Source organism: Embiotoca jacksoni, unplaced genomic scaffold, assembly GCF_022577435.1.
Source record: "Embiotoca jacksoni isolate LCO1_2020_lvr unplaced genomic scaffold, fEmbJac1.0.p SCAF_21, whole genome shotgun sequence".
Taxonomy (NCBI): domain Eukaryota; kingdom Metazoa; phylum Chordata; class Actinopteri; family Embiotocidae; genus Embiotoca; species Embiotoca jacksoni.
Window position 1 is genome coordinate 3,783,191 of NW_027185352.1, and position 133,013 is coordinate 3,916,203.

At 40.6% G+C, this 133,013-nt stretch overlaps 2 protein-coding genes across 9 annotated transcripts; both read right to left on the reverse strand.

Moving 5' to 3' along the window:
* Window positions 1–6,182: 6,182 nt before the first annotated feature.
* On the reverse strand, window positions 6,183–96,499 carry kcnc2 (potassium voltage-gated channel, Shaw-related subfamily, member 2). Of its 7 annotated transcripts, none has more exons than XM_069156464.1 (5): window positions 95,585–96,499; window positions 21,912–22,845; window positions 18,648–18,818; window positions 10,184–10,275; window positions 6,183–9,098 (listed from the first exon to the last, which is right to left on the reverse strand). In XM_069156464.1, the coding sequence occupies exons 1-5, from the start codon at window positions 96,137–96,139 to the stop codon at window positions 9,036–9,038; spliced, it is 1,815 nt and encodes a 604-aa protein (XP_069012565.1). In that variant the 5' UTR covers window positions 96,140–96,499; the 3' UTR covers window positions 6,183–9,035. The 7 variants fall into 7 exon arrangements, with proteins under 7 accessions (XP_069012565.1, XP_069012560.1, XP_069012564.1 ...); XM_069156459.1 differs by lacking the exon at window positions 10,184–10,275 and having other exon boundaries at window positions 6,183–7,966; window positions 9,003–9,097; window positions 95,585–96,497; XM_069156461.1 differs by lacking the exon at window positions 10,184–10,275 and adding an exon at window positions 17,949–18,006 and having other exon boundaries at window positions 7,937–7,966; window positions 95,585–96,498.
* Window positions 96,500–111,769: 15,270 nt separating this feature from the next.
* LOC138202466 (protein RIC-3) lies at window positions 111,770–120,123 on the reverse strand. Of its 2 annotated transcripts, XM_069156465.1 has the most exons (7): window positions 120,068–120,123; window positions 119,762–119,974; window positions 116,133–116,350; window positions 115,953–116,022; window positions 115,750–115,840; window positions 114,868–114,977; window positions 111,770–113,870 (listed from the first exon to the last, which is right to left on the reverse strand). In XM_069156465.1, the coding sequence occupies exons 2-7, from the start codon at window positions 119,901–119,903 to the stop codon at window positions 113,497–113,499; spliced, it is 1,005 nt and encodes a 334-aa protein (XP_069012566.1). In that variant the 5' UTR covers window positions 119,904–119,974; window positions 120,068–120,123; the 3' UTR covers window positions 111,770–113,496. The 2 variants fall into 2 exon arrangements, with proteins under 2 accessions (XP_069012566.1, XP_069012567.1); XM_069156466.1 differs by lacking the exon at window positions 115,750–115,840 and having other exon boundaries at window positions 115,901–116,022.
* Between the last annotated feature and the right edge of the window lie 12,890 nt (window positions 120,124–133,013).

Sequence of the window (133,013 nt, forward strand, 5' to 3'; positions counted from 1 at the left end):
AAACATGTACGGTTAGTGATACCTGCAGAAGAGAACGAGGAGAACTGCAAAGAGAGGCAATAAACAATAAAACAAAATGGTGGGAGAGAGAATATATAAATATTATGAGATGAAAAGTTGGCATATACATAGATTTAGAAAGGGGAGGAGCTAAGTAAATCCATATCTACTTTGTAGCTCCTCATCACATGTTGCTTTTATCATTGAATTCCACCAGAGTGATTTTCCACATTTATAAGTTCAAACATGCCATCAGAATATTAAGCATGCCTTTTTGGCACATATTTCCACAAACATAATTAAGACCATTGAGCCTTTCTGATCATTATTAAAATGTCAGACACTAAAAAGCCTCAGAGTGTACTAAGGTATGCCGGCTGCTACGCGGGAGCTTAACTGCAACGTTGGGGTAAAAGCTCGTCAACCTCTGCAAGATCTCAAATCCGCCGTGTTAAATTTAACTTGCTGATACGAGTTCCGCTCCCAATGCCTGATGCAACGGTGTGCGCAGGCTTACCTTAGCTCGGCTGGCTCATTAACACGCTGCCGGGTGCACGCTCCCTATGATCTCTCTCTGTGTAATGACAAGGAGGCAGCTGAGCTGGATAAAGAGGCTTTGGCTGATCAATGGCAACGCCTGACGTAAAATATTTAAACACTCCACCCCCCACCCTCACGCTTACAATCAGGACTTTGCATGCAAGGTGTTTCACTTCCTGAGTGCGTCGCATAATTTTGGGTACATGAAGGTGTTGGAAATTGTCCTTCTACTCCATATGTTGTCAATCTTCACCATTTGGTCAGTCAGTGTACTTGTTGTACAGTATGTAAATACACTGAAAGTAAGAGGAGCTCAAGTTTACGTTTGCATGAAGTAATCATTTGACAGGCGACACACCCATCTTCATTAAAAATACATTTCCCTGATCTTAATGGTCTCATTCTGTCTCTATATATTATTGCTCATCTGTGGTTATAGTCACGATACAAGCAGCCCTCGGCAGGCTCTGCTGCCAGCATTAAATAAATGTTTTTATAGTGAGAGCTGAATGCTGTCCCCAAATAAATGCACACAGCAATGGCACTATAAAAAAAACAACAACACACATTCTGAAAAATGTCCTTCTGCGTGGGGACCATTGAAAAAGTCCCACCTCCTCTTTTAAACACAAAGGCATTGTTTTCCCCTATCAAACAATATATTCCGCTCCGGTCCATTTAAACCTCTCAGGCAACACTAGGGCCAGCTGTTACGTTAGAGGAGACGGTTAAATTGACCCTGAAACTAAGCGGTCATTTTAGCAGTGCCGTGATGCAGGAAAAAACACTGTGAGGAAGAAAAGTCAAATAGGTAATTTTAAAGCACAGCAAAGTTGATCAAATCTGGGTTGTAGTTGTGTTACATTGTGTTTAAATGCTATGAATCTCACAGAAATGTGTGCAAAAATATTTAGACAGCTGTCATATCAAAGTCCTTTCTCACACTTAGTTAACAAATACAAACACATCACAACTACGAACCTTTTATTCAGATACAAATCAGAACTAGTTAAGTACTAAAAAAACAAACAGATCTTTTATGGTTTTGTTGTTGTATTCATGATATTTTACAAACATCTACCAGGCTGGCAAACAAGCAATTTTATATTCACAAAACACACAGTGATTTATTGACAGATAACAATACAATTTTGGGAAAACTACAATTCAAAGAGGAGGAGTGTATTTTCCGTTGTTACAGAAATAAATAACTTGAATGTCCAAAAGAACAGTAAAACCTCTGAAATAGCAACAAGTTACAGCCTATAGGAGGTAAAAAAAAAATTAAAATGCAAGCTTATACTTTTACAGAGAATGTATTTAACTCACCTTATATGATGCCAAAGCCTCTTCTTTTCGTCACGAAGGTGAAGAGAAGCCACCAACATCCAATAGCCCAGCAGCTATCATTAACAACCAAAGACCGAGTTACCCCGTACAGGTGGTACTGGACCAGCTCTCCGGATAAAGGGTGACCTCTGACCCCTCTGATAAAAAGAAACTGTTTGCTTTAAGAGATCAACACTGTAAATATTTAGATAAAATAATAATTAAAAATAATATATAGTTTTATTGCACAGCACTAATGTTTCCAAGTCACTATACGAATGCTTCTGCGTCCAAAATACAGTTGATTTTTTATATCGAGAGCATCGCTTTGGCCTTTTTGCCACAACTTGTCAGAGATCATTAAAAACCCGCCAACCATCAGAAACCATTATATAAATAAATAGCTTGAAACAGAATTAATGTAGCTGAGGAGAACAGTTGCATGGCCGTGCCCATGTCTCCATCCATCTCTCTTCCTGCAGCTAAATAAAGGAAACTCGAAACTATGGAGGAGTACACATCAGTATCCCACATACTTAGTGTAGTGAAGTGCTGGACGGGATCGCTGAAGGACCCGTTTCCTGTGCAGCTGATGTGTGGACTCACTTCTTGTTGCAGTTGAACTGTCTTTACTGTACGATCCTTGAGTCATTTGTGATGTTTATTATTACTATTCTCTTTCTTAATCATTATTTTTCTGTTGTCTCCCAGAGCTGATGCTGGTATTTACAAGCCCCATGTGTCCCGGCACTTAGCGCAAGCCACTACACGCTGCCCTTGTGGTTGTTAATAAGGGGCTCCATGTCAGCGTGTGAGTAATTTAGAGCGTTCCCGTGGCTTTTTGAGTGGGCACCTGGAAAAAAGCCTGTAAACGGAGCCCCCACTCTACCGCCTGACTCAGTCTGCCCTCGTCAACTATGCCAGTCTCATTACATGGCACTTATCAGGATTTAAATGCCACACCGCAGTACGGCAGCTTCAGGGCCCATTTGTACAGTGCGGTGTGTATAAATATACAAAGACTGCTCATCACCGGTGTCATGCCAGGTGTGCTTTTATCAAAACATCTTACTGGGGCAACACTGCATTAGTGTCTCTGCTCAGAAACTCACCTTTAATCCTTTCAGTTTCATTTTAAGTCCCGTATTTTCACTGTATTGTCGTTTTTGGAAACTGAACTGTCAGGTCAATTTTTATATACTATTTGTGTCTTAATCAGCGTTTGTTTGTTATAGTAGTTTTAGCATTTTTGATAGCACTGTCATTTTTGTCATTCGCTGCTGCAGGTATTCATAAATTGCAATAACGTTCCTTAAAAAAATACTTATTTGTTTTTTTTATTTTTAAAATGTTGTACTTATCTACATGAACTGCTGACTGCTGGCAGCTAAGAACAGTGGAATAGGTTAGTCACTTGTAATTTTTTCATCAAATATAAACCGAAAGTAAGATATCCTAAAACTAAAAAACAGGTCAAGGTGATATTTTCTGTAGATATTCATGACCCCGAGTGGAGGGCTCTTAAACTACGATCGAGTTTCACCCTACACAATATTTATATACTTACAGGGCTGGGTATCGTTCAAAAAGGTTCAAAATTAGTACCGGCACTAATACCTTGTCTTCAATATTAATTCCTGAATAAGGACTGAATAAACTTGCCACAAATTACGATAAAAATCTTGAGTTTTCATGCATTCTAGAAGGGTAGATTATAAAAATATCATAGACTAGCTGGCTGTGCACAAAAAAAAAGCCTCCAGCACACACAACTCAGACAGATATGTGGCCAAAAATGAGTTTGAAAAGAGTAAAATAAGGCATTCTGATGTAAGATTTACCTAACTTGAAACTGATTTTATCCACCTGGTGGGGCCACTCAAGTAAGGCCTATATATGAAAATCACTGACGCAGATGAGATTTATCTCTGCATTAACATAGCAAAAGTGTTTCAAAAGTTAATGCGTTTCAAAACAAAAATGTGGTGGGTGACAGAATATACTTCATGTCTTGCAGCTTGTTCTACGTGGGATGTAGTAAAGGACTATATCGCAAAGATGGTGGCTTGTTGTTTGTTTCAGGTCCTCCTGTTGTCCTCAGGCTGGGGACTAGAATGAACAGTGATAAAATGAAACTGACAACATGTTCTGTGTAGCACATACAGTTCTTATTTAACTTTCACACTTACAGTGCACAGTCCTGTGAAGCCCTGTCAGACACCTGTCACCTGCAGTACTGACTAATACACTAAGTAATACACAACTGTAATGGCAATTTTTGCAACTGTGCAATTTTTTGGCAGAAATTCAAATAGTACAGTTTGAAGTTAATAAGAAATCTGGCTTACGCTTGTATGAAGACAGGGAATTTTACAAATCGAATGGTTTTAGTGCTAAAGGACACTGCATTTTCAGCTGTACAAATTTAGACTCACCAGTATGTTCCTCATTCCAGTTGTGAATCTACAGGAGTTGAGTGAAAGCGTTCTCTTAAAAATGATGTTGAAATGAAAGTCTTGTCTCACTTTAAAACTAACACAGATATTGAATTAAATGAAAATAAAGTGTGCAAAATATGACTTTACAAAATGTTAAAAGATCCCAGCTTAATATATTTACAACAGATAAGTGCTTTGCTGTCTCGCGGTGAATCTTTAAGGCTGGTCTGAGTGAAGTGTGTGTTTCTTTGTGTTTCACCAAGCGACAACCAAGAAGTTTAAAACAACATCTGATGCAACATTCATGTCACGAATTTCGTATTTAGGATTTTCAGCAGCTGGCAACCCCCCCCCCCCCCCCCTCCCCCAAGCAGTGAGGTGGAGGTTGGGTGAAGGAGGGGGGTCCTGGCCTGAAAAACACACTCACAGCTCTGGCTGTTTACGTTGCTTTGGCACGTCTGTGGCTGTTTCCATGGCGACGGGAGTAAAGATAGTAAGGTTGTCTCAGAGATACAGTGCGCCAAGTGGTGCTGATTGCTGGACGTGAGTTGAAGAATGAACAGGGAACACAGGAAGTGGGAGAGGAAGGCGCCAGCTCACCATTATCTACGCCTGGACCTGTGGAGAAATCCACGTTGGCCGTGACTACTGTTTTTAGGAACCACCACCTTTGTTTGCTTCTTACTTTCACTGGGAAATGACATTTACAGCAGCACCAGGCTTGATGTGGGGTTGAACACACATGAGAGTAAATGCTACAGTACTGCTACAACAACCAGCTCCACACTAACTGGGCTGATGCACATTTTAGAGGCTCATAGGCAAATCCCACATTTTTCACTTGCACCATCACTGGTCAATATTATTGTGTTTAGTTATATACTGAAATCCATAATTCTTATTTAAATATCACTTATGTTTTCATCTCTTATCCTGCTCTGAAGCCTCATGTTCCAGCATCTGGTTTGCAACAGTTGCAATGGCCACGCGAGCTGTGTGACAGATCCAGTACTTGAATTTGCACTTATTTTACAGAATTAAAAATTCTGAAACTTCTCCATGTGTCTTGTTTTTCCCACTCCGCCTGCAGGAAAAACAAGATTTCCAAAAGAACACAGACTGATCAGTATCGTGGCAGCAGCAGCCCGGTGAGGGTCAGAAACCCTGCAGGAAGGTGGTGGGGAGGTGCAGGATTGAACAAAGAGCCCCCCCACAGAGCTTTAGTTTGTTTTTCACAGCCTTTCCGTCACACAGGTTTGATTTTGAGCAACATCATTCTGCTGGACATCATTATGTCCTTTTTTTTGTCTTTCAAACCTCTGCATTCCTATAATTTTCTTGACCACATGACGTAGCAGGTATAAGGGAAATAAAGACAATGTTTAACTGGAGATGACTGATGAACACACATTTTTATCAGATGCTCGCGTAACCTTTTTTTTGTTTTAGTAATGCAGGCCATATGTACATACAAAGCACGCATGCTTACAATTCAACATATGAAATGAATTCAAGCTACAACAATAAATGTATTATAAGCTGCACCTGCAGGTAGGTGCAAAGGGAACCAGCCATTAGCAGGTGGTTTCATTCGCTGGTATGCTTGGAATATTTATTGATTTGAAATGGAACAGTTTCTTATAAAAATAATCAGCAAAAACTAATCTCAAACGTTTCTCTTTTTGTTTTCCCTAAAATTAAAAACGGTAAATGTTGCATCAAGATATATTTTTGGTTGATGCGATAGAACAGACAGATGTATTTAAATGATGACATCTTACTTTGAAGATGAACCCATATTAGTGTGTTGTAGTTGTATGTTTCAGTAAACACAAACTCACTGGGAGAAAGAAAATGAAGCAAAGAAGAAGACCATTAGTTAAAAGATAAATAGTTTATGTGAATCTCTCACATATCATTTACCTTTACTCTATACACATTGTTTGAACGTGGTATACAGTATGCCATCTCTTTTTTTCTTTTTTACAATTTGACATAATGTTGTTTTTTTTCAGCATGCACTTTAGAATGCCAACAAAAGGCTCCACAAATACAGACTTCAAACTAGAATTTTCCTCACAGTAAAACTTACAAAACATGAACTCGGATCAAAAGCCTGACAGTTTGAGGACATGATGGAGAAGCACAGCATCAGACTACCATGACTTTTACAGGTAAGAGCAATGTACTCAACAGTAAGACACAAAAATACATGTTCTGGATTCCAAAAAATAAACACCTTTTTTTTTTCAAGTCACAACGTCATCCTAGAAATACACAAAGAACGGTAGCCCTTTGACAATTCAAAGGGTAAAGCAGCATGTGTACTACATGAGGAGGATTGTGGGTACAGGGTGACACTTGAACAGCTAGCCTACAACCATGCAGGTCACAACCAACGTGACAGTCCTACCTATCAGCTTTTACAGCTGCGTTTTCTCTCAACTTTCCTTCTGCCTTCTTGATTTGACGGGCTGCTGAAATCACAGTGTGGATCGGCGCTTTTTGTTTTCGGGTGCTTATTGCAAATCCGATCTGATTGTTTGGATACATGGGATTGCTACTGTGCAGTTGTAGCCATTCTCGAAGTCCCACTTTGTAACTTGGTAAATTTCTGCTACACTTTTGCTCCACCCCTCCACAAGGGAAAGGTTTGGAAGAATCAAGTTATGCAGTTTCTTTTTTTTTTTTTTAGCCACCAGAAGTTATGAGGAATAGTGTGGTAAGAAGAATTTGGTTTGTGAGGAGACAGACATCTGCAGCACTAACATGGGGTAGTAGCATGTTGAATGCCTGGCGGGGAGGACGGTGGAGGAGGGGGGGACTTCAACAACGGCAGCTGCATCACAGGGGAACTCTGTCTCATTCATTTTTGTGCTAAAACTAACTGGAAGAGTGACAGCATCAAGTCCACTCACTGGTCTTCGCTGACCTGGCCTTTCAAACTGCACATCTTACCCTGGAGTTTTAGGATACGCACACACACATTTACACAGCAGAGCAATTAACCTACTGAAATTACCAAGGGAAACGAAAGCAGAGATGACCATAATGTCACATTTATTCAACTTAGCACATTTGTCTCTCTATACTGTATATACTTTATGTAGAAGTTCATATATGAATACACTCCATTTTTAGAACACAAAGTGCCTTAACTGATACATTTTAATACACTTATTGCGAGGAGGGTTACCACAGCAAGAAAAGTGATTGACGTTGAGTGTCACAGCGCAACTTAACAACCAACCACCTTGTTACCTGACTCGCTATCAAAAGACAGATGTGTGGACGGAGCCACGTGGCCCAGATGTGCTGTGTTGTCATTGTATTTACAGGAGCAATATCTATACAGCAGATAGTCTCTTCGAAGGACATGTTCCGTTTGCTTTGCTCTCTTTTATTTTCCTCCAGAGTTCAGAAACAGGAAAACAAGAAGAGAAATCAGGAAAACGAGTTCCACTGTGATCCTTCAGTTCCCGTCCTGCTCACTCAGCCATGAGCTGGGTGGCTGTCAGTCAGTGGCTTTTGCGTGCGTCCTCGTCCATATTGTCCCGTAGGAGTGGCCCTGTGGCTCCAAATGGGGTCATCCCACTGCAATAGGCCCTCATACTGATGACAGTCGTATCCCACCGTCATTCAAATAGGAAATGAATTATCTAAATAAAATACAAAAACATCTCTAAGTAACAGAAATGTATCATCTGTCTGCATCATTTCAGAAGAGCTGGCCATGAACACACTTCCTGTTTTAAATGCACAGAAATGAAAACAGTACAAATCTATGGTGATCTATAAGCACAGGTTCAGAATCATAAAATCTCTGTTGTGTGTTTAAGTGGGGGGTGATTCAATAATTTGGTGTACAGACAAAGACAATTTTTTGCGAGAGCTCCTCTTTTTAATTGTTTGACTTTTTGCCGAGCTATGTGTAAGATGCATCGAGCTGCAAGCCAGTTGCTAAGCAACCTTCTGCTGTATACTGGACATAATGTAGGGATGGGCGAGGCACAGTGCTGCATGGTTAGGTTACGTCTGCTGTCTCACACCTGTTGGTGTGCTGAGGCAATTTATGCCTGTTGTGGTAAAAAAAAAGAAAAAAAAAAGTCTCGTCGATAATAAAAGATGCAGCCCTGCAGCCAAAAAATAAAAAGGCTCCTTGAGTTTAACATAAGATTTGATATGAGAAATTCTGAACTGCTTTGAGGGGATTCAGGTCTGGTCTGTTTGGTTTGGTGATGTGAGAGCAGTTGATAGCCCTTGGTGATGGCTGATATGAAGTGTGTTTGTTTAAAAGAGCAGAAGCTGAAAAAAGTTAGCAATAAAGAAATACATTTTTGGTGTGTAAATAATGTACATTTTCAACCAAACCTGGTGGCACATGATGCAAATTGCATATTATCTCCTTAATTTGTTTTATCTTCGTTGTTCACAATAATTCTATTTATTTGTTTGTATTAATGTGGCAATAATCCACTGAATAAAATGCTACAAGCAGCACCTTTATTGGTGCCTTCAAGAACATACAGCTCTTTTGTTCTACAATAAAATACAGGCATCTCTTGTTAATGATTATTGAATAACCCCTGTTTTTGTGCACACATAAAAAAACAACAACACAAATCATAATTCATGAGCAAGAAGGTGAGAGGGTTCGCACTGCCACCTGCCACCTCAAACCCCAGCAGACGTTACCTTTCCACCATGGCGGTGCCTTCCCTCAAGCCATTAAGATAGAACGCTGCTCTCTGCTTGTGTGAAACCAGTAAAGACAACCTCTTTGCAGTTATCTGTGAGTAAACAACCAGAAACACAACAGCTTTGGTGGCACTCCATCAAAGAAAAATACTCAACATAAAGGAGGGGTGGAAAAAAAGGTATAATCGGAAAGAGCAGCTGATGAGCGAAACACACATGCAGAGAGAAACGAGCACCCAGCTGGCAATCTAGGATTTTAGTCTCCTTGGTGGATTGTTGAAGAAGCCAATGGCAAAATGAGACACGATAGAAGTCGAATGTACACCCCCCACAAAAACACACAACTTAACTAATAATAACATTAAATTAAATAGATAGATAGACAGACGGGCAGATAGATAGATCGAAAAAAAAAATCCTCTTGCTCTCTTCACTGTCTTCCTCGTCCCTCTTCCCCTCACAACGCTGTCTGCAGACGATGGTTACAGGATGATCCATGCAAAAACATGAGCAGGCCTAGCAGCGGCTGAAGAGTGACAGACTGCATGTGTGCTTGTGTGAGTCGAAACCAAAATCCTGAAAGACTAATCCTCCGTCCCCGTCCCCGCACCCGCCCTGCCATCTCCAACCCAAAAATAACGTAGCAAACCAAAGACAAAGTCACAGTTGTATGAGGTTCAAATGAAGAGACATCTCTCTTTCTTTTTTTTGGAAGCACATCTTTTTTCAAAGTATCTAAATATAGCAACATCTAATATCCCTGATTATTAATATGTCCTTTATTAAATGTTATGGCTGCTACGTCTGAAGCCACCAGTCAGAGTTCTTTTATTGCAAGTCTCAAAGTACAACAATATGGAACTAGAGGGAATTCCAAGTGACACAGGAGAACTGACTACTTACTTAAGGACGTCAGCTACGTACAAGTACCTTCAAGGAAAAAGGGGGAAATGAGAACTTGCTCAGGTGGCACTAACATTAGTCTTAGCTACAATGTTAAGTACTTATTCACCAGTCACAATATCTAGAACAGAGTTCAGATATGATTCCAAAGGGAGGTGGGTTTTTAGAGGGTCAAATGTGGGGGTGTTTTTTTGGGCCAACGTTGCCCAGGGCTGGACGTCTCACAGGATGGAGGGGATGGGGGAGCGAGAGCGCCGCAGCGGGCAGGGCGATCCGTAGGGCGAGGTCACGGGAGACAACCTCAGGGAGTTACCAGCCATGCCAGTCATGCCCGCTATGTTGTTTAAGCTCCGGGATTTCTCATAGCCTTCAGATGAGGGGGCGACAAAAGGTGGTTGTGGTGGTGGTGGAGGTGGTGGTTGTGCAGGAACAGGACATGAACACACACAGGCAGGCAGGCAGGCAGGCAGGCAGGCAACGATCCGAGTCCGAGCCAGCCGAGTGAACCGAGTCAAGACAGGAGACAGGAGTGAGACAGAGCAACAGTAACATACTGTATGGTGAGTACATGCACAGCACATTTCCTGACAGTGGCAGTAAGGCAGACTGAATCCAGGCACATGTTTAGAAATGGAGCTGCTTTGGAGGGAAAAATTAGCTGAGTGGGTCGAACTAAAGAACTGCAGTTATTCTGCTTTAATATCCGTTGCACCTACACTGGAAACTAGAACTCGGACGCAAGCCCATCCCATTCACAATTAGGAGTCTCGGACACAGCTGCCAATTTGGAAGAAAATGGCATTCAAAATAGCAGATTTGTCAGATACACAAAAACCAGTTATTTGCACCTCGATGTCAACGTAGGCTGCTTAATTTGAAAACAATTTTGAGCTGCTAAGAGGGAAAAATTGTCCGTATCAACCGCCTAGTTTTACATATGAGTCAAGCTGTATTTCTGACTTGGCAATAAAAACTGCAAAAATGTCAACAAATCGGCAAAAGGGCTTTTAAACAACCACAGTGGCAGTTACATTTAAATATAATATGCCCCCCTACATCACCTGAAGAAATATTTGGTGATTTTAATACACAAATGAGGCCTTTTAAAGTGTTGTGAGATTGGAATACAACATGTGAACAACATCCTGTTTTGGTGAATTTTGATTTAAATGTATAAACATCTACTTAAAAAAAAAATAATTTGAACTTCAGTTGAATCCCCTTTACAAATTTGACCCATCATTAAATTTTGAAAAACCACCGCAACAAAATAGACTTACAAAGCATGTATGTGATTAGTTAATCACATTTAAAGGACATTTATTAACAAATTCATTGTGTTGGTTCTCCTGAAGACTCAGTTTTTTCATCAAATTAATGAATGAATTGCTGTCTTAAAATGGATGCTTTTTGAAGACATTCATCTGAAATGTTTTCACTTCACAGGCATTGGATAAATGAGACAGATATTGTAATAAAGGAAAACTCATTTTAAAATTCCTGATTCTCTTCTTTCAAAATACTTGTGACATCCCGTTGTCAGGGTTGATATAAATAGGTTTGGGGAGTGTGTGATATATGTGATAAAAAAAAAATTCCAACTCTGGACAGCTATCAGAGCCTGTTAGCCTGTGATTGTGTCTGTTGACGGAGCACAAAAACAACGCACATTAACGTTCACTTGAAAAATAAAAACGTACCTCAGCTTAAGGTAACATTAGACTTCACTGATTTGAGAACTCTCTGGGTTCACACAACTCTGGTGAATGATGTGGTTGACACCAAAAAGGGATCTCAGTTTGCAGGTATGTAGTATCATGTGATTCCTTTGGAGTGCAAATTGAAGTATCTGTCTCTGTTTTTGATATCTAGGACGGTATAAAAATAAATACACCACAGTTATGTCGCCTGAAATCTTCACATCTGCCATGCATATTCATTTTATTTAAAGTACTGCTCAGACAGGTGTGACCGAGCCTCATTCTTGATATGATGTCCTCCTACTTTCTAGTTTCATCATTTTCTTTCATTTCTCCTAACTTTCTTTGAATACTAGTGAAATTTCTCCAAACTATGAGCAATACAGTAATATGAGCAGAACAAGAGTTGACCAGTGAGAGCATTAATGCCCTGCAGAACGGTGGCTGTTTTCTGCACTTGCTGCTCAGTTCTACACAACCAAGTGCAGATGTTTATTTTCTCGCTCAAAGTTTCCTGTACAACTCTCGGTTGGTGAAATTTTGCGCAAGGACTCGTGCCAGTGGCAATTCAACTGCGCATGTGAAATTTATGTCCGTGAGCATGTTTTATCGCACTCACCACATTTGACATGTATCTCACGATAAACAGCTCCTATTCATTTGGAGGAAACTGAAGAAGCCATTTTGCCTCTTATTTGTTGACACTTCTGTATTTCTTTTATCCAAGTGGGAGTCAGAAATCCCCATTATTACACCATGGGGGCTGACATTTTTCCATTCTTTACAGCTTGCAATTACAAGTTGATGTGATCTGACATTAGCTGCACTATAATATCTGTTTGCCTGGACTTTAAAATAGTCATGGTAGCATACAGGTAGTTAGGTAAGCCAGTTAGCTAATGTGGCGATGAATGTCATGGTTGTGAATGAATTAATATGAAATGACTTCCATTTCTGTTTTCACAATTTCCTATGTTACCAGTTGTAATTTGAAATGCCACTGAGCTAAATATTGTCCTTTGGCTCCATAGACCAGATCGGCCTCGCGTCATTTAGAGCAGGCTCTGATTACTACGTCCCTTTCTGAGGGAAAACTAACAGGTTTAAATAATAACTCTTCCCTTATGCCAAATATTTGCTGTGTAGTTAGTTGCACCAAAAATATTGTGAACAATGCATATCTATGATTTTTTTCATCTATTTTAAAAATAATCCTGATAGAAGGACTTTATAGCACCAAGCCAAAAGAAGGGAAGTCAACGGGACACCGTTGGTTATAATGTCTTTGGTCAGTTGTCAGAGCACAGTGCTATTTTAAGCTAGAATATTGTTTGTAGGGCAGGACTGAAAAGTAACATATTTTGCTGATGATTTTTTTTCGCCTGGAGACCCAGTAAGGTAGTTGGCTACTAAATTTGATTATTGCACTAATATGTTCTATGGCAGGCATCGTGGACATATACTTATGTAACATGGCATATTTAAGTCATTTTTAAAGTAATTTAACTTTGGTAATTTTCTAATAGTTTGGTTTTGAACTGCTATTTTACATTAAAGTCTATGGCGAGTGTCGCTTGTTGTCCTCCAAAAGTGGGCGGGTCGAGTTGCAAGCCAAAGTTCCCAGATGTGCCGGTCTGCTCTACCCACTCAGTCAAACTATCAAATTGCGGTACCCTCCACAGGAGCTCCGCCTCCACAGCAGCTCCCCCTCTGTGAAATGCCTGTGATTAAAACTCCAGTCTGCCAAAGTAAATTTGAGAACCAAACAATTAAATAAGAGATATACTGTTATGAAATAGAGTAATACATTAGCAGTCATTCATCTCATTGGATCATCATGAGTATTTTTTCTCACAAGAAATTGTTTAACGACTATGTTTCTTACTAATGTCTAACAAATGGTAAAACATTTAAGACTGCTTTAATTAACTGTTCATTCATGTGGAGACACAGTTCAAATATGAACATGCAAATGATGTATCAAATATTACCAACTATCTATGTGTGTTTAAATCCAGCTTGCACACTGATGATGATGAGGATGAATACAAATATCTTAAAGGTCCCATATTGTAGTTTCCATTTCTATTATGATTATGGAGCGCGTGTAGGTGCTACATAAAGTGAAGTGTCAAATATCTCGCACACAGCCCATATTCAACTGTGCCGTTTCAACTTCCGTAACTTTGTGATGTCACAAACTCTTGTCATATATCTGCCCTCGGCGATTTTATCGTTGAGCTATCAAGCTAAAAGATTGAAGAAAACCTGTGGTTGGCCTGGGTGTACATCACTCAGAAAAGAGTCAATGAATCATCACTGATATCAGTGAGCTTTCTTGGTAAAGCTTAAGAAAGGAGACACAAAACTATACTGAAATGTTTCGTTTTTTTTGTTCTTAAAAGTACAACAATATATTCTTATAGATAACGAGAAGGCAAATAAGTCACTGAAAGTGTCAAATATGGGACCTTTAATTCAATTATTTATTATATTCACACTTTACAATCAACTCAAACTTCTAAAATCTCTGCATGTGATGCAGGGTGGTCAATTTGCATTCGGTGGAAAAGTTAACAAGCAAGCCAAAGCATCTAGACCATAAATGGAGCATGCCAATCCGCTGGCCTAAACACTGATGAGAAGCAGCTAATGGAAATGTTGCCTCATTACCATGCTGCATATGCCACCATTTGTTTCACAGAGAGGAAGGGTGTAAATTAAACTGAGGCTGTTTCAGAACCAGCCAAGCAGGCAGAACAAAGGGAAGTCTGGATCTGTGCCATCAGTTAGTAGCGGCTCGAAAGGATCTGTTGTTTTATGCATTAGCGTCAGTGTGGCAGCGACTGCCATGACAACCATGACAACCATCGGCTGAAATAACAGAGATGAAGGGACAAAGGTAAACTTCGCTGCCTACACTGAAAAAGCAATATGGGTGAGGGGCCTGGCTGAGAGACTGCTCCATGATGGGCCACTGTAGAGAATATGGACCACATGTAGTTTCACCCGCTAAACCATCTCAATACCCACCTTCAAAATCCATCAACAGGTTCTTAAAATTTTGTCCTCAGTATGTCAGAATAAGGCTTCACCAGTAAAACTAAAGAAAACATTGTATTCATTAGAATTTGTGTGAAATGGCAGCTAAAATTCTATTTAATAAAATCATCATTTTCCAATGTAATTGTATGATAGCACTGATTTGTCTGCTCTAGAGTGCAGTGGCACTAGGAGGCTGTAGAGCAATAACATTGCGAGCAGATAGCCTCCTGAAGCGGCAGTAAGCCTCTGATAGCAAGCAATTAGTTGAGGCTTAACGCTTCCACTTTACAGTAGATTAGCACAATATTAATGCCTCAAGATGCTACAGATAAAAGGGAGGAATTAATCTAACAAACATGCTATAGGCTTACATGGCATCCAAATATTAGTTTAGTGTGGCCTGAAAGAGACTGTTAATGAAAGTATGTGTTTGCACTTATCAAATGAGATGCAGTATAACCTCATTTTAACTGTGTGAGCTGCTCCGTTTATACATTATAGTCCATGACCTTTTCTGCCTTTGAAATCACATGGAACAGCAAGGCTTTCTGGTAATTCAGCAGGTGTGAACTTCACAATGACCTTTAGCTTGGGTGAAAATGTTTGGAAGCCCTTTTTGACTCTGACCTTTCTACTGAGGTGCCTCAGCACAAGGCTGAAGGCGATGACTGACAGTGATATCAAGTGGACAAATCTGTCAGCAAAATAGACTAATTTTGTCAATGATATTTCTCAATAGAAACAATGTATGCTGATTCAATTCCTACAGTAGTCAAGCTGTATGGTCAGCAAACGTTTCCAGCAAAATTTCAAGGTTGTCCAATCAGAATCAAGAATCTGCTCATCGCAATAGTGCAACGAGACCCATAGTCCATTCATAGTGATTGGCAGATTGATTTCTTCATTATTATAAAAATAACATTTTACATTAACAACACTATATGAAATTGCCCATTTGTTGAACACTTTCATGCAACAATTTTTTTGTCATAGCTTATCAAATACTGTAGGCCTGACAGGCTAGTAGAGCTTTGGACAACTCTGCATGGTGGGCACGGATCCAAGATCATGCTGCCTTTGCAAACCAAAGAACAAGAGCAAAAGTGTAAGGAATTGATCAAATTGAGTGTTTATCTGTTTTATACAGTAGAAGCCCTCTAGAATCGCCAGCTGGTCCGTGACCGATACGTGGCCGATCCCTGCTGGGTCCTTGGCTATAATGAAATCCCCCCGCGATGACGGAGTGAACCTCGTCCCGACTGCCCCTACGAACCCTGTGTTGCAATGCTTTTTCTATCCATGAGGAGGATATGCTTAAAACGTTTGATCTCAATTAGTTTCATCAGAGACTGACGAGGCTACCATACAATGTAACCATTCACACACAGCGCAGGACAATAAGAGGGTTATTGGGCATTTGAATGGGCCAGCAATTCACTTGAAGGAAGGAGCTTCCTCCTGGACTGGAAACGGGCTGGAAGTTGGAAGGCGGCCGGCTGGTGGCCGGCTGGAGGCGGCAATTCTAAGTGGCTTCCACTGTAAGATGCTAATGTTAGCACACCTATTTTGCTAGCCTTGTATGTAACCGAGCTCAGCTTAACTTCCAGAGCCAAGAGTTGGCATATATTAGCTAACAACATTTATGCTGGGTTATGAATAACATTATGTTGCATTCAGCTCATATTGAAGTTAGTCTAGTTTGTCATTTTTAAATAGCGTAATTATGTCTAATGTTACTAAAGGTTCCAATATATTTGACTTGGTACTATGTAGTGGCATAAGCAAGCGAACAAGGATGTCTCATATCAACCAAAGTCCCTTTGTTAAAGCTAATTAAAGCCGAAAATGAATTGACATGAGCATAGCGCTATGTTTAATGAGCATCGTATTTAACTGTCACCTGCCCAAAACTGCAGCTAATAAACTGTTCAAATTAAACGACTATATATGTAATGTAGCTAACGTTAAAGCATAGCATTGTGTTTTTCTGTTTTGTTGTTCACGTTTATTGAGGAAGACAACGGAAATCTCTTGTAATCTGTGAGAAGCAGCGTCTCAGAAAGGCTTGGAGCTGCCCTAATGACTTTCTTGATGACGAGAAGTCATAAAATACGAATCTTTCCTCCCCCACCACATGAATGTGGCAGGACTGACACTGGTCCCAGATGCTACAAAGTCTGTGTTTAGCGAGATATTAGAGGCTTTCAAATTTTTTATTAGATTTGGGAAAGGTCCCCTGAAATAAATCTGCCAAAGTTGGGACGCTGTGTAAAATGTAAATAAAAACAGAACCCATATTTCATTGAAAATAAACCAAAAACTACAATGTTGAAACTGAGAAATGTTATTATTTTATGAAAAAATAGATGCTTATTTTGAATTTGATGCCAGCAACATGTTTTAAAAAAAGTTGGGTCAACTAAAGACTGTAAAAGTTGTGCAATGCTAAAAGAAACACCTGGTTGAAAATCTCACAACTAATTATGTTAAGTGTTAACAGGTCAGAAACATGACTAAGAGCATCTCAGAGAGGCAGAGTCTCTAAGCAGTGAAAATAGGGAGGGGTTCACCACTGTAAAAGACTGGGTGGGCAAATAGAGCAACAATTTAGAAATACTGTTCTTCAACTTAAATTTGCAAACAATTTGAGGATTTCCTCATCTTAAAATCATTAAAAGATTCAGAGAATCCAGACAAATCTCTATATAGGCAAGGGACAAGGCCAAAAAACAATATTGGATGGTTGTGATCTTCGGGCCCTCAGGTTGCACCGCATTAAAATAGACACAATTCTGGAGTGGAAATCACTGCATGGGCTCAGAAACCCTTCAGAAAACCAATGTCTGTAAACACAGTTCGTCGCTGCATCCAGGTTTTGCAGCCAGAGGTGATGCAACATGCCCCTGTCGCAACTTTTTTGAAATGTGTTGCTGCAATCAAATTCAAGATGAGCATATCTTTTTCAGAAACCCAAATTTCTGTTTCAAGATTTGATATGCTGTCTTTGTTCTTTTTTCAATTAAGTATGGGTTTACATGATTTTCAAATCATCACATTATGTTTTTGTTTACATTTTATATAGCGTCACAACTTTTTAGGAGACTTGTTTTTGGTTGATCTGAATATGAATTGATCCATTTGATGGCCGTTAGATGTGAGTTTTTATTCATGTCGCAGCACTTGTTACAATGTTACAAATGAAGAAGCCAAAATATTTATGAATTGACATGATTCAAATCTGTTAGTTTAACCTCTGATAGTGAAATATTGGAAATATTTGCTGGTGTATCATCACCTTAGAGGCAGATGATACACTGCGCATTTAGTCTGGGGCTTGTAGATGGGCAATGAACCTGGGAAAAGCCAAAAAAGTGAGACACTGGGTCAGAAATTTATTCAAGTGTTTCCAGGCAACAAGAAAACATGAATAAATTGTGGAGAAATCAACAGTTCTGAGTTAGCTGCATGGACACGTTTGCACCTCAGAATTGCCAAAAAATGGTGCTGTGTCACTGCCAAGAGCTGCAACAGCAGACCCACAGGTTGCGTTACCTGAGGTTGACTATGGCTGAGCAAACAGTCTTCCCCCCTCCAGGGATGTTGGTGTCCCAGTCACTAAGGACACGGATCGGCTGATAAGGATTTCGACTGATGTCTGTGTTTTTTAAGGTCTTTTCAGTCTTACAAAATATTAACTGCTCTGACCGTTTTTGTTTTTTAAAATTTTTTTTTTTATAGTTTTCACACTGAAAAAAACCCAAGTGGTCACACAAAAAAGGAGAAGAAACTAAAACCAGACCTATAAGTGATGCCTCATGAATCAAACATCAATCTGTATTAATGCACAAGAGCGCGCAACAAAAGCATTGCATCCATTTTAAATCACTCTTCTTTTCTAATGAGTGTCTAATCATTTTTTATTCTACATTCAAATATTTATTCTTGGTTCAACTAAGTCATACAGAAAAACAGTTGAATTTCCTCATGCAGTTACCTGTTTTCCTTAGTCCTCCATCTGCAGGGCAGGTGTAGTCACTAGCAGCGAGCAGGAAACACGTCCCCGTACTCCGGCGGTCCTGTTCCCGGGTGCTGGACCTTCGCATGGGGACCCTCTCCTCTGGAGACATGGTGAGGTCACTGCCCCCGCTGCAGTCTGCTGACAAAACTGTGAGGAAGGAAACAGAAATGTTACATGTTCTTACTAGCCTTTTCTCTCCATAATACATTTGAAATTCAATTTCAGTTTTTAATAATTTCCCTTTTTCACAGATAATAATTAGATAATATGAGAGTTATAAACTGTTTTAATCATATCCTTTCCATCATAGGTACAAGTTGCCAGGCAACTGAAACTACTCTCCTCCAATATGGCTTTTAACCCTGTGCAACTTTAAAGTTAGTAATATTTCTCTGTTTATACGATATTTTTCTTTGGTGGGAGTTTGCTTAATCTCTTCTACAGTGTAAATAGCGGTAACAAGAGAATAACATAAAAATGACAATAAGTTATGATTGCAGGTTTGGACTCCATGCAAAAAAATCCTGTGCTGTTTTGTTGTTGCAATGTTTCTGTAAAACAACAACAACAAAAACGTACTCATAAATGTTGCTTTCAAATTTGATTGCTTTTATTGTGAAGAACCACTATCAAGTGTAAAATAAAATAAAAACAATAAAATCTCGATGAATCCATGTCCACCTGTCACGAGACCATCTGCCAGTAAAATGTTATAGTTAGTAATGATATTTTCTCTTGGGAACAATAAAGGGAAATGCAAGTCCAAGTGTTATGTTTGTGTCTGTACATAAGCTGAGAAAGAGGGTTTATGGGTAAGGGAATGGGAGAGCCTGGGGGAATAGCTGTCACGGCAACCATCAAACAGACTCCAACATAAAAAGGCTGCACCAAAGGACACGAAGCACCATGCAGCACAGCAGAGGTCAAAGGTCAGATGGCGTGTAGTGCTCCAGTGGATGACAATGATTCATTGTTTCCTTATTAGCCACATAATACAAAATAACTCTGTCTTTTCTTGTGGACACTTGCATATAACCCACTTCACAATATTTAAAATATTACATACAAAGGATTAGATTGTTGTCCCCATAATTCTGAAAGGTGACGATGATTTATCACCTACGAAGCCACGCCCGGTTGCCTCTGTCCAATAACTGTTCAACCACATTAAAGAGGCATAAATGTTGCATTTGGATGACATGTTTCATCAATTACAATAAAGGAGGCCAGAGTAACACATTCCTCTTGTGGAGCTGTGTCACCCAGGATGCTCGATCCCATCTGGTGAACATGGAGCTCCTCTCCATCGACTAAAAATGAGGTGGCAGTTTCACAGATGGCCATTAAATTAAATTAAACCAGTGTTGCTCTTTTATGTGTTCTTAATAGTTTCTGGATGACAGTCCATAACAGGCTATATAGCTATATAACAGGTCTATAGCACATGTTATGCCAAGCTTTCACTACACAGCTAATCTAAGGAAGATGACAATGTGCTAAAAAGTTAAATGATGACCCATGTAGAAAATTAAACTAACTTGGATGCAAAATATAGAAACACCATTGTTTTTATATTGTAATGTCCTGTAGTTCTCATATTGTAAGCATGAAAAGGAAAATGTAAGCTCAGACTTTAAAGTAGGAGAGTAAAACAAATAATAAGCTTGACAGGCCTGCAGTGATGAACTATGGTTGCTAAACTACAGTACAACTGGACACCTGCTGCTGGCAGAGGGGATTAGGGAAGGGTCAACAACACGTAAGGGCCAGTTCAGACCAAACAAATGTCTTCAAGATAAGTTGAAACTTGCAGTTACTTGCAGTTTGCCAGTGTCCAACTCTTACTTGCAGCATTGCAGCATTTGCTGACATGAAATGTCGAAAACATAGATTTAAAGAAAATGAAAATGAGTGGGTAGAAAATTTGGAGTTGCCCTTTAACAGATTACACAGAGAGCTTCAGCAAATTAATGTCGTGAATTTGAGACAGGAGATCTCGTCTGTTTTGTCAATTTCTCCCGTCTTTTTCTTTGCAGTTCTAACGTTTAGAGGAGTTGGGGTCTCGTCTAATGAGTAGAAAAAACACGTAACTATCGTGACCTCTACTCTAAAACTGCCCACTTGAGAATTGTCAAGCTGAGTTGCAGGCGACACGGTCAGACAAAGTCGAGCTGAAACAGGCAAGTTAACACTGCAGCGTTCTCAAACAGCTTTGTGTCATCGTGAACCTTTGGTTTGACCTGGGTTCATGAGATAGGAGAGATAATACTGCTGATAAAAATGATCAACATAATGCAGATATCATGATATAGTAATCTCAACACCACAATGAATTAAATATTCTGAATAGTCAAAAAGGGTATTTCTTGTGATTTTAAGGGCCTCACATTAGTCTTAGTGAAACCATATATTAGAAATCAGAACCCTCCTTCACATGTGACCAAAATGTATATGTACTGTATGTTGAATAAAACCTTTCACGCTAAAACATAAAGCATGCAGCAATCCAAAGGACACTGAAAAGGAAAGCAACTCTGCAGACTGTATTCTAAACAACCTGGAATAAAAACAAAAAGGTGACTAAACCTGACTGATTCTGTTTGTGCATTCAGTAAAGACATTAATTATTCTCTACTTATTTACTCAATTCAAGGTACTGAGACTTAATAATCAAAAAGACTGGAAGAAGCCCAATGTGTGCATGTACCCTCAGGAATTTTAGCACTAGAATTCAAAGACAGTCGGTACACTGAGGTCAACACTAATTTCCATCAATGTTAAATGTGTCAGAGTAAAACACTGACAGAGGCCCAGAGGAAAAATCAACCACATACAATCGGAATAACAAATTAACAATCCCTACTGGAAGAACGACTTAGACACAACGAGGACTCTGATATCTTATCAGCCTGAGCTCTTTCACACGTCCATGTCGTACTCTCAGTACCTTTTGCGTTTGCCTCCCTTATCCCTGTGGCAACCGCAGATGAAGACTGCAAGGCAAAAAAAACTTAGTCTTCTGTGAAGGAGCTGCTGTGGTGCTTGTGGATCACAAGGGGAAACCATTTCTAGTCTCAGGGGGAATCTGTCAAATGGCCACTGCTTTCTGCCTGAGATGAGGTCCCTGGTGAATTGTGTTTACTGTCACTACATAACTAATACTCTTCAGTGTAATCTGAATTTAACTGCTGAGCTGAAGTTGCTCATAATATTCTCTTCCATATGGCCATATGGTCTTACCTGAACGGTTGCGTTCTAGTACCCTGCTCCCTTTGACGTGGCACAGGTCACCTTGGGTGCTGTTGCAGGTGGTGTTGAGATCAGCTTTGCAGTAGGTGGGGGACCCCCCCTGCACCACCTGGGGGATGTGTTTCTTCCTCTTCTTGGGCAGCTTCTGCTTGGCCATGGCCAAGGAATAGTACATCCCAAAGTTATTGACAATAACGGGCACAGGCATGGCTATCGTCAGTACACCAGCTAAAGCGCACAATGCGCCAACTACCATGCCTGACCAGGTCTCTGGATACATGTCACCATAGCCCAATGTCGTCATGGTTACCACGGCCCACCAGAAGCCAATGGGGATGTTCTTGAACTTGGTGTGGAGGCTAGCAGTGGGGTCGTTGGGCCTTGCGCCGATTCGTTCGGCATAGTATATCATGGTGGCAAAAATTAACACTCCCAACGCCAGGAAGATGATGAGCAGCAGGAATTCATTGGTGCTGGCCCGTAACGTGTGGCCAAGCACCCTAAGCCCCACAAAATGACGTGTCAGCTTGAAGATACGCAGAATACGAACAAAACGCACCACCCTGAGGAAACCCAACACATCCTTGGCAGCCTTTGAAGAAAGACCACTCAGCCCTACTTCCAAATAGAAAGGCAGAATAGCCACAAAGTCGATGATGTTGAGAAGACTCTTAATAAACTCCAACTTGACTGGGCAGAAGGTCACACGCACCAGGAACTCAATGGTGAACCAGAAGACACAAACGCCCTCCACATATGTGAGCGCTGGGTCAGTTTCAATCTCATACTGAGGACCCGAGTCAGGCACGCTGCTGTTTCTCATCAACTCTGTCTTGTTGATAATTTTGTTGAAAGCCTCATGAGTCTCCAAGCAGAAGGTGGTAATTGAGACCAGGATGAAGAACAAAGATGCAAAGGCAATAAACTGCAGGAGAGGAAAAGAAAGAAGAGAAAAACACGTTATTTTCAGTCCATCTCTTACATTTTACTTGACATTCAATTCACTGGGTCAGGTTTCAACATAACACCAAGATCAATCAATTAATTTGCTCTTGAAAAAGAGATTGAACTCAGACGTGTTTAATTAACTTAAATCAATTTGAAAGGACTCCAGAGAGAGGAACAGTCTATTAGCAAGAGCAACAAATAAACACACACTTCTCTGTGCTCCTGGTGGAAAGATAACATGGGAACGCAGAGGCAGTAAAAATACATTTTCTGCTACTGCTAATTTTGAGCAGTTGGTAGTAAAATAAGTAGGTGAGTAGATTAGCAAAAACAAGACCTCAAAATCTTTGAGAAAAAAAAACAACCTCTTCTGTATTCCATATGTATTTTCCATGTTTGCCTTTTGGACATTTGTGTAAATCTCTTATTGTGTTGCTAAGTTATACCACAGTTCCGTGTCATTGCTTTCTATGTAGTGTCAGGTACGACAGAATTTACCTGTTGCCTTGAAGTATCAGAAATACACAAAGATGAAGCACTGCACCGATGTGGATCAGTGGTTCCAAACCTTGGTACTTCTTATCACAGGTTGTATGCATTCATCAAAAACAATTCAACCAATAATAATTTAATAAATAAGTCTTTTTTTCCATTCAGAGACTTGAAGAGGTCAGGAAATGTAAGTCAAAGTAGAAGCAAAAGTATTTATCTTGTGACCCATTGTAGTGGTTCCGATCCCCGGACCTATTTGATTTGAGTCAATAAGACCAGTCGACTTGTTTTTGGGGATAGTGGTAAGTGCATTTATGCCTACTAGACTTATTACGGTACACAAACTTCATGGTTTGAATGTCCCTTGGTCTGGTGGTTTTGGTTTTGGTACAGCAGCAAAAACAAAGGACATGCATCAAACTGCAAATGCAAGTTTAATAAACTGAACTTCACTTACAAAATGGTTGGGCATTAATGTGTGCACCTTTATAACCCAAATATCTACCAGTACTGTGTATAACCTGTGCTGTCAGTAATTGTGACTACAGATATTAAGGTTAATAGACGTTTGCGAATTTCAGTTTAGATTCTTTGCGGCTCATTTCCAAAAGCAAGGCATTCAAGTTTTCCTAATGAACAAAAAAAAAGACAAATCTCCTTTCGGTAAAGGAGGATGAACATTTGTACTGTTACTTATTGCTTAAACTCCCTATAAAGGACACAGAGTTAGAAAGGCTTGGCAAAATGTTCTTGAATCAAGATTCACTGTACAATTTAGTCAAGAGCATTAAATTCCATCAAATACCCCTTGATTCTTCTCAAGAATGGTCTTTGGAGTTGGATGTGAATGTCAACTGGGAAAACTCCATTCACGGTTTCTAGTGAGTTAAGATTGTTTTTTCAGACTAAAATATAATATTAACTGTTGCACCTTAATTTTAAGTATCAAATAGGACTTATTTCTTACTCATTCACTGGTAACATATTTGACTGCAATCACAATTTTTTTGGCTGGCATACCCTTACCTTTAAGCTGGACATTTGTGATGCAATTGTGAAGAAAAAAAAACTTGTTATTATCTCATAAACATTATCTCTGTCATTACTGATATTTAAAAAAAAAATGTTTTGGCATCTCCAACACTGCCTGTGATCACTTATTTTGGGTCGCACTGTAAGACATAAAACAAGTTTTACGGTCTTAAATTGGCGACAGATAAAAGTAATCTCTTCTCATTCGCCCCCCCGTGTGTGCCTGGGCAGCAGTGTCCAAAGGCAAAGTCAAGCAGAGACAAGGATCCTCTTGGGTGCTGTTTGGCAACACCCACATTCATATTCATATTTACTGCCAAAATGAAAAAAAAAAAGAAAAAAAGCTGAAATAAAGAGGTTTCATTGAGATGTTATACAGTCACCTGCTTTAGACGAGGTAACAGGGACAGACAATATTCAATTCATTAAAATGTTATTGTCGAGAAGGGAAAACAACAGACATGAGTAGCAGTGAGCTTCGGAGCAGTCACCAACAACCGTCACTCATTCAGAGCAATAACAGTAACACTGACAATGGAGTGCTATATGCAAAATGCATTTGTTCTATTTAAAAAAAAAACAACTTGATTATTCTTATTTGTTGAAATAAAATGTATTGATTATACTTGACATGTCGACAGTAAAATGATAACATGTTGATAGACTGTAGCTCATTCGGTTCTGTTAACGGTATTACATGGTGGCCCAATTCCAATCCGGTCCCTACACCCTATATATAACCGTATGGAACTAACATTTGTACATGTGTGGCGTGTCACTCCGGTCTCTACAGCAGTCCGACACCTCTCAGGGAGCGAGGTTTGTTAGCTTGCATCGATACCAACTTGGAGGGCTGAATCACCCACTACCACTTCAGGGCAGTTGGTTGGGAACGACACTTAATGCGGCTGAACGGAGTGAGACTGTGTACACCCTCGTGGGGGCCGGTTTGGAATTTGCCCATTGAGTGTCATTTAGAATATATTTTTTTCTTTTGCTCAACACATCTTGTATTTTGGTCTTCTTTGGCAAAGCATTCATCAAACCACCTGTCCAACGCACAGCTCACATCCAGATACTCCTCTGCCCCGGATGAAGCTCGGCCTCAAATTGTTAACATCCACCACTTTCTTCGGGAGCTAGACGGAGCAGATTTCCACACACGCAGCCTACTATGCTCCTTCTCCACCTTCCTCCCACAATCCGTCCACTGGTGCGCTCTGCCTACTGAGCTCTAAAGAAGTTGTTTCACACTTGTTTTTGGATTGCGTGACTCACACACTATCGAAATATCATTGCCACTATTTGGGTCACCCTTATCCTGAACTGTGTGCGTGCGTTCATGTTACTGCTTCTCTGTATATATTATACATGTGGCTTTATTGACTTACGAGTGTGCGTGTTCATCATCTTCCACTGAGACTGTTTAAAATCCACAGCACGATGCAATTAACACCTTTAGTTAGTGGACTTTATTCAGCATCTCTCAACACCATCTAACTGCTACATCCTAGAATCAGTCCAGGATCTCACTTTTATATTTATTAAAATTGTGTGTATATATATATATCCCATGGTAGGGAACATACAGTAGTAGTTGTAGTAGTAGTAGAAAGTTGGTTACTGCAAGGATTATATAGAAATTGGTCTATTTGCCCTTCGACTACAGACTGATCCAGGTTGTAAGCTAGGCCGTAGTAATCGAGACACTATTCCTGTAATTACTTATGAACCTACACAGGAACAGTGCACAGTACAGTGGACTGTATGTGAAAGATTTCACTTTTTACTTTGGATTTGCTTAAAAATATTACCATGAACTGTTAAGTGTTGAAATAAATCTAGTTAATAATATTCATAGTTTCATAGCTAAACATCTTTTCACCTGCAAATCACAGAAACTCCACTGACTCTTGCTATCAGCTGCGCCATGGAATTATTTTCACATTTATTTCTATTACATGCTGATATCCTGTAAAAAAAACCAAAAAAAACAGACAGTGTAAAGTTTCTTCAATGCAATTCTACTTCAATAGTTTCACATGTTTTAGAAGAACTGCGCTTCATTCACGTTTGGGGTCAAAAGTGTCCAAGTTGAGCATACTGAATTCCAAACTCAAAGATTTCCATAATGTCAGATGTAAACAACTTAAGTTTCATATGGCAGACAGCATATAATGTCATATTAATAGTTCTGAAATCAAGAAATCGCTATTTCATTTTTTTCAAGGTGAGGCATTTTCCATTTGGTTGGAAAGCAGCGTACGACTGTAGTTTTTTAGGGCTTAATACCTACAAATAACTCATAAATTTGTGTTTTGAGGTTGAGTAGTTGATACACTGCGTACCTTCAGACAAGATGACGCTGACCAGGCCAAACATCTCTGTTTGTGAGTGAATATGTCATTTCTAAAGAACAAACCAATTCTCATCCCAGGACATGAAATGGTGCCGTTCTATTCAAGCCTGCTGGCGTCTCAAACATACACACAAGGGGCTTTAGGTTGTTGGCACCAAAACCATTTGTTAAGGTTTAAGAAAATACATTGGTTTGGATTGAGATCATTTACATATGTTATAAGTTAAAATACCATTTGTAAGTTCACTTACTTACATTATCTAAAATAAATCCACATTAACTTTGCTTGCTCATGCAACCAGCACCTCTCATGTGGCCTCGTGGTCACTCTTTATCCTCCATCACATGACTTCCTTCCTCCAGTCAGGGCACAGGCACAAAAATTGTGATTTTCTCTGTGAAGCCAGAAGATTTAACAAAACTGCAGTATTCGAGGCCCTGGGAGTGACAAGAGGTTAAAAAAAACAACCACAAAACCTAAGTGCATACTTAAGGTGGGACTACATTAAAAGTCAAACAAATATTGTTGCCTCAAAGCCAAAGTCTGTCATTAATTAGAAAAAAACAGAGGGCTATATTGTAAACAGACATGACCAACTTTACAGTCATATGTCTCGCTTTGTCTTTGAATACATGCAAGTTGTACAGTGAACACAGGAATCTCTACCAACCATCCTGAATGACACATGACGCAAATGGCCAAAACTGATCATTTGTCCTGTTATTGAATTGAAAATGAAAAATGAAATGCTAAATGTCCCGCACTTACAGCATGTCACGCTTTTTTACCTCAGCAGTCTACAAAAATGCTTTTCAATGTTTTTTTGAGCCACCATTTGACCATTTGAGCCATAGTGGCTCCAAAATCACAGGTGACAGACTTTCTTTTTTTCTTTTCTTTTTTTTTTTTGTATTAGATGATTTTTTTCCTTTCAACATGCAAACTCCTGAGGCAACAATCCTCCACCTGCTGCTCTCTCTATCTCACCACGCCCCTCTCCCTGTGTCTTTATCTCCATCTTCCTCTTATCATGACATTGGCTGGAAACGAACAGCAGGACTGCCCGAGCTGTTTCCTTCGGCTGCTCGAATGCTGCGCCAACTAATAACAACTGTTGTCTCGTGCTGGGCGGTAATTTTGTTCCGTTCGTGTCTGCTGAGTGAGGATGTATCACCTCCCCAGCACACGCCATCCTGTAACATCTGAATCATGTCACATTACACCGGCCAGACACAAAATGCACATGCATAACGTCTTAACTAACATGCCGGTTCACACACTGATGCCCCTGTTTATACACACACAGACACACACACACACACACACACACACACACACACACACACTTAGTCTCACAAGGTTATTTATCATAGACATTAAAAATGCAAAGGGGCTAACCCACCATGTGATTGCAAAAAGCACATGCTTCTCAACATCCTGATTTCCAGCAGACACACTCTGCATGCTAAATAAGTCCTGTACTTCTGTAATGCTCTTTGAAGGCAGCGCAGGGCAGATGTAGCGCAGACGGTTCATCTCTGAACAATGCAGATCTAATTTAGCTCGAGGACCAGCCCCACTTTTCAGACCTTTTTTCATTACACTTAAGGCTTTTAGCCGAGGAGTTTCTCAGTCTGCTGATAATGTGCCGAGGTGGCTGCTGCAGAGGTCACACCTGTGACCTTCATGCATGTAGGTTCTCATTAAAAGTAATAACTGTAGAGGCTGATTTCACTGATTAGCATAGGCTGATGCTCGCCTGCAAGAGGAGTCTTTTGTTCACCCATGCGGATGGGTGAGATCGTCAGCAGATTGTGGGCATGGAGGAGCAGGGATGTAGACTGATGGTTGTCATGTCGATCAATGCAATATGTCAATTCAATGATCAATTGAAATGTTTAGGTTGGCAACCCAGTTATTTAAAAGAAGAATAGAGAAGAATACTTTACGGACTTAGTATTGCACTCCTAGACATTGTTAAACAAGAAGGATAAACATCAGTGCAGCAAACAACAGTGACATCACCCATTGGTGTGTGAACAGCCGTTATGACGCCTTGAGTTCGGATTTTCGCTGGCGCTATCTTGCTATTTTGAGCAGTTTGGAGCTGATGGTGACCATATTTGGACTGGGAGGAGCTAGGGGGAGAAGCAAGCACTGTTTTAACTTGATCTCATTGGACAACTGGTGATACTACGTCCCGCCGATAACTGTGACCTGACTGCAGCACCGAACAGATGTCGTGTCTGCACGTCTTTTTGCAACTTATTTTTTAGTTAATGACGGGAATTTTTTCAGATGGACGGCCAGAAAACACTCAGTGGTCTTGCAGCTTTCGGCACTTCCGCATCAGCCTCCTTTTTCAGACTGGAAAGTTGTGTCCACTTTTATATAAAGTCTATGAGCGGAAGTAGAGTTATCTTCTTTAATTTCATGCATTCTTCTTGGTTGTCCAAACGTTCTGCCTACATTATCCACAGTACAACTTCACTGCCAACAATTCATATTAGAGGCTCGAGTTTGTTCTTAGAGGCCTTCAGCTGAGACCAAGAGTTGGCTCCAGAAGTTTTTCTTTTTCAAACTGGTAATCTTTAACCTGAGTCAAGTGACGTAACTTGGTATAATTTTTTTGAACACAATGCTCTATTACACTTTGTAGTATTAATTCCAGAGACTTATGAACAGCCTCTGATATGTAACACTGTACAGTTCCCCTTTGACGTATTAGAAAATTATGTCAGAAATTGATTTTCAAAATAAAATCCCATACATGTGTACAGTGTATATCACATGTATTCTACAGAGGCATCTGGACTCATTTTTGTCTGACAGTTTTCAAAACAGGAAACTGGACACGTCACCTAAGGGAGAGTTTAAAAGTAATTTATGAAGATTTTAATGACACAGATAAGATTAAATGAATATATTCATACACATTCGCTTTTGTCCATTCTTATTCACTATAAACAACTGGCTAGATGATCGCAGTAAATGCAGGAAAGATAAGCCCTTCATTTTGTTTAGCCACTTTCAGTTTTAGCATTTATTCATTGTGCCTGTGTTGAATCATATCAGTGAGTCAATCACTCAACACCCACAGGAAGAACTGGAAGTCTCCTCCAGGAAAGAATCCATCATTAACATGTTTCCTTACACGCGTTGCGATCACATCCGCCCTGTCTTAATTCGTGTAAAGAACTATAGGCAGAACAACTGCATATGGGATACATTTCAAAATAAAATTAATTGTAAAGCAAAGCTCAAGTTAACTCAATGTTCTTTAAGTGCCTCATCCAGAAGCTCTATGTGTCTTTTTTTTTGATGTACTGTACAGAGTGCTTTATTGGGACCTAACTGATTCTGTCAACAGCCCCGTCACCGCCACATTGATGGGATGGGATTGCTGTCACAGTCCTGAAGCAGGGAGTCCTTCCTCATAATCACATCAGTTTGAACAAGACCTCTCTGCCACTCCTTGAAACTCTGCCTGTCCACGACCAGGTGAAGAGTCACGAGTAAAATGTCAGATCAAACCGCTTGGATCACACGATCCCCCGGCGGATTATATCTGCCCGGAGTCGGTCGGTCAGGGCGCTGACACTGCAGCTAAGCAACTTCAGGCTGTAAACAGTAAGTGATACACCAGGATGGACGTCACATGGAAACACTAATGAAAAGGAAAAGGCTGTGTTTTGAAGGTTACAGGTTTACCAACGATAAGTGATCAATTAAATGTAATCACATACACATACAATGCAAAATCCATCACACAACAATAACACTGTTGTCTGTGTTTCTTGGTTGTTTGTTGTTTGTATATAATATATATATATATATATATATATATATATTTATATATATACTGTATATACTGTGCATTTTATATTTTATATGTTTTACTGCTATTTTACTGCTATTTTATTGCTTTCTATTATTCTATTATTATCTTATTGCTTCCTGTATGCTGCTGTAGCGAAAAAAAATTCCCCTCGGGGATTAATAAAATAACTACCTAACCTAACCTAACCTAACCTAACATACAGATAAAATGTCTTCCATTATTCTCTACTTTCTTTCGTATCGGCGATGATCGTTTTTCATGAATGAGGGGGGAATAAAAAACTGTTTTTAATCAATTGAGGCAACAAAAAAATCTGTAGGCCCTCATATTTAGCATTTATAAGCAGTACACAAACCTTTGTGTTCCTTTATTTGCATATTAACATTGTAGGCTACAAAGTAGGAAATAACAATTAACACGAAATGAACAACACAATAAACTATTTAACAACGTTTACCCAAACTTGAAGGAGAAAAATCAAGGAAAAATGACCAGATCAGGAGGTCAGAAAAAAATGGTAGACAAAACACTTTTCCTCTCAAATACGTCTGAAGGCGTGCAATGTAACAGACCTGAGCCCCGCTGACTCCACCGGAAGATGAACTGCAGAAAGCACCAACTATACAGAAAGCATTCTCATTTCAGGAAATTAAATTACATTTCAACTAAGTGCTTTACAATTGACCTGGAACCCCAGAGGCCAATAACTGCCAATTGTTTTGCATTTTAATAATGTATAGGGCTGTGAGCGTTAAAATTTAAATTTGAATCACCCCCATTGTATTTGGGTTGTAGCATGTATGTCAGAGACAAAAACTTGACAAATAAAACCTAAATTACCAATATGGCAAGAGATGAATGGATTTCTGTAATTTGGTTGATCCACCCCCTCAAAATCTAATAATACAGTTGTAGGATTTTTGAACTGTCAAGGAGAGATAAATTATTTTAAAATTTTCTGCTAAGTTGGAAAGTGATTTGCCATTTTATTGTGAGTAAGACCTGCATGAATTAATCTCTAAACTTAACCCAAGTTATATTTGAAATATTTTATGGTAGATCCTGGGAGCTCCAGCACTCAGTCAGGAAGCTAAAAACAGAATGACCCCATGGATCACACATTTTTCCGTATATCGTTCACAAACCTTGGCATCCTCCCACTGATAAATCCCCCCCACCACACTCACAGCCCATCACTCCACTCAGGCTCTGTTTCAGAAACAACCCTGCTGGCTCAGCCAATCAGAGTGCAAGCTGCCCTCACCTCCTTGGGACTGCCACCATCTGTTTGACACTGAGTGGAAGCTGTGCGCTCCGATCCTGGCCCGAGACCATCGTCCACTGTCGAGTTGGTTCGGTCCTCAGTAAAGCTGCTGTGACATCATCAGGCTGAGGGGACCCCAGAGGTGCTAACACAGTCTAAGAGGATCTCAGACACACACTCGCACACACACACACACGTCTACACACTGACATAATTAAACCTGTGGGGTTTGGGGGTTTGTGGTTTCCCTTCTGTTTCTGCTCGGATGCCCGGTTATAATTTCAATTTGGATTTAGGGCTTTATCATTGTGTACACATGAAGTCTGCAGACTTGTTAAACTGCACGTCCACATGGATTCACCCATCACTGTTCAGTATGCAACGACAGCACACATGTATTGCTGTCTATTGGAGGGTAGATCCAGCTTGAGCCAGTTTACCCACATTTTCTTCACCCTCTGCAGAATCTCTTTTGAGTTTGGTTTGTTGGGCTTCATCTGGTTTCTGTCCTGTATCAGTGTGTCTGGTGTTTTATCTTTCATATTCACTTTCAATTCACTGTCCAAAGGGAGGCTGATCATTGATGATGGTATGCAGGTGAAAAATCTTATATATATATATATATATATATATATATATATATATATATATATATATAATATAAATAATTATTATATCATTATAAATAATGTATAACCTTGGCAGACTGACTGCATTTGTTTATGAATTATTAAGCTTTTTAATTGCAGACATGTATTACTATTCATTTATTGAAGTCCCTCCCTAAACATTGATTAAATCTGTGAAAACCATCCTTCTTCATCAAAAATATATATTTAGATGATTTTCAAGAATAAAAAACCGTAAAGTAGCTTAGATGTAACTGCCTTCTCTCAGTACTATGAATTTGCTAACAGTATCTGCCTCTCTCGCTGCCCCAAAACAGATGCAGTTACAAAAAATACTCAGCCTTGGCATTGTCTCCATGTTTCACTCATGATATGTTGTATAGCATAGCAAAAAACAAACACCACATGGGCATGTTAAATTGGTAAAACTATTATTTTCAGTGGAAAAGTTCTTTAAAAAGTAATATCCAGTGACCCTTTATGAGTGACCAATTAACATTTGTAACTGTGAACATTGTTAAGATTTACCAACATCTGTCACTTTTAACATTTATACCTACAAAACATTAGTAAATGATTTACTGATTAAAGCTGCATTAATCAATGTTTTTATATTAACAAGGAATTTCCTCGTCTTGTGTAATGTCAAAGGTAATGCTTATTGTGAACCGACACCAAGAATTATCGGCCAGCTCTGCTTTTCCCCAAAGTTATGAAAAAAAACATTCTGGGATCATCTAGTTCATTGCTTTGGTTTTAGGCCTCATAGCTTAACTGCTCTGGTTCATTGTTTGACTCATGCTCATGGAAGTTCTTTCCAGGAGCAGCAGCAGGAAGCTTTTTTCAGGGAAAAAGCTCTGACAAAGCCACAGTACACAACCTGTCTGCTGGCTGTCAACAGCAGACAGACAAAGTTAGCAACTGGTGGCAGTGTTGGGAGAGTAACTTCTTCAAATGTAATAGTTTACAGTATAAAAATGTAATAAGTAATTTACTCCAAGTAATGGAATTGAGTAGATTTTGTTTTGGTGATCAACTGTTTTATTTTTCTGTAGGTTCAGATATAACACACACAGACAAAAAAAAAAAGACTTATCAAGAAACGAAGTAAAACGGAAAAACCCATTGGTGCCCCCAGCCCACCCTCACTGATCTCCTTAAAGTAGATTTGAATACTTTTATAACACGTTTTAAACTGGGCAATAAAGCTGAACAGTCCTACGATATAAATGTAAACGAGGCCCTATGTAAACCTCACAACAGAACTCAACACTGATTTCTGTCAAACCTTTATTAAAAGTTCTTCAAATATAACTTGAATTTAGATTAAAAGGTTTTGATCTCAGCACAACCACCAAAACAAATCACAAGTATGTTGATCACAACTGACAGCAGTAACAAAAATGTTCCCATAACCTCAAACCAAATCTACATCCAGGTCGACTCCTGGCTGAGTGATGACAGAACTCTCAACAGGGCAAAGAACTGTTCCCAATTTTTTGACAAATTTGAGTGCAAACTTGCTAATGAATGGAGCCTGATAGATGTAGACAGGAGACGTTCCTATGAAGTCAAGATGCAAAGCAGAAGATCAGGAAGTTATGTGTTGTATAGAGTGTTATAGTCTACATATAAGCTTTTTCCAAAAAGATTATATTCGGATGTACCCCCTTTGTAATCATCAACATTTTGAATGGAACCTGTATTTAATTGTATATTTGGTTTCTCAGTGAACAATTACAATTGCATTTATTTTGTAATTTAATCCCGTGACTTCATTACAAGTTACTCCCCAACACTAGCTGGTGAGCTCAGGATTGAAAGTCAACCATAAGAGCCAGAATTCTTTATAAAATGGTCAAAACAGCTAAAATGAGAGTGAATATTGGAATTACATGTATTGAATCACTAAAAACATGACTCAAAATGAACGTTTCTGTGTGTATTCTGGATGTGCAAATCATTGTTTGCTAGCATATTGACCAGAACAGCTTTAAGAGTCAATTATTTGTCAATATTATGGGATTGTTGTGCTGCCTCCAAGTGGCCAAAGACAAGACCAAGACTGATCTTGATGGCACAAAATCAAATGTATGTAAATTACTGCATAGCAGGGTCTGTTAAGTGGAATAAAATAATAACAAATTACAAAAATAAATAAATATATTTTGCTAGAGGTCCACAACCTAACTAGATATGCAGAGGTGCACGCATCCAAAGCTGTCCTCTCTCTGTGTCTGTCTGTCTCCCATAGACAGCGAGCCCAGCTCCAGCTGGAAGAGGAGACCCCTGGGGAGAGATAGCCCTCCATGTGTTGCTCGTGTCTGTCACTCAGTCATCTTGTGTCTCTTCAAAGCGACCCCCCCCCCCCCCCCCCATTACTACAACCCACGGTACCGACAACACACCAGGGAGCAACATCGACCACCGACAGGAGAGCATCTCTCTATGCATATATCCCTCTCACCGCCCCTCCCTCTCTTCACGCAGCCTAGCAACCAACGAACCAGGGCTTGTAAACAAAAGTCAAATAGATTACACTACTGGTTGTTTATGAGTTTTGGCAACCTGTGATCCCACCAGGTTGGAGGTTTAGGCAGCTGGATGGAGACGGAACAAAACTGATTCCAATCACTATGTTAACTTTAGCTAAGCATTGTCACCACGACTTAATGCTGTTATGCTCTGCTTCCTGAGCTTGAATCGGCACCCTTATTCATATCAGTAAAAGTTATACATAGCTATGTCATCCATCATCTTACAGTGTCACACATGTATATACAAAGTGTTATAATGAGGTGTTGTTAACACTGGCCACATCTGCAACGCATGCTTTACGGGGCAATGTTCAGCGCCAATGCAGATGTGTGTCCTGTGTGACATGTGGTAATTTCAACTTTCATGAAGGAGCCCAGAGTTCATGTCTCTCACACTCAATGTTGGCATTTGTTTCTTAAACCGTAACCATAAAGTGCCTTCGATGACTAACATTGAAAATACTGTGGTTGCCATCTTTCAAGTATTATCTAAATATAAAGTGCTGCAAAAAAGTACAATATTTGATCCCTCCATACATATTTATACTGAAGCAAAAAGCTCATCCATAACGTAAACCACCAATATGAAAAGTTATCACCTCCATGAACTTAATAGCTCGTTGTCTTTCCTTTACCTTTATCCGACAAACTGTTGCTTCTGAACAAACAGAAACTGTAAAGTGGCAGATTAAACTGAATTCTTAAGCACAGGGTTGAGTTTTAGTGAACTGCTTCAACACACTTAGGTTTAAATGCACCCTCCTCCTCCTCATAAACACACCGATGATGTAAAATTGATGGTGACAAGCACATCCACTCACACACAGTTTATGAATAGGTTTTAATCCCCCAGGTAACTACTCCATAAAGTGTCTGAGCATGCCGGTATAAATGTCAGATTTTGACGTCAGACGCTGCAATCCTACGAGACAATACCAATTTATCCCCCAACAGTGGCATCAAAATATGAGACATGTTGGGTTATAAAATCACAAGTTGACTGTGACTCTTTAGATCCATTTGTGCTATTTCACTAACTCAACTGAGTCACATGCAGACATAAACAAGAGCTGGCACACTTTTTTCAATGTGAACTACAGATTATTCACTTGTTTGACCTTTTAAGTGTGAATGGAGGGGGAAGCGGCTGACAAGTCCTTGTGTTTATTTATGCTGTTTTAGACTGCTGCACTTACTGCAAGTCACCCAGGACAGGTCAGTCTGCTAAATACATACAATGCAAACATTGCAGAGTGGGTATAAAGCTCAGAATGTCTTCTGCATCAGATAACAAAGTCTGATATAAAGTACAATTTAGAGAAACCTTTTAAAGTTCTGTACAACTGAAGCTCGTCTGCAGAGTGCATTTAATGTGAAGGACCTCCTAACAAGCCCTGTGAGGTTTGAAAACCTTTTGATGACTGTCTTTTTAAGTGTACAGGCCATCAGCTACACGTACAGTACAGTCAGTATATCTGCCGACATGCTGCGTGATAACTGAGCCAGCCCGTAGGAGGAGACCAGTGCATGCTTGGAAATAGACATGATGTCTGTATTTGCAAGTTCGGTCACATCGAGTTCCCCAATCTAAAATTAAACAGTGGTTAAATCAACATTATGCAGTGTAGTTAGCCGAATGGCTCATTTAAAGACCATTGTAGTGCATACTTAATTAAACTGCCAAGTAATTGATTTCCTTCGCAGCCTTATTCTATAGAGACAAGGCTGGATGGTATTTCTTTTATTAAATAAAACTGGATAAAAATAAAGCGGGTGCCTGAGAGGACAGTGATGAGTCCCAGGGAATATCAGAGACAGCGAAGAAAAGGAGGCTACTAATGAATTGTCCTACATTACAATAAAGTCCCCAAACAAAAGCATGTTTTTTTTTTCTACACAGGGCCGCACTTTTTTTTCCCTTCATCAGCCGCCGCCATGGTAACAGCACTTTTTCCTTTTTTTTTGACAGCTCAAGATGGTGAATCGCAAGTATGAAGAGACGGAGGGAAGAAAAATAGGAGGCGGACGAGGCAGCGGAGGGGAAAATTAACGATTGTGCTCTTTGGGAGGGAAAAGGGTTTCCCCTCACTCTCACACTCCACGTCTCCCTTTTCCTGGATATAATCTGTTTTGTTGTTGTTGCTGTTGTTGTTTTTGTCTTTAGCACCGACAGATGACAAAACAAGAGCGGGATTTGCTGTCACTCACTCAGCTAAAAAGATGGGTTTCAATAAAATGTTTTTGCTGCAAATTGAGAATCAACAAATGACAAGAGGATGGATGTGAGAGGACGTCGCAGAAAACAAATCCCAGACTCCTGACCAGAAAACACAGATGCACTTCCACATGACAAGACAATGTGCCATTCCCCTTTTTCTTTTCGTCACTGTCTCCCCCGCTCACACACACTTCCTCCCCGTCCTCATTAAACAGCTCGCTGTGACATGGCAGCCAGCTCACTCGGGGAACCCTTCTAAACCCATAGCTTTTGGCAACCAACCACATGCCGGCTCTAAAAATAGCCTATCAAAAATTTCCAGGCATTCTAATTTGAATAAATCATTGTCACTATAAGTCGGTGAAGTCGGTGTCAGAGGGGAGGGTGGAGGAGCTGAGGTACCGATGGTTGACTCCCTGCCAGCTTCTGTTGACTTCATTCACACAGAGACTATGAGGGTCAGGAGAAAGCTGCTCGGATGCTAAACTGTGGACGAAGGAATGTTTTATATTTGAGGGGATTTAGGTCACTTTTTAAGAGCGCAGTTAACCCTAACCTTAACCACTACTCACATCATTTGTAGGATATCAAAAAAAAAATACGCCTCAGGTTTTCAGCAAAACCACAGAAGAACCAAAACCACACACTCTCTAGTGGTAATAATAATTATGATGTGAACAAAACAGGAAGTCAGATGGTTTGGAGGAGATCGGGGTGGAGGAGTGAGTCAACAAAACATTACATTCTTACAAGAAGCAATCAGTGTTGGTGTCAGTGATGATGAACTTTCCCTAACCTTAACCATGACGATAAAGATCCCTTAATCCTAACAAGTGAGGATTTGAACCCAAACCATGGTCTTTCTTGAAGCCTAATCCAGTTGCTTTTCTCCCTAAACTCAACCAAGCCTTAACCATAGCATTGTTACATTGTAAAACAGATGGGATATGCGCCCTGACCACTGGGCTGTCAGATCGCTCTGCAGAATGGCTTTTCGGAAATGCCATTTGAGATGCAGCAGTTTTGAGGTTTGATTCATATACCTCGGCCTCTGCTGCATTGATTTTGACCATTTCATAATCTATCACACATTCTCCGCATGAGTGCTATTTCAAAGGCTTGAGTCATTTGTGTCCTCCTCACCCTTTGTCGAGAGAGTTTGAGCTTCTCGCCTGTAGACATCCAGATTACCAAGGCCTGCTTCTCTTTGGTCAGCTGATTATGAGTCTTTGGTGTAAAGTTGATGAGTGATGATGATGATGTTGTTTACCCATTGAAGCTTGGGCGGCATGACAGTAGCCAGATGTACTGGTGTTATTGATGTACATCGTTTTATAGGAGCTTTTCTCTTGGCATTTAAGTAATGTTTATCTGATACATTTATTTTATGTATTTTCTGATGCTATATGCTTAAGTATGTTTCACCTGGCTGCAAGAAAATGAGGAAGAAGCGTATCAGTTAGTTTTATTGTGTCATTTAGGCAGTGCATCATACCTTTAGAAAAGCTTTTACATTTTCTGAGGTTGGTCCTCAGTGGGAAAAGAGCAGTAATGGCTTTACAACCTCTTGCTGTATTTACAGTACTTAAAGCACATATCAGGATGTGAAGCGGAGATTATGGAGATGGGTGTCCTTTAAAAAATTAAGCAGTAATTTTAAATACTTTTTCACTTCCCTTGTATGAACAATGTTGTTTCTGCTAACAATCCAGAAAGTGTATTTAACATATCTGTTTACTGTCACCACCATTGTCTGGTACCATTAAATTCAAAATATTACTTCAGCCGTTATTTCCTGTCAAAACTGTCCCAAATAGTGCCTGGTAGAAAACAAAGAATTAAAGACAAAGATTAAAGTGAGCAGCGGGGAGACAGCATGCGAGCGCTTATCGTAACATCACTCAAAAACCTACAATAAAAGTTGTATTCAACCTCTCCAGTCAGACAAAAATACTCCTGCTTGAAGATCCCGGGGAGACTGTGAAACTAAATATAGCCAGCACGCCTCTCTCGCACTGCTTCTCTGTTTCATCTGTTCATCTGCCCATCAATATTTCAGCGCTTTGCCTATGGCTCAGACAAACCATTGACTCATGAAAGATGATTTTTATGTGAGCATGTCTACGGTATGGTGGCATGAATATCAGTGTTGACCGTGTGTAAAAACAGCGTATCACCAGGACCCGGCAGGTCTGATTTTGGGCATCATGCATTCTGTACGGAGGTCTGAAACATGTGAAAATGTAATAAAACACAGGTAAAATATAACTGAAAACCGAATTAATTAAAATGAGATACAAATAAATATGTATACAGGAATATACAACTTTTTACTTTTCCTTTTACCTTTAATCACTGAGAAAAAAAAAAATCAAATTGTTTTGCTAGCTAAACCTAACACCTGATAAAATATATTAAAACCTAATTCGTTTTTTTAACCTTAACTATACCTGATTCAAAATGTTCAGTGTTAACTACACAGTCCTTTCAATTATTACACTAATTGTGCACACACACATTCAAATAAACTCCAGGATCAGTGACTGCTCTAGATTTACATGGACACACCAATTTCATTATTCAACCCAGCATCACTGCAAAGCGCCGGTCCACTACAATAGCTGTGAGCCACACTTTGGCCTCTCTAGGCGTGACAGTTTAATGTTTTAAGTAAAGTCAGAAAGGATCATGTGACCAAGTATAAAGGACATTTGAGGAATGTTGGCCAGGTGGTATGAATGAAGAGACTGAATCAAAGATTGCCATGCAGGAGGCAGAGTTTGAACTCAAGTGACAAAGTTGTTCTTGAGTTGTCTTTTTGTTTCCTAACCTCAAACATGTTTTTGTTGTAACCCCAACCATGTTTGTTTTTCCTAAAAGTTAAATTTTCCTGTAAATCATATGGCTGTATGCATGAAGTAGGTTTCGTTTTCGTTTTCGTAAAACTGCCACGCCTAGACAGGCCAAAGTGTGACTATTTCACATTTTGTGTTAGTGTAATGGCGTGTCTATTTCATGTTTTGCCATTGCATTATATATACAAAGGGAAAATTGGGAAATCAACATTTTTTTAAGAAGTTTTGTGAGAAAAGATAAAGATAAAAGATATGTAAAAATGTGCCAATACCTAAATATAGGAAAGTTGAGAGGAGCAAGTCAGAAATAAATGAAAGCATATGACAAAGAATCATTTTAATTTGTTCTATCTGCTAATTGGTAGTGAAACCATATTTCCTTGTTACATTCCTGTTGTATTTTGTAATGTCCAGTAACCCATTTATTCAAGTTTGATTTGGGGATCAATGCATTTTGAAAATTCAGACCCCACTGGGAATGAGACTTATTCAGACTTGAAGGATCTTAGTAAAATTCAGGGAAGTTTCTGTCAATGTTGGACACTTATCTTTAGAATTGCAGCAAAGTTTGACATAAACAGACGCACATCTTTTATCCCTTTTTTCCCAAATGTGACAGTGGGATTGTAGCATTTATTCCTTGTCCCCAAGCCACCCCAGTCTCTAAAGAAAACTGCCACTATGCAAATCAGCACTCATCTTAATAGCCCCAAAACACCATTACACACCCATTTGCCACTGAGGACGCTGACTGCCCATACTCCCAATAAAACACGCAATCCTTTGATTCTGCATTCAAATTCCGCTCCCAAATCCTCCAAGAGTAAATGTGACATTAATCACATTTCAAGGCTGGGGCACATCTGAGAGTCCGACATGATAATCTGAAACGGAGGAGGATCAGAGAGACAAGGCTCGAATGGAAGACGAGTCGCCTCATTTGACTTAACAGCCTTGATATTTCAGTGGCCCACGACGCGTTTGATTCAGTGTGGCAGAAAGGGCTCAAGGCCCGGCTGTCTCCGAAGTTGAGGAACCCCAGTTTGGCAACAGGATTGTCGTGTTGGCTGAGGTGGAGAGAGGCCGACATGCAAGGTAGCTGCTGCTGAAAACATGTGAAGCAGATTGGTTTTAGTTTGTGTCAGATTTGTCTGATGTGTGTTACTCTTGGTTGATTTAACACTATCTGGTGCTGTCAGGAAAAATATTGATAAGTTGAACATCCAGGTGGCTCAGACACACACTGTGAAAACCAGACATCCAAGGGGATTGTTTTTGGCATAAAAATCCATCTCTCACTACTTTGACTACCTTGTTACAGCAAAACAAACTGAAAGAGCGCTGACGGATCACAGCATGTCTCACAAAGTATGGGAAACAAAAAATAAGTCTTGAAATGCAGATAAAAAAAAATCAGATCTCACTATTATGGAAAGGGCTGTGTATATGGAGGCTCTGTATAATAAACAATCAAGCTATTGAAAAAATAGCCTCCTTGTAAAATGTAAGAACTGTAGGCAAAATAAGGATTTGATCCTCTTGAGACTCGACTCGTTTACTTGACGCCTATATTAGTTCATATATATTGTAAATATTAGTACAATTTTCTTACTTTCATTCTCTGTGTCAGTTTTCTTTTATCCATGTAAATATGTGCACAACATGAAGACATAATAGGCACTGAGAAAAAGGAAGTGTATCATTATCTTGGTGAGCTATTGGTCCATCATGGATTAAGAAAAGCAAGATGAGAGACTCGTGGCTCAGGTCATGTTTGGGGCTCACATTTGTTACCACAAATCAAGTTCAGTCAAACCATGTCTTCAGAATAAGAATAATACAGAACTCCAATCAGCTTTGACACTCGTGGGAACTTGACTTTGACATCTATTGACCGACCTGAGACTTGACTTGGACTTGTCTTGACTGATTTTAGACCTGACATGTTGAAACTAATTTCAGACTGGATTTGAAACTTTTCTTCAATGACTTGAGACTACACTTGTCTTGTCTCTATACGGGATACTTAAGACTTACTGCGATTTGTTTTGGTTAACTTGAAAACGTTGTCTTGATGAATTAAACTCTTGACTTAAATTAGTCTGAACTGACCTGAAATCCGACTTGGATTTTGTTCAACTGATTTCAGATGTGTCAAGACTTAACTTGAATTCAGTCCTCACTGACTTGAGACTTATTTTACTTTTATTGTCTTTATTGGACTTGACTTGTCTGTTTTGAATTTGTCTCAACTGACTTGACACATATTTGTTTCCATTAACCTGATGCTTCACTTGAACTTGTCTCAACTGATTTCAGACTAGATTTGGATTTGACTGACCTGAGGCTCAACTTGGACTTGATCTAAACTGACTCAAGACTCAAGTCTCCATTGACTTCAACTTGTCTTGGCCCATAAACACTGGTGACATTACACAGTATCTGTGAAGGGACTTTCATTCATCAGTGGGTTTCACTGTCTCTTCAATCAGGTTTCTGTCTTGGAGATAGTTCAAAGTTTCAAAGAATGAAGCAGGTGCCTTATCTGGACATTTTAACTGGACCTGGAAGAGAAGGACCTCAGAGATGGATTGATGGATTGAGTTCTGTCAATAAACAGCTGTTTTGACACCCAAGGCAGTCTTCTTCAACTTCTTCACTCCCGATGTATGATTTCCATCACAGGAACATCAGCTGCCTTAAACAATATGACCTTTGAATAGCTAATACGAGCAAAAACACAGTTTTGGTACAAACTGTTGTTGTCACATCATAAATATCCAGAATTTTTTTAGTTGTATGTCAGTTTTGTTCAATCGATTTTTTTTTTTTGTGTGCAAAAAAAACACTGCACAGTCATTTAAGCTCGGTTTAACAATAATTAAAGAGTTCCTTCCTTTGGTAATCTATTTGTAGATAGACGAAGAGGAACATGTGATTTATGTGTGTGCCCGGGTGTGTGTCTGTGTATGTATTTGTCTCTGAGTGTAAAAATTTATGTCAGCATAGAGGCTTTCTTCTGTTGTGATTAAAAGCCTAGTTGGCAGGCATTTGCTCAGCCCTCCCAAGATTTCCTGAATATATGAATACATTATTGTCATTTAAAAGATACAAACATGCAATTATATGGAGAGTAGGGATAAAGGAGAGAAACAAGCCTAGTCAAACCGCTATACATACCACATTTTGTGTGTGACCGAGTCCACACACAAAAATTAACACACGCACACACGTGCGTTACCTCCCGCTGACTTCCGTAGCCCTTTCCCTTCAATTACATCCTGCTGAAAACAACATGTACTTTCTCCAATAAATGAGCCTATTATCTGTCACTTTCTATTTTTTAGGTTCTGCCGAGCTTCCTGCTCCAGATTTCACGGGCTTAATTTAGCCAAAAGCGACACCAAAATGGGTCACACACAAATAACTGGGCTGGCAGGGTCCGAAGGAGAGCAGTCTAGGTATGAAGTTTTCCCTCCTCATCATCCTACAGGTAAGTGCCACACTACTGAAACTCAAAACTCCGGATCCAAATTTTTCGTTTGCTGTATCCCAAGTCAGTGGTGCAGAAGTTATTGTTCACCTCCAGGCTCTGATTAATAAACCATGGGCTGTGATCTCTCACACAGTTGTTCAAGGTCAGAGCTGATTGCTCTGCAATGGGAGTGACGTTTTAATAATTTTTCAGTGAGGACTCGTGAATTTTAGGGGGAAAAAAAAGCAAGAGTTAAATAACTTTCAATGTGGAGGAGACGGATGCATGAACCAAAAACAAGGATTCAGAAGGATGTGGCATGACTGAAAACCGCAGTAGAGGACCATGAAGGATCATGTAAGGAGGAGATACGTCAGGTGGTTGGAGATAGTTACGACCAACTCTGATGACCTTGGTTAATTTTCTAATTCATAAAGAATTATAACTGCAGGTTTTTCAATGTATGACTTAATTTTATCAGCACTGATGGAATTGTGCTTAAAGTTGCTTTTAGCCATCTTTGCAGATTGAAGTGCCATTTTGTCTTGCTTCACTATTCAGTCTGATATCATGTTCTTGTATAGTGTTTTCTCTTTGGGTTGAAGGGTGTCTTCACCCTAACCAATCAGCATTGCGCCCCATATCCATCCCACCTTCACCATGGATGTTGTTAATACTGAAGTTGGCAAAACAATCTTACCTCAAGGTCCACTTACTGGTTTATTCCAGAATTTTGGACAATATTTCATGGTCATCTTTAGCGTCTGTTTCCTCCGAAAGAGTAAAGTGTGATATTTTGTAGTTCAAGACTCAGGTTTTACTTGCTTAAACTTTACTGCTATTGAATGTAGCATAACATGTAAGAATTGAGTAAAAGAGAGACATTCTACTGAAGTAGGTAGATATTATTACCAATTCATCATCCATACGTTATGGTATTGTGAAAATACATAATGTGAAGTTTATTATTTTGAATCCCAAAAATCTCAAGAATTTAATGTGCAATGTATTATCAGTATTACAACAAACAGCTTGAGTCATGTGCTCCATCATAAAGGGAGTCAGATGAATTCAAATCAATGATGGTGAACGGTGGATCACTCATTCTGCCAAACAAACTCATCACACTGCGTCCGCTCCATTCACTAATTCCCACAGCAGATCAGCATTATTCAACATCTTCAGGGTCGTGGCTCTCGCTGAGAGACGAGATAGGAAAAGCCACTGTTGCTATGGCAATGAGGAATGTGTAAGTGGCGGCTGAGGAGCGCTGTGACAAAAGACTAGGCCAGATCCGACAATGCCTGCACCGATCGACCCTGAGCTGAATGCTGATGTGTTTTGACAATACGATGATCTCAAAACAACATTCAGCCAGAGACTCGTACCTGAGATGCTTTGCTCTCATTATGTCTGGCAGCACTCAGTGGCCATTAAAAGAACCAAAAGCAGCAAGCAGTTAAACATTTAGACACTAAATACATGCGAACATGACAGCCTGTGCCAAAGTAAAAGTCTGGCAAAATCAAAGTCCAGACAACTCCGCTGGCACCGCCTGCATGCTGCCTGCTCATTTAAATTAGCATGATTTCATATCTCTTGCGTTAGAGCTGCTATTAACACTTGTTTTCATCATGAATGAATGTGCTGACAATTTTCTTCATGAATTATTTGTCTTAGTTTCATTAGAAAATAGAAGCCAATCACAAACAAGCCAAAGCGGACATCTTAACATTGTTTAATTTGTCAGAAACAACATTCTGAAATCTAAAATGATATTCAGTTTACTCTAATTTGAGACAAGGAAAAGAAAGAAAAATGCACATTAGAACAAGCAAATGTTTGCTTCAAAATGACTTAAACAAAAGGATTAAAATAGATGAAGATTATTTTTTAGTTAATAGGAACATCAGTTAATGATTAATTCATTTTAACATCCTGAGTACAATTTCTTCAAATTAAGTTGTTTGTCTCATCAAAATATATTTTGCTAAACAATTCATAGATTGAACGTCTAACCTGCCAACTGTATAGAAAAGGTTTAGTTAAAGGTTTCCTGTCTGATTACCAGACACCCAAGCACCAAGACGTTGCTTGTCAGGAGACATAAACATCAGCCATTTTTAGCTTTTGAACAAACAGAATAGGCTGCTGCTTTTTTCTTCTGGTCATGTACAAATAATGATATTGCAGTCTTTTTAAGTTCAGGTAGACTGCAATCTTTGCCATTAATCACCCTCTCAGCCACAACATGCGTTGAAAGATATCAGTCATGACACCAGTACGGTCTAATCACAGACATGGTGCTGCATGAAAAACCTGCTCAGTCAAATTAATGTGTGTAAGGGATGTTAGTCTTTCAACACTGATGCTGAGAACCAGTAGAAACTGTTACATGTAAAATCAAAATGCCATTAAAATAAAGATTAGCGATAAAAGTCAAAACATTTTACTCTCTGTAATTAAATGTTGTTGTTGTTGTTGCAAGTATATTTATAATCGTAAGCTAGCAATAGTGCCAATTCAGGTTTATTTACATCACAACGCTTTCATATTCACACTGGGGAGAAAGTACATTGCATAATGTCAACATTATTTTTTTTTAAAGCCTGTGTCATCATCAAACTGCCCACCATGACCAATTCGGACATTCATGCTCTCCCTGTCAGTTACATTGGTTAGCACAGTAATGATGGCATCGATAGAAAGCACTGCATATAATTCAACTGGCAAATTAGTTCATACACATAAACTCTTGCTCTCTGAGGCACTTTAGCTGATTGATTCCACACAGATGTCATCATGGTTGTATTAAAACTGTTTCCCATGTGGTGAAAAAAAAAATATTCCCCCTAAAATAGCGTCCTTTTCTAATCAGCCTGATGAAACCACTCAACATGACTTCAGTTCTTATCTGGCTCCTCCATGTGTCCGTCCCCAGCTGGACAGCAGGGAGGCCCCTGCTTTGGTCTGATTGCAGGGCAGAGTGGGCTCCTGTGTAATCCCGGCTCCCCCACCTCAGGCAAATTGGAATTGCCACTTTGCCATTCTGCTCAGCAAGATGGACGCCCACGGGCAAACTGTGAGCGAGTACAGCTGTTTGCCAAATAGAGTAGTTCGGCCAGTGATATAATCCCTTGTGGGGTTTACTGTTGACCCACTAAAGGTCACACAGAATGTAATACAGACAGGCTATAGAGTGTCATGATGGGCTTGAGTTTCATTATTGATGCCTGGAAATAGTGGTCTGAACAACAACTTACAATGTTTGTGTGTGCATGTTGTTTGATATGGTTTTGCTCCCTGAGCCACACATAGTAAACACAATTAAATTAGAACACTGTTTACAAGGAAAAACAACTAATATACAATGTATTATATTCATATTTATATTCTCACATTAGCCATAAAAGAAACAATTCTCTGAGATCAGTTGCTAATACACAACTGTCAAGGCCTTTAAACACCTGGGGCTGTTTTTTTTTTCTTTACCATTAATTTTCACATAAATATTTTGTTGTTTTTGTCATAAGTACTTTCATACCAAGCACGAATATTGCCTGGCGAACAAAAGGTTTAATTTTTTGGAAGGAGATACATTTTTCTGACCTTTCACACCACAAATAAGGGCATCAACCAATCGGATTATGCAGTTCGGTTGACATCCTGAATTTCTGCTGCGTAAAGTATTCATTCAGATGATGCATTTGAAGCACACAAGGAGAATACACTTTACATAGAGCAGACACAGCACACAGAGTTGTCCGTGTTGGTCGGCTCGCCTGCACCCTCAAGTCTGAACCTCAAATATTCCCAAACAAAACTCCTTCTTCCTGCCTGTCTCCAGCTGCTGTGTCAGGACAGACTGATGGGGACATCACATTAAGGCATGTCCGTGTTAGTTTTAAAAAAAGACAAAAGTTTTCCTTCTACAGTGGTACATCTTCACACCTGTACACCAGCCATGTCGCAAATTGGCATCGCTGCTGCTGGTGTGAAAAGTTTTGATACAAAATATTTCACATTTTTGTGTCGTTTATTCTTCACATCCCTTGTGTGCAAAGACCTCTCTTTTTGACTCCGATTAGTATCATACCATACACCTATCTGACAAGTAATGGCAAAAAAGTACTTTTTTCAAATGATATTACAACACGTGATTTTAGGCATTACCAAATATTACCATGACGATTTTGCCATTCAGTTTATATAGCAGTGACAATTGCTTTGATACTCATGTGTATGTAGTATTGTGTGAATTTTTCATTGATGTATGAAAGAAAAGAGTGTCAGGTCACTGAATTTTTTCTTATAGCAGTAATGCTATAAGAAAAAATTCTGCAGTAATGCTATAAGAAAAAATTCAGTGACCTGACACTCTTTTCTTTCACATCATTGTTCTTTCCCTAACTTTAGGTTTGTTGTCCAAACGTGAGCACAGATGTGACTCTACATGTAAACCCATCCTCTGGTGTGACAGTCATGTGCTTTGTACACCCACCATCCACCTCCTGTTGACTCTGATGCAGCTGTAGTCCCTTTTAAATGTAGTCAACCAGCCAGACATAAACATATTTGGAAAGCATTTTAATTCTACAGAAATGTAGTTTCTATGGGACCAGGTTGCAGGGCTTTCGACAAAAGAATGGGCCCATCTACTGGCATTTACTGGTGCTTTCAGGCCTCAGAGATCATAGATCATTTTAGACATTTCAGGAAATGTGCCGCCTCCTAAATCTGAAATAAACAACAAATAATTATTCCTGATTCACTACCAGTAGCTAATGATAGCGAAGAAGACACAAGTAAATAAAGAAACTGGAGAGTTACAGGAAGAAGTGTTCCTCGTCATTTGAGAAAGACAAGCCATCCCCAAGCTAACATGTCCTGAAGAGTCTTTCTTGCTGAATTCAGAGACCAGCTGATATCACCATTTAACTCGGCTCCTAGTATGTTGAGGTTACTGTGGGTGTAGACTGTCGCTGCAATTGGTATCATAAAAACTCCATGACACAACCCATTACTGAATCCTGAGCCCTGAACCAGATAAAGCTCTTCTTTCTTTCAGAGTTCTTGAGGGTTAATTCTGGTTACATTCAGACACAGCAGCAACAGTGCTAAACGCATTAGCATGATCCAAATATGTACTGTCAACCACAATGACTGAATTTCCCCTCAATTTGAATTTGATGTCTTTAGCAACTAGAGCAGACCAGGGTTGATACTTCAAGTGTCCCAGACTTAATAACCTTAGAAATGAATAAATCCATGTTTGATGTAGCTGTAGTCACACTCCCCTCTCACCTCTGCCAGCTCCAGTGACATTTTTGGTCTTGTATCCGGGCCTTGTGACTGATGAGTAACCCCCGGCTAAATGTGAAACACCTCCTTTTCAATCTGACACACCTCGTTTCCTGTGTCACAGGGAAATATTGCATTCGGTTTGTCTCCTCACATGGGAGCTATGCGCAGAATAATTGACGAGGAGATGAATTATTTATCTGTTGTGGTGTCTTAAGGCCTTGTACTGACAGTACATCAAATTATTACAGGGTACAACAGAAATTGCCAGTGTTCACCATTTTACCACCTTGTGTCCATCTGAGCACAATGACTTTGTGATAAACTTGGACGTGTGTGACTGTAAAGATGGAAATAAATGAGTGAGTGACATACAGTGAGCAATAATCGGAATATATTGGCATAATTTGGCAGCTAAATGTTGACCACACTTATCAACAAGCGTCACAAATCAAACCAGCGTGAGATGGCCTCCACTCAACTGTGGTCCTAATGTGCAGCGCTGTCAACAACCAGGAGGGTTTTGCTGGCATTTATTCTTCAAAAAAGGATCAACATCTGTCGCCACTACAGTAAATATGTTTGTGGTTCGCATGCTGAATTATTCATATCTTTATTCATATCTGATATGAATTCTGGTCCTGACTGATCATTCATGAAAAGGTGTCATGTTGAGGCACTCACCAAAGTGAAGAGGTGTAGAGAAGAATTTCAGAATTTGTTAAATTTATTTTAACAAAAAAAACTTGACCAATATCATTATTTTGTCTGGATAAAAGTTGTACTAAAATTGTATCTCTTCAATGTCAACAAACTATTTCAGCATTCAGAAGATTCACTGTTATTATTTTCAAATGGCAATGTTGTATTTTGTCCTAATAGAAAACACATGCTCTTATTAGAATGAAGTCATAAGTGAAATTATGACGGGTTTAATGCCCATCAGGGTTAATATTGTTTCCATTTTTTTTTTCCATTTGGAGGTTTCATAGCAAACCCTCAACTTTATTACCTGTCATTTGGCTGTTTCTATTTTTTTTTTAGTTTACAAGATATCTCAAAGCCTGCAAACTAATACCGTCCCACGTAATATAATCAGAAGGACAGGTCTGTATGATGCATTGTTGAAAGTTTTATGGGAAAACATGTCATGGGATTTTGTTTGCATATTCATGGTTCCCAGAACATCAACAAGAGCTTTCTTCTTGTGCTGCCAAACAAAAATTCTTAACTCTTTGTCCGTGGCAGTGTATTTCCAAATCTGCTGGTCAGATTTCCATAAAATGTGTTGAAGATATTTGGGAATGGATCCTTATGAGTTCCTGTAACAGGTAGATTATCTATAAATTATCATTGATGTTCTCTAGATCAGGGGTCTTCAACATTTTTCAGGCCAAGGACCCCCAAACTGATAGAGAGATGGAGCAGGGACCCCCTATGATATATATTGTATAAAACATTTTTGTATTTTTATATTAAACTGGAGGAGTGCAGGAGGCTTGGAGGAACAGGTCCAGGTTAGTCTCGCGCTGTGAGTGAACCGGTGCTCAGCTTGAGAGAGCTCCTGTGTGCCGCTGAATGTGAGCATTTCTGACTGAAAGATAACATCTCCTGCCTCCATTTATCCATTCGCTACAATATGTTGGATTCATGTTAATGTGTATTTAAAGACATTTAGATTTGTGGAAAAAAAATTGGGGGGAAAAAATATGAACAATTGTCTAATCAACCAAAAATTCCATGAGCCCCTGCAGTACCTCCGCGGACCCCCTGGGGGTCGCTGACCCCGTGTTGAAGACCTCTGCTCTAGAGGATGAACTCTTTCCATTCTCAACCATCATTCAGGCTTTCCTCACTCACTATCTTCAACATATAATCATCTAATCATCTAATTTTGGAATATCACTCCATGGTTACAACTTATTTAAGCCAAGGTGTCATGGCAGCGTGCCAAAAAGCTCTCTGGGATAAGATATACCATTAGCTCAATAATTACATTTCTGTCAGAGCGCTGATTAGATAAAAATCCTCTGGGAGGAAGAGACAGAACAAGTCAGAGATGAAGAGACAGCAACTACAGGAAGGAATAGCGACTGATGCTAAATGGGAGGCATGAAGAATGGAATAGTGGAAGAAAACAAGATAACAGAAGTTATGAAAGAGGAGAGGAGAAGGACAAGGAGGGATGATAATGAATGTGGCTGCTGACTGCGGCTCACATGCTACATCCTGGCCATCCATCGTCCAACCGCTCCTCATTAAATAATACAGATAAGATGGAAAACCTGTCATCGTCCACATCCATTTAGCCAAATAATACTCTGTCGTCGAAAAAAAATGTGCTTAATGATTCATGAAGCAGCTCCCATTACTATCACGCCAAACTTCTTTCATTCATGAATTACGGAGGTCACTGTGCATTTCTACTCAATCCACTCAATGATTTAACACAGGTGGACTGTAATGAAGGTGTAGAGACATCTCAAAGATGAGTAAGAGAAATGGGAGGCAAGTGAGCTAAATTATGTCATTGTGTCATAAGCAAAGTGTCTGAAAATGATCTGAATGTGCTTCTATATTTCCATCCCTCGTGTATGTTAATAAGGTGTAAAATATTTTTCAATATAATACCGTCTAGTGAACGGTCACCACAACCACTTAGACCTCAACAATAAGCGTGATGAAGAATTATCAGCTTTCTGACAACGTCAACACTTTTTAGAGCTGTTGCTTTGGATTGCATTAGACTGTGCAGGTGTTACTAATAAAGTGTTTGGTGAGTGTATATACGTACTCTTCACTACACCGATATGCATAATCACATTGCATTGGATAGGACTGCGATATATACCAATTCATCTTAAGAATCAAATCAACATTCTGTGACAACATAAAAAAATTAAAAAAAAATGTACTTCATGCTTCACTGAGGAAAGACTTTTGAATTTAATTTTATTATATTGTACAGGTGTTCCTGTTTGTATGAAAATGTTTGTAGAATTATTTTTGATACAAATAAAGTTACTGTTACTGACACAGTACAGTCTGGCATCTAAGAAAACACTGCAAAAATAATACAAATTACAGGGCACTTGTCAATTCCTCTGTGACTGACATCAACCGTATCACAATGATGCTGTGCCAAACAGCTGACTGATACAGCTCCCAGATGACAGCAATTAGAATAATGGGATTTATTATTTCCAATATTAATCTTACATAATAAGGTTTGGAATTATGATAATCTGGATATAGAGTGAGCAAATCTGCATCAATTTCACAACAATGTGGCTTCTCATCAAATTAGCGCGCTCACTCAACCTCAACATGCTGCCAGGCAACCTGCGCTGCACAAACTGACATTTGGGAGCAGCTAGTGTTTGGTGTGTTAGCACTGTACCAGGCAGACAGTCTGGCATGCACTTGGAGACAGATACTCACGGCATCACAACCACACACACACACACACACACACACACAGATTGGTGCACAAGCAGACATGTATCCCACTGCTACCCCTACCCATCTCCTCACTACCCAAACACACGCTCACTCTCTCTCTCTCTCTCTCTCTCACACACACACACACACACACACACACACACACACACACACACACACACACACACACACACACACACACACACACACACACACACACAGAGGCAGTGAGCTGCTTTTGCTGAAACACAGAAGAACAGCCCCCAGCGGATAGATATGAACGCTAGGCATTATGGGTGAACATATCTGGCGTTTCAGATTGAGTTAGGACCAATTAGCCTGTAGGGAGTGAGAAGAGCCATCGCTTAAGAAACTGCTGAGAAGAGCAGTACACAGAGGACTGAAGAAGGCCTACAGCAATGATTATAACATAGACTACTTCACCACAACACCATAAAATCAAATCCTCGTCTTTCAACCAAAAAAAAATCCCCAAAAAGTCAAGTTGCAGTTGACACCCAGTGGTGGAGTACATGTACTCAAATACTGTATTTTTGTACTATTTGAATGTACTTTTACTTTACTTATTTGCATTTGATGGTATAAAGTGCTCTCATGCTGCAAACAAGCTCATGTCTTGTAAATTTGGTCAAACAGGTTAAACAGAATTTAAAGTTTACATGTTCAAACCATGAACTGAATACAAGTGGATGTAGCTTCCAGGTCTGAAAAATGAGGCCGTCAACTGCGATACCACCAGGTGCCGCTAGAGGTTGGTTTCAAAAAGTCTCTGGCTCCATTGACTTCTATTCAACTAGTCTCATACATTTCTCAGTCAATAACATTTCTCTGCGAGTTGTCTCAGTTTAAAGTCACTGTCATTAGTTTTTTGGAGGTCCATCTGAAAATAATCCCATCAATAATTAGAAAATAATCTTCAAAAAACTGCATTTTGGGAGTCATGTCTGTTTGATTGACAGGCCTGTGGTGCAGTCAAGTTGTGGCTATCAGTGGACGGGACGTAGTATCTCCGGGTTTCCAATCAGATCCACTGCTCCTCCCCCCACAACTCGTCCAAATATGGTCACTATCGGCTCCAAACCCCTCGGGACTAGCAAAATCGCGATGGCCAAATTCCGAACTCGAGGCTTCATAACGGCCGTTCACAAACCAACGGGTGACGTCACTGCTGGCTGCTACTTGGTTCAAACATGAAACTGATATACAGCAAAAACTTTGTGCTGTTTGTTCACCATAAATACTGTTCTGTTTCCATTTCTACCTCGTCAGAGTTCAGGAAACTCTTCAGCAGCACAGATACAGCACTCATCTACACATACAGTTGCATGAACCAACCAGCATGCCTTCAGTGTGTAGGGATCCACAGACACAACGAGGTGGAGGTGATCAAAGTGGCGAGGCAGAATGGATATAAACATCATTTGTTTTCCCTGAAGGTGACTGAGATAAGCAGCGCAGCGATGGATGGATGGATGTGTGCAGTGAAAGGGCAGCCCTGCAGATTGATGTTGTGTTAACATGAAATGAATTGCCAGAGGGAGGGAAACTGTACAGTGTTCTGAGATATGATAAGAGATCAAACAGAGATGGAGGTTGCAGGTGTGTGTGTCAGCGTTTGTGTGTGTGTGTGTGTGTGTGTGTGTGTGTGTGTGTGTGTGTGTGTGTGTGTGGGTGCATGTATTGTTTGTGAATGAGGAGCTTGGAGAGTGAATGGCATGCTGTCGCGTAGCAGTTTAATGGTAGTATCTGACTGCACCTCAGTTGCGTTTATGTGAAAGTCAAAAGAGAAGAAGTGGCGACAAAGAGGAGGAAGTTAGAAAAAGAACAAGTGAAAGAGATTCACAGAGAGAATGACAAAAGAAGCACGAGTATTCTCACATTACCCAGCCTCCATCTGGGAACCTGCATTTTTTGTTTGTGCTTTTAACTCTCTCCCTCTAATGTTTCTCCCTCTGTATGTCTGTCTCTCTCCCTCCAGTGGGTCTGGGTATCACCTTCTGTAATGAAAGCACACACTTTCCTTGCTCATACTCCCCAACTTCTAAATGGGGCCTGGAATCTGCCAAGGAAACCGTGGAAATCTATCCCTCCCTCAACTCTCTAACGGGTTTGTGATTTCCAAATTCTCCACTGCCTCAAGGTCACTGCCATCGATGGCCAGAGAGGGAGGGGATAGAGGTATTTGTGTGTGTGTGTGTGTGTGTGTGTGTGTGTGTGTGTGTGTGTGTGTGTGTGTGTGTGTGTGTGTGTGCATGTGTGTGTGTGGTAGGGTTATAATGACTGGGCAAATTCAAGACGGAGGAAGATGGACAGGACTGAATTGTCTCATCTATTCTCCAACAGATCCATTCAGATCAGGGAAACAGCTTTGTCTCAAGTGGACTTTGTGTTAAAGACAGAACCAGCAGCACATACAGAACACATTTTACCCCAATGTTTTTTTAATTAAGTCTCCATCCATCCATCCATCCATCCATCCATCCATCCATCCATCCATCCATCCATTTTCTTCCGCTTATCTGGGATCGGGTCTCAATGGCAGCAGGCCAAGCAAGTTGGCCCAGGCTTCCCTCTCCTCTGCAACATTTTCCAGCTCATGCTGGGGGATCCCAAGGTGTTTCCAGGCCAGCTGGGAGATATAATCCCTCCAGTGTGTTCTGGGTCTTCTCCGCGGTCTCCTGCCAGTTGTGTGTGCCCGAAAAAAAACCTCCACTGGGAGGCGCCCAGGAGACATCCTGATCAGATGCCCGAGCCACCTCAGCTGACTCCTTTCGATGCGAAAGTGTAGTGACTCTACTCTGAGTTCCCTCCTGATGTCCGAACTCCTTACCCTGTCCCTAAGGCTGAGCCCGGCCACCAAGCGGAGTAAACTCATTTCAGCCGCGATCTCGTTCTTTCGGTCATGACCCAGAGCTCGTGACCATAGGTGAGGGTCGGAACGTAGATCAACCGGTAAATGGAAAGCTTCGCCTTTCGACTCCGCTCCCTCTTCACCAACACGGTCCAGTGCAGCGCCTGTTTTACTGCTGCAGCCGCCCCGATTCATCTGTCAATCTCCCTCTCCATCCTCCCCTCACTCGTTTGGGGCAGGAACCCCATCCTCACCTGGAGGTAGCAATCCACCAGTTTCCGGCAGAACACCATGGCCTTACATTTGGAGGTGCTAACTCTCATCCCCGCCGCTTCACACTCGGCTGCAAACTGCCCCAGTTCATGCTGGAGGTCTGAAGAGGCCAACAGGACCACATCATCTGCAAACAGCACAGAGGCGATCCCAAGAGCCGCAAACCTGACGTTCTCCTCCCCCCAGCTGAATCTAGATATCCTGTCCATGAAGGTGGATCGGTGACAAAGGACAGCCCTGGCGGAGGCCAATACCCACTGGAAACATGTCTGACTTATTGCAAAGAATACGAACACAGCTCCACCTGCAGTTGTAGAGAGACGGGATGGCTTGTTGCAACGGCTCCAGCACCCAGTACTCCTGCAGCACCCCCCACAAAAACCCGGTCGAAAGCCTTCTCCAAGTCCACAAAGCACATGTAGACTGGATGGGAAAACTCCCAGCACCCGTCCGGTAGTCTGGCAAGGGTAAAGACCTGGTCTGCTGTTCCATGATCAGGATTGAATCCGCATTGCTCCCCTTGAATCTGAGGTTCAACAAACGGTTGGAGTCTCCTTTCCAGCACCCTGGCATACTCTTCGCCCGGGAGGCTGAGTACTGTGATACCCCGATAGTTGGAGCACACTCTTCGGTCCCCTTTTTTGAAAATGGGAACCACCACCCCGGTCTGCCAGTCCAATGGTACTGTTCCCGAACCCCATGCTACCTTGAAGAGGTGTCAGCCAAGACAGCCCAGCAATGTCCAGCGCCTTCAGCATCTCAGGACGGATCTCATCCACCTCCAGCGCCTTGCCACCGAGAAGCTTTTTGACTACCTCAGAGACCTCGGCCAGGGATATGAATGAGACCACCCTCCCTCCCCCGCCCGTCTTCAGATAATATATTAAATTAAGCATTTAAGCACTTAAATATTAATTAGCAGGAGGTGTAGCAGCGACAATGAATGCACAGTAGTAAAAGAATCATAATAATAACTAATAATAGTATTATGTAGTATTTATACTAGTAGTATATAGCAGTAAGGAGTGGTATCGGAGAAGTCTTAGTTGCATAAAGTGATCTTGCACCAGGCTCTACTGTTTATCACTTCACAACATGATAAATGACCGGTGACCAATGGGCTTCTTCATGTCTACATGGTGACCAATGAGGCTATGCTTCACTGCACCTGGAGTTCAAAACAGATCACACATCATCTCCCTCCACCTCCTGTCGCTTTTCTTCCAACCACAGCTAGTTTTTTTTTAAAGTGAACTCTCAGTGACAGCGGATGGAGATTCTCCATTTGTTTTCAAGTTGCAGGTAAACAAAATAAAAAGGATTTTCAGTTGATATAGAGACTCTGCGCTGATGTTTTAAATGAGTGACATTATTCTGCTGCCCTTTGACATTTAACCCAAAAGAAAGCTGCATTCTCTTGAGGCAGAGAACTGGTCTGCCTCTCCAGTTACCCATAGCAACCAGGAGCTATGTAAGCAGTTACCATGCCTCAAAAACATTTTAAGGCAAATGAATGATACACTCAAGTGTTAATGAGGAGAGCTTTATTTCATCCCTGTGAGAAGTGTTGCAGGTGGCGTGCGAGCAGATATGTTTGTAATAATTTATGTCAGAATATTCAGCTTAGCTGCATCTGCTTTGGCAAACTTCAAAACTCTCAATCAATTCCTATCTGATACTACTTTTATTTTCAGCCTGCTGTACATCACTACCTAAAAGTCTTCGCTTTTAGCATTTTAGCCTGCCTTTGCAGTTCACACTCTCAGGCATTTTTGGACTCAAAATTACATTTTGAGCAAATAGTTTTCCAAATCAAAATTTGTCAAATTAATATATATATATATTAATATATATATTATATATATGTATATTATATATACATGGTCTGCCTATATATATATATATATCTATATGTCAAGTTTAGACATGAATCCTCTGGAGTAAAATAACCATTATAAACACAAATAGGAAGTAGGTGGAACAAAGCAGCAACAAAAAAGTAGTGTGTTTAAGTTCCTCCCAGTATAACTTATGAAAGATTGTTTATCTGATGCTGCTTATATTTCTCTATACTGGCTGAAAATAGACACAATGGACATTAGTAAGCCACTGGGGTTAGTCAGGTACAATCAATACAAGGCCTAAAGTGAGCAAGGCCAATATCATGGTCTGCCTCTCAGAGGGCAGTTTCAGTTGCTGGCTGCTTTTTCAGAGATCCGGTTATGGTTATTGCAATTACATTTGTACATTCAAAGTCAGTGGTTGTGTTGTGTTTCATAAACACATTTTTAATGTTGGAATTTTCCATCTGTAGGAATTAGAACAACTGCAGCATTAGAACAACTGCATCACAAAGGAGAAGTCTGTTATTTGGGGAAATAAACTCATCTGTTTGCTTCATGAGTCAACGCTTTCAAGTCTGTCGAGTCAATATATAACTTGAACCAAAAGACAGTTACCTTTGTTTAAAGATTGAAAGTAAGGGGAACTGGTGGCCTGGCTTGTTAACCAGCCTGGTATCATGGCACAGCGTGAAATAGATTCCACGACAGCAAAATGTCAGCTAGATGGTTGGGGTTATAACAAAAAAACATGGTTGGGGTTAGGAAACCAAAAACAAATCAAGAGCAACATTGTCACATCCTGGATTTGTTTGTCTGCCTCCCACATGGCAGTCTCTGATTCATGCCACCAAGCCACTCATACTGCCTCTTACTGTTGTTGAAAAATGTCCTTTGTACTTGGTCACATAATCCTTTGTGACATTACTTTTATGTGCATGTAAGTTTCATGCTTACCAAACATGAAACTGTCCCATCTAGAGAGGCCTAAGCGTGGCTATCTCACGTTTTGCTGTAGTGGACAGTCATGTCTATTTCACGCTTTGCATGATACTGGGTTGTGTTAACAGGCTATACTGTATGTCATTCATGTTCGCAGAACAACAAAGAAATGACAAAAACAAGAAGTTATGTGCCAGACTACTCGCTATACTAAGCTCAGCTTTGCTAAGAGTCTCCTGGCGACAGCTTCAGAGGGTGAAGTATACAATGAGCCAGTACACAAAATATAAAAATTATTTTTTTAAGGTAATCGCATCATGACGTCAAAATGCAATTTTGATGGTTATAACTAACATGAACTACTTTCTAGATAACACAAGAGGGAAGGAATTTGGGTAAATGTACCCTTTAATGTAATTCATTCCTTGTTCAAGTGATATAAATCCTTGTGGACAACAGAGCTGGTGGAATACCTGTAAATTGTTAGACAAAAGGAGAACGTATTTTACCAGAGAGTTAGGGTTAGGGTTGGGGTTAACCTCTGAGACTGAAGGCACTTTTTATGCAGTATTGTGGAATGCTCACATGCACTATTAGACAGTTGGGAAAGACGTAGTCTTATGGTGGAGGATATTTATGTCTTTGTGTTTGGCAGAAAATGCCTAAGGGACATTTATGACAGGAAAAGATGAAGGAAACCCTGGAAGAGAGGGAGAGCCTGGCTCCCCGATCTGGCACGCAAAATAGTGAGCCCTCTGGTTCCAGTAGATTGGCTTAAGATGACTTGGCACTCCTAACAAAGCTATTTCCGTCTTTCAAGCTCGCTTCCTTCATCCTGACAAAAAATGACCAGCATCTGACTTCCCGGGGCAGCCATTTTACACCTTCACTCAATTAATTAATGTTCCAAAAATACCGGCAGTCAAACAACAGCACACCTTCAGGGGTGTGAAGGTGGGAAAACAGAGAAGCCACGTGAGCATAACAGCTTTGCTGCACAACAAACACCTGAGAAAAAAAATAAAAATCTTTTGATCTACATCCAGAACTCGTGCTGTGTGCGGCTTGGAAAACACAGCCAAACAGCCGTCCTCATATTGGTCTTTGGTGGTTTTTATGTCTGTGTGGCCGGCGAGTTAAGCAGAGCTGCACTGTCTCGTTAAAAGTGTGCAAAAGCTTTTCCCTTAAAGCCAGACTGAAGAACAGGCTTTGCCAGCAGGATCAATGCTGGAGCAATACGGCCACATCTCGTCCTACCCTGCCTGGTGAGGGGATATGTACCATTTCATTTGGGATTATATGGAAGATAAAGAACACAGGGAAAGAATAATGAAAAGGAAGGATGGACAGAAGAGGCAACACAAAGTGAACGTGCATGTCTGAAAAGAATAGTTTAGTACATGTATAAGATGGGTTTTTAATCAAATGCTACATTTAAAGATAATAATGTGCTTACAGACGCACTTAGAAGCCATTGTCTTAACTGGCCTTCAGCTTCTGAGCACAGAGATTTCAAATGTATCATTACACAAAATGACCAACATTAGCAGTGATTCACTGATTAGGTCATCAAGTGTCCAGCTTTTTGGCACCAAGGATTCACTTCTCACATACACTCCCCAAGACAATGCCAAGGCGTCCGTGAAAGAGAGTGTGACAACGGGCAAGAAAAGGCTCAGGTTCGGTTCACAAGTTGGAGCTGAAACCCAGATTTGGGTGCATAAGGCGTGCTGACACTGTAATCACACCAGCGGGCAAATTGGGTTCAATTCTTCAAACAGAGGCACAACGATCACCCTCTAAAGAATAACATGCTGAAGATAGTCCGCATCTAAGAATATCGTGCTTATGGAAAAAAGGTCGTGAATGTAGGCCAAAGTCAGTGAGACACAGAGCGTAAAGAGAACACCATGAAATTTGACCATGCCTGAGCTGGTCCCCGTTGTGTCTGTGTTTTTATGTCCTGGTGTTCTTCCTGTTCCTGACTGATCACCCTCTGCTTCCTCCACAGGTGAGACTGCCTGCTCTGCTACTCTCACCCGTACCTGAGCAGGGAATACATGCCCACTGGAGAGCTAATGAGCAGAGTAAGTTCGGAGAAAATGGAACTCAAGAGGATGTGTAGCTGTAACAGGGTGTTAGAGAGAACATCTGCACACACTCATGAGTGAAACTATAGGGAAATAAAAGAGAGGGGACACTTGCAGAGCTAGAAAAGGTCCTTTCTTCAACCAAACTCCCTGTAAACTTACTCACTTTAATGTATTACATCTTGTTCTAACTTCCTTCTATAATCAAAAGACCAAGCCTGTGGTTTTCCAAAGTTATAAAGCTTCTCCACCTTCCACACAGGCACAGGTTCCATTTCATAACAGTACGCTAGAAAATGTAACAACTTAAGAGTCAATTGTTTAAGGTAGGTAATCAAAGACACAGTTAGTGTGCCTGTCTTACGAGTTACCTACAGCAGCAACTGGAAACTACTAAAACAAAGACTTAGCATGTCATTAGTTACCACATTGTATTGAGGTGTTGCAGGTTTGAAATGACCCTATTCAGACATTCACTGCTTCCCAATGTCACTAATATCACAGTTTAATATTAACGTATATCTAATTACATAATTAAATGCAAAAACACCTGTATTGTATATATATGTACATTTGGGGGTTGACTTTACAACTGGTATGGATTTGTTTTCATTTGCAACAAACTCCACAGTTAATTGGAGGACAGCAAATGTGCTTTTTTTTAGTGTATCTGTGACAATAATTGTTGTCACCTGAGTTTGAATTGAATTGTTGTCCTCAATGAAACTCCAAACATGAAATAATGCTAATATCAGAGAGAAACCTTGCCATTAGAAGTTATTTTAGTTTCATCAAATTCGGGATCCAGTATTTCCTCTATGAGCATCAGAATTTCCTTGTGGCATCCCCACACAGCCATTAACACACACACACACACACACACACACACACACACACACACACACACACACACACACACACATGCCCAACGTCCTCAACCCCAGATGAAGTCATCCGTCTTGTCACAGCAGCGTGCATTATTCTATTATTCTACGTGGCGACGGCTGCCTGTCCCAAATAAAAATTGATCCCCCTGACGGGTAATCATCTTAGGCCCGCGGCTTTCTCTTTGTGACCATTCAACCCGTCTCCTGATTTACTGAGGGCGACGCGTCCCCGGAAACCCTGGAGAGGGAATAATCGACACCATCTTCCTTTTGTTCTTCTCCCAGCAGGCTGGTAGTCGGCTATACACAAAGGTGCCGCCACAACAGGTGGAGTCTTACGATCACTGCTGCTGCTATTCAAAGCACTTAAACATTAGACTTCCCACTTTACCAGCTATTGATTGAGGCCTCTTTTATTCATACAGCTTTGAATGTTGCTCCTTACTGGATGTTTGCTTAGCCACTCCTGCATTTCAGTGCTTTCACCGAAACGATTGTGTTCTATCGTTGCAATACTTTAGAATTCAGTTGGTTGAATTGATGCTTTTGGCAGTTGTTACAGTTCAGTAATTTACTCATTGATTACCTAACATCACATCATTTGGCACCACTGTTAGACCTATGGGAAACAACTGTCAGCACAAACACAAGCTAAATGCTGCCAACGTGGGACTGAACGCGAAATGACCCTGAATTAAATGGAAAGGCCGAAGGGTGAGTTTAGAACCTGCTGACAGATGAGGGCTCCAGTAAATCGGATCGGAGCGAGGATTGAAGTGTTGTTTTGTTGAAGCACTCGGTACCTGGCACAAGTACACAGTGGCTCAGATATGGAACAGATCCGAGCCCCGTGGCTATCCGGCTCTGTCCCGGTGACGGGAACTTCTCGTACCCCAGCCGTCCTCAGCTTCAAACTCTTAGCCCATCCTCTCTGCCCCCCTTTAAATAGGAAATCGAACTGAAGTGACCTTGAAGATTCCTCTCAGTCTTTGGTTTCAAAGTGAAATATCTGAATGATACTTTAGGAAAGATAATAATATCCATACAAATGTGGGTACTCTGCACATCAAAAAGTAATTCAGATCCATATTTGGGAAAAAAAAATTTTTGGTAGTTTGTCTTTTGCAGAAAATGAATGAAGGTCAGAAAATTATCATACCTTGCATCCAATATATTAGTGTGACTTCAAATTTCAAGTTCTTTAGAAGTTCAGAAGCAAAAATCAATCCAGTAAATACACAAATGTATTCTGACCCTTCAATGTGAAATAAATCAGTAATTTAAAATCTCTGTCTTTGAGTGAAAAAGTTTCTCAGTTTCACATTTGAACTCCAAAGTTGGAGAAAAGTAAAAAAGAAATGATGATCTAATTTCCTTTATAGATCCGAAGCATCATCTTTGCACGTATCAAGCTGTGACACATCACAACTTGTTTCCAGCTGTATCAGATAACAACATGAAGCAGGTTGTTCAGACCCGGTGCGTCACTTGTTAGTCGTGTCATCAAATGTCTATCAGATGTTTCGAGACTCAGGGTCATTATAGATATGAGAGCCACAACTGTCACGGCAGTAAAAGGCAACCCCATGCTCACATAATGATGGGCTATGTGCCTATCCTAATGTGAGCGTCAGGTGGAGAGGAACACAAGGCATGACCGGACAGCAGGTCACTGGATATGTGCCCTCATTCATAATCACCTCTATTTGCGGGGGTTAAAAGAAGGGCTCATAAAACATGACCTTTTCAGGGGCTCTAATCGCTCTCCTCTCGGCCGGGCGGCTTCCATTCCCAACATGACACTTTTACAAGTCCCTTCTGACACCATCGCCTGTGTTCAGGGATACCAAACATGCTTAACTACAGACTAGCACAGCCAGGGGAGAGACGGATGGAGGGAGACGGATGAAGGGAGAGAGCAGGATGTCCTGGCACATGGTCAAAGTCACTATCAGGAACATCTATAGGGTCGGAGAGAACAAGACGCCGATAAGCATCGACCATGTGCTTCACTTAGCTTTGATCTCTCCATTAAATAAACAGAGCAGATGTGGAAGGAACAACCTGCACCAACACCAAAAGCCTGTGTTATACTGTACATAACAGCTGACAATGTCATCTACTGCAAATGTTGTAACCGTGAGACCCAGATGTATTTGTGAGTCACTTTAAGTTAATTTAATACTTTGAACCCTCATTTGTGTTTGCCGTTTTTACTCTCTTTATTTACAGACTGAAGACATTTTTAGGTCATGTCTTAGACCTTTCAAACACTAGTTTCATGGGGAAATCAGGTTATTTTAATGGAACCATTGTGATCAATTCTAATAGATCTGCACCAACCACTTTTATTTAACCGTCCAGTGTCAGTGTAAACACCCCCACAAACACAAACCTTCTAGAAAATATAATGATAGTGGAGAAAGAAAAAAAAAAGCAACATTTTGAAAATCGTTCCATGACATACAGAAAACAGCTTAGTGTAGCTGGAATTTGGAGTGGATCTTTTAAACAAAGTATTAATTGGGCAAAAAATAATAATTTTTTTTCTGAAATATGTGTACACATTTCAGTTCAGTTCAGTGCTTATTACATACAATATTAATTAAATAAAATCTTCTGAAAACAAAAATCTCCAAAAGACACACCTGTTTGGTCACACCTGTGACACCTGTGACCAAACACACATAAGTCTATCGTTCTGCCTAAATTACATTATGCCCTGAAGAAGAAAACTTCTCACTTCTTCATGACTTACATATACAGCTGCTTTAACCTGTAATGCTTCATGTTGGCAGCTTCAGCGGCAGCGCGAGTTGTCGGCGTGACACTGAAGAGTTAATGTCCTGTGAGGAAAAAGAGTAATATCCATGCAAATTCTGTGGTACTCTCTTTACACACCAATGAATATGTTCAAATGATCCTGGTCGTATTTTAACCCAGAGACAGAAGCTCTCACTGAAAATGCATGGACGTAAAGTAAAATAGTTGCTTCGGGGATCAAAATACTCGAAACCATCGGTCCCCAACCTTTTTTGCACCACAGACCGGTTTCATGCAAGACAATTTTTCCATGGCCTGGGGGGGTCGGGGGTCATGCAACAAAAACAAAACACAATTAGATAGCCGGTCGCCACATATTATACAGAGCGGGCTTGGAGAATGTGAATCACCTGTTGAACCAGTAATTTAAGTAGGACTCTTGGTATTTTCTTTTGAATGCAGCTTTCTTTTTGTTGGTGGTCTTGGAGTTTTCTGTTGTCTAATCATTCGGTCTTTCCCCCTTTTCAAGGAACCTCTCCAGAGACGTTTGTTTTTTGCTCATTTTTGCCAGGGTTAACTTGTGGGCTTATCGGTTAATGAAAAAAACTGCGACTCAGACAACTGCGAGAAAGAGGCGTGGACGGAAGTGGTCATTTTTCAAAATAAAATATCATGCAGGCTAATGTAAATAAAATAAATACAAATAAATACACGTTTTTTATTATTTATTTGCGGCCCGGTACCAAATCATCCACGGCGTGGTGGTTGGGGACCCCTGCTCTAAACAATACCCCGACATCTGGAGTGTTTCAGCCATTAATAGAACTTGGAATGCAAATCATTTCAGTATCAGCACAGATACTGACCTAATTAAGCTGCTACTTTGCCACACTGCACATGCATCACAATATACACATTTTAATTTAAAGACCTTTACTGAGAAACCAGACGTTTTGACAATGGCTTTAGTGTTTAATCAAAATTTACTCTGTTGTTGTTCCGACTCCAGATTTAAAAACATTTATTCTGACACATTGCAAGGATGAACTACATTTTCATTAACAAAGCTTACTGAAAGAGAATGGATCATAGACAGTCTGAGATTGTACTGAATTAACACGTTTTTCAGCAAGTCAAAGAACTGCATGAAGAAGCTACATTGTTAAGCAGGTTATTTTTTAGTTTGTAAGATAAAAAAGAGCCATAGACAGGTGGAGTAGTTTGTTGAAGGGACAAAAAGGATACAGTTATCAGAGAAGTTATAGATTTGAGGGAAAAAAAACACTTTCCTAGATACTCAATGCCGGACAATCTTTCAGAAGTGAAAGTCAGATCTGTGTGTCTGTAAATGGAGTCATTATTTAGTACAGTGCACGACCATTGATGTGAAATATATACAGCGGATGACACTGAGTTACAGCACTTACTGGTCTATGGTTATCATACCAAAGGCTGAGCTATGAGGTCTTAAAACAGTTGTTGGGTAAACACCTGTATTTTTTGGTCCTTCGCCTGCTGAGTGTGTGGGCTGCTGGGTGATCGGGCGCTCAGAGCACCTTTCTATTCCCTCTTTCTCCTGAGTAACTTTACCTACAAACAAAAAAGAACAAATCTCAAAAGGTTGCGGGCTTTTCTGTGATAGTTTGCCCTGAGAAAACGTTGGTGCTAAGTGGCTTACACAAGCAAAGCACAAGGAATTTCAACATATTTTAAAAGGACTAATCTGGCAACAGTATTGACTTCTTATGTTTTTACCCTCTTGTTAAGTTTGTTGAAAACGATCAAATGATATCTATGAGATGATTGAAAATGCAAATCTCAGTCCTCACCCTGAAGTTCAGTGCAGTTTGTTTCAGTGCCAACAAACCAGGAATAACTACAGAAACGCCTCCAAAATGCCAACGTTTATGGGTTCGAGGAGAGCCATGTTTACATGTGACAGCCTGCAGTTTGTCACAATTGGAAAGCCGAGCCTAACAAATGAATTGGGGTCCAACAGCAGATTGATATTGGTATGTTGAGTAAAGGGAGCAAGAAGTCCACAATCTATTACAGAACCATGTAAAACTCTGTCTAATATAACCAAGGCAGTTAACTAACCTTGATTCACATGTAATTGGACCAATTTATTCTTGTAAACCAACTTCAAGAAAAAACATCAAAGTGCATCCATGGATTAAGGCAAAACTTTGATTGATTACCACTGTTACCATAATTGGAAGCAGCAGGGTTCCACACTGTGGCTCCATAATCTGGATGTGATACAAGCCGCTGGCTCTGGTTTGGTTTCTGTTGGTTTAACAGCTTGATGGACCAGATCGAATCCAGATTAAAGATTCAGTCTGACAGCTTCAGCCAAGGGGAATGACACAAACAATTATAGTCACACGTCTGTAGACCTCATGTGTTAGCATTTAGTTGGATAAGAATTTATTAATTTCACTTGTTTGTCTGGGAGGAAATGTACCAACGAGTGGGTGTGATGTTTTCAAGTGGAACACGGGACATCAAAGGCCAATACTGATGTTTTCGGATTTAAAACATGTAGCGTTTCCTGCAGAATTTTATTCTTGTCAGTGTTGAAACACCTCCGAGACAGCATTTTGACTATAACGGCTTGCTAAAACTGACTCATACTTTGAGAGTTGGTAAGGCACAGATGATGACTCACCTCACATACTCACTGAGAGGGAAACTCTGGGATAGATTTCACCTTTCAACAAAGAAATATCAGCGATATTAAAAAATAAATAAACTGTCATTGCTAGTTTTTGGTTGTTTCTGGTTTATTTTGATGAGAAATAGTTGTATCATATCAGCAGTGGGCAAAACTGAATGGTCAATATCCAGTATTTACTTCAAGGACGACTGCATCTTACTGCCCCCACAAAGCATTCTGGATCTTTTCTGTCTTCCGGGTCTCCACACATTGATTTGTACAGATGGAGATAACAGGAGACTGTCAGGCATTGAAGACATTCACAGTGTTGCACTCGGTTGCACACATAGTTTCGCTATAAATGAAGAACTCACTGCATGAAGTGGAGGTGACCGTCTGTTTCAGAGAGTTACAAAAAGACAATCCCAGACGTGTACAGTTAATGTAGCCTATAGCAGAGATGAGCAGTGTTTACAGAGGTTGGGTAAACACAACCTTGTCGCTTGGTACTAACACACAGACCCAGCTAATGATAACACAGTGAGACCCTTATAAAGATACATTACAAATAGTTTCTCGACCTTTGCAGCATGTCCTCTTTGTCCATCCTGTCCTATTGGAATAAACAGCAGCTCAGGGTTTTGTTATGCCGGCAGTACTTTGCTCTCAGTGGGTCTAAAATCTAACAACAAGTCAATATCACATTATTTTGAAGAGAAATTATTTTTAATACAATCAGCAGCTTCTGTAGAGATTACAACAGCTACTTCTGATTTCATCTGCATTTTTTTTCAGATATCCTTTGTAGACACCTTCTCTGTACTGTCGCACCTTCATGTGCAGTCCAACATCTACAGTACCTTAACCCACAGAGTACTGTTTCAATCATTGATACTAAGTCGTGTTGAAAGTTGGTTTGTACAAGCGCATCTGCCAACTGTCATGAATGTAAATGAGGCTCATACGTTCTGTAAATGCTCGATTGTAGTATATATGCATGTATCTGCGCCGGCATGACTGTTGCTGCGGGCGGAGCAGTGACGTCGGTGCCATCATGTGATGGTGAGCAGTGGAGAGCTAGAGCTGCACAGATGGTGTCAAGGCAGGTCTCCTCCAGTGTCTCGGCCCTGCTGCCGTCTGCGCTCACAGACAGGGAGCAGGAGATCAAAGGGGAGAGCAGAGACGCTTCACACGACGGCGATAACGACTGAACTTCCAAAGACATTCACATTTTCAGGTCGGCCTTTATAAAACGAGGTCAGTGATGGAGAATCAGACGCAGTGTAGATTATAGATTATAATATCCTCTGATTTTTAAACTGGTCTTTTTGGTAAAAAAAAAAAAAAAAAAAAGCAACCACCTTCTTTCTTTGTTAATTTTTGGGCTTCAGGTGTCATCACACTTAATGGAAGTCTTTTAAAATGTAGTTCAGTGTAGCCTCACTGCTTTGTTTTGTTTTCTGGATCAAGGACTAAACATTTCTGAGTTTCTGGACATTACTTGTATCAATTTCTGTCTATTTATTTGTGGGAACCAGTAAAGGTGTTCAACTTTAATTATTTTTGTGTTGTGCATTTGAGTTTTAACCCCTGAAAACATGACATTCTTTTCCCTGTAAGTCTGCAACAATCATTGAAAAGAAGCCTTTATGCAGTTGAAATAACATTTTCCTCACTTGTCAATAAAAACTGAACCTGCTTTGATATTTGAAATGATGTCCAGTGAAGGGGCAGTGCTACAGTTTTGATAAAACATAATCAGGAGGAAGATCATATAATTATTAGGCTAATAATAATCTACACATCCAAGCAATCCCCTATTAGCTACTTTTGCAACATGGCTGCTTTTCTCATTACTTTTTTCCAGTTTCTGCTGGAGTTGTTAAAATTTCTCTCTGGCTAAGATGTTATTGTATTTCATACATCTTGAAAGCTCTGGGTTGTTGTTTGGTTTTACACTTGTGGAGCTGTTACGGATTGAAATTGGAGCTGATTTTTTTCAGGTGCAATATTTAGAAAATAGCTTTAGGCTTAAAGGATTACGGCTTAGGAATTGTGCCAAAGGAAGTTTGTGATGAGTGTGGAACCTTTGTCATGTGTCAGGTATCAGTGGCTGTGTATTGGACAGAAATCAGAGTGTGTCACCCAAAACCAACACAACATGACTCATCAGAAATGTGTTGAGACCGAGACAACAGTAGACTAAACTGGATCATAGATGCAAATGCATTCACCGTTACAGAGTGTTATACTGATGTATATTTTATTTGATTTTATTTTGAAAAAATGTGAATTTTTTTTTTTTTGTCTTTTTTTTGGTGTCTTTTTATAATATAATTTATTTCTTGTGTTTGTGATACCATAATGAAAACAAACTACATTTAATGACAATGTTAATTATTGCCAAACAAAATGAGAAACAACGAAATTGAGATCTCGAGATCTGAAACTTTCCTGAGTGCAATCTAACAAAGTGCTGAAAGCTGAAGGAGATGAAGATGGAGCTCCTTCTCTCACTTACATTAAGATTGGAAAGCCACTTATACACACTACTATAAGTATGTGTTTCCGTGTGTGTGTGTGCTTGCCTGTGTAAAAGAGACCCTCTCCACAACTGCAGCAGCCTCCTCCAGCATGCTGCTTAAGTGACTTCTAATGGGAAGAGAGTCATGGTTCGAGGCAGAGCTTGGCAGAGAATGAACAGCATAATTGCCTGAGTCTGAGGAGGGCGGGAATACGAGGGTGCTACAGAGGAGAGGGTTATATTTACATGCTGGGTTGTGAGCGCGAGCAGACACACCACGGCATTTAAATCTGACACTGCAGTCGACGGGAAACCTGCAGATCTCACGCAGCGCCTGATTGTTTGTACTCCCATAAATGCTTGCTGCATAAATAGTGGAATGATATTGCACTGGATGGCACACACTTTGCATGTAGTAACAACACATCGGGATGGAGAACATCCAGAGGCACATTTTGCTTATTTATGATATCAAGCTAATGTTTTCAGCAAATTAGTTGAGAAGAAAAAGGTTCAGTCTTAGTTTGTGAGCAATTTAAGATCAGATCAAATAAATACCTGCTGATCTTTGGAAAACCCAGATGGTCATATTTAATTAGCACACTTCTGATGGTGTTTCTAGATTCCCCAATGCCTTTACTAACTTTCTGGATGAATAAATATTTATTCTTGAGTTAAAAAAATAAATCTTGTAAATTAACACATTTTATTTGGATTGGAGGCACAACTCGGGGAACAGGGTGGACATCACAACCCCCGTCTGGCAGCAGGTTATGTTTTAGTTCTCTAATGTTTTCAGTATTCTATTTCCTGTTTTATTTTGGTTATTTACATGTCTTCTCATTTGACTCGCAGCTTCCGTGCGTTTCCTGCCTGCTCCGCCCTGATTGTGTCCAATTGTCTTGCCGTCCTTTAGTCTGTGTTCCCCTCTCGTCAGTTGTCTTCGATCCAGACGTTTTTCTCTCTCGTGTCTTCTTGCTACTCTCAGTGTTAGTCCTCCTGTTTTTTTTATCCTCCACTGTCTGCTGGTCTGATTCTGCCATAAACTTTTAGTATTGACGTCTGCTTCGCCTGTACATTTTTGTACATGATCTTTCTAGTCAAAGACTACTTTTACTCTGGTGTGTCTGAGTTGTGCAACAGACATAATCTTTTTCAATCAATACAGTCAGAATTCTCTAATAAGTTCTGAGGTGTTACTAAATGATTTCTGCGGCCAGGTAATATTGGATAGTTAAAACTAAATATAATTGGATGACGCATGCAAGAAACACCTTCCTGCAAGTCTTCATGTATAACCTTGTTTTGTGGTATAATTGGTCAAGATTACAAACCAAAAGGAGGAATTATATTTAATTATTATTTAACCTATTTATTCATTCATTTTTGTTGCAGTGACAGCTGCCTTCACATTGAGGTTATGTCTGGCTTTTCACAATCTGTTAGACATTGCATGGCTACGAATTATGAGGCACAGGGCCACTCATAAGTTTTTACATTCCAGTAATTTGCTGCACCCAGACTCACAAAAGTGAGACAGCTCCTCTCTGTATCAAACACAGCATGTGTGCAGGAGCTGCGATGACTCAGCAGGTGTTGGAAAAGTTTTAATATAGAGTGGGAATGCTAATCTTAGCCAGCTTTGCTAACTGCCTTCCACTCACTGAGATGAAACTACTTGAAGCTGTCTTGCTAGTTTTCACTTCCTAGTAGAATTTCTTCTCAAAGGCTGAACATTTTAATGAAACCGACATCCTGAATAGCTGATGGTACACACCAGTACTATGTGGGGAAAATGTCTCGTGTGAATGTGTCCAACAGTCTGATGTCACATGCTGTCTTCAAGTGGACCTCGTGAGCTCCTGGTTACAACACGGGAAGTCGTGTGAAACGTATGATTGGCGTTCAACTCATAAAACCACCATTGCTAGGCAACGGCAAAGTGGACGGCGTCTAGAACCCACACAGACTAACAATTTATCAAGCTAACAGGAGGATAACGTAATGCAGGAAATGCAAAAGCATAGAGGGAAAAGATGAGGCTGTTTTCCTCAGACATAGGCTATTATCTAAGTTATGAAAACAGACTCTACATGACTAAAATCACAATATATTAGCTAAACATCTCAAGAAAAATGTACTTCTGCCATTCAGACTATTCTTGTGTAGATGGTAAATACGACCCCATCTGAACGCAGCAATAAAGTCAGAAGTTGAGAATAGAGACAGAATATATCATTGTACTTTTTTATTTCCTTTTATAAAATGTAGATAAGTTCATAAGGGCGTTCACCAGGGTGTCTTTCTTTTACTTTGGAACCAGATGATGACATATTTGCATGAGTGCAAGAGCTCTGACTACGTCAACCTTTTGACCTGCAGCGGTCTGACAAAAACAGCTTATTCACTTTCATTTCTGAGCAGTAGTTGTCTAAATATTGCGGCGTCCTTGAGTCTAGTCTCAGCGACTGACACTTGAGTAAGGCTTAGTCTAGCAAGAGTTCTGACTTTTTGCTACCGCAAGCTCAAAGTGTAATCCTCCCAAAGTCAAGCTGTTTACCTCAACATCAGACCCAGTTCAGCATCTGGGGGAACATGATATCTGAGGTCATTTAGATAAAACTCAAGACACAGTGACTTCACTCTTTCTCCTTTTATATCAGCTCTCCTTCCTGCAGTCTCCTCTTCCTCCTTTCCTGTCTCCTTGTCCATGCTCATAAAACAGCCACCAGGCAGCAAGTATTTTAGCAAGGTGCTTGAGAAAACTAGCCCAGCTCGGAGTTGACTTTGTTCATGAAATATGTTCCACATAAAGGCAGTATGTCTGGCTGATGGATCACCACGGCAACAAGAGACTATCATCTGCGAGAATATGGATTTCTGCATCAGAGACTAAATTTAGTTTCATGATTTTGAAGACAGATCTTGGCTATTACAAGAATGCTAATTTGATTTGTCAACAATGTTAATTACATTATTCTAATTGTTTTTCAGCTTTCAATGCTGAATATTGAAATAGCATATTTCAAGTCTAGTATTGTTGTTGCTGTTGTGGCTTGAAAATGTAAATAAATGACTTCAAAGAGGTTCTCTTCTCCTTCGTCAAAAATCCAAATGTCCACTACCCGGCAGATAACTGCACTGTTGAGATTATCGCGATATCACTGCAAGTTCAATGTTACCCAGTATTTGTTTTGATAAGTTGTAAATTATATTATTGATATTTACTACGTATCCGGGCCTGCTGCCTCTCAGAAAAGACAAAGTGGTTGATATACACAGATAAGAATAGTTACTTTTAAGTTGGAAAAAAAACAATCTGTGCATGTCTATATTATTGGGTCTATGAATATCCTGTAAATGTGCAATACAGGCCCCACTACATCGTGAACGTACACAAAACACTAAACAAACAACAAAACAGATGTCCTCAAAACTAAATATGGTGCATTTGGACGACAGCCTGGACTTTAGGTTTCTCTGCTTTCATTCATATTTTCAGATGTACACACAGTATCCTCACGTCATAAATTTGATCATCTTCTAAGGGAAGTCTGTGCAAACTTCAAAGATCAAAGTTGCCCAAAGTACTTTTGGAAAGTCTGAGGCAGAGTATGGACCCTTGATTGATTATCTCCTCTTAAAAAAATCAATGCTTTGTTGAAGCAATGCTTTCTTCGTTGGAGTGGAGTCAGTTTTACTCGTCAGGTTTGTTGTGATGGAGAAGTTTTATAAAGTCTAGGAAAAGGGGGGGGGGTGTTATTGTCGTAGTATTGTCGGATTTCCAATCAGATCAAGACAGATCTACCGTCTATAAAAAAAATCCCTTTAAGACACAGCAGCACATGTACTGGTTTCTAGAGTCAGGTACTGCATAACGTTGTGTTTTCACAAAGTATCATTTTGATTTATACTCTTCTTTGAACTCTGATTTACCACAAGAAACTCTTTCTCACAGCTGTGAAAGCTGAAACATCAGTAAGGCTGCACTGAATGAATTGTCAAACTCAGTGGTGGATTAAATCCAGCAGTTATTTAGCTGAGACATGTGCTCACTTCCCCTTCCCCTCTGACAGCAAGCAGCGGTGGTAATTTAAGATATATCGCATGCCAGGAGGCATCAGCGGCTGGCACAAAGTGGCATGCATCTGCTCAGATGAAGACTCTCACACACAGGAGAGTATCCTCCCTCTGCACATCAGAGCCTGAGAGGGATACAGTCGTCCTTGGATAACAGCAGGCGTAGTGCCGAGAGGCTGCATTTCTCGCGCTTGAGCAGCGCTGAAGTCAAGCTCTTAAAATGGCTCCTCAGCCTGCGGAAGCAGATGCTCGGTTACCCTCTACGCCAAGCTGATCTGATTCCCACAGAATTCAGGTTAACTGTCACAGAACAGCATTCGAGGAAGAGGTGGGAGGGCTCGAGCTGGAAGTGAGCTCCATGCAGACGGGTGTGACGAGGAATATTAGGTTTGTCTTTATGTTTCCAGTGTTTAGTTAACCGTCTTATAACTCACAACTGGAACTTCTGAAAGCTTTAATTTCCGCCTCATCGTATTCTCGTTACGGTACATGCAGCGTGCAGCGTGGAGGCTGAGGGCAGGAAATCTTCCCAGTATGTATATACTGGGAAAAATGAAAAACATTCTGCAATAAAAGGGTAACAGTTTGGGAACAATTTATTGCATTGAATAGTGTATTTATATCTACATAAGGGAACAAAAGTGATTATAAGGCTTTCCAGTATTCCAACAGAAGTGCTACTGTATTATGGTAGCGCCCCCCTATCAGCAGCTTAAGTTTAATTTTATTGATAAATGATGTTGTTAAAATCTTCACCAATAAGAAATCTGTTCTTTACTGTTGAAATGTTTGTTTCCTATTCAGTTTTCCTGTTCATAAACTTCTTCCCTGCCAAAATCACCCAAATAAGATTGCTGATTAAAAGTATAAGATGTTGACCTCTTGTAAGATCAGGGCGATTTGACTGGGCTATAAACGGATCTGTGTGTTTCCTAAAATTAAGGCAGCAACCATTTTCAACAAGAAACAAAGCTTTGAAGCACCTCTGATGTGTTTGCTTCAGAGAACCAATATTTTTGAATAAATGAGACGAAAAGCAATAGAGAGAAGTGGATTTTTTTTCTGCCAGGTCACATCTGCCTCATCTGTGTGAAAAAAATCGTCTTTATAGGGAGGTGATTCACTGATAATAAAACACTGCAGCAGGTGGGACCAATCAGTGAGATGACCTGCAGCAGCTCGGATGTCTCTGTAGCGCTTAGACGGCACAGGTGTTTGTACCCTGAATGACTTCCAGAGAGTTCTCACCAAACACATTCATTTCAAAGTAATTTATAGAAAGAGCCAGGGATAATGTTCTCCTTCCTGTTTGATTCCTGCAGCACTGAAGATTTGTGAGTCAATGACCAAATTGCTAGTGTGAGTGAATCAGCTTTTGTACTTTGACACATGCAAATAATAATAATAATAATAATAATAATTTAAAAAAAGCTCCTTGCTCTGTCACATCACTTAAAGTTGCTAAATCTTTACTCTAAGACTGAGGTACACTTGCAGTTTTCATAAATTGAGGTTATTCAGACGACATGTTTCTCCCACTCATGTTTTGAAATGAATGACTTTACTCAACACCCACTGAGGGTTTCACCAGCTAATGCTGATATTAATGATGATATTCATTTTGTGTGAGTCATATCTGTACATAAACACAACAGATGTGAGATGTATCAAAAAACACAGTCCATTTGGACTGTTCAGTGTTGAAAATAATCTTTTAAGAGAGAGATGTTTGGGGTCAATCCCCCTTTTGCTGCTTTTCCACACACGAACCCTAACATCCCTTGAAATCTGCAACATTAACCATAACCCATAATCCATAAATCTGTACAATGTTGTAATGAACTACCGAAACTATATCAATGAGACTCAGACTGTAACACTGAGCTGTAAATAACTTTTAAAACTACGACAGAAATGGATTACAATAAGTAAAACCTACGGTGAGGACGTGTTGTGTGTTTTATTTGTGATTGTATCATCTGACAGAATATGAAACACATTTTTGCAGCACTGTTATTTCACAAAGTCAATGGAAGGTCGAGAGTAAATGCAGATCCACTGCAGCCATCGTGAACTGACACAAAGACACAACCACACAAGCTGAAACATTTCAGGTCCCATTTTGTGACAAGACATCATTTATAAAGGGTTTATAAGCTGTAATTGATCGTGCTGTTAATGATTAATAATTCATTTACGAATGCATATTAGATTAGTTACAGGTCATTAACAAAAACAACCACGTTGGAGAAAATTCTTCTCTTTGCACGACACTTTGCTTATTTTTAATTTATTAGAGAGAACCCTCTAATGGATGGCAGTAGGTCATTGGGAGCAAAATCTATTAATAAGCTGCTTATTAAAATGTACAACTGCAAATGTCACACGGTTTAATCCTTTAAAATAGTACAAATTTAGGAAGAACAACACAACGAACGTAAATTTTAAGAAGTTCACATTCTGTTTGAATAGAGTTTCTGTGTGCCGTGTTGAAATCAAATGTTTTTATAATAACGAAGTAATAATGTGGTTATAAATGTTGGTAAACTATGAAGAAGTAGTGAGGGTTTCATTAGGTTTGGCATTTATAAATGCTAATAAATGGTTTTGGGTTTCACCATTTCTAATGAGCCAAAAGTCACCTGCATTTATACATGTTAGTATTATGTAGGAGGACTATGGTTTAGCAGATGTCTATCATTGGCCATTAATAAAGCCTGTTTTAAATGGTAAGTTACTATATTTTCAACAGTTTGGTCTCCTGTTGAGGGAAGATATTTGAAAAGTTTAAATCCTGTTTGTTTGCTGTTACTTTGTATGCTGATTTTATCCTGAATTTGCTCATCTTGTATTTATTTATTTTTTCTAATTATCATAAGGACATTTCTAACAAGAGCCAACCCTTCGTGCTAAGCTGGGGTTGACGTGAAACTCGAGGTGTGACACTCCTGAGTAATGACGAGTGCTTTGTAGAGAGCGGTCTGAGAATCTTCAGTCATTACTCGGTCTGTAAAGGTCTGCTCATATCAAAGCCCAAGTACACTAATGTTTGTCGGTGTTGAATGTTTTGTGACACTTACTTTGAGCTGACAAGTGTTGCCTGCAGAGTCAGTGGTGAGCTGATACAGCTCTGAGGCTGCTTTTCAAAAATGACCAAAGGTATTAAATTACCTGCTTACAGGTGTCAACCTGTAAATACTGTCCTGTTGCGTTGATTGTTTATTCTAATGCACTCAAGGACAAATGATCTACAGTGGAATGCTATGATTTTGAATTTGCCACACAATGATCCATAGACAAGAAACAAAAACTTTCAGCAACAAAAGAAACACATTTTTAAAAAAAAAAAGATATTTCCATGTCACCAACATCTGTCCCAATTTTCATTTTTTTTCAATCCATGCTAATGATAATCTGTCCTTCAAAGGTAAAGTTCACATGTGGAATGTGGGAAACAATGTCAAACCAGAACATTAATTGTGTCCTGAGGAAATGAATTAATACGAAAGCTGTGGTGAAGAATCGATTAGCAAATGGAAACAGGGATTCTTACAAAAAGTAAATAGCTGCTGCTTCCAATCTATCAAGAGCAGGTGAAAAATGAATCATATCCTAACAGCGCTGACTCGTCCTGTGGGGACATCAAGTTTTTTTTTTAATATATATCCCTGTAAAGACACCTGGAGCCACATGATCAAGAATAATTTACATCACATGTCTAATTTGAAACCTGCTAATTTACATTAAATGATATGAATTTCTGCAGCATGCTGTTACACTGATCAAATGTCAAATGTGTTAAACAGGAATAGTGTGAAGGTCTTCATTGGAAATTGATAACCAGCTACGATATAAGCATGACAAAGTCTCAGCTTACCAAGGGATCATCAAATTATTACATATTAAACATCCTGTCCATCTACCTGACATTTTCTCTCCCAACTCTGTTTAATCTTCCTTCCATTTCACCCAAATGTGTAATTATTTAGAAACATATAGTACAGCAGATAGTCCTGGCAGACCGTGATCATGCTTAAATCTAAGTACATTGTATTAAAATGCTCAAATGGAAATTGGTTGACATCCATTGTTGTTGAATGTCTATTAATAAATTATGTCATTTACAAAGCGACTGTCAAGACTGTCAAAACAGCAGTGTCAGCGGAGTCCTCATTAGCCCCAACATGGAAATTAACTTGTTTTTGAACAACTTTGGAGGGGATTAACTTTGAATCAGATTGTGTCGTCACATCAGTCTTTATCTATTGATGGCGTTCCACGAAGTTTGGAATGAGAGGTGCCCCTCAGCCATTGTGGCAGAAAGATCAGATCCACAAATCCTTGGGCTGTGCAGAGTGACTTCATTAATGCTTGACTTATTCTGACTCAATTCAGGTTGGAAATATGTGGTTAATGACAAAGGACAACTTACAAAATGACTAAAACAGCATCAAACTGACTTGAGCATGAGACACACCAACTCATGCTGTGTCCATCTCGGGAATAATTAGAAGTTGCTCTCCGGCAAACATAACATTTGGAAAGTCTAGATCACCACTTATCCCCATTTAGTGTCAGTACAGGGCTAAACCAGAAGTTTGCCAGCTCGCCAGCTTCTGTTTCTGGTGCACATGCTCTGCCTGTAGAGGAAGGTCTGTTTGCATTCATCTACCCAGGACAGGAATGTCAACCGAGACAACAGATGTAACCATTCAGTGAAATACAGAAACATGTATCTGGTGTTCCTAGATTATACCAGCAACTGTAAACTCATTTGGCAAAAGACTTGAACATTACAAATGTTTATTTGTATGTAAAAGTCCTACACTACAGAGGCCATACAGAGCAAAAAATATTTAAATCATGCGCACAAGATAAGTTTATATAGAGACAGCACAACACTATAGGCTTTCTCCTCTCAGCATGAAGTGCACTGCACCTGCTTCAAGGGTCAGTTGACCAACTTTAAAGTCGATAGCATCCTCAAACTTAGCATATTGCCAACAATTTGAACCACAATCTCTCAATATCATCGTTATTGCCTTTTACTGACAGTAATCCTTTGCATCCCTTGCATTACAGCTGTACTTAGTTAACGGAGTTGTTGTTGGCTTCGCCATCACAAATGACAGTCACAGGAGCCTTGAAGTTGACATCATCAGGATTTCTCAATGTGATGTCCTCAAGACTTCTATCACCTGAATGTGACAGGGCTCCCTCCACACAGGCTTACTTCACAATCTTGTTCTATCCTCCTACAGGCATCACTTCTCACGTAAACTGTTGTGGTGACAGGAGACATCCAAGTCTAGAAATCTTCACATTAACTTGCCCTGAAAAGTCGGGTGTACTTTGTGGGGAGAAAAAAGTGGGTGAAAGCCTCTTAGACCAAACGGATTGGTTCTTGTGAGGGACACATTTTACACATTTTGCACATTTCACAAAAAAGTTCAGTGGATTAAACTTTTGCTCACACCGTCCTCCTAAACTGGGAGGCTGATTCTCTCTGCAGGGTATCCCACCACGGATTGTGATTCTGGTATTAAAAAAAGCATGCAAGAGGAATTGGACACGTTGCAAATCCTGTTCTGTGGGGCTTCTCCATCAACCACCATGAATAAGAGTGTGAGGTAAAGTGTCTGTCTGCCTGAAACAGCTTTGAAAGTTGTTGCAAACACACAGTGAGATGAGAGATCTCTTCAGGCGGGGGCCCTTTAACCTCTTCCTTCAGAGACGGGACTCTATCTTTGTGCTGGCAAACCCCTCATGGTTGTAACTGAAGAGCAAACGCACTCAGGCGTGAATATCCTCTGTCTGCGAGCCGCCGAGGAGGAGCGGGCTGCAGGAGCGGAGGGCTCCTCTGGGTCCCTGGGAGCCTGAATCCAGTGGAGAATTACTAATAGGATTGGTTCTGCCAGGTCTGTATCAGTGAACCATAGAAGACGACTCAGACAAAGACTCTCGCGCTGCATTGCGGGGCTCGGGTCAGCTCGCTTTCACTTCACTCATCCACACAGCTGATTCAACACAACCAGAAATTTATGTTTTTTTCTTCAAACCATTATTTGTCATCTAATATAAATCTAGCACTGAAGAAAAACTCTTCACGTATATTTTTATTTTCTTTTTTCTTTTTTTTATCTGTAGACATTTAAAATGTAAAACCAGCTGAAATAAAAACATAAAGACCTTTTCAGCTAAACACTGAAGAACATTCAAAAGGACTTTAAAACATGCTGTTTTTTAGAATAAGACCTTTGAATGTCTTCTGTAAAAATTGTCCTACTTTCAATCTAAACTAAAGTCAGAGTTGCACTTCTCCCCCACACCACTGCTTGGTGTGCCCAGACTCGTAGGAATAGAGAACCATGTTATACTTGTGTTAAAAATAAATCTGAGTTAAATTTTTTATTTGGTATGTTCAGCACACATTGTACTCAATCTGTGTAATCCCAACATGGAGAATTCACTTACTCTCTAGTAACCTCTTTGGACCTGAACACTTTGGACCTGAGTGAGGTACAGACATTTGAAAAACCTTGTCACTCATCTAAGTTGTCGTTGTGACAGGTCCTATTTTAGTTGCTTATAGATATGGAACCACAGGAAAGTGAAAAGAAAAACAAGTTTAAATCAGCTCATCTTTCATACTGCTGACAAATGTATTCCTGATGGATAAATTCCAAATTTCCAGAATGACTGGCATCTTAAATTAAAATTAATGACTGACCAGTTGATTAGTGGAAAAGTAAAAAAAAAAATGTATTATTATTATTATCATTTCAGCAATTAAGGGTATCGGAAAACACTGTAAACACAATATTGACATTTTATCACCTTGTCTCAGGCTATCCAACAAATCTAACGTTCAATGTTCACTCTTTTCAGCTCAGTTTTGGTCTCCACCAACTCCTGACGAGAAATATCTAGCTGGGTAGTGAATAAATGCTCCATCATGTTCACAAGCTTGCACTAACTTCACGTGTCTGCTGTTTGGTGCTGGACAGGTAGTGAACAATGTGTTGCTGCTGTGGAAGTTGATGAGAATACAAAGACTTCAACACGGGTGGGTGATGAAACCAAACCACCGACTAGGAAGATAAGGAACAGCAGGTTACTGAGAAATCTTTTTAAACAGTGTATATTTTGTTTCCGAATAAGTATAGAACATTACTAGCCCAGTCTTTTAGGCTATAGTGCAACCTGCTTCATTATGCCTCATGATGACATCGTATTAGGTGACTAACAGTGACTTATAGCATATTTTTTTGATCTAGGGGAGAATTGGCAGATCATTTTCTACAGGATAATCACTGTGACTGAAGCCTGTAACATTACAAACAGCAATTTGACCCCATAATCACGTAAAAGTATTCAGTAATGTAGCTTTAAAAATGTTAAGAAAACTCACACAATGGAAAGACACACAAATAAATAATTGGCCAAATAAACCTCTTCTGGTTCTGGTTCGAACTATTTAATGCAATGTTTTTCAAAATGGATGCATTCAACAAACACAATCTCCGAAATAGAGTTTACAGTATACCACCAGAGACAGCATGTGAAGGGCGTTTGAAGGGAGTCGAGGGTTGTTCAGCGGAGCATGAAGTCTTCCCAACAATGTTCTCCACCTCAAATCAAACAAGCTGCAGGTCCCAGGAGCAAAACTTCAAGCAGCGTGAACTGGAAGAAGTTTGCAGTCTGTTAGAGGATCATCAGAAGAGGCAACTGACATTTAGGAGGAGACACTCTCTTCACCACTGTGTTTGAAGCTTTAGCTTTACGTCCAAGTTGTTATTTACACTTGCAATAGTGTGTATTTTTGTCAGATTCCTTATTCTCAAAACTCTTAACTCAAAAATATCCATTGAAAGTCTCACGCAGATTTCTTTCCTTGAGGAAGCTACAAAAATAAACATTTTCTGGAGTTCAACATCATGCCTGACTGAGTTTATGTGCCAGAAGGCGGAGGCAGTGCACCGACCCTTCATGTAGTTAACTTTTTTTTGCTGATAGACAACCTCCCAGGAGGTTTCTGTTACTGATCGCAGTCGATATTGGGCTGGCCGAGCCTGCATTACAATATATCAAATCCAAATCCAATCCAGTGGGTTTATACAGCATGTTTTAGACAAGCACAAAGTGCTGTACAAATGATATCATCACCAGCCAGAGAGATCCCTGACAGTAAAATATACATTAACAGTAATTACGATTACAGTTCCATATGTAAGAGGCAGGAGTTCTGGAATCTTCTCTCCACAGAGCCTTGAATATTTTATGTTGTTGCTGTCTGAGCCAGACTGTCTTTGACGTTCAGTACAAGTCCTGGATGAAAGCATGTTTGGATAAGAACAACAACAAGTACAGTGAAGAGACCTATTACTGGAGAATTTAGATATCTTATGTCAGACCTTATAATGCTGTAGTTCTTAATCTAAAAACTTAATAATTTCAAGATAAATGCATTTAGTTGTTGATATAATTATTATCACTGCAACCAAGTTGTTTATCAAGTCAAAAAAAAGAGGTGTTTTGTTGTTGGGGGGTTACAAACTTCACTGTTAATTTTTCTTTGATAACAGCAGCATTTGTCATTGAGTTGAATGTCCAAGCCCAGACACGTGAAAAGTTTGCAGACAGGTGTTTTCAAACCGCAACTTGCCACCACTGCACCAACCAGTCATGTCCCTACCCCAAACAGTCGAGGCAGATGGCCGCCCATCTCTGAGCCTGGTTCAGTTGGAGGTTTCTTCCTGTTAAAAATGAGTTTTTCTCCCTTAAAGGGGAGTTTTTTTCCTCCTTGCTTATGTGGGAATTGTTGGCATCATCTGTATAATGCTGTGAAGTTCTGTTATAAGGACTCTACCGGGTTGAGTTCCTTAAAAATAAACTGTGTTGTGATTTGGCGCAATATAAATCAAAATAAATTGAATTTAAATGAAAATTGTGTCAGCTGCAGGGCTCCACAGCTGTGGTTAACAGATGCACCCAATTCTACCATAGATCCAAAAAATTTGCTATCACCTGTTGCTATTCATCAAATCTGATCTCATCAAGGCCTAAAGGACAGGACATTCTAGATTTCTAGAAGAAACAAATACTCAGTCAGTTTAAAAAAAAAAAAATGGCTCTAATCTCCCAGAACAGCTGGATACTGTACACACAATCTTTACTCAAACAGGAGGACATACTGCATTTCTAAGCGACTATTTTCAGCAGCAGACCAATCCACATTGATGTTGTAGTGATTATCTCTGGCAGCAGGACAGTGTGTGTGGGAATGAGCCAAAAAAGAGAGTGTGTTCATGGTAATTAAGGAACATGTAATCCAGTGAAGCAGTGTGACTCACTGACATGTTTTTAATAGTCTATTCTTTGGCACAGAGATTTATATAGTTGTTAGCTGGATCGAGTCATTGGCTTTTGGTTCCTTCCATGGAATTTGTTGACAATATGAAAAATATAAATTATTACTACACTTGTAGAATCCTTTAAAATAAAGGAAATGGTTGGCATTATGATATGAATAATATTGCTCAGGTTCAGTGATCAATAATGTTAAACTTGCTCAGTATGATCCACCTCAACTTTAAATTTAAAAACCATTACCTTTAAAAAAAAATGTATATATTTGTTTATTTCCAGTGAAGAGGCCCTTAAAATATAATATTCAGTTATCAGGAAAATGAGTAACTGCAACATTTTCCTCGGTGTGGGATCTCTGGTAACCATGGTCACAAAACAAGCCACCAAGGGTAGCTGTAAAAGTCCAAATCACTGCCAACTCACTGTCTAAATGCGGCTACATGCTCACTGCTTTATGCACTCGTGTGATGTCACACTAAAAACATAATCAGTACTTTCTGCTATTCTACTGCTCACCTCCATTTCATTGATATAGATATTGTGATTCAGCCTCCTCTGTTACTCTGTAGCTACTCTACATTACATGTTACATGTTATCTGACTTTAATTGCATCCACTCTTAGTCCATCTGATTGTCCACAAATCACTTTGTCCCCATCTGTTTCTCGGTGTGTTGGTTTGCTTCCACATGTCCTCTAATTGCGGGCTGCTTGCTCAGATGTGGCTGCATTAAACAGTGGATCCTCTTTAAAGCTTGTGTCTTTGAACTAGTGTAAATTGTCTGCGGGTAGAGCTGAAAGCCAGGGGTTGATCCAGCAGAGCAACCAGGCACACAATTAGCATCAGACAAAGTCACAGCTCCATCCAGTTCATTACCATACCTCCCCCTGTGGGGGTGGAAAAATTGACACATTTTGCAGCTTCAGTCGCACCCAAAGCTCTCAAAGACGGTCAGCCGGCAAACTAGTCATCATTTTTACCAGATGACGTTGCTGTCTGTGCACATCCCGCTCCTGTCGTCTCCCTGCTCGTGTGACATTTCAGTTTGCAGCCTGACCCTCGCCTCCCTCTAGGAGTACAGTTTCTATCATGGTTATTAGGGATCAGTGTGGTTTTTTTTTAATCAATGCTGTGAGGATGATAGAGCAGTGTGCTGTCACCCAGGAGCCTACCCTTCTATAAATGTGACCGTTTGAAAGATAAATAAGATGGCGCTGGGCATAAACAACTCTCTGAAAATGTGGCCTGACCTTTGCCTGTGAAGTCTGGAAGGTTGTGATCTTTCCAAATGTGAGTTTGTCTCAGCAGCAGGGAAGAGTTTCTTCAATACTTACTGTGACTTAACAGAAAAAAAGTCTGAAGACTGCGAAGCTTATTAGATTGCATCAGCCTTCAGTTGCTAAGTGACTGGATATCAAACCCTAGACAGAGGAGGTAGATGAACAGGAATATTTTTTTTTCTATTGCCAGCTTATTGCTTTTGGGTCAAAACTTTAGCGAAGACAAAATCACGTTTTAGCTTGATGTTAAGCAACAGCTTAGAAAGGTCTGATTGTGTCTGATTGGGCTATTCAGTAGTGTGTGTGCATGTGCGCGTGTGTTTTTGGGATCAACAGTCTTAGTTCAGACTCAGGTTAAAAACGGGTTGAATTTGGCTAAAAGTGACTATTTAAGTCGCATATAATCACTGTATTTTCAACAGAGTGGCTATTTTTTATACTGGTCTTGGTGCCACACTTAAATGTCAGTACTGATACCAAAATTATCTTTTTAATTTTAAGTTGAACCAATGCCGGCTTGTTTTTTTTTTTAATATATATTTATTTATTTTACCAACAATGGAATACAAGACCACATGAAATGTTAAAGGGGTTGCTTAGTGACAAAAAACGATTACATGACTCTGTAGTGCTCTCACATCTAATGCAGTATTTTACTGTATTTTAGCACACTGTTTCAGTTTTACAAATTGCAAGTTTAACGTTGTGGTTCACTCCTTTGCTCTTACCTGCTGTATCCACACACAGCTGAATACTTTTTCCAGCTAAGACCTCTGATAAACCCACTGCATACTACCTTAACAGCACCAGACGTATGACTATTGACATTGCACTCCATGTATATTTCTCTGTATCTGCTGGATGTATAAATCAGGCAAAACATGCCATTCTTATTGTGCTGCCACCAAATGTCCAAAAACAATTAACTTGGGTTTTAAAAAAAGAAGCTCATGTTCTCAAATGCTGAATGTTGTCTTAACACACATTTTAATATTTTGTTTAGAGTTCTTAAAGATTTAGTTTTGATTGGGGACTTCAGATCAAAAATCAAATAAACAAGATTATGAATGAGATATTTGATGCCAGCCTTCACTGCCTGACAGTTGATAATACTTGGTGCGTGTAACTTTCACGCCTAGACAGCCCAAAGCGTAGCTATCTCACATTTTGCTGTAGTGGACAGGTGTGTCTATTTCACGCTTTGCTGTGATACCGGGTTGCATAGACACATATCACTTGTTATCAAAAGAGTCCAAAGCTTCAATACTCAGCCCCTTTCTTAGTTTCTCTTCACTGTATCAAATGTAATAACATTTCATGAGAACTGACTTCCCATCAGACTCAACCTCCTGATGGCAAATGTGTGGTGCTGCTTGATAGCTCCACAACAAGCAAGTGGTAGACGGTAGGTGAAAATCCTTTGGCTCATTGATTAAGATGAATTTTGACCCACAAACCATCAACAAAACATCAGTAGTTTCTGAGACAATCTTGAGCATACATGTCGAAAGGGAATGTGAATAAAATCATATTAGTAACTCTTCGTCTAAAAGATGCAGAGGAAATAACAGAAACACAGTGGTCCAGTTGGTTAAACCGGAACGTAACCTGCCCTCATTGAGCTCACAGTGTGCTTTGTTAACAGCAGCTCAGCCACAGTGAGCCAAATGGGGCACAGACTCAAGAAACACAAATCAGTCTGAAAGTCTGATTTATTAATTACCTTTTAATGCATGAGCCTTGCAGTTGTGCAAATGGTGCCAGAGAAAAGGACTTTCAGTAAATCCATTGTCCTTGGGAAGCGCTCAATCTTTTAGAGTGAATGGATGAGCATTAATTATTCAGCATTAAGCCCAAACAAACGGCACGTCTCGTATCTCAGTCCCCACGTCAGGGCCCCTCCTGGCAGTCGACAGGCAGTGTGTGGACAACGGGAGGAGCCCACCTTTAGCATGCATGCCAGTACATTCATAAATGCATGATACATATCGCTCATCTAACCCATTCCTGAGTGCACTTCTGAAGTGTATCTATCTCCTGTATAATCCAGTAACTTTCAGGGTGTCCTCTTGCTGAAATGGACATCAAAGAACGAGACCCGTCTCCTTCTCTTTGATCTGTTCCAGTCTCAGCAGCGCTCCTCACAGTCTCCGCTCATGGTGACATCAATTTCTGTTTGCAAATTGAGCAACGACGCTCACTCCAATTTGGCTAACATTGAGTCATATGCATTTTATGAAAACCACCCACGACGTCTTTCGTTTTTTGAGGTGACTGTCACACTGAGGACTCTTTTTCTCACACATTTCCACTACATACACACAGCGTTTGAACACTTTGCATGATCTGATGACTCACTGTTGTGCTGCTGTTTATCTCGTTTGCAGGCGTGCACCTGTAGGAGCAAAGCCTGGATGTTATAAAGGCCGCCAGTGGGTGGGAATGGGTTAATAAACGCAGCACTCAGGTGAGCTGCTCTGTTGAATCAACACCTCCAGAAACCAGCGGGACAAAGAGGAGCGCTGCCGTCGTGGAGGGTCAAACATGCACTTCTGGTGTCATGCTGTAAAATGCGTCTTCATTCATAGTTAGATGCACATCATGCTGACTACTGTCCAAAGTAAATGTATTTCAAATAAACACAACCTACTTCTCTTCTTTTTGCAACCTACTCCATCAAAGACAACGAGATCTCCATTGCAATTATTACCCACAATCCATCACTCTCTTATCTGTCAAGGTGTGGTGTTAACTAAGAAAAAACTAAAACATTTGTCCATTTTTAACTAGCAGATAAAGGGTGAAGAACAAAGACAACTATTTGAGATATAAGAATTATTACTACAATGATTCTAGACAAAGTGACAAAACACCAGAAAAGAACATTATTCTTTTAACAACTGATTTCTAATTGCCCTATGAATATTCTACAACTATTACAATGGCCTCACAACGGGAGGGAATCAGTCACCGAGACCCAGTTTAAGTTCACCATCATCACGTATGCCAAATGTGGCACTTTAATCGACTGTGTAACAATTTAAAAGAGAGAGAGAGAGAGTGAGCATGTTCTTAATTTTTTTGTGGGAAGTGTGTACTCTGTGTGTAAGAGAGGGTGAGACCTACAGACAGACGGAAAGAGCATGGCCTGATGGGATATGGTATATAGTGAGGCAAGGGGTCCGATCATGCATACCGAACAAGCCTCCTTCATTAACTATCCAACAGGCCTCTCTCTGTCTCTTCTTTTGTATGCACATAGGCAAACTCCTGCTCTCTATCATTTTTCATTGGTGGTGAATGCTCAATACATTATCATATGAATAAACGTCTGCTTTGCTCATCTATTTCACCAAGTCATAAAAAACAACAGTCACAAAGCTGCATTATTGTCTGGTCACCAGAAGAAAATCTTTTTATTTGTCAAATTCCTGTTCTTGATTTCTGTTGTCTGATAAGTTTCTCCTGAGTAAAAATCACTTGGTGCTTTATTTCTTCTGGGATAAACCAAACAATAGAACTGAGGAGTTGACATGAGCAGCAGCTTCTACAACGGCGAAGCAAGCAGCACCCACCGCAGCGAAGTACATTAAAGGGTAATTCCACTTTATTATGAAATAGATCTTATTTTCACACTCTAAACAATCTGCTCTATTGGTTATGATAACAATATCCTCATCTACTGTATGTAGTTGCAGAGATGTGGCAACATAGTAAAATCATACAGGTGAAGAAATGAGCAACCAGAGGGCCAGACAGGGTGAAACAAGAATTTAGCTGGATTATCTGAAAACGATATAAAAACTGCATTGAAATGATTTTCCTTTAAGTTGCAGTTCCTTTTAAGAAAGCCTGTAAGTTTTAAAGCTGCTGTATTCTTTAATAGTTACAATTGTCTGAAAAGACGTTTACATGAAACTGACACGTTGAAGCTGTGTTCCAAATGTTGTACTTACGTACCAACACTCACTATTTTGAGTGAATAAGTGCGTTCATACTGTCAAGTACAGAAACATGCAGTTCACTACAAGTACCAGGATGATGCTCTCAAAATGGTCCAAACGTTGAGTGTGAAACGCTGGACACTTTCCACGCTGACCGGTCGCCATCTTGGCTACGTAGTTAAAAGGGAAGGACAACCAATGGAAAGAATTTTAAAATGAAGGTGTCTGAGGAAGCTGTTGCAGAACACCTCACACATTTTTTTATTTTCCATTATGTATCACTGTGCTGATGCTGGACGGAAGGTATTAGCATTTTAATCGTATGTGTGAAACAGAGGGCACGAAAACATGTTCATTTCTGGGTAAAATAATAAAATCCAACAGATATTTTGGCGCGTGATGCGTTCAAATCTCAATAATTTACCTTAAGTGCAGAACATCAGTGACAACACGACACTGTCGAAATTCAAGCCTACACAAGTCAGAGTCCTCGCATGTAAGAGCACTATATCGTAGTGTACTCAGGGAAGTATGTCATTTGGAACACAGCCTGAATTTCCTCTCATTTTCCAAAATCTGTTTGACAGTAAACAGAACAGGACTGAAAACTGGAAACAACCAACATTTCTTTGTTTTTTCTTTTGTGATAAAAGTGCCAAACTGTGTATATGTCCTTCTAAAATGATTTAAAGTTTGCTAAGATTTGCCACCATAGACAGCTGGTTGTACCAGACCAAGCGAGGCAGCAAAATCCCTGAGTGTATTGAATCCAAGGGTGTGTTTTTACTGCTCATAAATTAAACATTTAATTTGTAAAAGGAAGAATACTTGTTCTTTAGTTAAACGTTACATAATCTCACTTTACTGAGGAACTAGCTGCCTCCTATGAAGGCACTGTATCTGTGACTGTGTTATTATGATCTCAGTGGCTTCCTTTATCTTATTTGTCCAATGTGTTGATCATCTGAGAAACATTGTTCCATCAATGAATTACAAGACAAAAGATGATTATGGTTTGTTGCTTGACTGACAGGTGTCTCAGCCATAATGGTTGCTGCTTGCTTTTCCCACCTCAGTTCTTCCAAGTCTTCCTCCCCTTTGATCAAATTTGAGCTTCCCCTCACACATCTACAGGTGAAGTCACAGATGTTACATTAGGGACACCACACTGCACGACTATCAGGTGATGAGCACAAACCGCAGTGCACGAACACCACAGTGACGAGCGCTGAGCAACAAACACACAAAACACAAATGTTGAGGAAGGAAGCAGATGTGTCACATTACACCTTTAACTGAATCAAAAGCTGTTAATGTGAAAGTCTTACTCATACGAACCTCCTTCCTAATTAACACAGCTGCAGCCCTCCACACTACTCCTGTACACTGAGCTATTATTGTCAACCAAAGCAACGCAGGATGATGATTGGCGGGGCAGATTAACGTGACTGGCAGCGGCTACAAACATGCCCAGCGGCGTGCCGTCACCGCCCACGCTCGGGCAGCCATTTGCCCCGCGCTCCTAACCAGTGTCAGGTCTGCTGTTGTTTACACGTCAGACTCTATTTACTCATCGAGGGCCTGGCCGTCTGTTTGCAGCAGATCAGACGCATTTCCTGGCATCCCGCAACCTCCAATCTCTGCGCGGTACGATTCAACAGCACTTTTTGAGGAGGCACCTGTAGGCTGAGGTACAACTGTAGCTCTCGTTAAAGCACAATCACCATGTATCACCTCTGACAGCAAGTAGTTAAAGGGACATGCACGTGGATCGGTTGTGTTAGTGACGCTCCGACACCCTTTTCTTGCATCACTGCCACAAAACTAACAAGCTATAGCACGCAAGGGGTTACTGAGCAATACGGGTTCACGGTCGAGCAGGTTTCTGAGATCAATCAGTTTCATGGACCGGACGGATCTCAATGAAAACAGGCCGTGGTTATGAGCGATGATGTTGCCATGACAACAAGCAGGCTGAGCGTGCAGCCTGGCTTTGGTATCTTCAGGCGTGCGGCAGGCGGCACCCAGACGGTTTGGGTTTTTAACCTCTTAAGTGGCAGAAAGCAAGCTGCAGTCTCAAATGGGATCATGGGAGAATGGGGGGATGCGTGGGTGAGGGTGAAGTGTGTGTGTGCGTTGGGGGGAGGGAGGGAGGAAGGGGGAACTACAGAGTCAGGCATCAGTTAAACCACTGCATTTGAGCACAGACATGGGAAATGAAAAAAGGTGGTGGGTGTTATATCTTCTCTCTTTTTTTTGTTACCATCCCAATCCAGCAATGGCCAACTACAGAGATATGAGAGGGACAAACAAACAGATTAACACAGAGGAGAACACAGACACACACAGAAAATATGCTCCTTTGCACAAACACAGTCATTAACATAAAGGAAAAACCCACCAGAAATTCTCACTAGTATCTCTCGCAGACCAGTGAACACACCGATAGCCGCTCTTAAAACACGCTGCATGCAGATTAAAGAGGCAGCACTGAGAGTGAGGAGAGAACAGGATGGCTACAACAATAGAAACAGCGTGGGGAGCCCAGAGAAACACGCCTGCTACTGCTGACTGCTGCCACATGAACTCTCATGTACAAGTTGGTTAAAGGAGCCGATCAGACGTTTGGGCTTTGAGCTTACCTGGAGAGACAAACGCGTGAAGGGCTTTGTGACAGCCACAGACTGCTGATCTGACAGAGAGGTGAGCGCTGACTTCACCAGAATAAAGCTGTTATTATATGGGGAATTGTTAAATTAGTTGTGATACCATAGTTATAAACAATGCGACCATGTTGGAGAGGACTGACGCTGCCATGCTTTGGTGGTTTCTGTAGTGTGACTGTTTCCTACAGTAAAAAACACTTTTTCCTTTAAAACTCTAGCTCCCGTTGTAAAGTAGATCATTTTGCTTGCACACCTTTGTAAACTCTTAAAATTATTTAGCAATATGCTTTTACAACATTCAACATCATCTAACATTAGAAACTTTGAAAGTTTTTGCTCTCTTTGTTCACCTTCCAATTTTGCTCCATTAAGAGATTCAATGAAGAGTTCTTTTTTGGTATGCCTGGGATTACCTTTATTTATTTTTCATATTAAAAATGTGATGGAGCAGCCAAGTGACCGAAGGTACCAACCGTGAACATCCGAGTTCACGTCTGGCTCAGGACATTCCCAAAGCATATAATATTTGTTGGATAAAACAGGGAAGATTTAGGTGTCTCAGACTTGACAGTAGACTTTTCAATAAAGGGCCCCCCATTAAATAAGTAGCTTGTTTCTTTTTTGAGGGTCACATCATATAATACAAGACTTTGAATATGATTTATAATTATGATTTGCATTTTTTTTTTATGTGCAACTTTTCTGTGCTCATTACAAAAAGTACTAATTTACTGTGCATTACGAGGTCTGTGATGTCTTGGAACAGAAAATCAAATAACTTCTAGACACATGAGGACATTTAAAACAGGTGTTTATGGGGAACCTCTGTAGTTTAGATGACCATTAATTGCAAAAACATGGTTTAAAGCAGATGTTGTTACCTTGTTTCTTGTCATCACGGTTGTATCACCTTACTGAAGCATAAAAAGGCCAAAATCCTTCCTGCCTTAATGCAGATGCAAAATGTGGTGAGGTCAATAGACTGAACAGGTCTCCTGGGTAATGGTCACACTTGTTTGCTGTGGTATTAGTTTTGCACAGAACAAGGCCTCTGGATCTCGCTCCCTATTTTTTTTCAGTGTAGTAGTGTTGAGAAAGGATTTCTTAACAAAATAACAAACATATGATTTTTAAGTCCTCTATTGAATTACAGTACAGTGCAGGAATTGAAAAGATACAAAACTATGATCGAAGTTTCTTTATTAATGCATTGTTCTCTGTAATGTTTTTATTTTAACTGCAACAAATGAAACAGCGACATAAACCAGTTCCTAATGAAGTACTTTATACAGCGAGGAATTACACTTCTAGCACAACTTCTTAGAAAATAGATTTGTCCTACCTTCAGCATAGCACAAACATATGGCTTGTCCTCGTAAGTGAGACGCAGAGATTGAGAGCTTGCTTGTTAACTGTCACATGATAAATGTTCGTGGGACATACAGGGTCCATCCACCCATCTTTTTATTCATCACTACACCATTAAGTTTAACATCATTTCTGCTGTTGAAGTGAAATTTTCTGTTAATACTGTCCCCTCTATGGTGTCAGGGTCAAAGGTGAATTTACTGTCCATGGAGGGTGATGCCACGTTACTCTCTCCTAACGCCTTGTCAGGGAGCAGATTAGAACTCAGAGGAGGCTCTATCATTACCTCTCTTTGTCTCGCTCTCTGGTCCCTTTCACTTGTATTGAAAGTTAACCAGAAGACAGCTCGTCTTTAAAACCACAGGAGGCATTTAGACCCAACGAAGGAGCTGCGTTTGTCTTATTGCTATCAGGGAGTGTGATTCTCATGCGGAAGGGTTTGAATACGCTTATAGAAACAGATGCTTCTGTGTTGTTTCAGTGGCAGGGAAATGTGGTGTGACTTCATTTCTATGTGTGCATGCTCGGTTAGTGTTGATACAGGGAGACAGATGTATGCTTGTTGTAAACACAAGCATTCAGCTCCATCAACTCGCTCCTACCAGTAGAGCTGCACTGAAACTAACTCAATATTTACCTCTGTTAGATTCCTGCTAGTTTGTCTGTCAGCCGGGTAATCGCCAAGAAACACTTCCAAGAAATTACCAGTGAAATCTGGTGGACGAGAACAAGGAACAACAGAACAACAGAATTTTGTCCTGGTGGTACATTACTGTAAGTTTCCATTTAAAAATAACAGTTCAATATCAGCTGTAAACCTAACTGTAACATCATTTTAATGTGACATCAGTTTTACAGTGATTTTAGGAATAATATCTCAGTGTATTGTCAAGTTATCCTGATAATGAACTGCACAATCTGAATCACTATTCCAAATCCCTGCCCTCATCCTCAGTGAAAGTTTGCTGATGGATTGAAAGAGGAGGACAAGTGATACGGGGCAAGGTCAATGCCAAAACCACCCACACACACACTCAGCCCTCAAAACACCTCCCGTTTAGCTAAAAATGTAGATGGGAGTCACACTCTGCCAGGAAACAGAGGAAACAATAAAATATTGATTAAATCAACAGGCCAAACTGATCGCTGACGTCAGTCACCGAAACTAGTCACAAAAATCAAAGAGAGATCGAACTTAATATACAATATATTTATATTTATATAAAATAAACTTAGAGTTTATGTGTTGGATTTTGAATCCTGTATAGTTTATTGAAATTGGATTATTGGACAGCCTCACTTCGAATGTTTGTTTTATCTCTTATGTAGACCAACAACACTGCTTCCTTTGCTTAAACAACAATCTCATGTAGTCCTGTTGGTGCTGCTACCTGCAGACAATGAAGAGGAGGCATGATGTAATCACAGCACATGAAACCAAAGCTGATTCTGTCTCTTTGTTACTCAGAGGTGTGAAGAAAGGTCTTCTATTTCACAAGTTTGGCTTGACAATAAGCTTGATTCAGTGTATTAGAAAAAAATTATGAGCGGTTTACATATTGACCTGACATAGTAGAATGTTATCAAAGAGGACCTTCTACTAGACTATATATAGAGCTGATGGACAAACACAAGGAAAATGTATGACTGGAATCTGACTGATAGCTATGTAGTGTTGTAATGCCAAATATCAAATTAATTAAGCTCATTTGTACTAATATTTTTGTACCATTTAAATGTGAAACATTTAAAGATTTAAATGATTCACATATTTTTCCCAAAATAGTTTTTGGCAGGCAAAGAGCCTTTGAAATTGCATTCAAACAACAGCCCCACACTAGTTTAATTATCGATCCAGTGGAAGTTACCGTTAACTACAGGTTTCTATATCCAGTACAAACATCAGCCTGTGGATAGACTGCTTCTGCCTGACTTACAGAGGGATGCCTTCAGACCGTCGGAGCATTGTGCTGAACAACACAAAGGGCTGCGTTGGTGTGAGTTGCTATGGGGTACAGACAGTAGAAGATGTAATGCTCAGCAGGAAGTTGAGGTTAAGGATATAAAGAGTGTAAGATTTTGCATAGTTCCCAACAACAGCAATAATTTTCCTCTTCAGGGACACATTCGTTTTCAGACAGGTGCGTATTTGAGTAGGTGTTTAATACAGTTTGTTTTAGACTCCTGTGATGGTCTACATTTTGTTTTGGAAGCTAGTTGCTGAAAACAATAAAAGTTAAGCTGGGGAAATAAGTTATTGACAAACATTTTTAACAATATCACACCCAAATCTCTGGTGCAAAAAAACCCACTATTTTATTGACCTTTAAAGTTTAAATTAATATATGAACATATGCTGTATAATGAAAAGCTGCCGCAGCACTGCCCTCTAGAGGTTAAAACTTTCAGGCAACGTGAGCTCTAGCCCACACCCCAATCAGTGACGTCACAGCAGGTGCTTTGCCACCTGGCAGCAGAGATTAAACATTAGCAGAAGGTTTTGTTCTGAGTTTAATTACCGTCACAAAAACCTCCATCAGTCAAACCTTCGCAGCTGTGACATCATGAAGGCTTTAGTGTTACTGTTTGCTTTAATTTCCATTTACACAACGTGACATCACAGCCGGCAGTTATTCACTCCGGCAATATGTCAGTCTGCCAGTGAAGGAACGATTTGCTGCCCATTACCCAGAATTCCCCGGCAGCCTGAGGCGAGCCTAGCACAGGTTTCAGGACCTGAAAGCAACTGTTGCAGATGTGGGGCTCCTTCAAATGCAGATAAAAAGTTTTAGTTGACTCACTGAATGTGAACTATTTGAAAACTTTTGCTGATGTATTCATTCAGAATATCTGTGGATGATGTGTGTTTTTGGTGTTGCAGATTCAAAAAGAAAGAAAAAACACTTCAGCCTTTGAAGTGCACAACACCCGAATGAGAAGTAATATTGTATATTCATCATTTGTTAAAAGACTAATGATGATCAGAAGATAGCAATGCCAGTCAGTTTACATCTCTCATTATGAGACACTGCACTAATTTTGGAAACGATTAAATCCCCCAACATTTCTTTTGTGTTTATCTGAAATTAATGTTGGATGAAGCTAATAAACAACAAATGAGGGCAACTAAGATTGTTTGCCAGCCGAAAAGACATTTCCACAGCTATGACCTAATAAACAAAACCTTTACAATATGAAACCCGAGTGACACAGATAGGATGCATCAGTGCAACAAATGTGGGCTGTGGTCTGTGTTTGGCACACCAGGCCTACACACCTAGAACACACAGCTGCTATATACCCTGACTGGTAACACCTTTTTATAATGACAAGAGGAACAATCTGCTAATTTGGAAGTGAGATGATTGAAACTGCTCTCAAATCAGCCTCCAAAACAATAAATCCAAATGAGACAAATTATTTAGCAGAGATTTGGTTGGAGAGTTCAAACTAAATGTAGGTTAGAAGATATTAGCTCACAGCTGTGAAATACTTTTCACTTTAGGGGTCAGGAAGTAAGTTTTGGATACTTAACCAACTTATAAATGACTTTTATGAAAGATTTTTTTTTTTTGTATCTAATATGAGTGTTCAGGTGGACATGTGAGCTCCTGCGTGTGTTTCTGTGAATAAAAAGGAGGCAGTAAGCAGGGAGTAAAGTGGGGGTTAATGTGTGTGTTTGGAGAGCCCCAGACGCAGCGGTGCGCCCTTACCCTCGCCGCCCTGGAGGAGTAGGGATCCTCGAATAGATTCCAGATCACCGGCTGCCACTTCTTCCATAGGCTGACATTCCCGTCGGCAGCCACGTCCTCAATGCCGAGCCGCTTCCCTATCTCGTCGTCCTCGTCCCCGTTGTCCACGTTGAGCTCGAACACGTCCAGAGCCTCCTCCGCGTCACGGTGCTGCCGGTATGTCATCCAGCAGCAGGGCTCCACATCCGTCTCATCGATGCCCCAGAAGGAGAGCTCCTCCTCGAACAGCGGCCCGCACACATCCGCCGGGCAGTGGAGCTTCCCGGTGCGGTAGTAGTTGAGCACGTAGGCGAAAACACCCGGGTGGCGATCGAAGAAGTACTCGTTGGTCCGTGCGTTGTACTCAAGGAAGCCGGGGACTTGTTGCAGCTGATCCAGCACGGAGTCGATGTCCGAGTCGGAGGCAAGCAGGGCCAGTCGCGTCCCCGGCAGGGTCTTCAGGGTGGTTTTGTAGGTTTCGTGCCTGGTGCCACCGACGTTGAGGATTATCCTCTCGTTGTCGTCAAACTTGCCCATCGCTCTGTATCAGACATGACTTGATGGAAAGCGGGGGAAGTTGGCGAGTGCAGTCCGGAGGTATCAGCGAGCCCTACGCGCACACACCCACAGTTCTATTCAAAGAGGCTCCACGATTTTGGCCGTGGTGCGCACAATCTCCGATTTCACTCATCCGTCGCTCTCATATCTTTCTCGGGGGCAGAGGGGGGTGTCCATCGTTTGTTCGGGTAGATTTTAGAGGGACGGAGGATGTCGATTTGTATCCCACAATCCGCTCAGACAGTCAGTGCTGGGAGTGTTGAATGATCTCAACCAGTGGCTCTAAACAGACTGCGCTGCTGATGCCGTTGCGCGTCTCTGGCGTCCCTGCCCTCTCCAAGACGCACAACCGCTCGTCAGCGTCGGGCTCGTTACTAAAAATGTGTAACGCAACACCTGAGATTGATTTTGAAAAGTAATGTATTTGCTACACATAATTTTGGGTAAAGTTACTCATTACACGTTTTCTCAGCTACACTTCAATGCCCTCGCCTCCTTCTTTGGTTTAGAAAATCAGGTGAATCAGCTTCTGGGAAATCAGCGCTCCACTTCAGGGCTGACACGGTTTGAGCTCAATGAAATAACGTGAGGAGGAAATTTCCATCCTGACATATTTATTTCTCTCCTTTAACCAGACAATAATTTTTAAAGGCTTAAACTGCTATTAAGCCTCTCATCCTTCAACAGATCACAGCATGATTTATGTCTGTTTTTACCGAAGTGGACCAGTAGGTTGGGATTACTACCTGCATTACAGTTTTAATTGGATTAATAGCTTCCTATGGGATTTCACGTAGGTTTAACAGGAGAGGCACTTTTCCTGTCAGCATCACAGGATGAGAGAACAACTCTGTCTTGTGTTTTTGGAGCATTAAAACACTCTTTACATTTTTTTCCCCTGTAACTCGTGCACACGTGGTTGATTCCCTATCAACCCTATCGTTGGGTTTTAGCAGCTGCTGTTGAGGTGACCTTGAAGAAGACACCTTTTTTTCTTGACAGCACCTGGCTGTTGCATGTGCACACCGATGCGCAGACTTTACCAGGATTGGACGAATCACTGCAAATAGTATTAATTTACTTTAACTTTTTCTGTCTAATCTCTGTCATATATGACAAGTTATATGTTTAAGAATAATTTTACAATACCAATCCTGCCTCACCTATCAGTAAATAAGAGGGAGAGAGTAGTTTCGTCAGAGATGCTTAATTTACCTGGGTGTAACAGCAAAAATAATCATTACTATATACATATATATATAATAACCTGTGTGCTATTATGATTCTCTGTAATTTCCCAGCAGGCCTGTCTAGTGAAGAGGCAAACAAAACATTCTAATGATGGAATATCTCCCTGTTCTATGTTTTGACTCCATGTTTTCAGTTACAAATATGTGACTGTATCTGTATGTGGGGTCAGACTCACCAAACTCTGTGTGCATGAGCCTGTCTCTGACATTCTTAATGTAATTGATAATTCAATTTGTCTTTAAAAGATACATTCTTGATAACTTTTCTTGATATTCTTATATTACCTTGTTTGATCAAAATGACAAAAGACAGTTCATTGTTTATTTGTTCATTTCTCACAAGGAAATACATAATTCCCACGACACAGGGAACATCTGATTTTAAAAAGTCAAGAATTCAAGCTTCAACACATAAAGATGAGGTTGAGATTTAGAAGGGAGATGCAGGAACAAATGCTGTCATGAAGGCAGATGCAAAGGAGGAGGGGCTCAGTTTAAGGCTGACCTGTCCACCTGCTGAGTGACCCACTGATGACGAAGCTCTAATCAAGCAGTACTCCAGCTGTACTAAAGGTATGCTTCATAAAGCTCCTACTCCCACTTGCTATGGATTGGATATGAATCCTGTTTCCTTTTTTTGTGATTTGTTTGAGTAAAAATAATAACTACAAAACCAACCCTTTTTTTTCCCCCCCTTAAATGTTTTCTTTTCTAGAGAATGTGAGAATGTAGAAAAGTATTAAAGTGGTAACTTTTCCCTTTCACACAAACTAAGTTTGCAAATCTGGTGAAGGTTACAAAATACAAAATTAGCATAATTTGTTTAAGTTAACTACATTTGCTGTCAGAAACCATGTACAATAATCATAATAACTTGTCCTGTCCTAGCAAGAACCTTCAGTATGGGACTCACTTCCCACATATGCACAAGAGAAAAAACACCAAAATACGTGTATATACTACAACATAAATTACTTCTGTAATGATGATGTTCAGGGACAGCATGTTTTTTTTAAAGACTTCAATGCCAGAGTCCGATGAAGTCATTCAACACTTTCTTGACTGTACAGGCAGGACAAGCACTTTGGTTAAGGTTATACAATTATCACAGTTAATTTTGGGACTCAAGTCACTGAATTTATATATTATAAGAAGTCCACAATCTTTTCCTAAGTATTGCCAGTGCCTAAACTTAATCTTAAAAAGTTTAATAATACTCTGGTTCTCATAAAGTAGATACTGTATTCTAAAAAACATTAAAATTTAACAATTTTGTGTTAAAGTGAAGAAACAATGTTGTCAATTAACATCCTACCGACCTCATCTGTTCAAAAATCAGTTCAAATAATGTTTTTACATTAAATGTGTCTCCCTAATATAACAATGTGAAGTATGATTTTTTTTAGTTTTAAGAGGGCCCACACAGGAATTGTGCAGACAACAAAGCTCACAATGCTTGATCATATTTCAGTTCATGTCATGGAAAACTGTTGAGCCCAAAGTTTGCTAGTCTGTGAAGTCGGGTCACCGAGGTTGTAATCATGTGTTGAGTGCATGCGGTCGTAACATCGGTAGTACAAGCCGAAGTAGAAGTAATTGCACAAGTAATGCAGTTTTTAAATGAGTTCTGTAACCTCGTGTCCTGGTTTAATTCCACCTTGATGAACTGATCCTGCTGTACTATCTTCTGCGTCACTTCTGCTTTCCCACGCTGTCAAATCGCTCTTTCATAATCTTGTCGTCACCATATTTGCCCGGTGATCTCTCTGCCCACGCTTTGAGCCAATCACTTTCTCATCCCTGTTCTTTAAATATCCTAATTCTGTCATTCTGCCTTTCAATCCTCCTGATGTGCAACCCTCCTCATCCTCCCCATCACCACTTGATCTGTCTGGTTTTCCTTGGAATTCCCACCGATTTTCCCATAAATGATCTCTGATCTCCCTCACCACAATCGTTCGAGGCAGATCCTGGTCCATCTTGATCCTGGTTCTGTCAAAGGTTTCTTGCTGTAAAAAGGGAGTTTTTCCTTCATGCTGCAGGAGTTTTTTTCTTCCTATTGAAAGGGAGTTTTCCTGAGGATTTTGTTGCGTTCCTCTCTTAAGCGCCCTGAGTTGTCATATGTATTTGTCAATACATAAACAAAAATTATTAAATCAGTATACTCTACTCCACCACCTCCAGCGTCTATAAGCTGCGGGGCGTCCTGTCCTATCTCCTACATCCATCTGGGACATTGTTCTACGAAGTGACCTCTCATCGTTGGAGTCTAACTGTCATTACTTCAATATATTGTTTTCCACTCCTAATGGTATCTCTGAATTTAAATCATGTTAACAGAAGCAGAAGTAACAGTTGTAGTGTTACCAGTTGTAGAAGTTGTATAGAAGCAATGGAGCAAATGGCGAAGGCAGCAATATTATTAAGAGTAGCAGTAGAAGTATATGCCATAGCTATAGAAGCAACATGCAATCCTCTCCAGCTTTAAGGTTTAAACTTTTCTTTTTGATAAAGCTTATAGTTAGGGCTGGCTCAGGTAGACCTGAACCAACCCTTAGTTATGCTGTTATAGGCTGAGGCTGCTGGGAGACCTCATTACACACTGAGCTTCTTTCCTCTCACTCTTTCAATCCCTATACACTCATATCTCACCATTACAACTTTTACAACTTGCCTTTTCTCTCCCATAGTTTTTTCTTTTTCTCTGTTGTCTCCATTCAGTTCCCTCACTCGTGTAGTTTCTCTTCTTTCTTTTCCAGATGTCCCGTCATGGAGCTGCATGTCTCTGATCTGCGCTTGTCGTCTCCACCAACAGTTCTTCTCTTCTATCTCTATGCTGTCCTTTTCTCTCTCTGCTCTCCTCTCACCCTAACCGGTTGAGGCAGATGTCAGACATGTGAGACAGATACATTCTTATTTCATCCTTTGGTCTTTTATCATAACACTGCTTACATAACTGCCTGATGGAGTGTTTGGATCAGGTGGTGTGCATCAGTGACATAACCCAGCAGTTTTCATTCCCAGCAGCGATGCTCCGGCTACAAAATCTTAAAAATGAAGGTTGCGCAGATAAAAGCAGGGAAGCAGCTGTCAAGCAGAAGGCCCGTCGTCTGACAGTCTCCACAGCGTGCGACGAGGAGAGAAGGACATCTTTAGGGAGTCTAAGCACAGCTCAATCAACAAGGAGACGCGGCAGGCGATTTGCCTATAATTACATGCGTCATTATTCCCTGATGTAAGGCTGTTTTCTGAAACTGCAACCTCTGAGTAACCTAATTACTCATGACTTGTCTTCTTCAATCTGCTGAGGAAAAAACATTCCAGCTTTTAGATTATGGGTTTAAAATGAAAAATAAACAATTACACTTTGTTTGATGATCATTTTAATTTCAGTTGGGTTACTTTTGGTATTTTATTATATAGTTTGGTCTAACTTTTATCAGCTTCTCGGTGTTTCAAATAAAATGAATCGGATCTTAATTGGCCAAGGGAAAAGAGCTGCAATCCCAACTGTAATAAAAGGCACTGTAATTAATGTTTCCATCTATTAATAGATTTACACTCTGCTGGCAGGTACCGGAAGGAGTTCCTGTTCGTTTCCAACATAGTGATTTTAACTAGAAGAGGAGTGACTGTTTCCAATAATGCTGATGTGTGGATGTGTGGAACCATTGTGATTAATGATCGTTGCAGCAGGAAAGCGTTCAGCAGACTTCACAACATTCAACAAGACTCATAGACAAAGAACAAAGTTACATCTCATTCACTTCACGCTTTCTCTCTCCCATAGTTTTTTCTTATTGTCTCCATTCAGTTCCTTCGCTCGTGTAGTTTCTGTTCTTTCTTTTCCAGATGTCCCGTCATGGAGCTGCATGTCTCTGCCCTGTGATTGTCAGCCCCACCAACAGTTCTTCTCTTGTATCTCTATGCTGTCCTTTTCTCTCTCTGCTCTCCTCTCACCCCAACCGGTCGAGGCAGATGGCCGCCCACCTCTGAGCCTGGTTCTGTCGGAGGTTTCTTCCTGTTAAGCGGGAGTTTTTCCTTCCCTCTGTTGGAGGTTTTTCTCCCTTAAAGAGGATTTTTTTTCCTCCTAGTTTATGTGAGAATTGTTGTATTGTTGGGTTCGTCTCTATAATGTTGCAAACTTCTGTTGTAAGCAGTTTACTGTGTTAAGTGCCATGAAATAACTTGTGTTGTGATTTGTTTATTTACTTCAGTTCCATTGTGCTAAACTTGAGCTGTGTTTTTAGCCAATGTATTGTTTACATTTGTTTACATTAAACGTATGCCAAAGTAGCTATTAGCAGTTTCCGTTTGCAATGTACTTGTGGAGGACAGACAACTGCGCCTAGATTACTTTGATACTGAAGAAAACTTGATGATGGGATGAATCTACAAGGAGCATCTTTGACAATGAATTCTGCATTTATTAGTGATAAAAAAAAAAGTAGACAATGATATCCTTAGGCTAAATCTGAAATATATACACCGTCTGTGACCAGAGTCTGATATTTTACAACTTTATTTTTTTACGGCACCAAAATTGGTCACATGTAGACATTTACAAAAAAAAAAAGTTACGTGGCCAAAAACACACAAGAAACAGTTGATGAAATAACTGAAATCCCCAAATGCCAAACAAGGCCGGGAGGATGTACTCAAGTGATCTCAACTGTAAATCTAGAAACCCTAAAGCTGCCATTGAAATATCACACTATAGTTAGTATTCTGTGAGAATAACCTCATCATGGAGTAGCAGCATGATCTCAACATGCACCCGCCGGCTGTAGAGTCCCCTCTGAAAAGAAATCATTCTACATCCTTACATTTCAGTTTAGTTTCAGGACAGCAGCCTCAGGTATTCTCACCGACCACCAGCAGAGGTCGAGCTGTGTCACAGAGAGCATGAACTCTTTAAGAAAACATTTACTGTGGTAACATTACTCATTTTTCCACACCGTGCTGCTTCCCATTTCAATTTAAGATGAAGCAGCTGCTGATTTCTGAAATCGGGGTGTTGAGTCCCTTTAATGTTTCACTAATGAGGCCATTCATCACAGACGATGAAGTATCGGGGAGTAGAGTGGGTCAAGACAGTCGCTGCCTTCAAACAGCCAGCCTTGCACTGAACAGCGAACAGGAAGCGAACAGCACTCAAAAGCTGGAGTCTATGCCCCCCCCCTCCCCCACCCCCTTAAAATCTTTACTAAAAATAGAGCAGCCAGATTGTTGATCTTTATCAAGAACTCGGAGTTTTTAAAAAAAAAAAAGAAAAAGAAAAGTCTATTGGAGAGCCAAGAGCCTCCGGATGAGTCCCGGAGGGGGTTAAACGCCAGACACACAACCTTGGCTGCTTTCACAAGAACATCATCGAGAAATGCAAGACTTTAGGTTATGAATATGTGTAATGTTTTCCAGCAGAGCAAAGGAATGAAAAAAAGCTTCTCTGTTTCAGGATTTTAACTGATACAGGAAAATTAGCTCAATAAAATAACAACCACAGCAGAAGGAATTCTCCAAATTCATTACAAGAAGCAATAATTAACATTAAAAAAAAATAACAAGACCATCGGACAAAAGCAAAAGAATAACAGAACTGAACAATGGTCCATAGAATAAAGACAACAAGTAAATTATTTAATCACAGTCTGGGTTTCAGAGAAATTAATTGGATGATAACGATGAATGCTTTTGAAATGTATTCCTTTCACTGAACTACAAAGGCAGTGGTCTCGTCAGACAGAGACGGGGAGTTTTGTGCCCTTTCAGCTTGAACTTTCAGTACCGCACACTCTGTCTGCTGGGTTTATATCCGATGAAGCACAATACCTCTGCTTCCCTCCCAACGCTCTGACAACACAATACTGCTGTCTTTGAAGACGTGCCTAAAATAAAAAAAACTTTGCTATTTCAAATGTCTCTTCCAATAATGACAAAGAATGAAAAGCTTACATGTTGAAATGTTCTTACTATTACAGTCATCGGACGATGTTGACTGTCTTCAATTCCTCTTGAGAGAAAAAGAGGTATATGCAGAATTGTCCTAAGAAAAAAGTCAAGAAAATGGATCACTTCCACTTATGACCACCTTCTCATCATATAACAAATGTGTTTAAATGGGTACTCCAGTGTTTTACCATTGCGCATTCATGAAGTTGGGAGATTCTCAAGTGACAAAACAAGAAATAAAAAGGAAAGAATCATATGAGCAGAGGTCAAAATTTGCTTTAGCCTCTAGTATGATGTTAGTTTCAGAAATGCTCAATCCTATATTTCTTGAAATACCTTTTGATGGCTTTTTCTTTAATTCTCCACTGACTGGTAAACATCCACATTTTTCAACTCCATGCAACAATTTTGGAACACATGCTTTCTGTACAAATCTGTAGAAACATGGTAGTAACCCTGACAACGGTAAAATCAGGATGGAAAATATAAACATTGAACAAAAAGTTTGGAAATTTGTGTTTGGTAGATTATTTCTCTGTTGTAACAATGCTTCTTGGCAATACATTGTATATCGCTGGAAAGCCTGTTAATTTCCCTTTTAAACGGTGCCCTATTTGTAAGGAACATGCATTTGTGTGATAAGCAGCACAGCTGAGTATGTGGGTTGAGCCCCTGAAAAATTTGCCAAATCTTCTCTGCCAATGCCAAACAGCTTATTCTGCTGATGATATTGACTCTTGTTTGGTGTTGTTTGATTGAAGTCTATCACTAAAAAGGAAGAAACAAGACATATTGGCAATTTTACAATTTATTAATTTAACAAACAGCCAGGAGCCTCAGTAGCGTGTGGAAGAACCATACACAGCCACAACAGCCTGGTACCTCCTCCTCATGCTGATCACCAGCCGGGTCACACACTGCTGTGGGACGGCATTACACTCCTCAAGCAGGATTTGTCGCAAGTCAGCCAACGTGGTTGTGTTGGTCACTCTAGCACGAACAGCACACCCAAGCTGATCCCACACGTGTTCAGTTGGGTTGAGGTCAGGACTGTTGGCAGGCCACTCAATTCTCTCTACTCCCAAATTCTGGGGATAGTCTCTGATGAACCCCGCTCTGCGGGGGCGAGCGTTGTCATCTTGAAGGATGGAGTTCAGTACCCAGACTGTGGAGAAATGGGATTGCCGCTGGTTGCAGAATCTCATCACGATATCTCTCTGCATTGAGATTGCCTCCAATGAAGACAAGCCTTGTTTTTCCAGTGATGGAGATGCCGCCCCACACCATCACACTGCCTCCACCAAAAAGGTGTTACTCTATCGGTGCAGTAATCAGCACGACCATCTCCCCGTCTTCTCCACACTTTGACCCTACCATCCAACTTCCATAGGCAGAATCTGGACTCATCGCTGAACATAACGTTCCTCCACATGTTCAGGTTCCAGTGCAGGTGTTGCCGACACCAGCGCAAACGGGCCCGACGGTGAAGGACAGTCATGGCAGGCCGGGCGGAGAAGATTTGGCACAGAGAAGATTTGGATTTTTTTATGGGCGCAACCCACATACTCAGCTGTGCTGCTCTTTGTGGGATACAAATGCATGTTCCTTACAAATGGGGCACCGTTTAAAAGGGAAATTAACAGGCTTTCCAATGGTATAAAATGTATTGCCAAGAAGCATTGTTACAACAGAGAAATAATCTACCAAACACAAATTTCCGAACTTTTTGTTCAATGTTTACATTAATTCAAAGGAGTTTTCTTATAAACAAAGTTATGTTTACCTTGTTTTTCTTTTTTTTTTTAGAGACATTATGTGTATTCATGAGGGATGACAAACACACAAAATGCCTTTTCCCGTTCATTAAACATTTACAAAGCAGATTTTTTTTTTTGTTGTTGCATACTTTGAAATTTGCACACAATGTTTGACCAGTTTTGTTTGCAGAAACAGTAACTTAACAGAGCTTTATATGGTATTAGAAGAGTGAAAAGCAAACAGTGAGGCCATTATCAGAAGGATAAAACTCCAAACAGTAACGCTGGATTAAATGCTGCATCATCTCCTGTCAATCATTCAGGATGCAAAACCTATCATACAGAGAGGTAATTATTACAAAATGAATGGCACTTCAGAATCTGAATTCATGAAAACATTAACATTCATGTTTACTGGCCACCAGTCATGCATCAGGATGTTTCTTGGCGCATGAATAACAGCCCTGCAATAAATTCCACTTCATGAGGATTCTAACTGTTGGATGTGTTCATTCATCTCTGATCGTTTCAGAGGCTGCGGTTTGTGCTGCTGTCAAACTGCGGAGAGATGTTTCTGTTCTCTGGCCAGCCCTCACTGATATGAATGGGACAGAATAACAGAAACCTCATTCAGTTCAATTCACTACAAATAAAAACAGCAGCAAAACTGAAGCTTCCAAAGTGACTATAATGAATCAACATGTCTCAAAGACAGTTACAACAAAACTGGAACATTTATGGTGGAATGTTGTATTAGACTGCATTAATTTTAGTAGGCGTACATAATAAACTGTAAACTGAGTGTATACTCCAGCTTAGGTCCATGTATGTTTAACATATGTGTTACAATAAATGGATAATACAGAGACTTCCATGTAAGAACTCACACTTCAGCTGAGTGATGTTTAGGTTACAGATTTTAAATTATGAAGTGCAGACAGTGTGCGACAAATGTCCATTAAAAATAAACAAGTTGCAAAAGTTTCCTCCAATATACCAACATGTTTTACTCTCCAAACATTAGAATGTATTCTGCTCAGAGGAAGTTCGGGGAAGAGAGCACAGGGAGTGTCCATCATAGAAGCAATTACCGGGATGTCATTCGACGGATCAAAGTGTATGTAAATTGTGTCAATAAGCACATAAAGCTGAGCGTGCTTTAAATATTTCAGTCCACATAAAAACACTATAAATGCCGAAAACACTCTTGAGGATGCTTTTGGTGTGATTAGAAGTCCAGTGTCGCCCTGAAGGCAGCTGTGGAGGGATTTCGTTGTTGTTTTTTGCAGCCCATGCAATCTGCGCTGCAAAACACGTTAAGCTCCATTCACAACTGTGGAGTACAATAAAAAAAATAAATAAATAAATAAAAAAAAAATGATCCTGCTAACCATGGGCCCTTGGATGGAAATAGGCAGAAATCCCAGAGGAAGACAACCGAGCTGATTAAACGTTGCTTTCCTAATTGACAGAGCCAAGCTAATTTACGATGAATCCCAGATCTTTTTCCTGTGTTGCATGAGAGGAAGTCATTAATAAACTCTGTGTATAATTACAAGTTATGATTAGAGGAGGTGGTTTGTTGCATCAGAAGGCTTCAGGGAAGTTTTCAAAATACCTGAGGTTTGTGGGATTGAATTAAGAGAGGAGCTTGCGTCACAGTTTAATCTCTATTTGTATGATTTTCTGTGTTTAAAAAATATTTTTGATCCATTTCCCACATAAAATAAAGGAAAACTAATTATTTCTTAGATTGATATATTCAGCAGAAATTAGATTTAACCACTCAGTAAACTGTTGAACTCTTTACCTTGGTGCCTTTGCTGTAACCGTGTTCCTGTGGCGCCATCTGCAGATTTCAGACCTCACTCCAGTTTAAATCCACCACCATGCTGACTGACTCTGGAGACACAGACAACAGCTTTGAAAGCTTCCAGATGGAGGAGGATCAATTCAATTCAATTCAACTTCATTTATATAGCGCCAAATCACAACATAGGTTATTTCATGGCACTTAACACATTAAAGTCCTGACAGCAGAACTTTACAATATTATACAGAGAAACCCAACAATTCAACAATTCCCACATAAGCTAAGAGGGAAAAAACAACAACTCCTCTTTAAGGGAGAAAAACCTCCAACAGAGGGAAGGAAAATCTCCCTCAGGAAGAAAACTCCGACAGAACCAGGCTCAGAGGTGGGCGGCCATCTGCCTCGACCGGTTGGGGTGAGATCACTGAACAGATAATAATTTAATTACATGGGTTGATGGAATATAAAATTTAAAAAAAATCGACTACTCCTCTTGTTCATCTGTGAAGGAAGGACATCTTTAACGCTGCACATATCACAGTAGACTTGTTGCTTAGCTGTTAACTGTTATGGGCAAAACCTGTTAGAGGTTACATGTAATATAAATGTTACGCAAAGACTCAAATCTGCTTTTGTCACATACAATGTATTAAATGAATGATATTTGATATTTAATACAATAACATAAAGCCTCTTTTCTACCAATAGATGAGACTTTGAAGCAAGTTCAAAGTGACCCTTCACAGAGCACGAGTGATCACTGATCCTGCTGCAACGTATGCTATCAATTCATGCTTCTGATTACTGAATTTAAATAAAACACTGAGCTCTGTTAATCTTGTTGTCCGCCGTACTTGATTTGTCAGCGTAAATTATTTCACTAAACTACAGCCTTTAACTTTAGAAGCAACCTGATCAGCTGTTGTCACTGGACTGTCTCTGGCTTAAGCAGAGTTTCTGACAATAATATGATAATATACAGTAAATTAATGTGAACTATAATGTAATATATGTATTGCAGTTTAATAATATGTTTTTTAAAACATTTTTTTAATAATTTGTCAGAGATCATTTAGAAAATAGATAGCGTCTTTATTTTTTCATCTTTCCTTTTTGTTGTTCGTTGTTGCATTTTAGTTTCTGAAGATCACTTGTGTCCAAAATCCCAGAAATCCTACAAGTAAAATATAAATGGCATAAATATAAATGCCATTGTAGCATCAACCTCCATATTTGAAGTATTATCGGCTTTATTGGCCAACATGTGAACACAGATTCTTTCAGTCTTCATTACACATACAGTATTATGTGAGTCTGGACAGTCCTCGTGGGAAATGGACTGTCAGTGTGATGTTCTGTTGTTGGATCATCATCACTGGTCATTAAGAGAGACTTCAATGTTGGAGTTGGTCGAGGAGGAGCTCATTTACCTGCCTTCTCACATGTTGGCTGCTTTTATTCAGACTAATGCTTCATATTTTAGAAAGTCATCAAATGTTCTGTTGTTAAAATGTTCACATGAAAAGGAACTAAGGTTGTTAAATAAAAACAAGTAGAAAGCAGCAGGAAATGGAAGGACTAAGTACCTCAACACTGCCCTTGATTTAATTAAATTATTCCCCCACCCTAAAATGACTGTAATTGATGACATCACTTTTACTGCTGATACTTCAGCTCTGTCGTGGAAACATGATGTCAGAGCGCCATCTAGTGGCAAACTGCTTGTACTGAAGCTTCTTTCACAGCTCATCACTGAAAAAACAGGGAGAATATTTGTTTTTATCATATTTAACTCATAACTACTTTCAGCAGCAAAGTCAAGGCATTAAATCCCATTAGCTGAAATAATTCTGGTCAAAGAAACACAGCAGCAGCATGCGTGGATCTTTTAGTTTCTGTAGTGTCGTTAAGAAGGCATTATGATATAAATTTAGTAGGCATTCATGCAGAACATATACTGACTTTTGTTTGTTAATACAGCTAAAGGAACACATTTCTTAAAGCAACAGTTCAGTTTAGATTTTGAAGTTTATATATTCTTAATTCTAAATCTGTTAATAGGACTAGGATCCAGTCCAAAACTTCAAAACCGAATAAAAAAACAACACATGCTAAAAACTCAACAAAAAACAAAACAAATTAAAAACAAAAGCAATAACATAAACTCAAAAAGAAATGTTACGAACATCTAAAAATGATCAAAACAATAAACTTAAAAGGATATGACCTCCACAAATATGAAAGCCACGAAAAAAAAAAAAAAAAAAAAAAAAAAGTGCAGCTTTCAGAACAAAATCTCACTTAAATGGAAGTGAGATTTTTGTTATTGGTTGATGTTAGCAGTTAGCTCGTTAGTTAGCTCTCTAATACAAACACGCAAAAAAAATGATATAAAACAGGAACCAGAAAATAAATCACGTCATTGATCCGCCGCAATCATTCATTCAAATGCTACAAAAACTGACACAGACATTCTTTGGATACTCGGTATTACATGTTTTCAAAGGCGTTAAGTTTGGTCAAACGGTGAGCCCGCAGTGATATTAAATATATTCTTTTAATGTGTGCTGTATGCACAACATTTTCTATTTCTCCAAACGTTTGCTCATAATTCACAGAAATATTTGGAGATACACCTGATATCATCCAAATGATATGTGAACTTTTTCAGCATTTTATCACCAACATTTTGACCTTTTAGAAGCTTTTGAAGTGTGGACAACAAAAACGACTCCAGTTTTGAAGTTTCCCCAAAGCCTGTCCCAGCTCAGGTCGCCTGTCCATCACAGGGACAACACAAATAGACAGACAGAAACAAACACCATTTACGCTCTCACTCATCAATAAAGGCAATTTGTAGAATCACCAGTTAACCTGACATGCATGTATTTTTCTGGATGGTGGGAGGAAGCCGGAGTATCCGGAGAGAACCCATTGAGGACCGTTTTATGTTCCTTGAACAACCAGCCATGAACAACAGATGAAAATGAGCTTCTGAGGCAAACCCCGTCTCACACACATTTCTTTGTTCTTTTGCTGTTGAGTAATGTGTCTGACAAATAGATCAAATAAAATGAATGAACTAATATTCCTAATGTTGTAAAACCTCACATATAGTCATTTCATTTTGTTGGAAAAAAAAAAACACATGTCTGCTGAGATCAAAGTGTGCAGACGAATGTGTTATAAGCAGATCTCTATTGTTTACCCTAATAAACACTACAGATGCATCTGATTACGCGTCGATGTAGCTGTTTTGGGGACGTATACAAAGGGGGAAAAGGGCCCATTCAGACGTCACCCTTCCCAACATGTCCGGAGTGACTACAGAACAATAACAGTAACTCTCCCATTGTTTTTGAAGGTTGTTTTTTCTGTGCCTTATATTTCTACAAATGAGCTATACAATTAAATGAATGTTGTTGAGCAGTCTATAGTTTATGCTCACTAACAACCAACCACCTGAAAGACTTAACCACCGAGCCTTCTGTACAGACAGCCAAGCTCACATTAGTATGGACAGCGATTAGTTTGTAATCACAACCAGACATCACATTCATTTGGTTTTTTTAACTCACTCCTGTGAAAAAAGACGTATACAAATGCAAGAAATTAAGCTTACCTGAAAGAAAAGGATGAGGTTGACACAATATAAACACGTGGAAAACAAGAAGGGCTCATCAACTAAATAGTATCATCAACATAGAAAAGTTAAAAAAAAAAAAAAATCCCTCCAATCCTCAGGGACACAAGGCAACTTCACAACAGTGATGGATTGTGGGTAGTGAAGTTCCATGTTTTACCTTCAGGTCTTGAAAGAGGAGCGGGCGGTGCTCACCTGGGTGAAAGCCAAACCTCGGTCACTCACTCTGGTAGTCTGAGTTCATAACCACGTAGATAACCTTGAAATGACTCAAGGCTCGATCTGTCATGTTGTTCATTTTGATAGTTTTACCTCGTTATCTAATAATACAATTTAGGAGGATATAACTGCCAAAAAAAGATCCAAACATATGTCAACCATATTAGCATGAGCCCTGTTGAGGTTGAAGGTGAAAAAAAACAGCATCAGTTCAAAAGCCATGCGAGAACGACGGCCTCTCTTTTTTTTTGTTTTTTTTATTTTTATTTTCTATGAAGGGAAGCTGAGTTTGTTCCCTCAGCAGCCACATGAAACACACAACATTCAACACAGACATGTAACTTTGTGTAAAGGTGGGAAAAATTATCCAAAACATTTACTAACTAAATTAAGGCAAAGATTTGTGGTTTCTTAGTTGTGACCAATTAAATGTGTAGTGAAGGAAAAACAATGAAAATATATATATACACAAAAAGAAAAGAAATATGAGGCTGAACAAAACATCTTATGTCCACACATCAAATCTTTCTTCCCACATAAGGCAATGATTGGTGTAACTACACAGTAATAACAGCTCATGCTTTGGTTTTATATTACTGCACAATAAAAGCTATTTCATAAGGGCCTCTAAATTTATACGATTCTAATGTGATTTCATTCATATTTTACTACATCAACATTTGGGCTTTTTTCACAGGTTTCACAAGTTAAATGACAGATTTATTCACAACTGTGCCTCGCTGCGAAACAGACCGAAGTTAAGATGTCGAAATGATCATACAAACTGAGATGAATAATTACTGTTACTCTGGTAGACAAAATCGCAGTCACACAGGTCCTGTTATCAACTGACATCAGCACAAAACATAAGATCTGTAATTCAGAGGAGCACCCTGATGTGATGTAGGAGGTTACTCAACAACACAACATGGAAGTAACCTGAAAGCCTCGTCAGTGACCCCACCCCCCCACCCCCGATCACAATTAAGACAAATTTAAATATAAGACGAGGAATCTAAAAAAACAGAAGCACAGACGAAAAAACGAAAAACAAAACAAACAATATATAAGACTAGAAATATTGAATGTGAGATCACGTGTTTCTGTCTCATCCTAATGATTGTCATTTTTCTCTTGAATAAATAAATAAGTTCAAACATCATGCGGTCACAGGGTGCACACAAAAACATCCTACGAAGTAAAAAAGGAAAACATGCACAGTAATGTTTGGATGTCTAAACATGCCACAAGCACAACTTCAGTCTAACTATTATCCAGCTGCAACACTGGTGTCCGTCTCTTTATGATAAAAAGGATTTATATATATTCAAAATAGAAAAGGAGAGTCACACTCATAAAACTATCAGACGGAGAAGTGTGAACTGACTAGTCAGACCTGGCACTAGTTGGAGATCTTGCTATTCCAAAAGCAACCTGAGGGTGGCAGCACAGGGTGGCGCGGGGTGAAGATGCAAAAGACAAAAGGTCAGTGGTTTAAAAAAAAGAAGAACAAAAAGAAAACGTGGTATCCTGGAGTATCTACGATGGTGGAATAATCAGATCAACAGCAGACATTTCGACGCGGCGTAACAGGATGAGCAAAAGGTGGAAGCCAACGTACGAACGACGGTTTTAACGGCCTGAGTGGAAAGCAGCCGTCCTTAGTGGGATTAGATGCACCTGGGATTGACAAGTTATTCACTGAGAGGGAAAAGACGTTAGAACAACCTGCTGGATTAGAGACGCTTTAAATGTTTGGCTTTAGTATTCAAAATAAAAATCGAATCTAATGATAAAATCAGTTTTAGAAAGATGTCGATTAGTGTTAAAAAATGACTGACGACACAATAGTGACGGACATCGTTGGCTCCATGTTCATACCAGCAGAGACTAAAGTGAGTGGTGCCGCAGCATGTCGGGATTTCACCAACCCTGAATATCCGTTTACTTTGTCCACCCGAAAGCTAAAGATCTGTTGTTTTTTTCCTATGGCTTTCCGACTGGTGTGCAAACTATTTCCTCCACTTAAACTGTTACTTATAAAACAGAAAAGGTTGTGAGAGTGAGAAGCACACTTCTTCACCACATACCCATGTTTTTGTATGAATAAAGATTTTACCTCAACACAGAAACAACACATGAAGAAGTGTTATTTAGGTTGTTACACTTAATATATGTTTTGTCCTGGTGGATTATTTGGTGATCGGGACCAGAGAGGGACTATTGACAGAAACGTGCCTCCAACACAACAGGAGCAACGCCTCTGTAAGCTCGGTCGTTTCAGAAAGAAATATATATATGAAATAGTTTGAGGGTTCTGCTCAGTATCTTATCTGTTCCAGTTCATGATGCACGACCCCAAATACTCCAACGACAACTACGAGCTCTTCCGGAAACTCGAGGTGGAACATCTGAGTTTAAACTTTATGTTGTCTTCTTCTTTTATCCGTCACCTCTCTGTGTATTAACCTCAAACATAACGAACGGCCGATTTGAATTAACATACGTGACGCACTGGACGCCCTCGCTGACCTCCAGGAGCAGTTTGTGACCGGAACATCAAAATAGAGCCCTCTGTGTTTGTCCTAATGAATGCATTATGTTTTTATAGAATATGGAGGCCGCCTTTTGGAATGAAAGCCTTTAGATAATAAATATTCATAATATCTGTCACCCTTCTGCACAGAGCAGAGATCCTGCTGAGTTCATTCAGGCCTGTTGCGTCGCCTGAGGCCGGACGCCGGCTGCTCCCCTCCGACCTCGTCAATGTTTGTCTCGTACGAGTCTTCGAGAGAAGGCACGAGCTCAGAGCGCTCCGATCCTTCCTCCTCCTCCTCCTCCTCTGCCTCCACATCCTCTTCTTCTTCTGCTGCTTCTTCCCCGTCACATTCCTCCGGTCTGAGATCCTTCATCTCTTCCCCTTCTGTCGCCGCGTCATCTTTAACTTCCGAATGCTTTTCGTAACATTTTTCAGAAGACTCTGTTGCTTCTGCAGAAGGCTTCTCGTCCACCGTCGCCGAAGTGTCGTTGGCCCCGAGGGACTCGATGAGGTCGTCCAGATTACGCTCGCATGATGCTTCTGAAAATCAGGAAATGACACATTCTATTAATAAGCTATTCTGAATGCTCCTGTTCAGGATAAAGCGGGTATAGATAATGGATGGATAATTCCATCACCACAAAAAGTTAAACCATATCACACTCTGCTGCTTTCTCTCTCTTTTTTTTAAATTTTTTTTTATCAGAAAATAGCTTAACAGGGAAACAAAAAAAACATGGGATGAAGTATTTCTGTTAGAAGAGACTGGAAGGAGCCGAGCAGTGAGCACGACATCTGCACACCGTACAGATGGAACTAGTGCTGCGAAACATTCAGGACAGAGTGGAGTTGACATTAAAATGAATCAATAATCAATTAATTAAAACAGACGGAGATGAGTCCCTCAGTAGCCTAACGGTCAAGACACATACCACATCTGTCTGGATCTTTTGTTGCGTGTCATTGTTTTCTTTTGAGCAAATATGTTTTGGAAGTATCAGGAGTCATCCCTGTCTTTATTTGATTTTTATCAATATCACCCCAAACCGAACGTACGACGTTAAAGGACAGTGAATGGGAATTTGAATGATGAACACGTTATGCAAATGTTTTATCGCTCTTTCAGAGATGTCAGGTTTTCTGTCTCATGTAGCGTCACGTTTCATCCCGCTGACGGACGTGACTTTTCAGAGTTTCTCTGCACCAACCAAACTGATTTAAATACAAAGCCGCCGGTCACCAAACCACAGGCTTCAGTGGAAATCAGACGCTGCTCAAATCTTCTGATCTTTTGCATATCTGACCTGAACCTCATTCACAAACATGAAATCAGAAGCAGAGACGTGTCTCAGCGTGGCCGTTGTGGTTCAACACAACAAGACAAACAGGCAGTTTGCAGAGATTTGACTGCAGCGTGAAGCCTGACTGCATTATCGATATCTTCTCATGGACGCTGCAGTTTGAAATGCATCACTAGTTACCATACTGTTCAAATACTTTACTACAGTGTGAACACAAAGACCGTGTAGTGTCCCACCGTTGAGGTTCAGGGGTGGACAGTCCATTCCTCTCTTCTTCATCAGGAACCGGATGGTCTGGAGTTGAGACATGATCTCGTTCTTCTGTTCTTGGGCCACCGACTTCACACTGCAGAGACGTGACGACAAAACAATGACATGAGGGTGATGACAGGCTGATCTGAGAGGAGCGACTCTGTTTGGTAAGAACGTCGGCCTTTAACCGGAGGGAAAAGATATATCACATTATCAAAAACTGGGCCAATAGATGAAACTAAAACTTTCATACTGAAATCACTGAGTTTCATTGAGCTCTCGCCACCCTCTAAAAACTGTTTTTTTTTTAAAAGTTGCAGCAGTGATCATACACTAGCTGCAGCTGAAGGTTGACGCCCATGATTAGTGCCACAAATTCAATATTGGATTAAATACCGTCATAATTGTATGACACATGTTGGCAGCTTATCCAGCAACAAACATGGCTGAACGCCGCTGTATTCGACAGGTTTTCAGCTCAGCTGACTTTAAGTGACGGGCCGGGCGGTGACGGATCGGGCCGGGCGGTGACGGGCCGGGCGGTGACGGATCGGGCCGGGCGGCGCCGCCTCCGGAGCTCCACACATGGAGCGCCGCGCAGCAGACTCTCAGGGGAACGAGTCGTTACTCGTTGCGACATAAAAGGGCAACAAAATGTGTGAACGTTGCCGCTGAGCGTCATAAAATCAGGCCTGAACATCGTTCAATCTGCCGAGGAAGTAATTAGAAGCTCTGCGGCTGACGGCGGTGGTCGGTTTTTACTGAATATTCGAAGGCACAATATCACATTTATGTTGACAAAAAAAAAACACGAAGCGAGAATCACGTGAAGACGAAGCGTGGCGTACACCTGAAAACCGACTCACCAGTTGGTGAGTGGGTCCAGCTGGGTGAGGATGGAGTTGAGCATCCTTTCTGTCTGCGCCAGCCTTTGTTCCAACTCGTTCAACTGGTTCTCTGCGCAAACACAAACACGCCAGCAGGTAAAAAAAAAAAAACATATTTGAATGTACTCACGGTAAACAAATATGTGTGATGGAAGACGTCCCGCCGCGCGTGACACACGCACCTGCCTCCACGGACTTTTTGGCCCCTTTTGCAAATTTGTCCTTTTGTGCCTTGTCGTCCGCCGACTTGATCTGCGAGACGGAAAATAACGCAAAGCAAGCACATTCCAAACTGAGTGACCGCCTTTCAGATGGGACGCTTTGATCAATGTAGTTTGTCTGTCGCGGGTGTATTTAGTCACCTTTAAAAACTTGTAGGCTGCGAACACTCCGACTCCGATGGCGTAGAGAGGCATCAGCGTGAACACGTAGCCCTTGTTGCTGTTGGATTTGTACTTGTCGCCCTTCAGCTCCTGCTCCATGCGTTTCTTCATCTGCTGCATGCTCTCGGCGGTCTGGTGCGAGCCGGGGGCGTTCATGTTGATGGGCTGACCTCGCACTGCGCCCGGCCCGGGACCTCCTGCCGCAAAATACAACGTCATTAAAAGAAAGAACAGAGGCCGAGGGCGCTTCGACATCTGGTAGCCTGTACCGTGCTGAGTGCAATTATCTCCTGTCCTAGGTCGTATGTATACAGTCAAACGTCACGATGGACGAGGTCGGAGGGGGATGATGGGTCACTCCAATAATGCCACAATATTTGATAATATATTTATATTGGAATATAACATTCATACCTTTGAACTGACTACGCTGTGGTAGCAGTGGGGATTTCTGTGCAGTTATTTGACTGCAAACCTTCAATTTTCACGTAACTTCTGACTCTTACTACAATATTTAAAATACAATATTTAAAGGCACCTTCTGCCATAAAAATAACAATCACTAAACATTGGTAATACAAAGCTCATAGTGAATCTATAGTGGCTTAGCTGCTGTGAAAAAAACTAAAACAGCTGCAACATGAAGCCTTTCGTGTCAGTGACCGCACATTTATATCAGCAAAGAGCGATTACTGGAATCGAAACGCACACAAACAAGCTTCATGATATAAAGCTGACAGTCTGACGGGGCGTTGTAGGAGGCCGCGAGTTCAAATGTAGGAGAAAGAAAAACATCCTCCTAATCTGCGATATTGCGGCGGCCATTAGACAGTTGAAATGGCCGTGGTGAGGTTGTTTTGGTCGCGTCGACAGCACTGGCATAAAGAACGCACTTCAGCAGCAAAGAGCCAGCATTGATCTGCATTTGGAGGTTTGCTGGGCAGTCAGCCCCGCTTCCTCCCACCGATGGTTAAGAAGACGTAAGCTGTGCAACACAAAGCAGCAGGTGAAACTCCCTCAGCATTCCTCCATCACAGTCATACCGATAAACAGCTAATTGCAATAGTTATTGAAATAAATACATGACGTACAGGGCAGCACGTTTCACTGCAGAATTCCTTGATAGTCTTGAGATTTAATTGTGCTCTACTCGGATTCAAGCCATCTTCTGCCAGACGCAGCAAAGCAGCCCAAAGACAGAACCAAGCCTCCTCCATGTTTGTTGTTCTGTTCTTGTAAAGTTTCTTTCTTTTTTTTTTTTTTTGTCTATGAGCTGATGTGACTTTCCAAAAAAAACCTCCAGTTTTGTCTCACCCGTTCAAAGGACCTTCTCCCAGAAGCATTGCGACTCATCATTATTTATCTTAGCAAATTACATTTTCTTTCTTTCCGTCTTTCAACAGCGGAGTCCTCCTTGGTCGTCTTTAATAGAGTCCACTGTCGCTCAATCAGACACGGATGATCTTTGACTGTGGCGTGCAGCTTACATCTCTCCGTAAGCTTTCCTTGGATCTTTGTCTACCATCTGCGTCGTCCTTCTCTTCAATCTGGGGTCAGTTTTTCTCCAGCGACCGTGCTCAGGCAGGTTGGTTACAGTTCAATGGACCTGAAACTTCTTAATAATATATCCAACTGTAGTCACAGGAACATGAAGCTGCCTGGAGATGGTCTTACAGCCTTCACCTTTAACACGCAGGTCTCTAGTTTTCTATCGGATCCAGCGTAGCTGTGTCCGGTCAGTGTTCAGTGTGGTGCACACAATGATATCAAACAGCACGGTGACAACTTTTCTCCATTAAAATAGGCTGCATGGCTGATTACAAGATTGAGTATGTGTGATATTAATGAAAGAAAACTGTTTGTTTGTAATATATAGATGTTCTAGAACAATAAATCTGTCAAGGCCATTTCAAAATATGTTTGGAAAAGAAGCAAGAATATCTCTCTTTTAAAATGTTCTTTCCTCCCATGGCATACCAAAGGAATGCAGGTATGTCATCACTTTTCAGGGATTGTTTTCATTGTCAAAGCCTGTATATTTGTCACATAAAACATGGAAATACAATAAATCGAAATTGACTCTTTCTTTCCATCCATTTATATGACACTGTTACACATTAACGTTCTGCCTTCTGTCTCCCATAGTGTGCTTTATTCCCGTCAGTGCCTCTTTCTGCACGTGTCTCTGTGGTCTCTCTGCAGGTCTCTGTGGTCTCTCTGCAAGTCTCTATGGTCTCTGCAGGTCTCTATGGTATCTGCAGGTCTCTATGGTCTCTCTGCAGGTCTCTATGGTCTCTCTGCAAGTCTCTATGGTCTCTGCAGGTCTCTATGGTATCTGCAGGTCTCTATGGTCTCTCTGCAGGTCTCTATGGTCTCTGCAGGTCTCTATGGTCTCTCTGCAGGTCTCTATGGTCTCTGCAGGTCTCTATGGTCTCTCTGCAAGTCTCTATGGTCTCTCTGCAAGTCTCTATGGTCTCTCTGCAGGTCTCTATGGTCTCTCTGCAGGTCTCTATGGTCTCTCTGCAGGTCTCTATGGTCTCTGCAGGTCTCTATGGTCTCTCTGCAAGTCTCTATGGTCTCTGCAGGTCTCTATGGTCTCTCTGCAAGTCTCTATAGTCTCTCTGCAGGTCTCTATGGTCCCTCTGCAGGTCTCTATGGTCTCTGCAGGTCTCTATGGTCTCTGCAGGTCTCTATGGTCTCTCTGCAAGTCTCTATGGTATCTGCAGGTCTCTATGGTCTCTCTGCAGGTCTCTGTGGTCTCTCTGCAGGTCTCTATGGTCTCAGCAGGTCTCTATGGTCTCTGCAGGTCTCTATGGTCTCAGCAGGTCTCTCTGCAGGTCTCTATGGTCTCAGCAGGTCTCTCTGCAGGTCTCTATGGTCTCTCTGCAGGTCTCTATGGTCTCAGCAGGTCTCTATGGTCTCAGCAGGTCTCTATGGTCTCTCTGCAGGTCTCTATGGTCTCTCTGCAGGTCTCTATGGTCTCTGCAGGTCTCTATGGTCTCTCTGCAGGTCTCTATGGTCTCTGCAGGTCTCTATGGTCTCTGCAGGTCTCTATGGTCTCAGCAGGTCTCTATGGTCTCTGCAGGTCTCTATGGTCTCAGCAGGTCTCTCTGCAGGTCTCTATGGTCTCTCTGCAGGTCTCTATGGTCTCAGCAGGTCTCTATGGTCTCTCTGCAGGTCTCTATGGTCTCAGCAGGTCTCTATGGTCTCTCTGCAGGTCTCTATGGTCTCAGCAGGTCTCTATGGTCTCTCTGCAGGTCTCTATGGTCTCTCTGCAGGTCTCTATGGTCTCTCTGCAGGTCTCTATGGTCTCAGCAGGTCTCTATGGTCTCTCTGCAGGTCTCTATAGTCTCAGCAGGTCTCTATGGTCCCTCTGCAGGTCGCTATGGTCTCTCTGCTCTCCGCTCACGCCAACCAGTCGACGCAGATGGTCGCACACCTCTGATCCCTCTTCTGTATAGTCCACTCTCGTGACTTGTAATGTGGGAAACCCAAACTAATGCACGCGACAGCTAACTCACAGACGAGGCTCGTGAGCTCGAGGCAAGCGACACATACAAGCGCACATGCATGTGACGACACAAGGACACAACAGTGACACGTCCTACCTTTTCTATTGTAACGAGAGTCGTATTTGTTTTCCTTCGCCGCAGTCCCGCCGCCAACACCGAACAACCTCGGCAGGACGACAAACGTGAAAAGCACGGCCGTGAAAGCCAGGGCGACTTGTTGTGATGCCGACAGAACCATCCTCTCTCGAACCTCCGAAAGGCACCAAACACCCGCCGCAAACCAGCAACACGAGCCGCTAAAAGACGTCGCTAAACGAGACGAGAGTAGAAACAGAAAAGGAGAAGGAACGTTAAGCCATCAGGCCAATATGCAGTGAAAATAATGTGACATCTGAGACTTACATTCGGGCTGTTCGGCCCAAAACAGCTGCGCTCTGCTGTCTGCTCCGCTGTGACAACAGAACCACGACTTCCGGAATCGAGCGCTTTCGGAATAAAAGCATCAAGTTAAAAGCTTACAAAAGTACGACAGGACCTTTTGTCGTAGCAGCTTTTGTTATCCATAAATAATAATTTTCAAAAACAAGTTACAAAATGCTTAACAAAAACATTAAACCAAAAAAATTGTATAATACAGGAATAATAACAAATGAGACTGAAACACAATTAAAACATTTCAATATAATTAAATTCTTAAAACTCAATAAATATCAGTAAAGTTCAGTGAGAACCCGTAGGCTATTCGGAACACACGGTCACTCTCTATCACAGTCCATGGCACCAGTAATCTCCTGGGAAACTACTGTATTTGCACAGACTTACTGTAACACAACAAGCAGTCGTCTATCCTAGTCATGTAGCACCAGATCCGTACTGGGAAAGAAATTAAGCCCTGCCTTATCTGGTGGCTACGTGTAGTATGATGGGTTGGATTGATAGGCACACAGAAAAGGACACAGACAGTGGTTGCTTTTGCAAATTTCCATATTAGAGAGGAGAGGTGTATTGGCTTCAGCGGAGACCTGAGCTCTACAAGTGCCTTTCTTCTTTTGAAAATTGTACACTACATAATGATAAGAGATAAGAGTATTTATTGTCTTTCCATACACAGTACAGGGGAATCAAATCGTGTTACTCATATTAACCTGTGCATTGTGAAATATAATTTAGCTAAATGATATAAAACAATATATAGAACTATTATAACTTAGATAAACAATATAAACAGTATACTTTTTTTAAGTTAAAACTGCAAAATAGCACTTAGCAGTTAGTAAAGTGATGGTACTGCTGGAAAAATTACTCAGAGGCTTGGTTCAAAATCAAACACATCGGACATTTATTCTTGCAAGAAGGAGCAACTACATGCACCTTCAAAGAGAGGTGTGCAGCAGTGTTCCCCCCAGCAGTTCTCTACAGGGCTCTTCATCACTCCTCCATACGGCAGCTTTTATACAGTTGACAAACAATTGACAGTCACCCCCATTCCTTTTGTATCTGCTTTCGTATGGTAATACTGAGTTGGTTGTAGGTCACAAGAGGAGTCGTCAATTAGATGCGGAAAGTAAATCAAAAGGAATCACTTGCAAATAAGACAGAGAAAATACAAGAGACTTTCCGGAGCAACAATGCAAATAAGAGAGAGAACAAAAGAAACGTTTCGGAGCCTGCTTGACAAAGAGACTTTCCGGAGCCACAATGCAAACAAGAGGAAGAGATAAATCTTTTTTTCCATCATGTACGTTTTTGATTGCTATATACAAAGTGTTAGGGAGTGTTATCCGGAACTGACTAGCTTGACAGCTTGAAGGAAGGAACTCATACTTGTCACTCTTGTGCTCCTTGCCCTATTGCTTTGTGGTTTTGGTCCCAATAGGATGGGGAGGAGCTGGTTGATGATGGGAGGGGGATGCACTAGCTTTTCTTGCATCTGTCAGTGTAGATGTCTGTGATGAAGGGCAGACTGGTACTGGTGATCCACTGGGTGCTTTTATCACTGCAGTGAAATCTGTGTCACGATGGTGTTCTAAGTTCTAATTTATCATGCTGTAGAGATGCTGGAAGGCTTTTCTCAGAGGATGTGTTTAGGCTACATTAAACTATCCTAAATGTGTCACCCCAATAATTTAAATCTATTGAACCTCTCCACTTTCATGCCACCAATATGTGGGGAAGTGGAAGCAGGGTGCACCTTCTTCAAATCAATGGTGAAAAAGTGGTAAAGTCCCACTACTGTGTCCTGTGGTGTCATTATTCCATGTCATTTAGCTGATGCTTTTATCCAAAGTGACTTACAACACACTGATTGTACACAATTGGGAGCAATTTTAGGGTTCAGTGTCTTGCTCAAGGACACTCAGGCACGTGGACAGGAGGAGCTGGGATCACACCACCAACCTTCTGATTAGTGTGCAACCCACTCTACCAACTGAGCTACAGCCTCCCCCATCAATGAATCTTATGAGATGATTGCTTGGGCTCCTTGCTGAGTAGTCATGGGTCAGAAGTGTGTACAGCACGGGGCTCAGTACACACCCAGTGTGGGTTTGATCCTTGATGGGTTCCATTAATGTCTTCTGATGCTGAAAGTTGTGGTTGAGTGGTTGTGTTCATGCTGGTGTAATATGAGATTAAAAGCTTTCAGTACTCTATGGCACATTAGTAGGCTGTAGGTCTTGGGGAGGCATGCTTACTTCTTCCCTCTCAGGGATTGAACTCTTTGCCACAATGTTGTGGAGAAGTCCATTAACACATCCAGTGAAATCCAAAGTAATGGAAACACTAAGAAGCGGAGGGAAAATACAGGAAAGAGACATATTTGCATGTCAGACTAAGCCTGAAAAAAAAAGAAAGAGAAAAAGCCACAATTTTACTGTTGCAAATACTGTCCTGTTGACTTATATACATTATGGATCAGTTAACACACATTGTAATTCCAGCTCAAGCTCTTTTCTCTAAAAATGTCACTTGGGTTCAATACGGTGGATCAAGAGGACATGCCATATATTATAATATATAATTATAAATGATATAAGCTAATACTATTATTATTAGCTTATATCGTATTTTCTTTCTTTTTTTTTTTTTTTTTGCAAATACGTGCCTGTACTGTAAATGTGAATGATGATGTACAGCCTTTACAGACATTAGGCCTAAACGTTAAAAATAAATATAACTGTGTAGATAAATGGTCAATTAATCTGAAATCTTGACTGAGATGGTTAAATACATCCAATTTTAACCAATAATTTTTTAGATTTTATTTTGAAGGTTAGGTACATGGACATCCGGGACTGCTGTTTCGTGCTTCTCACAGTCCATGGTCGTAACACAGCAAGGAAAGAGCGACACTGCACCCTGCTGACTAAAAGACGTACTATAGCTACATACAGACAAAGAGAATAGTGATGCACATTGCCATGCGACCTGTTGCTCTCTTCAAGTCATTATGTCAGGAGTGACAGTGGTAGAGAAATGTTGTCTGCGCACGGTTTACAATTTCCAAAAACTGAATTACTAAGAATCATCCCAAATCTGCTGTCTGTCTTTTTTTTTTTTTTTTTTAAAGTTTATATATGATTCTGTTGGACTCGGGCTCATGCCAGTACAAAGCCAATACGTGCAAGCCTCCAGTCCTGCATGTTCTTTTAATGAGGCAATAAGAGAAGATCTCAGGCTTCAATATATTTATTTAACAGCAGCAGAATAATCAGTTTACAGAGCTCTGGGTCCAGACTATGTTTCCCTGACCACAACAGAGTATGTGTCAGTTCACGAAGTCTGCACTCTGACTCTCCCTGACCCAGTCTTCTTATAGCACAGGAACCAAAAAGTCATGTATGGTGATGTGTCCTTTGTTGATTGGTCGAGGTGGGCCGTCTTGCCTTGTGGGGATGTGTTGCTCAGGTCAGTAACTTATTCCTGTTTTATGACTCGGAAGAAATAAGAAAGACAGGAGGTGAAACTAATGGTCGTGCCATCAACCGTTACAGCCTGTGGCCTTGTTATTATGCACAGCAGCATGCTGACCCCAACAGGATCACGACCTCAGCAGTATCGCTGACTTCAGCAGTATGCTGACCTCTACAGACACAACCTGTTGCATACGCCTGAGGATTAATAGTTGATTAATACGAGATTGTATATAAGGAATATAATATGGCATACATACAGTATATAGTATTATTGTAAGCAAAGACTAGCATAGGATAGCACAATTCCCCCTTTTGGTCTCTCACAGGAGACCAACAACCGTAAGAAAGAAACCCCAGAAGACCCACAGGGACAAAAAACCAAACCCTACACCACATTCTCCTCATCATCCTCCTCCCTGTCCATCAAGGCCGGCTCCCCTTCCAGGAGCAAGGGCATCTGGTAGGGAGGAGAGTTGCCCGTCTTCTCCACAGTGGCCACGATGATGCGGTTGCACAATGACCTAATGCAGGGAACACAACAACAGCCGCACAAAGCAAAAGCACAACATCCCTAACACCGACAGAAACACAGATACAACAACATTCTTCCATTTACCAAACCACCCGCTAAGCATACTATCCAGGGGATTGTCAATACCTGACATTTCATGCATTTCCTGGGAGAGCGTCTTGAGGCCTTCTAGGGCCCTTGTGACCGACCCATCAGGTGCCATGTTGTTGGTGATATAAGTACAGCACTGATCCCCGAACATGTGGCACACACCCCCTTTTTCCGCCAGCAGCATGTCCAATGCCATCCTATTCTGCACCGTCATCAGTGAAGTCGCTGCCAACTGCTCAGAGAGTCCCCTTTGGTCTTCGTCACCTGTGTAGAGAAACCTGACACCAAAGCTGTTAGTTGATCATAGTATTGCTTATATTTCATCCAGGAACTTGTTTCGATCGTCACCGGGTTTCCTGCGCCTGGACCTGGAAACTGCTGTCCAGTCCACAGCTCAAAAGGGGTGAACCCTGTGGTAGAATTCACAGAGCTGCACACTGCCATCAATGTTACTGGCAGAGCCTCCACCCAGGACCGCTTGGTTTGCGCACATACTTTACTGATTTTACTTTTCAGTGTCTGATTCATTCTTTCTACCCTCCCCTGTGACTGAGGGTGGTAGACCGGGCCAAATGCGTGTTTTAGGCCCAAATGTTTTTCTACTTCTTGTCAGTCTTTATTTTTGAAATGGGAGCCATTATCTGAACGGATGCGACGAGGAAACCCATGCACGGGTATGTAGTGATTTATCAAGAATTTTATCACTGTTTTTGCATCCTCTTTTTTAGCAGGTATTGCCTCTGGCCAGCCAGTGTAAGCATCCACGGCTACCAGGAGGTACCTGTGTCCTCCCACTCTGTCAATCATGTCGGTGTAATCAATGATAATTTCCTGCCCTGGGAGTTGTGGCAGGGGAAACTGTCCTTGGTGAGGCTTAATGGTCGCTTTTACGTTGTATGCTATACACACACTACATTCTCTCACATGTTTTTTTTTTTATCATAGCTGGTAGAAATAGATGCCACCAATGGGTCAGATGTTGCTGCATCTGTTTCTGTCCACAGTGAGTGAGACCATGTGCTTCCTGTAATGTACTCTGTACCAGGCCTGGTGGCAGAACTAGTCCACCATCCGGGGCTCTCCACAATCCATCCTGTTTTTTGGCTCCTCTGTCCTGCCATACACTGGTGTCCCATGGAGAGGCCTTTGCCTGCTCCTTTTCTATCATATCCTCGTTGCACTGTGGCAACAGTTCCTGTATGATTTTCTCAGTCTGTGCCATCACATACTGAGGTACGTATCCTGCAGCTTTCTTGGCTGCCTGGTCAGCTCTGTCATTCCCCAGGGCTACCATTGAGTCGGTCTTGTCATGTCCTTTGCACTTCATTACAGCTACCTTTTTTGGCTTCATTAGTGCCTCCACCAGTCTCTTCATGTCTGTTTCATGTCTGATGGGTGTCTTATCCGCAGTCAGGAATCCAGCCCTGATCCATTGTCTCAGCTCCACTTGGATGGCACCCACTACATATGCTGAGTCTGTGTAGATGTTTACAACTTTCCCTTCTGCCCATTCGAATGCTTTAATCATGGCCTGTAGTTGTGCTATCTGAGCTGACTCTTTCCCAACTACTGGCTCTGCTACCACTTCCTCAAATCCTTCCTGTGTTCTCCTGACCACCGCTAGGGCTGCTTTCAGTCCTTCCGTTCGGTGTCTGTAACAACGCCCATCTGTGAACAGGGTTTCTTCAGCATCAGGGTAAGGGATGTTCTGCAAGTTCTCTCTCATCCTGACATCTTTCTGCACTCTTTCCTCACACACATGCGGCTCTCCTTCTCCCATGTTGTCTGCCATGTTTATGCCTTCATGTGTGTATGTGATGTGTGGTGATGTCAGCGTTTTGTCCAGCCTGGTCTGCCTGAGTGATGACATCGTGAATGCTGTGGAGTTCACATATACCACTACTGTGTGTGTGGTGAGTACTATCAGTTGATGTTGCATGACTATGTGTGCCGTTTTCTGCAAAATCTTTGCCACACCTGCTGCATGTCTTGTGCATGGTGGGTGTCTGTTCTCTGTAGCATCTAGTGTCACACTTACGTACATCAACACCTTCCTGTCACCCCCCTTTCTCTGAAACAGCACACCATTTTCTGTCTGGGCTGTTTCAGAAACATCCAGATAAAATGTAGCCGTGTAATCTGTTACCGACAGGTCAGTGGCATTGCTCAGGGCATTTTTGAGTGATATAAACGCCATTTCAGCCTGTGTGGTCCAGAATAAGGCGGCAGTAAGGTTCCTCCTCGTCTTTTGCTCATTACCTTCTCTTTTATTTATTTTATGTTGTGGTCCTAATGTTCTATTATTATTTATCTACTTATTCTAATCTGCCCTTCTACTTCTGGTGTGACTACCGCTCTCCTATACTACACTGTCTTTGGGCCCCTGTAAACTTTAACTTTCACGTCTTAAATCTTAGTATTCTTTTATTTTCTTTGATCTATCTTATCCTTAACTTTGATCTATTAACTTCGGTCTATCTTTTCTATTAACTCATCTCTAACTAATCACATATTATTTTAAGTTGGTTTATTTTACTTTATCTTATCCAATCAATCAACTATTCTTCTGAGACAGGTACTGTTTCAGAAGTTGAATTGTTTGTTCATCAGACTTCCTATTTGATTGCTTAGTGCATTTTTCCACATCTCTGCCCCTTTTGATCCCCTGTAGCATTCTGTTGTTAGCGTCTCCTATCAGTGATCACGTGACAGGTATGAAAGGAGTTCGAGTCGGTGGAGTCTGTCGAGGTCAGCCAACTGTTTCTGACACCCAGATTGTCTGTGCCTCCCGTACTTGTGGGAGGATGTTTCCCCCCCGGATCCGTCTCGGTGTTTTACTGCCTCTTGTCATGATTTCAGTGTGTCATTTCTTTTTTTATTGGTCTTTATTTTGATGCCTGTTGCTGGTGGTTGCTCCGAGGAGGAGTGTTTGTCTCTGTCCTCACTCTCTCTGTCCACTTCTTGCGGTGCGGGCATGGTGCTGGTCTGCTGTATTGCCTCCTTTGCTCTCAGGGTGTCTTGACTGTGTTGTCACAGAGTTTCATCTTCCTCTGCACTGGTAGAGTCCTCCTGCTTCCCTCTCTGGCTACCACACCCAAACCCTCTCAATCTGTCCGTGATCTTTGCATCTTATAATATCTCTCGTTTTTACTGTGGGTTTGTTTGATTTCTCCCACCTTAGGGCTCTCACGGGGCTGTGATGCAGATTTTGCTGTCTCTAACCTAAATTTCTCCCTTAGTCTCCCCATTGTTTTGTGTCCTTTTTACTTTACGTCTGGCGTCGTCTAATTGGAGTTTCAAAAGCTGAGCCTGTGCCTGTAACAGCTCTTCCTCCTGTTCCTTTTTCCTCTGTTATCTCTATGCTATCACTTATCTTAGGTTATTCTTGTTTATTCATGTATTTTCTTCAATCTTTAACCCATATTTGTCTGTTTCTCTTTTTTTAAATTGGCTTCCTTAACCATATTGCTTCTCTCTATCTTTTTTTATTATTTTATTTTTAACTATCACTATTATTAATTGTTCCCATTCTTTTATTTATATATTATTACATTCTGGATTATTCCAGTCATTTGTCTGTCTCCATTGTTCTAAGTTTTTGTTTGTTTTAGCGCGATCTTTCAGCGTTAGTTTTATTCTGTTCTGATTTTATTTTTCGCTTACTTCAATTTTTTTCTGACTCAGAGTCTGCCTCTGCTTATGTTATCCTTCTCTCAGTAATTTTATTCTGCTCTATAATTTCTGTGTTTAGTCGCTTATTATTTCGTTTTATTTTTTAGTCTCATTTTCTGCTCTACTCAGCCATGGCTGTATTACCGTCATAGCATGGCCCGCGGGAAATCCTTCCTTTTCCTTCAGTTCGTCCCATAACTTATCGTATTCTCTCATTTCTCTCTTTCTGACTCCCTTGTCACATCCACTACTCAACTGCATCCTAATGAGACCCCACTGTTCTCCTACATTCACTTCTGGGCCACAGCCCCCATACTCCGCACACTCTCGATCAAATTCATATTCCATCTCCCTTTTTTTTTTACATTTTTTTTTTTTACTGTTTATTCAGTATTGCCACACAGTGGTAATTCAACACACACGTGGAGATTGAGTGTGAATGACTCCTTTAGGTCAATTTGTGGATCTAGTGAGACAAACTGAATAAATTCAGTCCGGTCTCACTCTAGGGGTCGCCCCAGATACCACAAATCTTTTAATTCACGCTCACTTCTTCACCAACACCACCCTTTGTGCCCACAGAACAAGAACTTGCAGAGACTGGCTGTCTCTCTAAAACTTGCTTAGTTCTTGGAAGCCACCCACATTTCCTCGTATTTGAATGCTTTCAACAATCTTCAATTTCACTTCAACATCGGACTGCAGTGGTCAGTTCTTCACAAGAAAAATTAATGACCTCACACACGTTATATGACTAGCATAGGATAGCACAATTCCCTAAACACCGAAAATTCGGTTAGTGTGTAATGATTATTTATCAAACTATAGCAATTTATGGTCAAATTAAATATAATTTCACTATCACTAGTTGCCATTCCGGCAATATATATAATAAGCATGAGTGCTGTAAACTGGACCTTTGAGTCAACGACTTTAATTAGAAAAACGGAAATCTCTGTAATAATACGCATAACATGACAGGACTCCTGAACTACCTGTCAAAAGACATCCCTGCCCAAAAAAAGAGGTTCATTTTAATAATGCACAACGATGGGCTGTGGTTCTCGTTCAGCAAATAATTAACTGGAACTATTTGCCTGCTTTTTTTTTTATCGTCTATGCAAACAATGGGCTTTTGTTGATATTTCCCACATCCTTGTGTTATCCATCAAATCCATCAGTCCATGAAATAATTAACCAGGACGTGAACTCAACAAGATCATGAATGTCACACACACACAAAGTTGATATTTAAGGATTTTAAAATACTAATTAGTTTCAGTGTGTGATGCTGCAGTCCCTAAGAAGACAACTCCACCCGGCCTCAACGACTACCGTCCGGTTGCCCTCACATCTCATGTGATGAAGGTGCTGGAGAGGCTGGTCTTGGCCCACCTCAGACCACTGGTGAGATTTTCACTGGACCCACTGCAATTTGCGTACCAGCCTCATGTGGGAGTGGACGATGCCATCATCTACCTGCTGCAACGAGCTCAGTCTCACCTGGATAGAAACGGTGACTCTGTGAGAATCACTTTCTTTGATTTCTCCAGTGCATTCAACACCATCCAACCACTGCTGCTGAGTGAGAAGCTGTGGGTGGACGCGTCCACCGTCTCCTGGATCACTGACTACCTGACAGGCAGACCACAGTTTGTCCGTCTGGGCAGTGTGCTGTCTGATACGGTGGTCAGTGGTATTGGAGCTCCTCAGGGAACTGTTCTGTCTCCCTTCCTGTTCATCTTCTACACCACTGACTTCCAGTACAACTCAGAGTCCTGCCATCTGCAGAAGTTCTCTGATGACTCTGCAGTGGTAGGATGTATAAGGGATGGACGGGAGGATGAGTACAGGGCAGTAGTGGATGACTTTATGGAGTGGGCGGGAATAAATCACCTGCTCCTGAACGTGGCCAAGACCAGAGAGATGGTGGTCGACTTCAGGAGGAAGACGACGGCTCCACAACCGCTGAGAGTTCTGGGAGAGGAGGTGGACATGGTTGAGGAGTACAAGTACCTGGTGTCTCCATGACACTGAACTGGAAGACCAACATCAACGCTGTCTACAAGAGTCGACTCTTTTTCTTGAGGAAACTCCGATCCTTCAATGTGTGCAGCAAGATGTTGGAGATGTTCGACCAGTCTGTTGTGGCCAGTGAACTGTACTTCGCTGTGGTCTGCTGGGGGAGCAGCATTGGAGCCGGCAACACCAACAGACTTAACAAACTGGTTAAGAAGGCTGGCTCCATCATTGGCTGCAAACTGGACAGTCTGGAAAAGGTGGTGGAGAGGAGGACGCTGAGGAAACTATTATCCATATTGGATAATCCTGACCACCCTCTCCACCACCCGCTGCAGGGACAGAGGAGGACGTTCTCCAAAAGACTCCTTCAGCTCCGCTGTCACAAGGACAGATACAGGAGATCATTCCAGACACAGGAGATCATTCCAGATACAGGAGATCATTCCTGATACAGGAGATCGTTCCTGATACAGGAGATCATTCCAGATACAGGAGATCATTCCTGATACAGGAGATCATTCCTGTATGATACAGGAGATCATTCCTGATACAGGAGATCATTCCGAATACAGGAGATCATTCCTGATACAAGAGATCATTCCTGCCCACTGCAATAAGACTGTACAATAACTCACCTCTGGCAAAATCCATCAAACAACAATAACACCGTTGTCTGTTTTCTTGTTTGTTTAAATATTTAAAAAAAAACTTTGCACTATTGTTTAGTCAGTTTTGATTTAATTTAATTAAATTATTCTATTTTATTCTATTTATTGTATATACTGTGCATTTTTACATTTAATCTTTTTTACTGTTATTTTATTTCTTTCCTATATCTATAGATGCTGCTGTAGTGAAAAAAAATTCCCCTTGGGGACTAATAAAGTAAGTATCTATCTATCTATTTATCTATTTATCTATCTATCTATCTATCTATCTATCTATCTATCTATCTATCTATCTATCTATCTATCTATCTATCTATCTATCTATCTATCTATCTATCTATCTATCTATCTATCTATCTATCTATCTATCTATCTATCTATCTATCTATCTATCTATCTATCTATCTATCTACACAGTATATTTCTCTATGTTGTGCAGATGTTAGATATGCACTCTCCTAAAACTAATTTTCCATGGGTGCTTACAAGTCTTTAAAAAAATTTAAAATGCTTCCTTTTGGCAAACGTGTCGTGTGTGTGTGTGTGTGTGTGTGTGTGTGTGTGTGTGTGTGTGTGTGTGTGTGTGTGTGTGTGTGTGTGTGTGTGTGTGTGTGTGTGCGTGCGATACATGCCCACACCTGCATTTTTGATATGCAGGTGCTGGAAAGTATTCACAGCGCTTCACTTTTTCCACATTTTGTTATATTACAGCCTTATTCCAAAATGGATTAAATCCATTTTTTTCCCCTCAAAATTCTACACACAATACCCCATAATGACAACGTGAAATACATTTTTTTGAAATTTTTGCAAAACTATTAAAAATCAAAAACGAAAAAAATCACATGTACATAAGTATTCACAGCCTTTGCCATTACACTCAAAATTGAGCTCAGGTGCATCCTGTTTCCACTGATCATCCTTGAGATGTTTCTACAACTTGATTGGAGTTCACCTGGTAAATTCAGTTGATTGGACATGATTTGGAAAGACACACACCGTCTATATAAGGTCTCACAGTTGACAGTGCATGTCAGAGCACAAACCAAGCCATGAAGTCCAAAGAATTGTCTGTAGACCTCCGAGACAGGATTGTATCGAGGCACAGATCTGGGGAAGGGTACAGAACAATGTCTGCAGCATTGAAGGTCCCAATGAGCACAGTGGCCTCCATCATCCGTAAATGGAAGAAGTTTGAACCACCAGGACTCTTCCTGGAGTCGGCCGCCCGGCCAAACTGAGCGATCGGGGGAGAAGGGCCTTAGTCAGGGAGGTGACCAAGAACTCGATGGTCACTCTGACAGAGCTCCAACGTTGCTCTGTGAAGAGAGGAGAACCTTCCAGAAGGACAACCATCTCTGCAGCACTCCACCAACAGGCCTGTATGGTAGAGTGGCCAGACGGAAGCCACTCCTCAGTAAAAGGCACATGACAGCCCACCTGGAGTTTACCAAAAGGCACCTGAAGGACTGTCAGACCAGGAGAAACTAAATTCTCTGGTCTGATGAAACAAAGATTGAACTCTTTGGCCTGAATGCCAAGCATCATGTTTGGAGGAAACCAGGCACCGCTCATCACCTGGCCAATACCATCTCTACAGTGAAGCATGGTGGTGGCAGCATCATGCTGTGGGGATGTTTTTCAGCGGCAGGAACTGGGAGACTAGTCAGGATGGAGGGAAAGATGAATGCAGCAATGTACAGCGACATCCTTGATGAAAACCTTCTCCAGAGCGCTCTGGACCTCAGACTGGGGCGAAGGTTCATCTTCCAACAGGACAACGACCCGAAGCACACAGCCAAGATAACAAAGGAGTGTCTTCGGGACAACTCTGTGAATGTCTTTGAGAGGCCCAGGCAGAGCCCAGACTTGAACCCGATTGAACATCTCTGGAGAGATCTGAAAATGGCTGTGCACCGACGCTCCCCAGCCAACCTGATGGAGCTTGAGAGGTCCTGCAAAGAAGAATGGGAGAAACTGCCCAAGAATAGGAGCCAAGCTTATAGTATCATACTCAAAAAGACTGGAGGCTGTAATTTCTGCCAAAGGTGCTTCAACAAAGTATTAAGCAAAGGCTGTGAATACTTATGTACGTGTTATATTTCCGTTCTTTATTTTTAGTAGATTTGCAAAAATTTTAAACAAACTATTTTCACTTTGTCATTATGGGATATTGCGTGTAGAATTTTGAGAAAAAAAATGAATTTAATCCATTTTGGAATAAGGCTGTAACATAACAAAATGTGTAAAAAGTGAAGCGCTGTGAATACTTTCCGGATGCACTGCATGCATGAATCTGTCTGATGTAATAAATAGCAATATGAATCACCACATGAAAAAAATGATATTAAAAAATGTAGTTAGCAATGAGGGAATGACCCACCTTTCTGCAGTTTCTCAATTTGACACAAATTTCAGAAAACACTCAGTTTCAGTTTACAATCATTGTG

What these genes read in the sequence shown, in the direction of transcription:
- kcnc2 (XM_069156464.1), bottom strand. Translation starts at nt 96,139, where the DNA reads ATGGGCAAGTTTGACGACAACGAGAGGATAATCCTCAACGTCGGTGGC. An exon ending in ACTAGAACGCAACCGTTCAG is followed by an intron (nt 18,819 to 21,911) that starts GTAAGACCATAT and finishes CCTTCCTCACAG; the next exon opens with TTTTGTCAGCAGACTGCAGC. An exon ending in TGGAGGACTAAGGAAAACAG is followed by an intron (nt 10,276 to 18,647) that starts GTAACTGCATGA and finishes CCTCATCTGAAG; the next exon opens with GCTATGAGAAATCCCGGAGC.
- LOC138202466 (XM_069156465.1), bottom strand. Translation starts at nt 119,903, where the DNA reads ATGGTTCTGTCGGCATCACAACAAGTCGCCCTGGCTTTCACGGCCGTG. An exon ending in CAGCCTACAAGTTTTTAAAG is followed by an intron (nt 116,023 to 116,132) that starts GTGACTAAATAC and finishes TCCGTCTCGCAG; the next exon opens with ATCAAGTCGGCGGACGACAA. An exon ending in TCCACCCCTGAACCTCAACG is followed by an intron (nt 113,871 to 114,867) that starts GTGGGACACTAC and finishes CCTGATTTTCAG; the next exon opens with AAGCATCATGCGAGCGTAAT.